Raw genomic sequence first — 107148 nt, 5'->3', positions numbered from 1 at the left:
GAAAGCATTTTAACAATGCCTATCAAAAGCTGTAAAATAGTCCACCCCATTGATTAGTTTAATTTCAGCTCAAGGATCCTATCCTAATAAAATAGTGTAAATATGCCAAAAATAGCAAACACAAAGATGGTTCCAAAATTATTTTTCTTAGCAAGACTGGTAGACTATCTCACAAAACTACAACTGATAAATATAATCCTTAGTAGTGTGGGAAAAATGTATGCTCTATAAGGCAAGCGAAAAAAAGAAACAAAAATAATATACACACACCACCATGATTACACTGATAAAAAAAAAAGCATTAATACTTTAATGAAGATAAGAAAGAATTCCTTAAAACAAGGACATTTACATTTGTAGAATTACATACTATTTTGTTTTATTCTATCTTTATTAGTTTGAACTTTGTTAGTTCTATGTCTCTCAGCCTTTCTCAACTTCCATTTCTTGTAAAATTGTGTTGTGGCAATAGCATAACCCCAGCAAGGCTGGGTGTACATGAAGGCCTTGATTAGAGTTATCAAATCTGAATCCCATAGCTGAAGATGCCAGTTGCAGCCTTAATGTCTGTATTTTGGGGCAAGACAAAACAGAAGGGTGCAGGAATCACATATGACACCAAATCCGAGGAAAATTATATACTACAGAAGATACTCAAAGGCAAAGGTAAAGGGCTTGCTTTCCTCAACCTTGATATTCATGACAGTTGGCATTAACAATAGCTTCATACAATCCTATGAAATTCCTGATGGCCCAGCTATAGACACTTCTTTCCATTCACTGTAACATCAAGACAAACATCAATGAAAACAGCATTATTATAGAGTGGTTCTGAGTTTACTTTGTTTTTTTTTGAAAAGTCATTACTTGTGACACACTTTACAATTAATCATACTCCTTGATGTCTTTTAATTCTCTTTAAATAAAAGCCCTCACTTTTAGTTCCTGCAAGAACACAAACTAAAATAGCTTGAAAATCTTTGAGAGGCATCTAGAAGTAGAGAATAAATATTCCTTCTTAATATGAATTCTAAATTTTTTTATGTTAGTTTTTTGTACTTATAAATTCCCATAGAATCTTATGTTCAAATTCTGTCAATATCAATTTTCTCAGCTAGACTGACTGTGTACCATGAAGATTTGAGTCCACTGTTCTCCATTGTAAATGCAATACACTTGGTACTTGGTGGGCACTCAGGATATATTTTTAAATGAATTAATAAAAATAATAACTGTCCTGAACATTTTGATCATGTATTTCAAATATTTCTTATTTATGATTAATGCAATGCAGCTTTCTAGCATACAGAAAATGTATATTTCCCTTGAGAAAGTAATTTACATTATTATGTACTCCTTTATTACTTTCTTGTTAGTTTACAGGGTTAAATCAACATGGCTTAGTGCAGACTAAACATTTAATTTAATCAATGCAGACACATTAATGTAGGTAAATGAGGCTATGAAAAATTGAGTTTGGATTTAAATGCCTGAAGTAATTAAATTAACTGGATAATTAACAAAATTCCAATTCCACTTGCAATATGTGGACATGGCCTTTGAAAATATAATTGGGATTTTTTTCTCTACTCTGATAGAATTTTGTTCCAAAAAGTAAGTAATGCATATAGATAGTCACAAAAATCAAAGACAGTTGAGATTGAAGAAGCTTGGAATTTGTCAAATGTATTTCATTAGTTTGTCAATATTTTCATTCTAAAAATAAGGTTGAAGTTTAAAAATATTAAATAATTTAACCTGATTTTTGTTAGTAGATATACATCTGAATATAGGCTCTATTTCCAGCACAGTGTTTCTGCTATTGAAACATGCAGACTCAAGATCTGAGTTCATTTGTAAAAATATAGATAATTTTGTACCTCATAGTCTAGTAAAAATAAAAGACTTCATAGTTTGGCAAGTTACCTTGCTTGAATAACATATAAAATGGAATCTGGATCAACAAAATTTGCAGCCACTAATCATAAGTACATATATACTCCATAATCCCCAAAACATAATGGTAATAAACTACAAAGAATAATGGTAGATTACAGAACATAGAAAATATATACACTGGTTCTCTACTGGTTTCCATCTAAATTCTGTTACAAGTTTCTATTACTGGGATTCACCTCATTAGAACAAGCAAATGTGGTCCTTCTGCCCATAATCAGAGCATGTTCACATAAGCTAAGTATAATTGCAGAAAGAAACATATTTATAATATAAGCTGGTGAACTAATTGGTTTTTTTAAACTAATTGTTTTTAATTTTAATCTCTACACAAATTTCTCACAATAAAATTTTTAGTAAAAGCTGATTATCTTTTCTGCCTTCCACTTTGCTTTTAACAGTTTTAGAAAAGTTTACTGTTTTTCCATTTTGTTCCAATCTCCAGTTTATATCAGCATCTCTCAAGATTATATACAAGTATCTTTAGAGCCTTGAAAAAAATGAATAAATAAATCTATTTCACCACTAGATGTCACCAAAGATTTGTTCATAGTATCGTTGACTCTGCATGTAGTCATCAGATCTGTCTGGCTTCTGTCAGAAAAATGATTTGCTCTATTTCTCACCCACTACTGATATGTATACGATGTATATTATATTGTATTCTATGTATTTATTTAATAATAATGTGTATGTAGAATATCTATAATATAATAATATATGTGAATATAATTTCCCTCCAGTTTTCATTAGAAAATGAGCATAGGTTGGCCCTTTCACCCATGATATACATAACTGATGTGGGAAATTATAACTCTAATTCACAATTCGAACTGTTCATATCACTATGAGCATTATTATGACCAAGATCAAGAATTTGGCAATTTTGCAAAGTTTAATTGCCTTAAATAATTTGAATATATATATACTCTTCATTCATTGAATTAATCTCTACAAGAAATAATAATGAAATTATTTGCTTAAGATTTTATGATAAAATTCCTTTAAAGAGCAAACTTCAAAGCCATATATATAATTTTATTTGATAATCCAATATAATCACCTCTTTTCTTTGTTTTGAGTACAATGAAGTTTACTGGATTGGTAGACTTTTAAACCTAAAGACATCAAGAAAGAAAAATTAATAATAAAATAATTTAAATAATTAACAAGTTATCATAAATATAGACTTTTTTCTTTATACTGTGTTATCAGAAATCACTTTGAGTTTTAAATATTTTTCCTGGATGTGCTTGGTAGCATATCTTTTTCCAAGACATAATGTGATAAAATTGATCCTATTTTAACTGAGTAATTTTTTTTTACCTTTCTTTAACCATTCACTAATTATAATTTGCTTTCTAGGACCTGGATGATGTTTTTTTTTTTTTGCAGATTTCACAGCTTAAAGAGATTCTTGATATTTTGGAGAATACATTGAATATAACCAGTATGTAACATTTAAGTTCATATTCATCACCAACTCAGCCCTCCCAAGAAAAAGAAAAGAAATTTTATACTCCAATACTGCCATATGTAATGTCTAGTCAAAGTTATGATGTTCCTGGTATGTTGATCATTGGTTATACTGATAATTTTGCTTTAGTGTGATAGTCAGGAAAGTGTGGGCTTGGTAGATGTTTAATTCATTACCTATCTTGCAGCACATTTCCTGGCACATTTTATGTACTCTATGTATTTGTTGCAAGAATGAATAAATACAAAAATGATACATGACAGTAATTGTGAGAAGAGAGATGGTGTATTTTTCCATACTAATCACTGCTTCTGTAAATAATCTAAATGCCCAATGTAATATTAATCAAAGTAACATATTGGCAAAACATTTTAACATGGGCAATATTTTATTTCTGTCAGTTACATTTGCAAGTAGGCAGTGATTATTACCAACAATTCATGAATGGAGAAAATGAGCAGCTTGAGATAAGTTAATTGATATATGGAGTCACTGTATGTCACAAACCTTTCTTTGAACTTTAGTATGGATAGTCCACATGGCTTGCAACCAAGTAGTTCTTGGTATTCAAGTCCATGTTGACCAGGGCAGGATTTGGAGGAAATTGTTATGCTTTAAAGGTTTATTTATATCTAAGGAAAAGATATTTATGAGATAGAACATTACCAACAGAAATACATTTGGATTGCCTTTTGTTGTTCTCATCCTTTATTGGAAATATCATCTCTTAAGCCTTCATTTATTAAACAATATTTATTTAATGAGTATCATGTAACAGGGGACCCAACACCAAAGATCTCTGTTCTCAGGTTGCACTCTTATTGAGAGAAATAAACATAAACAAGGAAGAAAAAATAAATAAGGATTTAAATAAAGTAGACAGGATTTTAGATAATGAAGAAATTAGGAAAGACTGATTAGATAATAAGCAACTGGAGAGGTCATGATCCTGGAGTCCTGGGATCGAGTCCCACATCGGGCTCCCTGCATGGAGCCTGCTTCTCTTTCTGTGTCTCCGTCTCTGTCTCTCTCTCGAATAAATAAATAAAATCTTAAAAAAGAAAAGAAAAGAAAAGAAAAGAAAAGAAAAGAAAAGAAAAGAAAAGAAAAGAAAAGAAAACTATAGCAATCAAGGTGTTTGAGTAACTGGGTGTGCCCCATTAGTACCATAGACAGCACCAGAAAGTCCTAGGAGAATCTAAAACTTCTGTGTTTGACATTTTAAATTATAAGTGCTGTTAAGTCTGAAAAGCAAAGATCCCACCTAAACAGTTGAGAACTCTACAAACAGGTAAGGGCTAATGGTATAAACTTGAGATGTCAACATCTGTGTAATAACCAAAGGCATAGTACTCCGTGGGATCATAGAGGGCCCAAGACTCCAGTTTTGGGAAGGCTGGTAGATTTCATGGTATGTACACAAGGAAATTCATACCTATTTCTATCTTATAAAAAAAAGTATGATGTAAATTCACCTGAACCTGAGGGAAAAAAAGAACTGTGGAGGAATAATAAAAGAAAATGTAAAAATAGAAAAATATATAAAGAAAGAGTAGAGGGAAGAGTGAGCAGTGTTGTGAATCCATTTAAGATTGGGGCTATGCATATAATGCTGGGCTTGTCAGGACCATTGTGTTCTCCAGCAATATCCCCCTGTTCTGCAGCAAGTGTAGAGTAGATAGATAGTTGGATCATTCCAGGTGAATAAGCAGATAAGGTTGGGTTTTCGCAGGAGAATTTGATGAAGATCCATGCCTGGAAATTGGTGCAATGGTTAGTCCAATGCATAATACTCAGAAGTGTGTGTTCTGAGAATTTGTCTGTCTTCACTACCTGCCTCTGAGGTAGAGATTTCCACTTTGTATGTGTGATGCTTACAGAGAGAGCCATGACTCTCACAAAGTCCAGAGCCAGAGTGGTCTTACATTTAAAAAGTTTGGGATCCCAATTTTAACACATAAGATTTATATGGGTTCAATGATGTGAATCACAGCAAGTTGTCCTTTCCTACACTCCAGAAAACTCCTGGATCTTCCATTTCTTTCAGCCTAAAGGGCTCTTTTGATTCAGGCCATCTGATATTTTATCCTTAGTCAAAATTTCTCGTAGAGTTCTTGAGAGGTTAGCTGTTGCTTGGGTTATTGAGCTATTTGGAATCATTCTTTTTATGTTTGTCATTGTCACCACATCTGCTTTAATAGAGGTAGTTGAAACTACATTTCAGGATATTAATTGTACTAGAAATCTCAACCTGGGCACTTTCTACATCACACCTCCAAAAAACCCCTTGCTGTCAAGTTTATCATTAGACAGTGGAATCTTTGTGCCAAAGACAATGTCTTATTCAACCTGGTATCTACATCACATAGTTCTGTGCCTAGCACAGAGTGGGTGCTCAATAGATGTGTTTTTGAATGAACAAAGAAGTGAATGATTCTGCTGAGGAGTCTGAGACACATGCACAGAACACTGAGTCAAGAAGGGAGAAAGAAATGAAACACTAACCTGTGGGAACAGGTAGGCTTTTTATTGTGTTTACAACTGAAAATTCAAAGAGCAGATTGAACGTTCTGCTCCAGATCACTATAATCCAGATGATTACAGAGTTAGAGTGGTGATTTAGACCTAAAGTTTGTTTGCGTAGATATGCTACATGAAGTGTGTAACTATTCATTTTCTCACATTTCTTTGACTAGGGTCACTGACTGTTTTGTTCTTTTTGAAAAAAGGTGTTCCAGAACCAACACAAGACCCTAAAGGTGTAGTAGATTCTGAAATACTGGATAGTTATTTCATTCATAAAGAATCTTACAGGTAAGTTTCATAATATGATGTACAGCTAGGTACCCATTCTTATCATCTGGAAAAGATGCAACAAGTAAGAAGTAATTTATCTCCCTATCACCAATCTTATTTTTAGAATATCTGTCCTATAAATATAAGGTGTTAGATTTTAATTATATGTTCATATGCTTTTTATTTTGCTAAACCATTCAATATATTTTTATATATTTAACTCTAAAATAACTCTGGGGCAAGGGATGACTTAAAAGTACAATTTCTTCATTTTATCCTGCAGATCCACTATATACAGTTTATTCTATAAAATGAAAAGAAGAATCATATAAACTTAAATGACTCATATTAAAGTTTTAGAGGCATAAAACTAAGCCACACTAATGCTGTGAGTGAAACTCATCCAGTTATAAAAAGTTTTGATGACTCCTCTATTACCTGGATATCTGTGAATAGCATGTTAATCGTACTTTGTGAAAAGGCAAAGCCTTCCAAAATGGGGGAAATGGTGTTTAAAGAATTTAAGAAAATGACCATATGCTCCCTGCCTTTTTGACACGGCTCTTAGTTGTTATTCTTTTGGGCTTTCCACTTGGTTAAAATAACATATTTGCACTTGCTTGTATTTTTTAAAATACCATCTTCATTGAGATATAATTTGATACCATACATTATAACACACAACTATGTATACAGTGTATAAAATCATGGTAACACATGGTATATTAAATTCATGTTTGCCAATAAACATGGAAAAGCAGTATGTTTATGCTTTAGTTTGTAACACCTATACCTTAATGAAGACAAGGAAGAAAGGGAACTGCTACACAGACACAAAGAGTTACAACTAAAGTGAACTTTAGAGCATCAAGAACAAGTGAACTTAAAGAAACAGAGCCTCTCCCATTGTTCCCCTAGGCTTGCCCCTGAAAGGAATTAATTCCTTACGTCCACTGCCTCTGTTGAGAACCTAGCCTGTGCCAGACACTGACTATACATCAATGAACAGGACAGACATGGTTGCCACACTGGAGCAATGGGAAAGCCTAGCAGAGAATAGAGAACAACAGATATGTACTCAGTGCTAGGAGAAAGCTAGAAAGAAGACCTATTTGAGACAGAGTGGTCAACAGATAAAATTAAATATGTTTGTCTCATCATTCATAAGTTCAGCTCTATTCCCACTTCCAAATTCTCATCCCAGGTATGGAAGCAGTAAGGCAAAAGAGAACTAAAATGTTTTTTCATTCGTTAAGCAAACATTTTATCAGGGCTTCCTAGGTGTCTCAGGTCTGTGCTAAGTGCTAGGAAAACAGACTTAAAAAGTAACCAATACAGTGTATTTAGTGGAGAAAATAATATGTGAACAGTTATGACCAGTGGCCACAAGTACCAAAAAAAAAAAAAAAAAAAAAAAGAAGAGATATTGGGGGCAAGAGGCATAACTGTGACTGAGGAGTCTTCAGCTAAGAGGTACCATACGAGGTGAGATTTAAAAAGCAAAACGTTCTTCAAGAAAAGGGTGAGGACAGAACTAAGGGAAGATGAGGAAAAAGAAGTTACTGGGAATGGGGAAGGGCGATAGAAAAGACAAAAAGAAAAAATGAAAGAAAGAAAAAAGCAAGGAAGTAAGCATATATTTATTAAAGAACATAGCACATATGAGAAACTGCAAGTTGTTTGATGTGGCTGGTGAGACAGTGTAGTGAGTGGCAATAAATAAGTTTGGGGATGTTGCCATGCACTAAATATTGAAAGGCCTTATATGCCAGTCTAAGTTTTATCTTATTGTGAATAGGAAGCCATGTGAGGAACTTTTTTTTTTTAACTTTTATTTTATTTTATTTATTTTTTTTTTAATTTTTTTTTAATTTATTTATGATAGTCATACAGAGAGAGAGAGAGAGAGAGGCAGAGACACAGGCAGAGGGAGAAGCAGGCTCCATGCACCGGGAGCCTGACGTGGGATTCGATCCCGGGTCTCCAGGATCGCGCCCTGGGCCAAAGGCAGGCGCTAAACCGCTGCGCCACCCAGGGATCCCCTAACTTTTATTTTAAATAGGAAAGCATTTCTAGTGCTACTGGCATTAAGGTATTTAAAAGGCATCAAAATCTGGTGCATAGCAGCTCTGGCTTATAGAGGCTTTTATTCCTTGAGGACAGCAGAGCAACCCCAGAGGGTCTTGCAAGAACCCCTCGTGAGACAGCTACCCCAAGGGCAGGAGGGTGGAAGCAAGTCCGGCCGGCTGTCTGGAACTTCATGTCAGGGGCCGCCACTCACAACCCCTCCAAAGGAAGCTGTAGGCTTCCAGCTACAGGCCCTGAAGCAAATCTCACTATTCAACTCTGACACAAAATTTAAAGAAAATATGAAAACACTCAGCTTCAGGAGGGACCAGTGATAAGAAGTAATATGATCAAATTTGCGTGTTTTGACAGATCATTCATTATGTTGAAGGAAAATAGTTTGTAGAGAAGGAAATCTGGAAGCAGGAAGAAAATTACAGAAGTATGTCAGTAAGTCAGGTAAAGTAGCCAGATAAACTAAGGCAATGGCAAAGAAGTAGAGACCTGAAGGATGCTAGGGAGGTAGAACTATCAAAGATGTTTGTTACTGGATGGAGGTGGTAAGTAAGGAAGAGGCCTAAAATGATAACAGGGTTTATGGCTTGTGTGATTGTATTAAAGTTAGTGTCATTAATTAGGAGAGGACATGACAATGAAGAAGAGCTTAGAGAAATGGAGACGAGAAACAACCAATATTACTGAGTGTGTTCTATGTGCCAGAAACTTTTCTTCTGCCACAACTTAATCTGTATTTGTGGCTAAAACCCAAATGGGTATCTCCAGCCAGATGTTCTTTCCCGAGTTCTAAATCTGTGTATTTGAGTATCTCCTAGATATTTTTATTTGGATGTTTTGATAGTGTCACAAAAATTAAGAATTGCAAAGTGAAACCTAGATAATGAAATTAGATCTAAGAACAAAAGTACATGAATGTTCTCATTATTTTGTTAGATCATGATTTTTTTCACTGAAACTATAGAAAGGAAGAACAAGGTAGGTGTGGTGTGGAAACAAATAAATTAGATGTGGCAAAATGATGAAGGAACATTTACTTATGGACATTATTTTTTTTTTCCAATAAAAGCAAGATCATCCATAGAAATCAATGGAGGTAAGTTGACAAATTAGAAGACCAGAGGGGAAAACAGTGAAGGTTTGAGATCCCACCTCACACCAGTGAGAATGGTGAAAATTAACAAGGCAGGAAACCACAAATGTTGGAGAGGATGTGGAGAAAGGGGAACCCTCTTGCACTGTTGGTGGGAATGTGAACTGGTGCAGCCACTCTGGAAAACTGTGTGGAGGTCCCTCAAAGAGTTAAAAATAGACCTGCCCTTCGACCCAGCAATTGCACTGCTGGGGATTTACCCCAAAGATGCAGATGCAATGAAACGCCGGGACACCTGCACCCCGATGTTTCTAGCAGCAATGTCCACAATAGCCAAACTGTGGAAGGAGCCTCGGTGTCCACTGAAAGATGAATGGATAAAGAAGATGTGGTCTATGTATACAATGGAATATTACTCAGCCATTAGAAACGACAAATACCCACCATTTGCTTCAACGTGGATGGAACTAGAGGGTATTATGCTGAGTGAAATGAGTCAATCGGAGAAGGACAAACATTATATGGTTTCATTCATACAGGGAATATAAAAAATAGTGAAAGGGAGCAGCCTAGGTGGCTCAGAGGTTTGGTGCCGCCTTCAGTACAGGGCCTAATCCTGGAGTCCTGGGATCGAGTCCAACATCAGGCTCCCTGCATGGAGCCTGCTTCTCCCTCTGCCTGTGTCTCTGCCTCTCTCTCTCTCTCTCCATGTCTCTCATGGATAAATAAATTTTTAAAAATCTAAAAAAAAAAAAAAAAAAATAGTGAAAGAGAATAAAGGAGAAAGGAGAGAAAATGAGTGGGAAATATCAGTGAGGGAGACAGAACATGAGAGACTCCTAACTCTGGGAAATGAACAAGGGGTGGTGGAAAGGGAGGTGGGCAGGGGGTGGGGGTGACTGGTGACGGGCACTGAGGGGGGCACTTGACAAGATGAGCACTGGGTGTTATACGTTGGCAAATCGAACTCCAACAAAAAATATACAAAAATAAATTTAAAAATAAAAGTAATAAAAAGAGTGCGAAAGCCAAAGTGGAGCAAATGAAAAGATGAGTATCATGGACAGTCTCACTAATATGAAGATAGTGATCTTTTTAGTAGCATCGATCCATAGGGCTGTTTGATTTTTGTAGGATAACTTACCAATCCAGGCACAGGAATGAAGAATATAGGTGGTTGGGTTGATCCAGGGCTGGACTTTTGCTAGATGGATCCCACAGGAAAGTAGAAACAAGAATTTTGTGAGTGTTGATTATAGATTTTTAAGTTAGGGTTTAAAGGCCCAAACTTATTATCAAAGAAAATGTTTCAGAGGGAACATTTTAGATTGAGATGAAAAAATAAAAGTCATGGAATGAAATACAAATAAAATGTAGTGGAAAAGGTAACTGGAATGACAGGAGACTAGCCAGAGGGTGGGATGTTAGTAGAGTATTTCAGAGGTGGAGCCTGGATGATAAAAAACAAAAAACAAAAAACAAAAAAAACTATTTGCTTGGAGATGGTGACTGAAGAGGAAGAGAAGAAAAGGTCAATGGCTTTGACAACACGAAGGAAATATGACACTAATTTGTCAGATGGTCCACCCAATATTTGGAAGTACTTTAAAGGCCACTAATACAACTTCCTTAAACAGAAACTGAAGGTGTAATCTTCAATTAATCCTGTCCAAGTAGCTGTCATCCTAAACATAAAATCATGACCCATAATAGAACCTCTTCTAGGAATTATTTAATTCCTGTTCTCTACAGTGAGTGTAAAATAAGTCAGTGATATACCCTCAGTTTTTTATTTAATGACTTTTTTGTGTAGTTTGTATTTTTTACTTTTTTTTTTTTCTTTTCAGAAAATAGTTGACAGGATTTGGAGAGATGGAACTTTAGATTCCTTCTCAGTCAAATCACTTGAGCGAAACTCCTAGGAGGAGCAATGAGGGCTGTAACTAAAGTTCTCTTAGAGTTGACATTTAAATTACTTTTCATTGAAGAGGCACAAAACCAATCTCAATTTTCCCACCCCAGCTACTGATGCCAGCTCTGTTATCTTAAACTCCCAGGTTTGGCAGGATATCAGACAGCTAAATCTTATTTTTTCTAACTCTCATCTGAATGTAGCCCTGGACCTAATATGAAAGCAAACATAATTCCAAATGTCAATATCTAGACTTTGGAGTTTTAAAACTGTTAGAAGATTACACCATTATCAGCCTCTAGTGGGTAGAAACTCGAGGCTGCTGACCACCCCCCCTTTTCCTCACTGTGTCTCCAAAAATGAATCAAAGGAAAAAAGTTTTACTTCCCTTCATCTGCAAGGAGGAGCCTTCATCTGCAAGGAGGCTTACTGCCAGCTCCAAGGATATAATGGGCCCATAGAGCTAGAAGAATCTAATTAAACCTGAGTGAAAGGAGTGAGAAGACAGCTGCAGGGGCTCCACAAACAAACCTGGACTTCTCTTAAAGCTGTTAAGACTCACTTCCTCACTGACTGGCAGAGAGAAGTCACTGAATCTGGGAAGAGAGCTAACTACTGACTTAATAGTTGGATGTCATTATTGCTTCGTTATCACACTTGGCTTCTTCAGGCATACTGAAGTTTGGTTTGCCTATTCTATTCCCTCCACACTTTTGGCAAGCTTAGAAGCCAGGTGATCTGATTTGGGGACCCTGGGTTGGTGTTTAAAATAATGTTTTTTGTGACATGGAGATGAACAAAAACAGGGTATAGCTGCTAAAGCTAAACTCAACCCAAAAACTGTAGGAAGAGCAAGCGTTAATTGGATAGTACGTACGGCTAGATTTAAAATCTCTAAAGGTTATATAACATTCAGTTATATTTCCTGTTACTCTTGTTACTATAGTAATTTCTCTTTTCTTGCCACAGACTACATTACACTGTAATCTTTATATTCCCATTTAACCCATGACCACCAAAATAATCATAATCCCTACTTTCTCACTATTATTTTGGGGCATTCTGTTGGTCAGTATTCCTAGGCATTTCATTTACCATGTTAAGTTAAAAAAAAAAAAAAAGGTGTATAAATTGTTGCTTTTGCTTAATTCTTTCATTATCAGAACATACTCTTTCATATTTTAAAATGAAAAAAAATCTCCTTTCTTTTACTTCAAACCAGTTAAGAAGAAGGTAGCCATATTACAAGTATTTCACAGATTTCCAAGCATAAGTAAACTTAAAAGTGATATGCTTTGGTCTTTCTCTACAATTTAGCTTGACAGAAGGGCCTATGTCAAATGATGTGCAATGTAAGAAGCTTGATACTAATAGTTTTGAAAGCTGTGCCCTGTGATCAGGTGGTCAGCACTCAGGCACAAAAGCCCATATCCTGGGGAAAGTTATTGAACAGCTAAAGCAATGCATGTCGTGTCTCACAATGATAAAATGAAGATCCAAAGGGAAGACGAAGGTCAGTTAGAAATACTTTTCCTCAGTATGGTGGTCATGCGTCCTTCACCACACATGCCTGTCAGACCAAACTACCTGCCGTTTCCTGCTGTGCCACCATTTCCCATAACTCAATGTCTTTGATCACATGTTACACCTTTCAAAAATTACCTCTATCTACTTCTCTGCCTTCATTCTTTATAATTCAACTACTACAACCTAGGTGGAACATTCTGTCACTATTTTATATGCTTCAATGGCACACTGTCTATACCTACATTACGATGTATATTCCATTGCTCACTGAATCTGCTTACTAGCTGGCCTTGTCTCCTTGAAATCAGGGACTATGCCTTCTTCATCCTTGTATACCCAATATCACATACAGTGCCTGGCACTTTAGAAACACAGAAAACAATGTTTGATTGTGTTTTAACAAAGGCAGTATTTATAGCAGTGAGCTCGAGAAGATAATAAGAATTCTGACAAAGGCATGTTATTTAGTGGTGTTATAAATGAAGAAATAAGATTTGATTATATGTAAACTAAAATAAATTTTATAGATGACATCCAACTTAACATGAGAGATGTCAGTACGTTCAGAGCAGATAGCAAAAAAGAGTAGGCATCTTTTGATGTAAAATTAAGAAACGTTAGACAAATGGGATGTAGGAAATGAATATAAGCAAGGTAAGTCAAGTACTTAGAATAAAAAGAAAATTACAATTAGATGGATGTTTTTAGTAACATTTTAGAAGAGAAATAAGATCCAATAGATGGTCAAAAACTGGATAAATGGAAAACATTCCATTAAAATGTTTAAATTAATAAATGAAGCAAATATAAAACAAAACACTGAGTTTAAAGTTAACTATAAAAACAACAAGAGAACACAGATAACAGAAGGATAATTATTAAAGTGAATAATCAGATAATTCAGAGTAGAATGAAGCAAGAGGATTAAACTGGTTGTTAAAAGAAAGGAAGGGAACGATTGTTTTGTTGAAGAGCTTTACAGTAAAAGCCAAAGGGGAGGGTAATGAGGACCTAGGTGTGTGTGAGAAACTGAAAAAAACCCAAAAACAAATACACATACACAAAAACACAATGAGGACACAGTGATGTTCTGAAGGGTGATAGGTATTTGGCTTGACATTCAAAATCTGAGTTGAAATAGGCAAAGCCTTTCATTTTCATAGATCTTCAAGTGTTTTTCTATGGTGTTGACAACGATGCAAATGGATATTTAACTTATAATGAAATGGAGAGTCTCCTAGGAGAAGAGACACCGGAACAAGAGCAACTGGAGCTATTTGATGCTGACAATAACACAATGTTCTCCTATCTTGAACTAATGAGAGCGTTTGGACTGATTGGTAAGGCCCTTCAGAGACGGAAATACCAGTGAAGGTCAGGGAACAGACAGCTTTGAATAATGTTCTGTATCATAGCCAAAAACTAGCAAGACACACACAGTTTACAATTTTTAGTTTACAACTTGGAATCTAAAAGCAAAGACTATTAGAAAAATCTCAAAGATATAAAAAAACATGGCATCCCAAGCTACACACAATGATAGAGTAACAGATCATTCAGTTACTGAATGAATGAAGAATGCATGTTTTCTGAAGGTTAAGGAAAAGCATAAAAATCTTTCTCTGTACTTGCTTAAAGGATTTTAGGATGGTGCTTGTATGACCAAAACTTTAGAGCCTAAGGAGTAGGAAGTGATGCTGTAGAAGAAACTACAAGGCTACCATTAATTTAATAGAATAAAAAAGCAATATAGATGGCATTAAACCATAGAGACTCTAAAATAGCATTTGTAAAATTGTACTATTTCCCTCATCTGTTTCTTTTCTAGTTAGTTTTCAATGAATCTATCATGGAAGAAATTTGAAGACATTTACCATAAATATCTAGTACTTTCCTAACCAGTGATGTGAGGAACAGTAGACTGAGATAGAGATGGCTATGAAGAAGAGATGCTTGGTAAACTAAGAACATTCTGACATAGAAAATAAGGGAACATTTTTTAGCTCTTAAATCTTTTGAAGACACACTAGAGCTGACATCTGAAACTGACAGATTAACAGAACACGCTTGGCCATGAAACTGAAATTCCATGTAATCAACTACTAATTGAATCTATTTACTTTTGCAATTATTGAATTGCAGTCATTTCCCTCTTATTTGAAAAGATGTATGATAGCCATCAGAGAGATGTTTTGCACCTTCCCATCTCTACGTGCACAAACACGAGCTAACTCTTTCTACTCCCCCCCACCCAGGGATCATACCTATGTTGACAGCCACACTGCTAGATTATCTACAACATAATAGGGCCCATATGTTTATAGATACCTGGGTATTGCCAAAGTCTCACATTTCCCAAACCCCATCGACTTCTCTGCGTTCTATATTCAAGACCTTTAAAGCTCTTTGGTTGCTTTTGCTCCCTCCTGCCTTCTCTCTGGGGGGATAAATAAATAAAATTTTAAAGAAGATGGATTGCCATTCCAAAATACAAATTGCATGGTTGGAAAGCCATCCATCCAATTCAGATAAGCCTCTCTGGAATATCACGGAGATACAGCACGTGAATAAAAATACATAGCGAAGAGCAGAGGAGGTATTCTGAGGCAGCTTTCTATCTGAAACGTCTACCTCCTCCCCAGGTGGTCCTTGTCTTGCTACCCACACCTTTCTTTACTGCTTCCTGGGAGGTGAACCTGCTACAACCCTAAGCTGAGATAGGTTCTTGAATGCCTGCCACCTATCAGTTCTGGGCCTTTCTTTGATTCTCCCAGGCAGCCGGCTGCACCTGCAGCATCTTCTGTTAATATCAGAGATTATGAGCAATACTACTAAACAAGTGAGAGTCAAGAGAATCAGAGATAAAATTCATCCTGGCGCAGATCCTTTTAGAAGCAGCAATAACATAAGAGGCAGGCTTCCCCTGGAGAAAGTAGGGTTTCTTTCCATACCAACCAGTTGTACAAGAATTTTGACTTATTAAGAGGAAATTAAAGGGTATGCACGGCTTGACAGTTTACAGATCACTGAACTATGCCCCAGAATCAGTTCATGGGGTCCCACAGCCAAAGGGCCGGGCACTCAGCCAAGCCTTCCTCCCCACACCTGGAAGGAAGCACTATCTATATATTCATTGCTTTTGATGGACCTTACATTCTAATGAAATATTAATTAATAAATGAAGATTTTTTAATGCAGCTGGACATTTTCTCAACTTAGCCTTCTTTAATTTGTAATTCTTAAGCTTCCAATTGTGTTTCCATAGTTGGTTAAAAAGAACAAAAGCATCATTACATACATAGGCACAAACCATACATCTCACACCTGGAAATGGTAAGGCAACTCAGAAAACACTGAACGGTGGAAAACCCAGGAGAGGAAACTAAAAGCTTGGCAGAGAGAAGGGGTGGGGGGGTGGGGGTGAGAACAAAATAGGGACAGTACATACTTTGAAATCTGGAACCAGAGGCTGACATACTCAAAGTTAATTGTTTTCACAAACGGTAAAATCAACACATCCATTCCCTTGGATCTGTGGAATGCCTGAATAAACTTCCTTGCTTTCATCTTCCTGAGACGCCCCCCCCCCCATGAGAAACTGTCATGTGTTAGCTGAATTCATTGTAAGACAAAATGTTATTCATAACTAGAATCTAAGTCTCAAAATGTTTTTCTTCTAGAATAAATTCGAAGATGGAAGTTCCAGAAAGAAGACGTTCAGAGCAGTAGCTTGATTTTATAACGATTTCACCCTATTTTCACAATGTTTTATCAAGAAATGTTATGGGGGTACATCTAACCTAGTTGTTAAGACTTGCTAGTTCTTTTGAACTCTGTTCAGTTTCAAAGACGTTTTTGTTTCTTGAAATAGACTTTAAGTCATATACTGTCCTTCTTAAAAAATAAAGAAGGAATTTTTGGTTTAATTTTTTAGAAACTAATTTCTAAAGAATTGTTTAGTATAATTTATTTTTTTTTATTTTATTTATTTATTTTATTCATGAGAGACACAGAGAGGGAGAAGAGAGGCAGAGACACAGGCAGAGGGAGAAGCAGGCTCCACGCAGGGAGCCCGATGTGGAACTCGATCCCAGGACTCCAGGATCATGCTCTGGGCTAAAGGCAGGCGCTAAACTGCCGAGCCACCCAGGGATCGCCGTAAAGATTTGTTTAGTATAATTTAAATGCTAACTATACACATGTACACACCCGTACAAAGAGAGTTAGTATTAACATTATATATTAGTATATTTTTACTTTGACATACACATCATTAGTATTTGCTTTTTTTCCTATTGGCCAAGGCTCAACTAATTTTGTTCAAACTGGCATTTTTAATAACTCTAGAACTGCCTACTTACTCATAAGTTCAACTTATATCCAGAGGCCATGATGAATCAGGATCAGAAACAGAATTGACCATTTTCATGATATCATAGCCTTGGGCTGTTCTAGACACCTGGTCTCTAACTGCCAGTTCTTTTGATTTGTGAACAAAATGCACTCACTCAGAAATATCATACCACATATCAACACTAACATGAAATTTAACATTACATGCAATTTACCGAAGATATTTATACTCAAAATTTCCGATTTTCTGCTAAAAGTAAGTAATACCCATGTACTTCAGCCAAAATTTCATAAGGGTAACTAAAGTAAAATTAGCATGGATTTAAAATTTTTTTCCTTTCAAAAATATTAGTTGTTTGACATTTCAGTGCAGTGGTATAGTAAGTAAAAGAGTAATGAATAGCAAAATTATCTATTTGCATCTAAGATCTCGATGGCAAATTCTTTTTGGTTACACTCTTTACCTTATTTCTGACCTAAATGGAAAATTGATCTTAATAGTAGGACTAAGTATCCATGGCTCAGTAGAAATAATCTTTTAAAAGTGTGGATATTATATTGAAATCAAGCTAATTCTGTGTAATAAGGAATGAACACTTACTGCACAAAATAGGTTACTGAAAGAATAAAAACTAACTGAAGATAGAAATCACATAACAATAAAATATTTTTAATCAGATAAAATTCAGTGAGAACTTCAGATTTTATTAGTTAATAAATGAAATGCTTTGTAATACCTAAGATAGTTAATGTTGGTGTTAGCCTTCTTTGAGTAGATTTACACTATTATAATTGTTTTATTTTAATAACATCATTTTACATTCTTATTTTTCAGTCAACTTGGATTACATATTGCTCTGTTGAAAAATATCTGGTTTTATTACATGAACTAAGCATATTGTCAATACTCTTGCAGACTATATGAATTCTTCCTATTTACTGAAAAGTAAAGAATGTCAATTCTATAATATTGTGTGCCTTTTAGTTTCCATATTTTGAAATACAAGAACATCCATGCTGTTCTTCCCCTAACCCCAACTAAACAACCTAAACACCCAAGTAATAGTGAGCCTGAAACATTGTGCAGAATTTGTAGAAAAGTGACAATATGAAGATTTTAAATGCATGGATTCCTAAGGCACTTATAACTTAAGTTTGTTAGAAAATGTTTTTGCCATCTTCCAAAAATTTCACTAACAGTTTTGCATGAAACATAGGTTTTTCAACACTGGCTGAAAAATCTTACTCTTTCAGTAATATGCAGAATAGGAAGCTCCTTACTGTATGCATATTTTGAAGAATTTTCACTAATAGAATTCATATAATCATTAAACTTTGTCATGTAAAATTTAAAATTTTGCTATTTCAATTTTTTTTACTATACTAGTTACAAATAAGCATTCTCTAATATGATTTAGTATTTAGAAACCAGCTGAATTACTTAAAAGCAAAAATGAAAATGAATTAATTACATATTCAATAATAAAACATCACTGAATTATTCATTGAAATGGTTTTGTCATCTTTGGTTCTCTCATTTTTAAACCTTCTCTTTTCACAGTGGAGTCACTCAATTTTAGTAGCATTTTGGGCTTTGGTGAAGATTTGGGCTGTGAAGAGAGAAGACAGGACAACTGACAGGATAGTGTACCACTAGTGCTTAGGACAACATCAGGGTGAGTAGAAGACTCAGTAAAAGTTTGCTGAATGCATTAATAAAACATATTTTTTTTTCAAACAACAACGTTGGGGTGCCTGGGTGGCTCAGTCAGCTAAGTGTCTGCCTTTGGCTCAGGTCATGACCCCAGGGTCCTGGGACTGAACCCCATGTTGGGCTCTTTGCTCAGCAGGGAGCCTGCTTCTCCCTCTCCTTCTGCTTGCCTCCCCCCCCTCCCCGCTTGTGCTCATTCTCTCTCTCTGTCAAATAAAACACCAAAACAAAACAAAACACAACTTTCAAAAACTGAAAGCATAATACTGTGACAGAGGTTAGTCTATTCAGTATATCCAGGATTAACAACTACAGATTTGAGTGTTCATTTCATGCTGGCCATGATGCTAAATGTTTTAAACATAGACACAGGTGCACACACACACACACACACACACACACACACACACACACAATGTGTTTAAAACATTCAGTACAGTGGCCGGTATACAGAGTGAGTGTGTGTATGTATTCATGATAAGCCCATGAAGTAATTATCATTATACAAATCAGAAATACAAATGTTTAAAGACTAGTAACTGTTGGGAGTTAGTCTTCAATCTCAGGACCCTCAGACACCCAAACTTGGATTCAATCAATATACAGTTCTCTGAAGAAAAAAAAAAAAAAAAAAAAAGATGAGGATGTTCCTGATTAAGCACTTAATGCCAGAGGAGTTTGTGTGCTTCAGGCAAGGTGCTTATCATTTATAAATAGTAATCATTCAAAAAATATTCTCACAATAAAATGAGCTTCTTTTGTTTTAATTTCTGAGCATGTTTTATGCTCCATAACATCTAGTTACAGTGTCTAATATGCCTAATTATAGTGAAAAGCTGGAAGCAGGACACCAAGGCAGGTTATCAGAATCTATCATACCATTCAAGCACAGATATTCTTATCGTCTTGACTGAAGTAGGAAATGTGTGTGTGTGTGTGTGTGTGTGTGTGTGTGTGTGTGTGTGGTGGGGGGACCAGGATGCTATATCTTGACTCTCTAGTGTTTCATCACACTAGAGATGGTTCCTAGCAGGGAAGGAGGCAGGTAGGGGCAGATATCAGATCACAGATACGTTTTTTGAAGGACCATCCTCTGAGGATCCAGTGTGGTAGATCCTAGCCCAGTTGGAGAGGGGTGCTGTATATCACAACCTAGGGGTGGGGTGGTAAATATGTGGTTGGGTGACGTTCAGAGGTGATTCCTGGAGGATAGCACCCCCAAGCCTAAGTTGATAAACATCAGAGAATATCTTACCAGAAAATGATCAATGTAGTATTGCGAGTCTAGGAGATTGTCCTCAAATTGTAATATGAAGTTTCTGCATTCTCAAGACAGAATCTCTAGCTTTCAACTTCGATCGTAAACCATTGCTTTCACCCAAACATTAGCTCTCTCCAATCCTGGACATCCAAATTCTGTCCTTATGTCTATGTGGAGGAATATTAGAAGTCATGGCTCTAAAGGAAAAATGGATCAATATCTTAATTCTCCTTTGCATTTGATATGATGATGACCAGCTATGAAAATACATGCAGAGGCTCTTTTTAAAAAACAAAAGAGTAAATACCTTCTTGAAAACTTTACTTTATTAGAGAATCTAGCCCAAATGTGGAAAATTTAAAATCACTCTATTTACCAAAACTGGCTAACAATAAGCTTACTAGGAAAAAAAAAAAAAAACAAACAACAACAACAACAATGATCAGTAAATACCTACACTTAACATTCTTAATTCTGGGTAATTTTAAGATCCATGTTGATGTACTTTTAAGGTAAATCTCTCTGTTTAATAATAATAAAAAAAGTTCCCATGTAACATTTGTTTTTACACTCATATACACATATAAAAGTTGGGAGACATGTCTTAGAAACATGCTTATAATGGATATACATAATATTGTGAAATAAAATCTGAATAAAAATTTTATTCCAACAACATTTCTCTAGTTTTAAATCATGTTTATTGTTTAAGTTTTTATCACAGTGGAGATTAATTTATGCTTAATCATCCAGTGAGTGCCTACTGTCAATTCATCCAATTCCAAAAAAGTAAAATCAACTCATTCATACACTCTAAGCCTGTTACCATCCCACCATTCATTGCCTCAGTCTTTTTTCCCTTTTAACGGCAACATAATGATAAGATTGTAAAAAGGTATAACTAATAGGCTTATATGTATAATACCATTTCTTCAAGTATTCAGAGAGCAGTACATTTGTCTGCATCGTACATTAGAAAACTATTTGTGACATTATCTCTAAGTAGAGGAGAGTGGCTCCTGGTGGGAGTGTAATGAAGTTGTATGTCATAGTGTACGACAAGGATTTACAGCATTCTAGAATTTTCACGACTCTTCCCATGTTAGTGAATGTCATTAGGTGAATGTATATTTCTACTCTCAGTTGTCAGACATGGGATCTCCAACTACGAATAAATAAAGCATACACTCAACATGTGTAGTGCAAATGCTAAGTAAACAGAATGACACAGAATAAACTCATAGTTGCCAACTAGCCAGGACGTCCTGATTTTATGATGTCTGGGATGTGCATCCCTATTCTCAAGCAAATATGGTCATTGTTCTGTGTCAGCCACAATGACTGGAAAATGCTACTGAGGTGGGGGGGGAGGGTATGAAGAAGTGAAGAGAGAACTAGAAACTCATTTTCACAAGCAACTGATACAATTTCTCTGTCACTTCTGTAAAACAACGTGAAGTCTGATCTGTTAACAAGATCTCAAACCTCTCAGAGAAGGTACCAATATGGAGAACTGTAATGTTCCATTTAATTAAATGTTGGCACCTACATAATATGGATTGTGTGGCCCAGACAACAAAAAGGATGAAGAAGACTTTTTTTTAAGTTAAAACTTTGGAAATATAACACCTGAACATTCAAAAATTACATTATAAAAAAGCCATCAGTTACAAGAACATTCAAATAACGGCTCTGTTTAAAGATGCCACATAAGCAATAATCTTCAGTACTTTGAACAAAAGTCAGAGCTTTATATGCATTTAACATAATGTTATTCATTAAAACAAAAGAGAAAAAAAGTATAAAATTCTTCTAGAGGCAAATTATTGATGGGGGAAAACAAAAGTAAAATATGACAACTGATTTATACATTTACTTAACTGCAAGTATTTTTCCCCCCACAAGTTTCCACAGTCTATAAGAAAAGGAAAACAAAAACAAAAACAAAAACAAAAAGCAAAACAAAACTAACACAAACAAAAAAAAAACAAAAAAGGTACAAAAAAGGTGCCATTTATCTTTTCCATTGCATTCAGTTTAAGGGAAAAGTGTTCTTTCATGGTAAAGTGTTCTGAGTTCATGTATGTTAAATTTTAGAAAAGAAACACTTGGAGCCTGTCTTTCTACTTCATTCTTGGATGCTGGACCTTCAACAAATACACCAAGCAGCCAGCTAAATATTCTCTTAATCAGGGAACAACACACACATACACACATACACACCAACAAACAAATCTTTTTAAGAGAAAAGAAAGCATTCCTCATCTGGGATACACACATATCAGGATTCAAAACTAAGGTCTGATGTGGTCACTTAATTGATTTAAATAATTAAGGCTTCTAAAAGGTTCAGTGCCAAAACTCTCTATCAGTATTCGAATAAAATACATTTTTGCATTTTAGGTTTGTGCTTTTTACAGCCGTCTTAATTCCATAAAATTTTGTTAGTAAGATCAGATAACGGAGTGTTAGAATTGTTTACCAACATTTTACTTTTAGTAGTTGTTAGGCTAAATTATAGCGATAAAAATTCAATGACTGAACAGATTTGTTACTATCTTGTGGACTATTGGCTCATTTCACCTTCTTTTCATGTTTAATATGGCCATTTCTTTTGTACTTGCCATTGAGAATTCCATTATGGTAATGTCCATTAACTGTGCTATGCTTATTTCTAGACCACAGGCTTTTGATTTTTCTGTAGATAAATTTTGTCACCCAGGACAGGAAGAAGTAGAACAAGGCAGCACCAAGCAAAAGCACAAAGGCAATATCCAGTAAAAAATACTGACAGAAAGAGATTTGATGGACAGCGGCACGTAGGTGATGGGCTCCATTGTGACGAAGAATGTAATCGATCCAATAGACAGTCCGATTGACAGGGTGACCAGGTTGATCCTTGTGGATTTCTGAAAGCTTCTGGGCCCTCTGACGGTAGCTATGGAATGGAGGCAGAACACAGAAAGATCATGTAGATACAAGGTTCAGTATTGTAACTTTCTCAAGCTAAAAGTGAGGAAAATAATAAAAGCAACTATTCTTTATTAAGTACCTAGTATGTGCCAAGCACTGTGCTAAGTGCTTTAAACACAGTATCTTACATTAAGACAATAAAATAAATCTTAAACAAGTGAGGAAATTGGAAATCAGAAACACTTAAGTAACCTGATTATGATTACAAAGTTGAAATTCAGATTCAAGTTTTTTCTGACTCTAAACCCCAGTTTTGATTTCTTTTTGCTATAATATACCTCTTACTCACACATACTCCTTCTGTCCATATGCTTTTAAATACTATTAATCAATGAATCTCAACCAGGAAAAGTAGTACGTACATTCATTGGATTCTAAAAGAAAGAGATGAAGAAAAATGCAGAATTTTGTTCCAACACCTTTTTAAGCAATGAGCTTTAACTATGCTCTGATTTAAAATAACATTAAGTGAAGGTGTGGGGCTATTATAAAACAGAGGAAAAGGAGCTGAGAAACACCACTGTGAAGCCATTCATTGATGACATTATATATAGTACATATATATGCATGTATGTGTGTATATGTACACATATACAGTGTATAACACACACACATGCACACACACATGTGTGTATACACACACACACACACACACACACACAGAAAATGACCTCTTAATGATTAACCTGAAATCAGATTACTTATGTATACTTGAAAATTACACAACTGGGATTTAATTGCAATGTGACCTATGACTATAGGGTAGCTTCTGATTAGACCCTGTTTACATCTCAAAGAACACTGACAGAAGGATTATATGTGGATAATCCAGCCTCTCGCTTTTTTCTGTAGAACAAATCCAATCGCAGTAGCTCTGCATGTACTTTAGGGCTGCATTTTACAAACCTTTCTAAAAACAACTGTAAGATATATATCATTTTTCATAAAGACATCATGTTTGGAAAAATATTTGACTTTAAAAGAAGAGCTATAGAACACAGACAGAGGGATCTCCATACTAAGACACTTCGGGTCATAGAACATATTACTTCCAGTGCAGGAGTTGTGACCAAGACACTGGAGCCTTTTAAGAGGCCAGAACATGAAGGCTGCCTTTGAGCCCATATGAGGCAGTAAATGAACCTCAGTGCACTTGGATATACCCTTTTATATGAAATCTGCATCATTTTCTATGAAAGGATTTTCTTATTGTCGGTTGTTTATTAAGACTATGGCAATGTTTCTCAATCCACTGTTAAGCCGTATCTCCCAGGTATAAAAAGAAAAAGCTTATAGTCCTAAAAATACTACTGTCATTTGAAATGCAAGATTAATTAAATGTCATGTAAAAATGGAGAAAACTGCTGCATTGTTTTAAAACTATACGAGCCAGCTCTCTAAACCCTTTGAGACTCAGTAGTTAACTGGATTAACTAGAGAAATAAAAAATTAAAAAAAAAAATCAAAGATTCTGATTAGTAATTCTGAGTAAATAAACCTCTGTTTCGGTGGTACTTGTCCTAGGTTAACCCAGCACCGGTCAATACAAAGAGCATCAGCTTTGGAATCAGACAGTCTTGGTTCAAATTTCTACTCTAGTAGCTGGGCACCTATGGGCAAATTATAAGCTGAGTTTCAAGTGCCTCATCTTTATAATGTTAATAATGAAAACAGTGATATACATATATTATGAGTATTAAAGGAGACAATACCCTCATTGACACATTTTAGGGACCCAATGATTGTTCCCACAGTAATTTCTCCCTCACTTTGGCAAGTCCTGGTAGCATATCATTCAAGGTCATACAAGGCTGGCCATATGACTGCTATTCTTATTTTTCAAATTATGGAAGACATGCAGAAGGCATTAGACATAGGAATCTAAAGGATATTTCTATAACTGGTTTATTGACAACTTTTTGGTAATAATCGGTTATTGACAATATGCTGTGGTATATATACTTCATCTGCTTTCATATTAATTGAAAACCTACCTGGGATTATTGATAACTTTCACCAATGCTTCATATAGCTCTCCTTCAGTAACTGTCTTCCATTCTAGCAATATCCCCATGCCTTTTGCCTGGACCCGAGTCATAGTATCATAGTGGTCTCCAAAGAGTGGGATTCCCACTACAGGTACACCATGATACATAGTTTCAAAAATACTATTCAAACCACCATGGCTCAGGAAGGCTTTAATATTTGAATGCCCTAAAAAAGGATTAAAAAAAGAAAACATACATTTTAGATATAGGATTTTTAAAGGCTTAATTTCAGTGGTTCCTGCTCTACATCAATTAAAATGCTTGTCATATAAATAATGAACTGATTTGTATATATTAATTAAAAGCCATTTTTAAATGGCTAAAATTTCTGGCTTCAAGGAGGGTATTACAACTTTGCCTCAAACACAAATACCAATGTGTGGGAGTGAATGCCACGCCTCGAGTCGGATGGGCTTCTGAAGCCAGCAGGATGAATGTGGGGGTTGCACACAGAGAAGTAGATCTCAATACTGGAGTGATGAATAGCCTGGGCATCTGGCTGGCCTACATCGCCTTGGTAGGACTGCTGCATGTGGTTTTACTCAGCATCCCCTTCTTCAGCATTCCTATTTTCTGGACCCTGACCAACATCATCCATACCTTGGCTATGTATGTCTTCTTACATGCAGTGAAAGGGACACCCTTTGAGACACCTGACCAAGAAAAGACTCGGCTGCTGACACACTGGGAACAGATGGGACTATGGGCTCCAAAATACCTCTTCCTGCAAATTTCCTCAGCATCTCTTCTATCGTACTCTACCTCCTGGCCAGGTTCCACACCAAGTATGATGCTGCTCACTTTCTCATCAACACAGCCTCATTGCTCAGCATACTGCTGGCTAAGTTACCCCAATTCCATGGGGTTCATCTCTTTGGCATCAACAAATACTGAGGGGTGGGGCTGGGGAGAACACTGGACCAAAGGACTGTAGCGTCCTTTCCTTCTCCGTATTGTCTTCTGTATCTTGAAAGGCTGAGAACTATATAACCTTTCCCAAATTCCCAAGAAGGGAATAGATTAGAAAACTGGGCTCCCTGGGCCCAGCCCTGCTAAGAGCAGATTTCCTTGAATCTGGAAAGGTGGGAAAGATAAGGACCAAATCACTCTCCCTCACAGCATGAAGTCATGTTTGAGCAGCTTATTTGGTTATTGAGCAGTTGTTGGTGATTAAGTTTTTCCAGATCTTCCACCCACATCACCTTCCAGCTCTGTTTTGCTGTGTATTTTCCTTATAATAAAGATAATAATAAAAAAAAATACGTGAATACCAACTGACTAGTCACATCTATTTAAGTGGTCATTAATAAATAGGAACCAAAAGTAAGAAAGGCCAAAATACCAGGGTGCAACCACATTCTACTAAAAATAGACATCCACTTCATGATACCCAAGCATTTATCTATATTAATAAATAAAACACACTTTGTAAAAAAAAATATGTTATGATGTGAGGCTGGATTCCTTAAGTCCATGAAGAGTTTATTTGCTTATCCAAGGAGGAATACTGTACAGCACAAAGTATTTACAACATTCAAGTCATGTTAGCTTCTGTGCTTCATAATTTTAGGGTCCAATTTTACTGTTTAGGTATATAAAGAAGTAGGGACTGACACTTATAAAAATTAGTTGTAAGCGATGGAACATCATTAACATCTAGTTGTCATGGGGATAAAAGAAGATAATTTATCAAAATTAATGAGGTATTTCAAAACCCAGATCTCCTTGTGAGCAGCCTATATTTCATAAAAGGCACTAAAAGCCTTGTACAAGAAATGTAGGACAAAGAAAACAGTGCATTTAGGAATTGTGTGCTATGGCCAGAAAGGAACTACAGCTTGCAGCAACAAATCTTTTAAATATACACACACCAGGTACAAAATGGACTTTGGGGGGTACCTGGGTGGCTCAGTGGTTGAGCGCTTGCTTTTGGCTCAGGGCGTGATCCTGGCATCCTGGGATCTGAGCCCCGCACCTTCTCCCTCTGCCTAGGTCTTTGCCTCTCTCTTTGTGTCTCTCATGAATAAATAGATTAAATATTCAACAAGTAAAACGGACTCCAGGTATTGAACCTTGGTCTCAATTGGGCACTGGGACCCTTCCACTCCATGTCTCATAGGGTCAGTAGCTCAGTGTCACCTTTGCCTACAAATAACTTCTCAACTCAGCCCACTTAATGGATCTGCCCTCCTAGTGCATTTCAAATTTTCTTTTTAGCAACAAAACCTTTTCCCTAAACAAAACCTTGCAGTGAAAAATAAGGCAGTGTTGGTGGGTGGAGCACAGGGGGGAGAATGCAAGGAAGGGAGGGGAAAGACAGTGGTCTGGTTCCTACTTCTCATCCTGGAGGAATCTTCTGATCATTGTTAAAAGCCAACAGAGGACCCACAAAGTCATGCCTGGTGATAAAAATGACACTAATCTCGGCAAAGGCAGAGAACTGAGATTCTGAGGAGCCCAGAAAAGGTAGGAATTTGAAAAAGGCCATTGGGTGTGGACCACTGAGAAGCTACATCTCGCTGTACAACCCATGAGTACAGTTCAGATTTTCCCAAATTGTGGTATCATTGTGGGGCTGAAAGGGCTGATGGCCAAGATTATCTTATTTAAATTTTCTGCTTCTTTCTACCTTCTATGGAATCTGAAGTCATAATAGTAAAGACATAAGAAAAAAATACAAGTATTAAGAAAGGTAAATTGCCCTGTTTCTTCTTCGATTTTGTCACTTATAGAACACTATATATAAAATGAAGTAGAGCAAAAGGAATTATGTATCTAAAGAAAATTCCTCACTGTTTTTTAGTTGCAAAATTCAACTTGCTGGTTTTTAGGATGGGTCATTTTGTAGCTTCTAAAAAATACTTTTCAAAATCCTATTTTTAAGAATATTATTTAAAGTCAGCTACATACCTCACTGTTTTTCAGTTACAAAATTCAATTTGCTGGTTTTTAGGATTGGTCATTGTAGCTTCCAAAAGATACTTTTCAAAAACCTATTTTAAAAGAATACTGCTTAAAGACGCCTACATAATTTGTTAGATTTTAGTATTATTGAACAAATGATGGTCAATATTGCCAAAAATCAGTAACATTTTTATAATTTCCTTAATATCTTAAAGGATACTATGGCATCACGTTTTTCTAGAAATTTAATGAAATTACAGTTTTACTATCTCTGCTTATTGAACAGTTAAATTATTTATTTCAAATATCTTCGAACTAGCCAGGAATGCACATAATTGCTACTTTAGTTTTTAAAAGGATCAGAATCCCAATAAATAAATCAAGTGTTTATTTAATAGTGTTTCATAAAGGGGATCCCTGGTTAGCTCAGCGGTTGGGAGCCTGCCTTCAGCCCAGGGCATGATTCTGGAGTCCAGGGATCGAGTCTCACATCAGGTTCCCTGCATGGAGCCTGCTTCTCCCTCTGCGAGTCTCTCTCTCTTTCCCTCTCTCTCTGTTTCTCATGAATAAATAAATAAAATCTTAAAAAAATAGGTCCATAAATGTCTGGTGATTTTAGGGGAAATCTAAACAGATGAACCAAATAAAGATAAGATAAATTGTTTCCTTGGCCTTCTGCTTCTCTTTGGTTTCAAACAAATGAGTAACCTTTAATTTCTCTGAGTTCTGAGATATAATTGTAATAAAACTCAAATCTACATTTTCACTGTTTTATTACCTTTAGCTGATTAATCTAATCAGATATAACTTTATTCACTGCTAGTTTATATAGCTTATTAAGTATATTTTCCAGAAAATTAAAATTAGTGACTTGTTTAAGAACTTTAATTTATAGACCCAAATGATTATACCTGACGAATTATTTTCTAATAAATAAAGATTTGACTTTTTGGTTTGAAATCTAAGTAAGATGAGACACTGGATGACATAGTGACTCTATGATAAACTACCTGCATATTATACAAGATGCTCAAGTACAAAAGTCACATTTACACAATGAAGATCTAAAAGCCCAGGTAAGTACCCACATGTCACTGACTTACCAAGCAGGTCATTTTGTGGTAACCATTCTATGAGCTTTGTGTTGTTTCCTAGATTCTTTGGTTTGGTTCCGGAAAACCTAAAATGTACGTCAGACAATGAATCTTTCAAAAACCAAACTTTACTCCTGATATGGATTCTGTGGTTAAATGATTCGATTTAAAATAAATGTTAAATGATCTTTTGTTGATATCTTTAAGAAGGAAATCATGCTCTAATAAAAACAAAATTTTAAATTTCTCTTTCACATTTTCACTGATTGAGAGGGAAAAAACACTTGGCTTCTATTGAAATTTATTTTTCTTCAGCTCTTCTCACCCACTTACAGATATGCGGGGTGGGGTGGAAAGCATCCAAATAAACCTGTGCTAGAAGTCACTCTCCAGAAGAACCCAGAAAGAGAAACACGAGAGAAGCAGAGAGGGCAATCACTGGGCAATGGATAGCTCTAGTCTTTGACACCTGGAGCCCAAGGGAAGGAGTGAGAATTCAAAGAAAGCAGAGAGCATTCTTCTCTCGCTTGGCGCCAGAGACGGTTCTGTGGGGTGAAGGGTATCATTAAGTTGTTTCTTGCCTTGATCTTTGAAAGATAAACCATGAACATGCTTAATGACTGAGGGAATGGCAAGAGTCTGAGCTGAGCAGACATAAACGGTCCGAAGTAGAGAAGGGTGCTTTCTGGGTTAAGCCTAATAGAGGAAATGCAATAGAACTGGCATCCAAAGGAAAAAGTGCTAAACAGTTGGGATAAAATATGTATCCATTTCATAACTCAGCCAGGAAAAGTGAGAGCTAATCCTTACACAGTTGTTATAAAGGAAAGACCCATGCGACTCAGACCCTATTTGTAACGAACGGCTTGAGATTTTGGGGCCGATGTTGTTCACTGCTGTATCCCTGGTGTCCAATGGCAGTGTCAGTACTAAATAAATACATGGTAGATGGTGTTTAGGTCTGATTTTTACATAGTGAGTTGGGAAGTCCAGAGACAGACACTTGTGGGCAGGAAGCTGGGGTAATCTATTGATCTATTTAACTAGCATTAACTAGCAAGTTATTATGTTATTTTAAGGCCTGGTCTCTTGGATACAAAAAATAAAAAGCATTATAAAGGACAAAAGGTTCCATGAAATATTTTACCTGTTTATTCATTCATCTATCACTCTTACCTCATTCCAACACTGATTTGAAGGGATATAGGAGGTATATAGAAATGCATGTAACTACAACAATTTTTAAAATGACAATAACCAACAGAAATGTAAAAGATTATAAAACTGAGGATAACATAAAAATGCATCCAAGACAAGGATAAATCATTTTGCAACACAGTTTCTTTGTATGCTATAGGCTTGATAATTTCTTTATTTGTCCATCTCAGAGTCTTATAAATTAGTCCCTATATTACAAAACACTAAAAATCAAAATGAAAAGTCAGGGGGATCCTGCAAATCTTTCCAGGGAACCAGTGTGTTGTGCTTTACTGGGACTGGCAGGCCAAGCAAGGGGATACTGAAAATTAAAGAAGTAATGGACATCATTACCTTACCTCCAAATCACTTTTTGGGGCAATCTCCCCAAAGCTCCAGCCAGTTTGTTAGCAATGTCTTCGGACAAATACTTGACACCAGCTCCAAAAGATACCAAGACAAAGCCGTGTTCATTAGCACCATTTACCCACCTTTGGAGATCCTATAAATCAAAATGCAGCAGTTAATTCTATAAAAGATCAGTTCATAATCAGTTTCATCAACAACCCAGTTTTTTAAAAATTTTAGACAATTTTCTTAAACAATTAGGTAGTAGAGGATATAAAATTTTTCTTTAAATAACTGTTTTTGTTTAAAATATTTCATCTGATGACATGAACTAAAATGAGGAGGGCAGATAGCTATTTTGGTAAGACCAACAAATAATAACAACAACAAAAAAATCAGTAGCTAATGGCCTAAGATCTCAGTTAGTGATATTTAAAACATGGGTATAAATTTATATGAGGATGCAAGTGAAATATGTGGATTGGACATGAACTACCCACCCCCACTCCCACCCAGGAGGTTTTGTTTGTCTGTGTTTTTTTTGTTTGTTTGTTTGGGTTTTTTTCAGGAGTGGGCTGACTTCATCTTGGTCTAAGCTTGGCGATTTTCATCCTGAAGTCATACTCTGTTATATGGTAAGAGTATAAGTCATACTCTGTTATATGAGAAGGAGTTAGCTAATATTCCAAAGGTCCACAGGTCTAATGAGTTTTACTATTTCTCTAAATATTTTTCCAACTCACAGAGAACACAAATCATACATGCTCTATAGTGAGGCATCCAGGGGTTCTAGAGATCTCTGAGTGGTTGCTCTCTCTCAAGGTGTAGGAAAATGTTAAATTCTCAAACCTGTCCTTAGACAGTCAACAGATGCCGGGCCATAGCAGATGTGATGTTAAGTAGGGACAATTTTAGCATTGCAGGACTCATCTTGGAGGAAGACACATTCAGAAATTTTTACTGGTATGGTTGCTTTATACTGAAAATGAAAGCAGTAAGTTTTAAGGGATACTCTCCTTGCTTTGTTTTATTCTATAGGCACAAATTTGTTTGTATGGTAAGTTATCCCTTTAGTAAGTCTTTGTCAAAGACGCTGAGCTTCAGTTTCCCATATGAAAGCTAATAGAGCCACAGCACTTTGAGGAACACATAATTCCACTGGAAGGAAAACAAATGTGCTGTCCATTGACAACACCTTTGCCATAATATAGGCATGAAAACAGGGGACAGACCCACTCTATATTCATGATGTGCAGAGTGGGCTGTCACAGTTACGTCTCACAGACCCTGCATATCTCTGATTCAGGATGAATGAGTTACTACAGCGTCTTCCATGCTCTTTGCATTTCTGGCATACTCTGATTTACTGCTGGGGCAGGAGCAAGGGTAACTGCACAGTAAGAAGTATCATCACAATGGCATCACTGCCTAGCTTAATACCAAGTATTTATATGGAACATTAGGCGCCCTATGTCTTTCTTTTCTTTGCTTTCTTCCCTTTTCTTTTATTGCTTAATGAGATCTGTATTAACACTCTATTATACTCATTCTAAGCAGGGAAGGGGGTACCACTTCTTATGCCTAAGATGAGTTAGCGACTAGGGTAACTCGATGACTGAGATGGTGATGGAAGGAGAAGGAGGTATACCATCCTAGCTCCTGAGCAGGTAAAACAGGCTATAATTATTAATAAAGCTTTCAATTTATATTCTGCTACATTTACCAAGAATATCACATGTACTGAAAATATAACAGTGTTATCTGTGGATTCAAAGTAAGAAACAAGAGCAAACTGATTTAAAATCTCCATTTTAGATACAGTCCTAAGCCGGATGTACTTAATACAAATAGGAATGTTACACAGTAGAATGATTCAAATACTACATTTTATCTCTATGGTTCATCTTCAAGTAACTTATCACCTACTATCCAGTTCTCTAAAGATTAAAATTTCAGGGTCAATGCCATTTTAAAAAAGCTTACATTCAGATATACTAAGCCTTACAGTAAGAATGTTATTTAAATTTTGTTTCCCAAGGACTTATAAGGTCTTTGAGTTTCAAATGATTCTATGCAATAAATACTTCAGTTGTTTGTTCTTTGTCCTGCATAATAGAAAATAAAATAAAGTCCATTAACCTATTTTTCTAGATTTTTTTCCAACCATACTCCTCAACCATTTATATTTAAGTATATAGCCTTTATTGATATAAGAGGGGGTAGAGAAAATTTTGCTCATTATATTTCCCTTCAAGAAAAGCACTCAATATTTTTAGAAGATAATATTCCAATTGGCCTCAAGGTCATTTCCAAACTGCTATTTTCCTGAGCTGGAGGAAGCAGGGACATGAAAAGTCAGGGAAGAAACAGTGAGCCTGACACTGGGCTCCTGGACATAACCCCCTCCCCTATGATCTTTCATTTTCAGCCTAAATTCGCAAAACATTTGGGGTGACTGATGTTTTATGGGAACACAGAAGGGGATGGGTTTTGGATTTGGCTGAAAAGGGTGATACTCAGGCAGCAGGAAAAGCTGCAGGCACTGGAGGTTAAAGGGAGCCCAAATTCGCTGAACTCATGGTGAAGACTTTGGAACTGGAACTTTATGAAAAGTATTCCTGGCTCTCTAAAGGACTGAGAGGCCCCAGATGGCATCTTGTTTCTAGATACATATGCAGTGTTTTCTGGAATTTATAAAGTGCAAATTGATTTAACAATTCTTAAATAATAATAATAACCTTCAAACAAATGTGTTTGACGTTAAAAAAAAATTTCTGGAAATTTAACACTTTAAAGATGAAGGTGTTTGGACTGTCCTTGCCCCCCTGACAGAAACCAGGTAAAAATTTAGAGTTAAAAAAGAAAACCCACCTCATTTATAATATCAACAAAAATCAGACATATCTAAGAATAGAGTAAGCCTAACAAAATATATAATATGTATATGAAGAAAACTTTACTGAAGAACAAAATAGAAAAACTGAGTAAGTGAAAAGATGTAACATCTGCTAGGAAGGAAACATCAGTGTTCTGATGATGCAATTTTTTTTTTATAAAATTAAGTTCAATGCATTGCCAGCCTACATCTAAGAGGACTATGTAACTAGAGCAGTCTGAAATTCATCTGGAAAAGAAAATGTACAAGGAAGGCCAAGAAGATATTGAACAAGAACAGGTAAAGAAAGTTTTCCTTCCACATACCAGAATGCACTCTAGAACCTCGAGCCATCTCTATGAAATGTTCAGTTTTAGGAGAAGCGAGAGCATGAAGGCAGCAGGCAGAGCCAGACTGTCATGTACACAGGAACTGAACATTTCCATCAGCGGGGAAAAGAGTCATCCACCACTGACTTAGAAAAAATGTGGTTAGATCCCTCCACTAATATGAATTACATGAGGAATTAAAAAGTCAAAATGAATTAAAATAGATGAAGTACTTGAAAAAACTCCTCAAAAAATACTTTTGTTGTTTCTGGGTGTGGAAAGCCTTCCTGGTCCAGTCACAAATCCCAGAAGTCAGAAAGAAAACACTGAGAGATCTGGCTATAGAACAATAAAACTTCTAGAGTGTAAAAGACACTTTAAAAAAGCAAAATAACAATAATAAAAGTAATAACTAGACGCAGAAATAGTTTCAATATACAGAATAAAAGCTTGATATCCAAAACAAAATAATGAGAAAAAAATTTCCACATCAGGAAATACCCATTTCACAGATGGAAAGCAAATGGCATTCACATGGAAAGACGCTTAGTTAGTTTCACATGCTAGCCAGAGAAACAGATTCAAATTCTTTCATCTCTTATTCTCTGTGGTCTCACACAGTCCTCTGTTAGATTATGTCAATATATAGTTTAATCCATTTTAACTTAATTTAAAAAAGAATCAAATGCAGTATTTACCTGTAAGTATTATTTCTATAATAATTTATAATTTTCCATCAATTTTCTTGTTTTACTGTAAGGATAAACTGTTTTTTCCCAAATGGCCTCTGGGCCTATTGATTTAGCAAACTTTTCCCACATTAAGATTATCTTGGGATCCCTGGGTGGCGCAGTGGTTTAGCGCTTGCCTTTGGCCCGGGGCGCGATCCTGGAGACCCGGGATCGAATCCCACGTCGGGCTCCCGGTGCATGGAGCCTGCTTCTCCCTCTGCCTATGTCTCTGCCTCTCTCTCTCTCTCTCTCTCTGTAACTATCATAAATAAAAATAAAAAATTAAAAACAAAACAAAAAGATTATCTTGTAAATGCCCATAGTTTCTTCTAGTAATTTTAGAGTTTCATTTCTCGAATTTCTAAGGCCTCATTATCCAGAATCTCTTTTTTGGAGGAAAGAATGAGACTGAGATCCATCTTTATTTTTAATCCAAAGGATAGCCAGTTCCGTCAACACTATTGAATATTTCCTTTTGTCTTCATTTATGTAAAATGCTGCCATCTCAGTGGATTTCTGAATTCTATTCTGTTCCATTGATCCATATACCCAGTTATTCCTGTGCCAGGGCCAAAGATTTTTATTTTCTGTTATATATAACACATTTTAATATTTGCCATGTTAGATTTCCCTCATTAATTTTCATTCTGGGGATTTTTATTAGTTATTCCTGTATTTAGCATCTGTTTTAAGGATTCTTCACCTGCCATTTACTAGCAGTACCATTTCTTAAGTATGTTTCGGGTATTTGCGCATATATGGACAGAATAAACACTTTGCTTCACATACCATAACAATTAAAATTGCATTCAGTCCTTTATACTCAACTGGCCAGCACATGGGCTGCACACTGCTCCACTAGATGGCACAGCAAGCACAGAGCATGGATGTGTGGTTGCTGCAGAGTGTTCCCCATGCTTCGGACCATCATGACAGATCCAAAGCCAGAGCCTATCTCTATGGTATTTCCTGCTCCCTGTCTGGGGAAGAACTGTGTCATTTTTCAAATGCAAAGGAAAGAAAAATCATCACAATAATAAATCAAATATTAAGCAGGAAATCAGCACTTATATATATATATATAAGCTTTTGAAAAGAGAACCTCACAATAAAAATAATCACTTTATCTTTTTGCAGGGTTAAGGTGTCTTAGTCTTTAACAGGAGAAAGCAAAATAAGGAAATATGGATAACATATTTATCATGGGGTTAATGTATTTGCTCTCTTTTATTTTTTTATAATCATGACCTGGATACACAAGGATTTGTTTTCCAAGACTGCCAGATTTCTTTTCACCACATGCCTCGACTTGGTCATGGGGAGAATAAGGCACTCTCCCCTATTCCTTCCATGGGGAGCTGTTTAGGATAAGTCAGGGTGAACCAGCCAGGCTCTGTGAGCTAGACTTGGGCCAGAACGGGAGCCAAGAGATACACAGAGTTAGATGGGGGGGGGGGGGGAGGGGGGGAAGCAAGTGCTCCCAAAGTGTAACATTTTTTTATTGATTTTACATAAGATTTTGACATGATAGATGTCCAAAAATGAAGGATGTGAATAAATATTAAAAGAAGGAGTAGAAAGCAAGATACCAAGTCATTTAGAGAAGACAATCACTGGGTGACTCCTTTTTTATATACTTAGCCCCCTATTCCAAAACAAACAGAAACTTCCTATTAGTTGTGGCCCATGTGAAACATATCCTAACTCCAGAAATGCAAAGGCAGATTTTTAAAAGATAATCACTCAGAACCAATGAAAAAACAAACAAAAACACAGAAGAATTGGCTAGTGTAGGCCCACCTCTGTCTTCTCTAGGCTTCATTCTGAGGGCACCTGACTCTGGAGAGACCCCTGGGGAGATCTTTCACTGCTCTCTGAGACCTGGGGACAGATCGGGCTGCTGTGGTTAGTTAGTATCACATCTATCCTGATGGCAGCCTGTGTCCCAAACCTACTCTCTTCTCTCCCCACAAAATAGGAGCCTTGAGCAGGGGCCAGCACAGTTGAGAAAGCAGTAACACTGCATCCTTTGTCAGCCTCTTCCATTCTGAGACGAAGAATGCCTGGACTGTGAGAGAATCCTACACAGAGATGACGATGGGAGAAGAGGGACCTTTTTTCTTGTTTCCAACACCAACATCAATAGGCCTCTTTTCCAATTTTTAAAGTGCCTGACATAAAGAATGTTCCACTTTGGTCAGGTGGGCTGCAGAGAATCAAAATATTCATTCTGCAAAACCCAGTAGGTAAGATAATGATGAACATTTTGATATAAAATGTTTATAAAACATCGTGGGACATCAAACTTCACCTTTGGCTACAGCTAAGATAGTTAACCAGGACTTATTAAACAGCAACAAAAAGTACCATTGAAAATATAAATATGAAAGTTCCCATTCAAGATGAAATGCACCAACCATTATGAGCACTGATCTGATTGGCAAAGGATTTGGTTCAAACCTCAGTTCCACAATTTGCTGTGTGATCTCACTCAAGTCTCCTATTCTCTCTCAAGCCCAGATTTCTCATCTCTAAAAGTGCTGATAATATTCAGAAGGACATTGTGAAGATTAAATGAGATCAAATATGTAAAAGTGCAATGTTAAGCAAAAATTACCCTGTTATTCTTCCCTGGACAGGATGTCTGATAAGCAATAGACTGAATAGAGACTGAAATGATAGCCATGTTGAGAAGGGAAAAAGTCATTCTGCACCAAGATATTTTCTATCAATTATATGCTGTTCACCATGTTTGAGATTCTTCCGAATAAAGTTTGTTCAAACAAATGAGAAGTAGTACAAAAAGCTGTTTTACATGTGGTATCAAATCCAGTTGTCAGTTTTTCAGAATATTCAAGGGATTTCCAAGATTATCCAAAAGGCTTAAGCCACAACTAACATAAAGAAGAAATACAGTGATGAAAGTCAATGTGATGGTTCACTTTTTAAAAACCCCAGATGATCTTTTATTAACACATCGAACATTCAGGAAAATGAAATTAAGTACCTTAGAAGGGTGTATTCATTTCCACTAGGATTCTGTAGTATCTTCTCTCTTTCTCATAAGGCTTTTAATTTTTGCTATTACAGTTACAATGAAAAGTAGACAGGGGATCCCTGGGTGGCGCAGCAGTTTAGCGCCTGCCTTTGGCCCAGGGTGCGATCCTGGAGACCTGGGATCGAATCCCACGTTGGGCTCCCGGTGCATGGAGCCTGCTTCTCCCTCTGCCTGTGTCTCTGTCTCTCTCTCTCTGTGTGTGACTATCATAAATAAATAAAAATTTAAAAAAAAAAAGTAGGCAAATATGAAACCTCGATTTGACTTTGGAGACAGTTAAGTTTCAAAGTTCTTAAGACCTTCCAGAAATTGCACAGTCAGGATGTCCCAAGGTTACAATCATGGCAAGGAGCAATGGTAAATAGCCAGTGGAAATGGAAATCTTACCAGAAAAAAAAAAAAAATCAGTCCAAAAAAAGATATTTAAATCTTTCTTTGTTACAAAAGGAAGCTAAAATCCAGAGATTTGGGGAGAGTGAGAGAGATCTGAGTATGCTTATTTTCAGTAAAGAGTGAGAATGGAGGGGACGGATGAAGATGCAGAAAGAGGAGGCATACGTTTTCTTTGCACATCTTAGTGTGTAGCATACAGATGTGAGATCCCAGAAAATGCTTTCCTTCACAATCTGCTGTCAGCTAAATGTTTTAAGTTTTGCCAGGGAATAAAAAGGCCACAATTATCAAAGAGTGTCCCAATAAATTTGGTGGGTTTCAAAAAGTCCACTTATTAATTCAGCAAATACTACTGACCACCTGCTATTTATCATACCTGACATTTTTTTTTTTTAGGCACGTGAGATATATCATTAGAATAAATGAACAAAAATTCCTGTCTTCAGGAAGTTTACATTCTTAACAGCACGGCCATAACCTAACTTTCTACCCTCACCTCCCATCACATTTGGATACCTTATCTGCCCTTCATTCCTCCAGATACAGTCTGCCTTGTGGTGCCTGAGATTTCCTCCTTACATGACAGTGATTTACCAAAGCCCTGACAAAGGATACTAATTATCTGTTGATCTCCTCTGTGAGAGGTGCTTTCCTTTCCCAGGACGTTTATCACCTCACTTGTGTGTGAATTTATACACAAGACTTTCTTCTTGGTGCTCACTATGTATTTTAAGAAATCAAGAGACCTAATAGTAATCTACATCCTTAAAAAGATAAACACATCATTGCTTTATTTTTTTTTCAGTTAATTAGATAAACAAGATTGTCTTTTCTCTGAAATTTGAGCCAACAAAGAGAACATTGAGCATTTTAGAGAAATGTCTCATTTTTATTTTTTTTTTATTTTTTTTTTTAATGCATCATTTTTAAATTCAGATTTAGCTACTAGATTATGTGGGCTTGCCTAGAGAAAATAAAGGTAGATGTGCCAGCCAGTCTAGCTGTCTTCCTTCCTTCCTTCCAGGAAAACCCCAAAACTTTGTGATAATCACACTATTACACTACAAAGACACAATGAACAAGGCAAAGTCCATGTCTAGGATGAAGGCAGATGAGTGAAATGGCTGTAATAAAGTAAAATTCATACAAGGAGAGATCATCATGGGGTGTTTAGAGGAGATGAGGAGGATCTAAGGGAGGACCAGATGAGGATCTAAACCAGGGCTGGGCTGGTGAGAAGAATATGAAATGAATGCACTGAGGGTTTATTAGAACCAAAGACTTAGTGAGGGCTTGGGAGAAGTTGGGGTTTAGATTTTCAAGTTTCTGGCTTGGAATCATTGCAGAATTTACCAAGGGAAGAAACATCTAGGAAAGCAGGTTTGAGGGAGTAAGAAGAGCTTATAGCTGAACATAATGAATTTGAGATTTCTGTGTCCACTTCTGTTCCAAGTGGAACTATCTAGAAAGCAGTGGGAAATATGAAATTTGGGAGGGAAACAATGTGCTACAGACATAGCTTTGTACCTCAACTACATCAAGGGGAAACACATGAGTGTTATGGACAATAGGACTGGTGGTCTCCTTACTTTATCTTTCTCTCAAAAAGAATATGATGAAGAAATAAATTAGTGCAATTCTCAAGGAAGGGTGAGAAAAAGAGACTCTGGGTCTAGAATACCTAGCAGTATAAATTAGGAACACTTCTGTTCACAGCGCTTTTTAAAAATTGATCCTCTAGTTCAGTAAGTTGGAATGTAAGAGTTGATGGTACATGCTTGCACTTCTGGTCCAAGCAACCCCATAGAACATCAAACTCATCCTAGAATCAATCTAGTTACTTTGGGGAGGATCCCAAACCAAATCACAACCTCAAAATGACCACTATGTTCACTCCAACTTAATCTGATCATGGCAGTCCCATGCTAGGACTCTCCAGCCCACCTTCACACTGAGCAGAAATGGCATTCAGCCCTGCTCAGGCAGAAAAGAAAAGAACTTCCTGACTAGCAAAATCAGCACCTTACCCAAAAGGAGAGAATAAAAAACAAAACAAACAAAAAAGGAAGTTTGAGGAAGGGAGATCATATCAATTTTGATATTTCTTAGAACTTGATTAATTCCCATATAAACTATAACTCCCTGTTCAATCACATAATATAGCTGAGAGCTATAAAGTATGCCATTGTTGTAAGTCTGAACTAAGACGCCTTAGATTAAAGGCAAGAGAAAAGTTAAATAGCATATAGCAAAAAGAAACTGAGAGGAATTACCTAGAAGCTGAGTATTCATTATTTACTTACATAAGAGAAGAATGAAGTCAAGTCCTTTTACTCCTTTTACAATCTCATTTTATTATACATCCTAACTACTTTCCCTCCAAAATATCAACAAACCTGTATTTCTCACCACACTGAGAAATAAAAATAAAGCTATTTTTTTTTAAGATTTTATTTATTTATTCATGAGAGATACAGAGAGAGAGGCAGAGGGAGAAGCAGGCTCCATGCAGGGAGCCCGACATGGGACTAGATCCCAGGACTCCAGGATCATGCCCTTGGCCAAAGGTGGCGCTAAATCGCTGAGCCACCCGGGCTACCCAAAAATAAAGCCACTATTTTTTTTACTTTTAAACTTCCCTCCATCAATTTCAGCATCTGTTTAACACATTTTTTAACTGCAGATTTTTAAAAAATAGGTAACAGGGAATTGGTAAATAGTCTATTTGGTAAAAGTGCTCTAGGGAGCTATGAATTATTAATCATTTGTGAGCAATCATTTTATTTTAGTACAAGGCATGGAAGTTACATTGTGTGGTAGATTGGATTTTCCCAGCAATAAAGCAATGGCTGCTGTCCCGCATGTGCTTTCAGAACCTTGCTACTCCCCATCAAGTCAGGCTGTTTATATCCACCTCTAGAATATGGGCAGGCTCGTGATTGCTCTCCTCAATATAGTAGAAGTAATGCTATGTGACATTAAAAGCTAGGTCATCAGAAAGGATACAGATTCCACCTGCTTCTCTCTCTCTCTTGGAACGTGCACCCTTGATGCCTGATCACCATGCCATGAGCTACGAGCAAATCCAGGCCACATGGAGAAGCCACAAACAGAGTTCTAACAGCCCCAACTGAGGTCTCAGCTGACAGTCAGTATCAACAGCCCAACATCTGACTGAATGAGCCTAATGATGATTCCAGTTTCTACTTCAAGTCTTCCGGATGAGACTGCAGACGTGAAGCACAGACAAGTCATTCACTGCCTCAATCCTTCACCAACAGATTCTATGGGCATTAAAAAGTAGTTGTTTAAAAGTCACTAAGAGGGGCATCTGGGTGGCTCAGTCAGGTAAGCTTCTGCCTTCATCTGGGTCATGATCTCGGAGACCTAGCATGGAGCCCCACATCTGGCTCTCTGCTCAGCAGGGAGTTTGCTTCTCCCTCTCCCTCTGCGCGAAAGCACTCTCACTCTCTCTCTCTCTCTCTCTCTCTGTCTCAGATAAATTAATAAAATCTTAAAAAAAAGAAAGTCACTAATATTGTTTTTGCAGCTCAAGTAACTGAAACATCCCAAAGGATCTTTATTTGGTTACTTTCTCAAGAGTCACAGATGGATGTTAAAAACAAGGCTAAGAGAGTCATATGAAGTCCTAGAATTTTTTTCACAGAAAAGGCTGAGAAAATAGGAAGTAACTATGGTCACTGAAAGCCTAGTTTTGTGGCTTTAAACTCATCTAAATTGCTATTTCTAAGAAAGTAAGATAACGAATAAACCTCAGGCCCAAAGAACCTAATTTTGAGCAATGGACCTATGGTCCACATCAATACTTCAAAGGGGAAAAAGTAATATTTACTTGGTATTTTTCCAAAATAATTCTTACAGCCCTATTCCCTTTTGAAGCATACTGATATTACCAAGGACTGCATGCACTGCCCGTAGTTAATCTGCAGGCATATTCGTTTCTTCAATAACTCAATAACAGTTAAACTTTTATGCATCAATTTCTATGTGCCAAGAGCTAGGTGTCAGGACTACAAAATAGATAGGTATGGTTTCCCATCCAGAAGTTCAGAGTCCAGTTCTGGCTTCACTATCAGCAGCACATGGATACTAGCTTTGTCCTATTTCTTCCCTCTATGCTGCGGATATGGAGACCCTGGAAATAAATGATTTAAAAAACACATTTACATTAAATTTCTATAAATTATAGCTCAGTTTTCTCTTGATTTCAGAGTTGAATTCCCAATGGAATGTGTGACAATCAGCAATTAAAAGTTGTATGTAACTGGTTCCAAAACCAATTAGAAACACATTAATAGTTCAATTAAGTAAAATTCCAAAAATTCTTTGGCAAAACTAAAGAATCCCTTTATAAGTCAAAGAAAATCTCTGTTTCTGATATCAATACTGGTATATTTGGTGTTCCCAGATTATAAACCTATAAAGAATAATAAATGCAGAAATTGGTTAGAACCAGTCAAGTTCATATTATTTCCAGGGTAAATCACTTAATTAGATCCTTCCACGTCAATAGAGTGCACCTCTACTCTGAGTGCACCTCTATCATCAGAGTGCACCTGAGTCAGTTTCTCTCGAATGTCTAAAAAAAGTCTATGAAGCTAGACAACAACCAAATATGCAATAAGATCACATCCTATATAGATATTTCTACTAACTCTAATGTCTTTCCATGCTGAGCACGAATACTGTACATGGACAGGAAGAAGGCAGGAGAGGTTTACTTCTGCTGTTGCTTGAGGTGAGTGATGGTACAGACTGGAAAACTAGGCACTGATCTACCCTTTGCCCTTAACCTCTCTCCTCTTTCAGATAATTTATTTCCACAACTATTCAGGAAGTACATGCCTCCTATGAAACAAAGCCAATGACCCAGAAGGGGTATTGGGCAATGGTGCATTGATCCTGGCATGAGCAGTTGTGTCATCTCAGGGAAAGCACTTCTACCTGGGGCAGGAACATGCAGAGCCATGGTAACAGTGCCTGCTGGATGGTGTAATCTTTCATGTATTAACCTATATAAAGACAATTTACAAAACAAATCTCACCCATTGCTTGGATGGAGAACAGGAAGATCAGAAAAAAATAAAAATCCTAGCTGGTTCCATCAAAGGCTATATAAATGAAGGAGAAACATCATGTTTGGGGTTGTCCTGCCTCTCATTCTGTCTCTGGATACTGCTCCTACAGGAGCACTCCCATCAAATTATTCACATTCTCAAGTCAACTCTGTGGAACTAAAATTTGGATTCATTTGCTCTTCTAATTCATCAATATCATGACTTCTTCCATTAATATGATTAACCAGTACACTCCTAAAGAAGTGTGTAGTAGGGATCCCTGGGTGGCGCAGCGATTTGGCGCCTGCCTTTGGCCCAGGGCGCGATCCTGGAGATCCGGGATCGAATCCCATGTCAGGCTCCCGGTGCATGGAGCCTGCTTCTCTCTCTGCCTGTGTCTCCGCGCCTCTCTCTCTCTCTCTGTGTGTGTGACTATCATAAATAAATAAAAATTAAAAAAAAAAAAAAAGAAGTGTGTAGTAGAAGACTATTATTGAATGAGCAGCCCAAAATTTGCTTTTCCGCCATTCTCTTTTTATCCTCACTCCTGGGCTCTCTCATAAAAGTTTACTGCCCAATCCAAACCAGCATGTTAAAAAAGTCTCATTCAGATACTCTCTACTTAGTGCTCAAGTTCTTAATTCCATTTTTTAAACTTTATCCGTGAAAAAAATCTTCAAATTTTCATGGACAATCCAATGCCAATCTGTTTCTCACTTTCTACACGGAACCACACTAGATCATTCTCATAACCTGTACCATCACTGCCGACCTGGTGACTGTGTTCGTTCTGGTCCCCCTTGCATCATGTTACTTCCATCTATCCATATTGAACAAAACCTTCAAGGTCAGATCAAATGCCACCTTCTACACCAATTCTAGATATTGTCCACTTTAAGAAATTATTGTCTCTCCTTTGATAGTACTTTATATCTCTCTTATGGTATTGTTCTACTTGAACTTGTGATAAAATTATTTGTATACATATATCATTTCCTTTTTAGCATTTTTAGCATTTAGCAGACTATAATTCCTTGAATATCAAAGCACCCAAAATATTGCATTGACCATAATTCGTGTATACCCACACATTCATTGAATACATATCTATCTGGTAGCTTACATTAAATTTTCATTATTGCTTTACTAAATCAAACCAATGTAAACATCCATCAACTTACAAGTGGATTTATTCCAAATTCCAATGGATTTATTCCAATATTTGTATGTCTTCTTTTTCTGAAATCTATGTGTGTTTTCACAAAATGTTATTGTTATACATGGTAATCAGGATATTTGAAGTTGTATTTTAGGACTTCAGTATATTATGGATCATTTATTAATTTAAAAAACATTTGGAAGATATCTTAAGAACCTAGCTGTGATGCATTTAATAACACTGTTCCAATGGGAACTTTGAGACAGCAAATTCGTGTTCTCCATTCCCATTCCTGGGCACCAGTGACTGCAGACTTACTCTACCTGTTCAAAAAAAAACCAAACAAAAAAAAAAAAAAAAACCACCCCTCTGTATAGGTTTAACAGTAAGCACTTAAAAAGTTTATGAAACTGAAATATCTTTGTAGCAGAGAAGGCATGCCCCTATCAGAGCATGTAAGACTGAGAGCAATAAAACCAAATGAAACAATAGGAATGAGAGCAAAACTGACAAATATATGGAAAACCAACTAGTATTTGTCTTAAGTCTTAAAACTCTCTTAAATTTCACAAGAAATTAAAATGTGAGAATTTTTTATTGTAAAAAAGAAATATGGCTAAAGAAAAAGGTTTAAGTAATTCTTTAAGAAGATTCTTCAAATATTCTCAACTGAGGAAAAAGAGAAAGAATCTTTTTTAACTCAAATTGTTGACATATTTTCTTGATATATGTGATTTACTTTACTCTAGGACTCCAAAGGAAAATTAGTATGACAATCATTCACTAGAATGAAAAACAAGAAAACTATTAAAAAAAAAAAAAAAGGCGCTCCTTCCCCTTAACAAGTTATAAGGAAAATGTTTGCCAGCAAAGATCTCAAGTATCTCCTCTAGCTCCGAAAATCTAAGATTGGGCAAACTGAGAACAAAAATGGAGAAGGAACAAGGAGTAAAACAAAGATAAGATTTTTTAGGATCAATAGAGTAAGGAGTTTTTAAAGAGATGAGTTACAAGTAGACAAATTTATATTAGAGACAGGAAATGGTAGAGCAAAAAAGAACTTTTGGGCAAAGGGAAGGGCTTGTTCAATGGAAAAAAAGCAGTAAGATGTTGCAGAATAGAAAGACAACTTATCCATTTACAGAAGAAAAATTGCTTTCTGTGGAAAAGAAAGAAATGAGCACGATCAGATAAAGAGTAGATGCCAGAGAGCTCAAAGATTTAAAAAAGAGAATAAAAGAATTCCTGAATTTATGAGATCACCCGGGATTCCTCTCACTTGGCAGCTGATTCCAACAAATTGAATAACACTTCAAATAAATTAGAAACCAACAACCAAGCATCAAAAACGTCACCAAGAAATAAATTCTTTAATGGAACTAGAAACCATAGTCACAATATTGGACTAAGTATTTCATAAAAATGTAAGAATGCATGTATATCATTTCCAAGTACAAATAGACAACTTTAATGTATTTGTATGTAGTAGTAGTATATATACTGCTTCAAAGCATATGAACCTGGGCAGCCCCGGTGGCTCAGTGATTTAGCGCCTGCCTTCGGCCCTGGGCCTGATCCTGGAGTCCCGGGATCAAGTCCCGCGTCGGTCTCCCCTCATGGAGCCTGCTTCTCCCTCTGCCTGTGTCTCTGCCCCTTTCTCTGTGTCTTTCATGAATGAATAAATAAAATCTTTAAAAAAAAAAAAAAGCATATGAACCTTTAAAACGTAGCTCATACAGAGGAACATGAATGTGGGAAAATTATCCAACAAGTGCTACCTGTAATATGCAATATTCTCCAGGAAGAGGATACATAGGTATGATTGTAAGAAGAAGGGCTCCAGGGCTGGCCAATTGCCAGTTATTTTGAAATAATAAAACTCCAAAGGTAACCAATGTGACTACAGGGCTGGAATCCCTGCAAAGAATTTAACGCCTGGAGGAGGGAACTAACTCAGTGATCCTAACAAACATCAGGTCCTCGGGGCAAATGCAGAATCTCCCTGTGAGCTCACTTAGGAAAAATCTCTGCATACCAATCCAATGTAGTTAAAAAACAAAACAAAAGACAAATAAAAAACAAGCAAAAAACACTGTGATCCAAAACACAGTTTTTTTTTTTCAAAACATAGCTTGTGTATAACAGTTCACCTACCATTTAAATCAATCTTTACTAAATTTAAACAATCACATGTAAATCTGTATTTCTTAGTGGGGAAACACCCAAGTGTACCAGGAATGCACACCATAAAGCCATAAAATAAATATATTATCCTATAAATTTTTTAACCCATAAGTAACTTTTAAATCCTTTTTTATAATAAAACAAATAAAGGTCTATCACTGTAGGAGAGACCTGCTAATTGCCCAGCAATATCCATTTCCTCCACTTACTTAATAACAATTGTCAACTTACAGCTAACTAGGCGTACTACAGCCCAAGTAAAGACATTTCTCAGCCTTTGAATACGCTGAGCATGAATATGTAACTAGCCAATGTTCTGGACAAATGACTTGTAAGCAGAGTGGGCCTTCCAATGGCTGCAATGCAGCAGTCTATCTTGACCATGAGGATGAGAGCGGCTTTCCAGGATGGTAGACCAGAGGGCTGGATCCCTGCTGACGAGACACAATTGCCATACTACCCTGGACTGCCCACCTTAGTGCTTCCTTTATGTGATGCAGAAATAACTGCCATTGTGGATAGCTACTTAGTTGTTTTCTGTTAGTCATATTAAAATGTAATCCTAAGTGATGAAATCATGAAGAATGCAGAATAGAAGACTTCAAATAAATGTCCATTACTTATGGTTGATTGGACCTTGCTTTCCCAGTGTCACACAGGTGACGACATGCATTATTGCATGGCCTGCAGGTTTGAGAAGTACTGTAATGCAAATTATTAATATAATACTAATGTCGGGGTCATCTGTGTTGCTCTGAAACTAGAATACTCTACTATATTACCAATCCAGTACTCAGGGGACCAGGCATTGTACCTGAAAATCCAGCATCATTCCAGCATAATAAAGTTTGAAGAAGAGCTAAAATTCATGTTGTCCTAACAATTTATATTTTTACATCTGAAGAAACTGAAGCAAGTCACTAACTGACAAGAGGTAATGCAAAAATTATTTTAAGTTCCTAAGAAGGATAATGTTATGCAATTCGAGGGTATTAAGCCAAGGATTTCGTTCATAAAGAGTGTTTTTGTTTTTGTTTTTTTTTACTTGCTCAGTGAAAAGATACTATGTTGTATTATACCCTCAAAGACCACATTTCACCCTCCTCTTTGCAGTTTATTGGACGGAAAACAAGGACATGCACAAAGAAATTTTAACCAATTTTGCAACTGCTAAATATTTTGTGTTTTCTACTTTATCATTTAATTATTTTATTTCCTTTAATTTTTTTTTTTGCTATAATGCATGGGTATTAATCCACCTGAAGCACTGCTAATGGAGTTTTTAAAATGTACAAAAACTGCTTCTTCCTCATAAATATATTCTAATTTAATTATGATTCATGAGAAAATTGGATGAAAAGTACATATAACTCAAATCCTGTTCCTGTGTCATAGGGCAAAATTTAAAAAAGTAATGCTTTTCCCCCAACCTGTTACAGACAGTCTCCTAACCCTAACCCTAAGTATCAGTCATTTAGCATTCTGGATTGAACTAAAAAAAATAATAATAATAAGTTAAAAATAGACTATCTGTGTAACTAAGGTGACAAACAAATAATACTACTCAGCAGGTTGATGACACAACCCTCCCTTTCCCCATCACAGGCAAGAAGTATATACTCTCCATTTCTCATACACTGTGGAGTTTTAGTAAAACACACAAATGGGGGCAGCGTGGCTGGCTCAGCAGTTTAGCGCTGCCTTCCGTCCAGGGTGTGACCCTGGGGACCCAGAATCAAGTCCCGCGTCAGGCTCCCTGCGTGGAGTCTGCTTCTCCTTCTGCCTGTGTCTCTGCCTCTCTCTCTGTCTCTCATGAATAAATAAATAAAATCTTAAAACACACACACACACACACACACACACACACACACACAAATGGTACCACATACTGACCTGCTCAGAATCGGTTCAATATGCTGAGTCTTACACAATGAAGATAAATAAAGGAAATCAAAATAAGGAATCTTTCATTATAAACTCCAGGTACTAAAGAGGCAAACGTCTTTAGAAGAAAGGCTAAATTCATTAAATTTAAAGTCTTCAGGGCAGAAAATCGCCCCAATTGGCAAATAAAAGACACTGAATTGACATATAGTAACTATAAACAAGAACACTGTATTATGCAGAGGCCGGTACATCTGCTTATGTTCACAACGTGTCTTCCACAGTTCTGTTTAATTAACATGCCTGAATATAAAATGGAATGATGCCTGGGAAGCACTCATGCCTCTTCATGGTTAGTCCACACCAAAGATATCCACTGATTTAATTTTTAAGGATCCTTGAATGTTTACTCCCATTCAAGAAATTCTACAATGACTTTCCTAACAATTTCTGACCAATTTCTAGACTTGTTCATTTATTTGCTAATTAAATTTTCTTCTTTGTAAATATAGTTTGAATTCCTCCCACAAAGTTTCCTTATTTTCAATCTTGAAGATGGTCAGGATGCCTCTACCTCTGTGCATAGTATGTAGTGAGTTGATTTATACATGTTTAATTATAGTTAGAAACTGAACATGACTTTAATGAGTCAGTAGCCGGGTTAGGAATATTAATACATAAAGATCTCAATGAATAAGTAGCAATGTGATGATTCCCTGCAAAGCAGTACATTATAATGATAATATACGAGACAAGCACACCACTGTCAGCTATATAAAGACCATGCAGAGAAGTACAGTCACCACTACATATTAAGCACCCAGTATTGTGTCTTGCAGGTACTCAGCACTAAATAAACTTTACTTGAACAAAAGAAAGGAGATAAAAGCTTTTAAAAAATGAAGATAGGACATTTTAGGCAGGTAAAGAATTAAAAATGTATAGACCACAATTATAAGTTGCATGAACTCATTCATTCCATGCATATTTACAGAAGGCCTACAATATTACAACTCCAGGCATACATAAGAGATGAAATAAGGTGTCTGCCACAATTCAGTGTGATGTGCTAAAATCAATTTTGGAATTCAAAAAAAGGGTCTAGAAAGGCTTTCAAATGGAACAATGTTAAAAATGGGGAGCAGAAAAAAATTGAGGACCAGATCAGTTGTGAGTAAATTGTGAGAAATAACATTAGAAAGACACAAGCAAGCAGGTAGATCAGACTACAAGTCTCAGGTTTTGAATTTGATCATTTATGTAAGAGAACCAGAGAATATGTCGTGAGAGAAGTAACTTCACAGTGCTATAATACTTGAAGACTAACCCATAGTTTTTTTGGGCTAGATTAGAGTCAGGGAAAAAAAGACCACTGAGACTGACAGGTGAAGCCTGGAACAGGTTAGCAGGCTCTGTCATTGTTCACATGTGAAGTCATTATAATTTGCAAAAAATGGGAGTGGAAATAAAACAGAAAGGGACAGACATCATTTCCAGTGAAGAACCACCAGTATTTGCTGAAGCCAGAGAGAGAGAAACAATGAAGGAGTTTACAAAAAAATGTATTTCATTTTTGATGTACCATGGGTTCAAGAGTTTTCAGTACGATATTAAAGAAGAATGCCTAAGTTCGCCAAAGAGATTCCCTTTCTATAACTCTGCTATGTATGATGCCTGAAGTCGGGAGTTTCCATCTGAGAAACTAATGTAAAGATGATAAATGCATTCATGCATCCAACAGAGATCCACTGGGTACCTACTCTGCATATGCCAAATAATGAGCTCAGCACTATTAAGAAAAAAAATAATAAAGCTTGAGTGATTTATTTTTTGGTTTGTGAAACAGTAACTGACTCTAAAATATTACCCTGAAGAAGCTATTTAAAGTATTATTAACTCACTCAGGAAAATACAGTAACAGTTTTTCTAAGCCCCACAAGCAACTCATCAGCACCAAATGGAATGCCACAAAACACATGAACTACTTCTCCTTGATACCCTATGACTCAGCACTACATTTTTTCCCAAGGATTTCCCTGTCTAACTGCCCCACATAAAATTCAAGTATTTTACTTAGGTGCTTTATCATTGATCAATATCATGTAACTAATAAATTTTAAATTTACATTGACAGTCTTTCTTTCCATCCTCCTGAACACAAGAGCCACATTTGAGGTCAATGCCATCTTCTCACATCCAGACATTGTTTTTATAACTTAATATAAATAAAATAATCAGACAGAATGTGACCATGCATCTTAAATACTGGGCCCTGCCCTTCCACAGTTTTTACCCTGGATCTTAAGCCAAAATTATACAAACTAAAACACTATTAAAATAACAAGAACCAAAAAGGTTGTTTTGTTTTTCTTTCAAAACCCACAAGGGTGATTTCCCATCTTGGAGAAAGAGAATCCTTTAAAGGGACAGCTGTTTCTAGTTTTGTTCTGATATCGACTATGGGATATCAAAGTATGATATCGACTAGGGATCATATATCTCAGAGGCCTATAGATAATTATTCACAAAAGAAAAACATCATATTCTGCATTTTAAAAAATTCTCTAAATGCAAGAGGAGAATCTCTTTAAACAGGTAATTCCACCTGATTGATTTTTCTGTGACTTATCCTTTCATGGGCCTTTATAACAACCTAAGTTACTTTATTTTTTTTTAACCTAAGTTACTTTAAAATAAACACATTTTTCTCATAAACCAACCTAAAGTCAAATAGCAAACTTATATCCCATAGCTTACAAACTAAAATAGCTATGAAAGAGAAAGGTGAAATAAATAAAATGAAGTTTTATTTACTGAATTGTTGAGAGCTAGCTTATACAGCTGCCTTTGCTGGGTGATTTATTATACAGCTGCTCATTCAAGTGAAAATACAGCAGTGGAATTCGGGAAAGAAAATAGTCCTAGCCTAACAAGTTGGTAAAAAGAATAGCTAAAGCATCTCATGCTGTGAAGAACATATCAATAAAATTCTAACTAAAAAAATTGTGTTCATCCTGCTATAAATTAATAGCTGATTACTAAGCATCTAGAATATACTGGTCATGGCATTAAATAATGTGTTTTCCTCACTCTACTGTCCTATTTAGACAACAAAACAGAACTAGAAGGTAGGAAGTTTTCCCGTATTTAGATAAGAAAACTGCAGACTTAAAGCCCTAATATTTCAAAAATATAAGTGGCTGAAACAAACAAACAGACTCCACCAAGATTAATATAAGTTGAAAACCCTCAATATCTTCCTGGTAGTCATTGCTGCATCTGATGAAACAATTTTATTAAACATGTGAGGGCCATGTTAACAACTTGAGCAAAAGGAGACAATTACTCAGTGCGTAGAGAACACTAACTCCCATAGCTACTACATTACAAAGCATAATGAGCCCATTTCCTCTTCTTATTGATGTTTATTTATTTTTCCTTAATAGGAATTTCCATATACCTAAAACCTATGAACTGTCCTCTCACTATAACATTTCAGATTCACTTTTTAAATTATCAGTTATGTTACAATATCTTTCAGTACACAGATGAATGTCAAATATAATGATCACAAATTTTTGTTTTTCTGTAAAATTGCAAATGAAGATAAAAAGACTGACTCAGGCAATGGAGAAATGTAGACCCTATAATTCGTTCAAGTTTAACTGTATCTGTTTTATGTTCAAATGATCTAATACAATCCCAGGCATGTGACACTGGTTTAATATGCAAAAATACATTATTATAATCTGTCACATCAAGTAACTAAAATAGAGAAATCACATGATCATATAATAGATGCAGAAAAAACATCTGACAAAATCTAATCCACGTTCATGACAAAACCTCTTAGTAAACTAGGAATAGAAAGATATTTCCTCAACTTGATAAACAAATACCTTCCTTACTAAACTAGGAATAAAAAGGTATTTCTTCAACTTAATAATCTACACAAAACCTCCAGCTAATATCATACATAACTGTGAGAGACTAGAAGCCTTCCAATTTAAATCAGGTACAAGACAAGAATGTCCCCTCTCACTATTCTTTTTCAACACCATACCACAAGTCCTAACTAATGTAATAAGGAAAAAAAAAAAAAAAGAAAGAAAGAAAGAAAGAAAGAAGAAAAGAAAAGAAGAGAAGAGAAAAGAAAAGAAAAGAAAAGAAAAGAAAAGAAAAGAAAAGAGAAGAGAAGAAAATTTTAAAATACACAGAAAATTTAGAAATACTGTCTTTGGTCATACACGACATAATAATCTCTGCTGGAAAAAAAAATAATCTCTGCTGAAAATCCAAAATAATCAACAATTTTAACTCCCAGAACTAATAAGTGATTATATCAAGGTTTTAGGATAGAAGGGTAATACATAAAAGTCCATCACTTTCCTGTTTATCACCAATGAATAAGTGGAATTGATAATAAAAACACAGTACCATTTAAATTGGTATCCCCAAAAATGAAGTGCTTAGGTATAAACCAAACAAAATATGAGCAAGATCTATACAAGGACAACTACACAACCCTGGACGAATGAAATGAAAGAAATACTAAATAAATAGATATTCCATGATCATTGGCAAGAAGAATCAAGATTGTCATGATATCAGTTCTTCCCAACATTATAGATTTAATGCAATCCCAGCAAGTTATCTTGTGGATATCAACAAATGATTTCAAAGTTTATATGGAGAGTCAAAAGAATCAGAATAGCCAAAATAATATTGAAAAAGAACAGAGTTGAGGATGCTATCTCACTTTAAATAAAACTTACTATAGAACTATAGTAATCAAGATAGTGTGGTACTAACAAATGAACAGACAAATAGGTCAGTGGAACAGAAAAGAGAGCCCCAAAATTGACCCATATACAGTCAATTAACTCTTTGTGTTGCAAAGGCAACACAATGGAGCAAAGATGGTTTTTTGAATAAATGGACCAGCTGGACAGCCACATGCAAAAAAGTGAATCTAGACACAGATGTACACCATTCATTCACAAAAATTAACTCAAAATGCATCACAGACCTAATAAAACACAAAACTATTAAACTCCTAGAAGATAGTATAGGCGAAAACCTAGAAGACCTTGGGTATGGTGATGACTTTTTAAATACAATGCCACAAGCCATGAAAGAAAGAATGGATAAATCGAACTTAATTAAAATTAAAACTTCTATTCTGTGAAGGATAATTTCAAGAGAATGAAAAGACAAGCCATAGTGTAAGGAGAAAATATTTGCCAAAGACACATCTGATAAAGGACTGTTATCCAAAATATACAAACCCTTAAAACTCAATTAATAAGAAAACAAATATCCTGATTTAAAAATGGATCAAAGACCTGACCCAACACCTCACCATGGAAGATACATACATGACAGATAAGCTAATGAAAAAATGTTCCACATCATGTCATCAGGGAAACATTTATGAAAACAACAAGGAGGTATTACTATACACCTATCAGAATGGCCAAAATCCAAGTAACACCAAATATTGGCAAGGATGTGGAGCAACAGGAATTCTTATTCAATGCTGGTGGGAGAACAAAATGGTACAGACATTCTGAAAGACAAAAAATCTCATGGTTTCTTATAAAACTAAATATATCCTTACCATATAATCCACAATCATACTCCTTAGTATTTATCCAAGAGAATGAAAACTTCTGTCCACACAAAAACCTTTATATGGATGTTTACAGAGGTTTTATCAGAATTGCTAAACTTGGAGGTAACCAAGATGTCTTTCAGTAAGTAAGTGAATATATAAACTGTGCCACCTACAGACAATGAAATATTTTTCAGCACTAAAATGAAATAAGCTGCTGAGTTATGAAAAGACACAGAGGAACCTCAAATGCATAATACTAACTCAAAGGCATCAATCTAAAAAAGCTGCATACAATATGATTCCAACTATGTGGCATTCTGGAGAAGTCAAAACTATATACAAACAGATCAACAATTCCAAGAGGTTGGGTGAGGAGAGATGAGTAAACGCAGCACAGAGAATTTTTAGGGCAGTGAGACTACTCGACATGATACTATAATGATGAATACATATCATTATACAGTTGTCCAAACCCAGAGATGGGCAACATAAGTAATGAACTCTGCTGTAAATTATGGGCTTTGTGTAATTATAATGTATCTGTGTAGGTTTATCAATTGTAACAAACATACTACTTTGGTGGAGGATGTTGACTGTGGAAGAGGCTATGCACACATAAACCTACATAATAATTTTTTCCTCTACCCCTCTCTCTCATTTTTCTATCAACTTACTTCAATGGTTAATTGAAGTAAATAATTTTGTGAATCAGTAAATACTGTCAATATATTTGGGTCTTTGCTCACTGTAACCCCACTCATAAAAATGTCTATGAACTAACCTCTGCCTAGCAACCATCAAAATTTGTGGACACTAAACACTCTTTTCTTTTTAATTAACACGGTATTATGAAAAATCTATGGACCTAATATTTTAGGAATGACTAAAAATAACTTTCTCACCACTTGTATGAATTAGAACCTATGATTATGTCATTTGAGACAGTCACCAAGCCCAAAATTTAACATAACACAATTCTTTAAAAAAAAAAAAAAAAAAAGATTTTATTTATTTATTCATGAGAGACAGAGAGAGAAGCAGAGACATGGGCAGAGGGAGAAGCAGGCTCCTCACAGGGAATCCAATGCAGGCCTTGATCCTAGAACCCCGGGATCACACCCTGAGTCAAAGACAGATGCTCAACCGCTGAGTCACCCAGGAGTCCCTAACATAACCCAATTCAAGTATTACTTTGTGGAAATAAAAACAAAGTGAGATTGAGCAAAGAGGGACAGATCTCTGAGATGGTTGGAGGGAAAGGAAGTAATAAATTAATAGTGACACTGTATTTTAAGATAACATTATTATCTATGAAGATAGAGATTCTAACAACAGTAGGCCTTGTGTGGTTCTTTGTCAGCAATTGATTATCGGTGGACAAAGATTCATTACAAATTATTAGTTTAAACTTCACCCTCAGCCTTTTGAGAGGCTATTAATTTTAGGTATTACATTTAGATTTTGCCTGGAATGTTTTTGAACATAGCAACGTGAAAAGTATAGCAGAATTTCTCCACATAAATTACTCTAAGATTGACAATAATAATTTGTCACAAAAACCAAGGTTTCACTTTTAAGGTGAGACTATCCTTTCATGATATTTTCTAGGATAAGTCTTTGAATCGAATAAAATCCAGTAACGCAGGAGCACCTGGCTGGCTCAATTGGTCGAGTATTAGACTCTTGGTCTCCAGGTTGTGAGCTTGAGCCCCATGTTGGGGTTAGAGATTATTTTTTAAAAAATCTAGTAATACATGACCCATACATTTGTTTTACTTTAACATGATTTTTAAAAATATTCTATTTATTTTGGATGGCAGCTAGTATCAACTGGAGGAAACAACTATAACTTTATTCTTATTTTAAAAAGATTTTACTATCTATATGAGAGAGAGCTCAAGAACATGCCAGGAGGAGGGCCCAGGGAGAAGCAGGCTCTCCGCCGAGCACAGAGCCAGATGCAGGGCTCAATCCCAGGACCCTGAGATTACAACCTATGTCAAAGGCAGACGCTTAACTGACTGAACCACCCAGATGCCCCTATAACTTTATTCTTGAATAATATTACACAAGTGGGAACTTGAGGAATATTTCTCTTCTAAGAAAAATTCTTAGGAACTTTTCTAATAACTCTACATGAAAATGATCAATCTATGAGATCATAATAGTGAAAGAGAAAATGCCACCCAGATGCCCCTATAACTTTATTCTTGAATAATATTACACAAGTGGGAACTTGAGGAATATTTCTCTTCTAAGAAAAATTCTTAGGAACTTTTCTAATAACTACATGAAAATGATCAATCTATGAGATCATAATAGTGAAAGAGAAAATGCACAAAAGGTCACACAAAAGTAAAGTCAACAATTTGTGTTTTATGTATCCAATAAAGCAACCATTATCTCCATTCCAGTCCAGTGCTTACCTATGTCTACTTTTCCTCTCACCAACCGTTTCTGGGAGACAACACTAGGCAACCAAGGGAAACTAAGTCTACGTGTGCCATGCACTTACAATTTACCTCGTATATTTTTACAATGAAATTATTTTTCTTATTTCATGGATAAAGAAGTTGAGGTTCTGAGAAATTAAGTAACTTGCCCAATAACCTATAACTAGACATGAGGCAATCACAATTAAAATGCAGGTTTGCCTTGTGTGGAAGTCTGAGCTCACTTCAGTGCCAGGAGGCCTCCTCAGATCAGTTCCAACAAAGATGGCTTCCAAAAGTAAAAGTGAAGGAACAATAAACAAGGAATAGGTTTATTGAAAAGAAATGGGAAAGATTATAGGGCGCAGATTCTTCACTCCAAATTACCTACAGACCAGCAAGGCTGCCTTTCCTGGCACCTCTTTCTGAGCACGAAATCTCACTCTGAGACTCTTGGCCTCAACTGTGTGTCTAGGCATAATGGGAATATGAAAGTCCATGGGTTTTTTGTTTGTTTTGTTTTCTTAAAGATTTTATTTATTTATTAATGAGAGACAAACACACAGAGAAGCAGAGACATAGGCAGGAGAAGCAGGCTCCCTGCAGGAAGCCTGACATGGAACTCAATCCCAGAATCCTGGAATCACCACCTGAGCCAAAGGCAGACACTCAACCCCTGAGCCACACAGGTGCCCCAAAAGTCCTTGTTAAAGAAAAGAGCCAGGGACATCAGAATGCCCACAACATCAGTGTTCAGGATGGCCAGCTCTTCCAGTTCCTTGAATGGAGGGCATGTGTTAATAGACTACTTGGCCATGACATTTAGAACAACACCTAACCCTCGTAAATACCTGGTGACAGAACTGATGAATGGATGAAATGAGTGATGAGAGTCTGATAAAGAAGGTGGCAGAGAGATTGCTATCTTTCATTTCCACTGTAATTGGCACTAGAATCCCAGCAGGCTATAAAATTTAACAGATTGCATATAAGATCCTTCGGAGTTTTAGGGACTCAGATGTTTTATTCTGCAATCCCAGCACCTGCTCATAGTAGGCACTCAACAGATACTGCTCAATAAGTGAGTGACTGAATCAATCAATCAAAGATATAGGTATGAAGAGGACTGGGCATTTTACAGGGATGAAGAAATGTTCTCGGATGAGATCTCAATCAGATTTGAAAAGTTCGAGACCTAGAAATCTTCAGTGAGTGCTGGAGAAGCTAGAAAAACCCTCTGCTATTTAAGAGACCCCTAAGAATGACAGCTGAACCGGAATATGGATGTGCTGGTGACAGACAACCTATAAAATCTGGTGAAATTGCAAAATGAAAAAGAGAATTCATTACTCAAACAAGCAGCTTGTGGGAAGGAATACTTTCCAATAAGTAGAGAACATTTAGATGAACCAAAAATCAGAATGATCTAAAATGTTAGCTTCGGTGGTAGCAGAAGGAGGTTCTTGCTCCCTGTCAAAAGACAGGAGTTTTATTTATTTTTTCAATATTTTATTTATTTATTCATGAGAGATACACAGATGGAGGCAGAGATATAGGTAGAGGGAGAAGCAGGCTCCCTGTGGGGAGCCCGATGTGGGACTTGATCCCAGGACCCCAGGATCATGCCCTGAGCCGGAGGCAGATGCTCAACCACTGAGCCACCCACGTGCCCCAAGAGATGAGTTTTAAAATCGGAGAATGCATGCTGCCTCATACATGGTGACCATCCATAAATTACGGAAATGACAACAAAAGAAAGGAAAAAAGTGGTGGGTGGGAGGGGGGCAGAGACAGGTGACTGTCAAAATTTAGTCTGGGGTTTTTTACTCTTCCTTTCAAGGAGCTTTAGTTCTGGGTGTCCTAAAGGGTTTTGCTGTAAGGCCGTGGTCATACCCAAGAAGCATTTCCACAGCACAGATCCAGAAAAACTACAGTGGACCCTCAGGGGAAAGGCTCTTAGTGGATCCTGTTCTATTTTCCCCAGGTTCTAATGCCAAACTTTTCAGGCACCTGTCATTTCCACAGTACTTCTAAATGTCATTTAATGTGATTAGAAGCTTAAGATCTGTCTTTCACACCAGTTTTAAGTTCCTTAGGACAGAAGATTGTTTTGTTAAATCCTGTGTTTCCAGGAGCTAATGCAGTCTCTGGATTTAGGAAAGTGCTCAATGTATATTTGTTAAATAAATGAATAAATGACCTAAAAATTTCTAAGTCTTATTTTATGGTCAGATCATAATAATAAAAGAATTTTCGATGTTTTTTAAGTGAATAAAGCAAACACCACATATCATTCTAAATCGAATTGTTTGTATGCTATTGGAAAATTTGTTATAAGAAATCTGCTGGTTTTGAAACATACAATATTAATCTGACAGAAGGGATTTATGAGGTTACATACTTTGGCCTGTAATTCTAAAAGTTAGTTTAGCCCAAACTCTTCATTTTGCAAATGAATAAACTGGGCCATTCCGAATGAAGTATTTCTGGATCCCTTAACCTAAGTACATTTAGATGAACCAAAATAAAACATCTGGTGCCTGTTGTGCACGTCATCATTCTGGGTCCTTTGGTTTACATGATATTTAAGGTCTATTGTTGGTGAGAGTACTTATAAAAGTCACTATGCATTTCTGTCCTTGATTACACAAAGAATACCTAACACATGAACTCAATTCTACTTTGTGTCCCTGTAACAGAGAAACATCTTAGGGTCTATGACAGACACTAAGTGGTTCCAGAGGGCAAGGCTATATTATTCCTATGGTTATTCTGGAAGGGTCTTCTTTTTCTTTCAAGTTATTAAATTGTCACTTTTCACTGTTTTCAGCATGCCTATCTCAAAAATTTATTTGCTGTTTTAATCTTCAATGGGCTTAAGGATAAAATAACCAAGCTTTTTCACAGGTACATAATTAGAGTGAATTAACTCAGGGTGGAGAAGACCTAAAGGTTACCTACTGTGAGTCAAATATACCAACATTAGTTCCTGGACATTTTGGCATTTATTTTGGCTTCTCAAATGTCTTTTTGACTTGCTTTTTTAGCTCTTGGTTGTCATCCAATAGATGAGACTGCCAGAAAAAGCCTGTTTGTAATTGGAGTTAGCAGAAGAAACGGCACCCAAACTCAGATCTCTATTAAACATTCTCTTAAAAATGCAGCTCATCTTAGGTAATGATACAATCTTTTAAAATTCATAATGTAGAGTCCTCACATAATGCTTCAATAACCCTTTACTTTTATGTAATACTCTAATTTATAGATATTGACAAATATTAAACTGATCTTCAGTCAACATTTTTAATGTAGACAAAAATCTTCTTCTCCTTTTGCAAATAAGAAAACTGCATCTGATGAATTCTTGTGGATCAGCCTCATGATGAGAGGGGCTAAGCTAGCTATGACAAAGCGATGGAAGGGGCAGACATGGGACTCACTATCCAGTCTCTTGTAACCCAGGACACTTGTGCTGCTGCAGCAACACAGGTTTGATCAGGTGAGTAAGTGGAGTAGAGGTAGTCTACAAAGGTTACTAACAACAATACTTACTAAGTGTGTGCGTTTGTTGAATTTCAGATGATCATTACCTCAGTATTTCCCAAAATGCATATTTTTCAATGAGGAAACATTTTCAATAAAATCCATGCCATTTAAACATTCAAAACGTATTTAAATGTTCTGCACACCTTAGCTTCTCAATGTAGTATTATTACTTGTCTGGCCTATTTAATTCCGAAACAGAAAAGGCAAAGTCCAGTCTATAAGAACGTTAAGCATGCATCATATGAGTACCACGTCAGGCCTGGTGACATTCCTGTTACCCCTGAACTCACAATGACTATGAGATTAAGAGTGGGAAAAGTTAAAATGCTGCATTTTGTCCTCCCTAGAAAAAGTCTGAACCCTTAAAAGTATCACCACCCATAAAGTGAGCAATAAGAACTGATATGAAGGATACCCAGAGTGTGCTCCTCATCCTCTGGACCCATTTGCCTCTGCCTTTTACTAACCAGACTAATTACACTACTGGTATTGACTCTTCTGACTTATGTCTTACTGTCACTAGACCTCAGATTTCAGTATAAAATATTCACTACTCCTAGAAAGGTAATACGTTAAATTGCTATCAGCCATTAACACAGCACTAAACAAATTTCTTAGACCTGATCTTTGCTACAGCTCATGGCATCTGATATTTAGAAACAAAGTGGTTTTAGTACAAGAAAAGGAGATGAGGATTTTGAAACATAAGGCAGTGGGAGCCACAGTAAGGTTCACTGGCTTGCTACAGAGGGGTTCCTGTCACCAGGGTTCAGAGTAGGGGTAAAACAAAGCAGAGGGGAAGAGAGGTGTAGAAAGTTTCTGTGTGTTGGAGGGTGGGGGGCAGTCAGACTACTGGGAGCCGCTGTGGAAAGGGAAGAGAATGAGGAAAGTGAAGAAAAGAAAGAGAAATCGAAAGGCCGCATGTAAACTTGACAGTTTTTACTAAGGCTGGTCATATTTTAGAGAGATCATGGATTTTGATGAAAGGATGATATTGCTAAATTATTCCTAGCAGGTTAAAACATTTTGTTCAAGATTGGCTGCTTTACATACTCGACACAAATGCTTATTAATGAAACCAGTAATGTGCAAAGATTATTTATTTATGGTTTTCAAACAAAAATGGTATTGTATCAACTCCACTGGGTACGCTTTGTCCAGTTTGATGTTCTAATTAGCAATTCTTAGCATGATTAAATGCTAAATACACAGCTGTGTGAGGCTTCAGCTGGTAGTAACCAGTAGTGCCTAATACTGACTTTTTAAAAGAGAAAAACAAAAGTACTCAAATACTAGACACAAAACTTTTGAGGCCCTATTCAGCAGGAAGAAGGAAAGTGATCAATATAAACAGCAATTATACATAATATGTTAATAAAGCTAATAGCTATGTAGTATTTGTCAACTCTGTTGAAAAACTCTTTGGACTAAAAGAAAATAGGCCTAGCCTGAGTCACTCACTGGTCGAGCTCACATTATAGCATATTACATATGGAGCTCCATTACATGATCTTAATTTAAAAAGAATTTTAACTTTATTACTAAACAAGTCTAGAGAGATAAACTAAACTATCTACATTCAAACATTATTACAGAAAACCCATATACTTTTTGAAAAAAATGAACTCCTCTGCATTCACTAGCAAAAAGTTGTGCGAGTACATAAATAACTTCACTATCTCATTTTCTTCCTGATACCACCTAATTCTTCTCAATAGCTAAAAATGATGGAGATTTTTCTATCTTCATAAGAGAAAAGTGACCCAAATTACATTGTCAATATAAGTTTTCACCCTTAAATGGTAAAGATCATATAAATAGATCTCATTTGAAGTTTTATTTATGAAGCAAATTACCTAAAGCTTAAGTGAAATTACTGCTTAAGTTAAAAAAAAAAATTGATAACAACAACAAATGCATTGTTCGGTAGGCACAGTAATAAAAAACAAACAGGGATCCCTGGGTAGCTCAGCAGTTCGGTGCCTGCCTTCGGCTCAGGGCGTGATCCTGGGGACCTGGGATCGAATCCCACATCAGGCTTCCTGCATGGAGCCTGCTTTTCCTCTGTCTGTGTCTCTGCCTCTCTCTCTGTGTGTCTCTCATGAATAAATAAATAAAATCTTAAAAAAAAAAAATCTTAAAAACAAAACAGGTTAGTATTAAACGCCTCAGATGATTGTATTGTATTGTATTATGTATTTGTAACTAAGTCAAGTTTTTATGCCTCTAAGCTTTGGCAGCACAAGGGGCGAATTCCCTCCTTTTTTTACTTTTATATAATATTCAGCTAAGTATGAACTTTACCAAAATGAAACCCAATTTGCAAAGGCTTTAAGCATTTTTCCTACAATTTCGATTTTTGCCTTTCAGAAGAAACACATTTTACAAAATCTATTCACAGATTATCTATCATAAAAAGCTGAAAGAATTTGTTAAGTGAGAAGAAACGGAATTGTGTATGACTTCATGTGTCTTAAAATCCTCTTTAAGATTACAGTTCAAGAAAAAAATTGTTCAATAAAAGTGGTAATTCAACTATATTCCCTGAAAAAATGCATTTTCTGTATTGTGAAAAATAAAACTTATGGTTTGAATTTTTAATTATAAATTTTGTAAGTCAAAAATGACTTAATACTATTTCAAATTATTGCTTATGACTTACTAAAAAAAATAAAAGTTTCACTACATATGAATTGTAAAAATCCTTTTTTTTTTAAGATTTTATTAATTTATTCATGAGAGACCCAGAGATAGAGAGAGGCAGAGACAGGCAGAGGGAGAAGCAGGCTCCATGCAGAGAGCCCGAAGCGGGACTCAATCCCAGGACTCTAGGATCACGCCCTGGGCCAAAGGCAGGTGCTAAACCACTGAGCCACCCAGGGCTCCCCTAAAAACCCTTTTTTATAGCTATCTTCATCCATCCTCCCTGAGCTTCCATGTCTATGAACTATTACTTAAACCACACCTGCACAAAAAGGGCTGCTTGACTTTGGTTCTGTCAACATAACTGCACCAGAAATCAAAATGATTTAAGAATATAACCTGTATTTATTTTTTTAAAAAAAGATTTTATTTATTTATTCATGAGAGACACAGAGAGAGAGGCAGAGACACAGGCAGAGGGAGAAGCAGGCTCCCCTCAGGGAGCCCAACATAGGACTTGATCCCAGGACCCTGGGATCATGACCTGAGCCAAAAGCAAATGCTCAACCACTGAGCCACCCAGGCACCCCTATGTATTTTAATGTATGGTGCTCAAAATGTTCTATATCACACCATCACTAAAGTGGTAGAAACTAAAAAACGAATCTAATCCCCACCCACTGATGTGATCACAATTTAATAATAAAGTCCTGGGGCCCAGAAATACAAAGTGATCTTCTCAAGAACCTCACTGGAGACCCTGAATATAAAATATATACTCTCTCGGTTCCTAGTGAGAACTCTTTCAATTTTACCAATGGACTGACACAGCAGGTAGAAGAGGATGTTAAAGGAGAGTCTAAATTTAGTGTTTTGTTACTATTTATCTACTCAGCAAACAACTAAAATTGTCCAGTGACATAGGACCACCTGTCTAGGTCCCCAGCTAATAAATGGAAAACCTAATTTAGCAGTACTGATAACTGGTAGACTCTCCCTTTTTGAAACACTAATTTCTTAGCTTCTAAAGTACTACTTTTTCCTGGATATTCTTCACTTCTTAGATCATGACTTCCCAGAGTTCTTGAAGACAAGTCTATAGGATAAAAACAATTTTATTTTATTTTATTTATTTATGATAGGCACACAGTGAGAGAGAGAGGCAGAGACATAGGCAGAGGGAGAAGCAGGCTCCATGCACCGGGAGCCCGATGTGGGATTCAATCCCGGGTCTCCAGGATCGCGCCCTGGGCCAAAGGCAGGCGCCAAACCACTGTGCCACCCAGGGATCCCCGATAAAAACAATTTTATCTTATTTTTGGAAAATAAATTGGGCAAATACATAGGCTTTTACAATTAGAAATTACATTAATTCAAAAGATATACATTAAGGCCTATACATGCAGAGTGTGGTGGCACTAGGTACGTTAATGGGTAGGATATAAAAGATGAGCCTGGGTGGCTCATTTGGTTAAGCATCCGACTCTTGATTTCCACTCAGGTAGGTCAAGATCTCAGAGTAGTGTATTTGAACCCCACAATGACCTCCGTGTCAGGGTCTGAGTTCAGCAGGGTGTCTGCCTGAGATTCTCTCTCTCTCCTATTCCTTCTTATACACACTCTCTTTCTCTAAAAAAAAACCAAAAAAACAAAACAAAACAAAACAAAAACAAAAACAAAAAGAGCTGAGATTGCTGCTTTCAAAGAGTTTTGCTTCCTCCATTACTCCTTCTGAAAGGTTTTCAGTTTTTTAGAACCTAGTGTTCTTCTTAAAGATCTATGCAAACTAAATATTTTCAACTATTAAAAGAACTTTCTCTGGCTCTAATTAAGTACTCTAAGCATTCAAATGACATTTATTAAATAGTTGCTGTAGTCAAAGAAGTATAAAATAAGGTCAGCTTACTTTGATAAGTTTATTTTTACTATATCATATATTTAGGGGAAACAAGCAGAAGAAAATCAAGGGGAAACAAATAATATCCTCAATATGGCATAAAGTTTCCCCTCTTGCATCAGAAAACCATAATTGTCTTGAAAAGCTACCCTGTCAAAAAGCTACCATATGAAATAATCTAATTATATGTAAATGCCATTTTAATAGGGACTCTTCTTTGAAGTAAACCTTTTTAGGAAAAAAGACATGCTTCTCTGTGCCCCATTTTCTTTCTCTCTCATACCCCATAGCACTTTTATCTCTTATAGCACTTTCTGTAATGCATGCTCTGTTCACAGACTAATTATATTCATATTGATAGAATCAGAATTCTTGAATCTTCTACTAAAAGTGGTCTCTGTAATAGCAATAAATGCTGATTTACAAAAATATAACTTGACAGAGGTCCAAAAGAAAATGGTGGAGGTATATGTAACCCATTCTGGCCCATTCTGTGCCAGCTTGGCAGCACAATTGCTTCTGACTATACAGAGAGTCGCTTGAGCTGTCATTGCTTTGTGTCCAAGGTTTAAAAAATACACCTTCTTTCTCAAATACTCAGGGTTCTGGTCTGCAGAGCTCTGTCATTTTTATTTTGGCGCCCAGTTCCTATGGCTGAATATAGGCATTGGAGGGAGAGCAGGCATTGCTAGCACCCTGAAGCCCTCTCCCCTGTGCTTTGTGAAATGATTTTCTATTGGCTCTATGCAGGGAGGAGTTTTCTGTACCACTGTGATTTCAGATGGAATTAGAGCACATTCTGGATTAAGAAGTGCCTGAAAAACTGTTCCATTACTTGAATGCCTATTGCTCTTTGGCTGTTCACCCTGATTTTCCTTGCTACAAAAATACCCACTACAAAGCAACTCTCTGCCTCAGGTCAACTCTGGGCATATCAGACAGGCACCAGTATTTTGCTTGAGTGCATGTTCAGGATTTGCAAATTTATGAGAGGTGCCTTCAAAGTAAAACGATAAAGTGGTTTTCAGAGCATAAAAATATTTCTTGAGTACGCAAGCTGACACAAAGACCGGACACTAAAAAATAAATCTCTTCTCATATTTTGTATTTATAGTACATCAACAATGGGTAGTGAACATTTATAGAATGCTATAAAGAGTATATGGCATTCTGCTTGGTACTAAATTTTGGATATAAGATTGTAGGTAAGATTTTGGCAATATAACTTCTTAGAATTTTAGAAAACATGAATTTACATAATATGACTTTAAAATCATAGCCTGCTCGGGGTGCCTGGATGGCTCAGTCTGTTGAGCTTCCAACCCTTGATCTCAGCTCAGGTCTTGATCTCAGGGTCGAGAGTTCAAGCCTCGCATTGGGCTCTACAATGGGTGTGGAGTCTACTTTAAAAAAATAAATAAATAAAATCATTGCCTGTTTTGATCAAATACTGTATACTAACGTGAGATAGACTATTTTTAGAATGTTGTAAAAAAATAGGGGATACAAATGAAAATAGGGAAAAGAGTTGAGGGTATTAGTTCTGAAAACCTTACCTATTATTAACATGGCTAACTACACACAGATGTTCTGTTTAGGACTGTATCGTAAAGTAATGGCAGATAATTGAACAGCATCATCTTAATTTCACAATGCAGAGATGTAAGATAATAAGCTCTCCAAATATACAACGGAATCCAGGGCTTTTCTAGTTATTGAAATATACACACATACACACAATTTATAATGAAAATAATTGTCTAGAAAAGAGAAAACCTATAAGGATCAGAAAAAAGTTGATTCTCATGCAAAATATGTTATATACTATAATTAAAATTTATAGATCACACAGCTAGTCTACAAAGTTTTGGTTGGTCCTCAGACCAGCAGCATCGGCATCACCTGGGAACTTGTCACAAATTAGTATGCCCATCCCAGACCTACGAACTTGCCCTACCACCCATGTTTTAGCAAGAATGTCACGGCATTGTGATCTAAACAATACTGAGGAGAGTAATTATAATTGGGACTAGATACAGAGATAAAGGAAGAAGTCAGGATAAAGATTGGATTGGTTGCTGAGTCTGCATTCTAGATCTTGGAAGAAAACCTTAAGCTTATTTTATTTTATTTTTTTAGGTTTCTAGGTTATCTAACCTAACAATGTAGTTTACAGGGTCTGAATGCAGAGGAGAATGTGAGGACAGTCTCCAGCTAGAAGGCAGGAAGTCATTTATTTGCCCTAAACTCCTTTAGGAATGGAAAGCACAGAAGTAGAAAAACAGACAGGGGTAGAGCCAGCAGAACGGGTGAAGAGTCTCAGCTCCTCCATATAAAGGCCTGAAAAAACACAGACTGTATCACTGAGCCTAAAGAGGTCAGCATTCCCAAGTACTAAGAAGTTTCTCCCTTAATTTTCTTACCCTTGAGAAATAATAACTGTCTGCTTCTGCTAACCTCTTACAACTCAGATGGGCTAATGCCCACATACCTCATTTGTCATTTTCTTTCTATTTAAGTGGGGAAAAGGATGAGAAAGAGGATGAAGGAAAGAGAAATAAACAGCCCCAAGATAGGGATGCGAGGGTGGCTCAGTGGTTGAAGGTCTGCCTTTGGCTCAAATTGTGATCCTGGGGTCCTGGGATGGAGTCCCCCATCGGGCTCCCAGCAGGGAGCCTGCTTCTCCCTCAGCCTATGTCTCTGCCTCTGTGCCTCTCATGAATAAATAAATACATCTTAAAAAAAAAAAAAAAAAAAAACTCCAAGTAGAAGAACCAAATGCCAATCCCTAAAATAAGTAGAGGGAAGCCATAGTGACTTCTTCCACATACCTTCTTCACCCCTAAAACCATTCTATTTGCCATGTAGAAAACAGCAAAATAGTGATTCAGTAATTAGAGCTCATATTAAATACCAAGAGTTACTAAAACAATTTAAAAAGCAACAGCTACCACCAGCAGCTATTGCCATGGCTCTCATATCAATCTCTCTGAGGTAAGCATTGCCATCCTCACTCTAATGAGGCCGACTCCCTCATCCAAGAGTCCTATTAAGGCCAAGATTAAAAGTCAACACCATTTGGCTGAAAAAGTCCATGTTTTTCCACTTTGCTACTTCTGCCACAAGCTCCTGGAAAGTTGGTATAAAAAAATTCCATAAACAAAACTATGAATTAGGTAGTTTGTCCCCAGTGACACTGAATCTTCAGAAGCTCCAGCTCACTCCATCCTCTCATCAAAATCTGCACTCAGGAGTAAGTCTGGCAAACTCAACTGACAGTAGAGATTTTAATTTCAAAAACAGAACTGTTTGGTTTAGAATGAGAGCTTTTGCAATGAATATTATACCAAAAAAAAAAAAAAAAACTGGTACCAACAGCAATTTAATTAAGATTGTATTTTGCAAAGATGATCAGTTAAATACATTTCCCTTGACATAGCCACTGTTTGAATTAATATCTAAATGAACAATTCTGTAGGGAATCCAAAAGCTTAAACAGTTACTAGCAGAGGAAGGAAGGTGTTTAAAAATCGTATCAGACTCTGTAACGTCAATTATATTTGGGTCTCCTATCATATCAGGGAATCTTTGTAAACCCATGATGCTTACAGAAGCAACTGATAAGCTATTTAAAACTACAGGGCTGCTCAGAAAATTATCACATCAGTGAGGTAAACAGTAAGTTATTGATGGTTCAAACAATGCCTGATACACTTCCTGGACAGATTCATTTAGCAAGGTAATCTGGTTTCTCACGACAAAATAAAAACAAAATATATGATCGACCTATAAAGCTTTTGCAAGAAATATCTGCAACAACATTTTACATTAATGAGTTCCCATAGTGAATCTATCATTTCTGCCCAGCTACCAGGTTGTAGTAAATATTTAAAGCTCAGGATTAGTAATTGGAATGAAATCTTTTCCAAGCATTAGAGTTGTCAATTTTCTGATCCCCACATAGCTACCAATAGCACAGTAGTATTATATAGATGAAGACAGTTTACAAAATTCCTTGTAAGTGATGGTATTCAGAATAAGGAACCTGCTATGAAGGATATATATCTTGATTAAAAGACATTTATCTAAAAGTGGACAAATTAATCAATATGGTACGAAGGCTATAATCCAATCTCTACCTGTATATTTCATAATATAATGTATATGTTACATAGTATTAAAATGGCCTTAATTTTCCACATCTGCTGTAATCCTGGAGCAAGTCTGTGAACCCCAGAGACTCTAATCCCATTTCTCAGCCTAGATACTTTAATCCCATTTCTCAGCCTAGATACTTTATTCACTATTGGGGAAGTCCGCTTTCTATCTCCATATGTAATAGTAAGTAATGGCTTTCAGGCAAATCAATGAAAACTGAATATGGAAAGCCATTATCTTGCTTCTCAGTTTTATGCTTCTCATAACCTGATCTGCTCACAAGTGGTTAATCTAAAGAATCTGTTGCCCAATGTCTCATTTTCCCTAAAACCTTTCTCTAGGAGGAAGTTCTGGCAAATAACAAAATGACAGTATTTTCTGATCCCGCCCTTGGTCTCATGCTCTTTCTTACCTCCGTTTATCTCTTATCTGTATCTCTCCTGGGGATTGTTTTCGTAAATTAAAAACGTCTCTACCGCTGGTGAAATGAAGATGCCCTTTATACTCCAAGCCTGGCAATAAAGTACCTTTGAGGTATACCAAATGAGTACCTCATCACCTCAAAACATCTTGCAAGACACCAATAGGTAGAATGATTTATACCACTGACTAATAGGTTATACCACTAATCCTGGTCGTATGCATATTTGGAGCACAGTAGAGACCATTTAGTTCACCAACTGAGTAACACATGATGATCTTTTGTCAATACCAATAACATTATATAGCAATTCTAATTCATTAAAATAACTTAGCCTGGAATGTTTGGTTGCTTAGCGGCTGGGATGGTATGTGGGCATAAATTTGAAATAAGCAGATAATGGCTAGAATATTCACATTGTTGTAATTGCTGAAACCAATTTTTTTTTGCAACTATTTCTATTTGATGCAGTTCATTTAATCTTAAACATTCATTGAATGCCTACCATTTTCCAGATACTCAGGGTACAAAGATGAGTAAGTAGGGGATCCACCCTTTGAGGCATCCACATTCTAGTTAGGGAGAGAGCCATGTGAAAAACCAATAGTTAAAGTACAATCTATTAAGTACAAAAACAGTTCGGGGCTGTAGAAACAGAAAAGTGGGAGAGATCGGCTGCCTGACATGGTCTGGCCATTTCAGTTAATGAAAAATCACTTAAAAATTACCACCTGAAATACGTTCATTTTAAAAATAGACTCCCTAAGTAAATGTACTAATCTTTAGGAATCATTATTATTCCCCTCTACTAAAACTGCTAAAAGCTACAATCACTCTCTCTTAGATACTATTTCATTCACATATAATAGTTAAAGGACCTAGTCAAATAGGGATCTATCTGTGTATAGATCTCCTTCCTGGCTGAGGCAAATGTTCTTTTCTAAAGAAATGTGTATTCATGTTCTCTACCCCCCTGCAATGATAGAGTAGATGTGATCCAACCCAGACCTCCTCCTCTTCACTGACACATTTTAAGGACTCATACTCTAGGCAGTCAGGTAGCAAATAGCATATGATAAAGTAGGCACATTGCTAATAGGCATTTTAAAATGACTGTATTATCAAGGCACACAACTGCTTCACTTTATGCCAATACAATACTTTGTAATCAAAGCATTTGGATTCTGTCTAATTACTATTATTAAATTTCTAAAGCATAAGAAAGAGTATGTATGATTTAAAATTTAACTTTTGGGCAGCCCAGGTGGCTCAGCGGTTTAGCGCCGCCTTCAGCCCAAGGCCTGATTCTGGAGACCCCAGATCGAGTCCCACGTCGGACTCCCTGCATGGAGCCTGCTTCTCCCTCTGCCTGTGTCTCTCCCTCTCTCTCTCTGTGTGTCTCTCATTAATAAATAAATAAAATCTTTAAATAAATAAATAAATAAATAAATAAAATTTGACTCTCATATCGTCCTTGTAATCTTTAAGATATCAAATAAAGAACTGAGAAATATTTGTCTCTGCACAGATTAATACACTCTAATGTATATAATGTATACACTATAAATGTGAAAATGAGTAATATGAGTAACAAGAGACTAGACTTCTTGACAAAATATCCAATCACAGCAAAATAATTGACACTTCACTTGGCTGTGCCTCAAACTAGCTTAATGGCCTTGGAGGAGACATCCAAAAACCCTGAATCTCCTATGTGACAAATGAATGGACTATTTTCTCTATTTTGAGAGGGAAAAAGTAAACTACATTAATGGAATTGAACTAGATGCTCTCTAGAGTTTCTCTGGGCTCAAATGTTATGAAAGCTTCTAACCATTCCCTTGGTTCTAACCTTCCAATCCATTCTCAGTGTAAGATACCAAGGCAGTTAACAATTAAGCTGTTATTAGTGAATCATGTGTTCTAAATGGTCACTTGCTAGGGTCTATTATTTTAGTGTCACAACCATGACCTGTAAATAATAAAGGCATTTGAGAAACTTATTAACTCTTAGAACCCTGAGGTACAGGTTATCGTATCAGACAAATCTACTAGAGAAATCCCAGTAGGAACACATGTGTTCCTAAGCATATAAAACCTCAACAGAGTAAGAAATATCTGAAAGGGTAAGACACCTCATCCTTCAAAATACTCCCTAGCGAAAAACTTTGCAAATGGCATACTGAAATGAAAACAGCCCTTCACACTTATGACCTAAGATACTTTCCAATGATAATAACAGACGCATCTAGGTCTACATATATAACACATGCATATGCTGTATTTTTATGTGTCTGTGTGTGTGTGACCTGAGTGGGAAAGCCAAAGTAGTCACTGTAAACAAAAAGCTCAAGGTGGGGATCCCTGCGTGGCTCAGTGGTTTAGAGCCTGCCTTTGGCCCAGGGCATGATCCTGGAATCCTGGGATCAAGTCCCATGTTGGGCTCCCTGCATGGAGCCTGCTTCTCCCTCTGCCTGTGTCTCTGCCTCTCTCTCTCTGTGTCTCTTGTGAATAAATAAATAAAATCGTAAAAAAAAAAAAAAAAAAAAGCCCAAAGAGGAAAAAAAGAACAGAGAGGCTCACAGAGTCAGTCAAGCTTGGATCAAACTAGAAATTCTGCAAGTTGGAGAACATTTTAAGTAATAACCTTATATAAGTCTCCAAAACCACTCCAAAGATGGTTTAAAAGTAAAATAAAATAGTGAAACTAACGGGCAAAAGGACCCATGGAAGAAAAGATAAGCCTGGGTTATAGGGAAAAAAGAAATATTCTCATGTGCTATGTATCTTAATGAAGGCTAAAGGACAGAAAAATAAAACCCATAAAATATTATTCTGGGGCACCTGGGTGGCTCAGTGGTTTAAGCGTCTGCCTTTGGCTCAGATCGTGATCCTGGGATCCTGGGATCCTGGGATCGAGTCCTGCATCGTGCTCCCTGCAGGGAGCCTACTTCTCCCTCTGTCTATGTCTCTGCCTCTCTCTGTGTGTTTTTCATGAATAAATAAATAAAATCTTTAAAAAATATAGAATTCTGTACTTGTGCTATATAGTTCAAGTTGCTGCAATTCAAGACAAATGTACAGGGACTAAAGATTCTTTAGAACAATCCTTTTCATCATCCATCCCTCCTTCAATCATGTGACCAAAAGAGGGATACAGCCCCCAAACAGAAACCAGAAAGTGCAGTCCTCTCTGGTCAGGAAAAAATGAAGACCTGGAGGTAACCCTCATCTGTGTAACATTATGAATGACTCAGAGAAGACAGACTATCTCACCAAGTCTTTTAGAAGCTACTTCTAAATCTGATTTTAGCTCCCTTCAAGGGTAGTTAATACATCACATGGTGACCCTGGCAGAGAATATTTAAAGATTTGAAATGGGCTTGGTTAAATTCATGAATGGCTGAGGAAAGTTGAAATTAATTCCTATCCTCTACAGTTGATGTCAGAGAGAACAGCTGTGCCCTCAAAGGCCTCCACTGGCAGCATCGGTTTGAACTACTAGGTGGTACAGGCCTGAAATCTGGCAAGCTCTATTTTTTTCATGTTACATGAAATATATCAAAGTATTACTTATTAAATGCACTTCTAAAGGATTAGAATAAGGGATGCCTGTGTGGCTCAGTGGTTGGGCATCTGCCTTTGGCTCAGGGTGTGATCCTGGGGTCCCAGGATTGAGTCCCACATCAGGCTCCCGGCACGGAGTCTGCTTCTCCCTCTGCCTGTGTCTCTGCCTCTCTCTGTGTCTCTCATGAATAAATAAAGTCTTTAGAAAAAAAATAAAGGATTAGAAAAAGTCTACAGGCTGTATATTGCCATCACATTATTTCTCCACCAGAAAATTCTGCCCAGTGACTGTCCTTATCCAATGCCTGTATGAAAAAATACAGATTTGCTCTTCGTCAGGCTCTAAAAATGTTTTGATATGTAGTGACCAGAGATTTAGTAGAGTTGTTGCAAGTGGCTATTTTCAGATTTTCAAGAGTAGAAATAGTTTCAGTAACGAGCAAAATTATAGAACAAACTTGTTGCTTCCTGGTAAATGCCATCAGATGTTGAGATTAAATCCAGAGAGCCAGCCTGAGGTAAGAAACCCCAACGACAAGAGATCCGCAGGTATGACCCCTACGAGTTTGACATAATAATACAAAACAAACTGGGATGGAGAAGAGACAAAAGGGATTCGCTGACAGCTCAACCAGAAAAAAAGGACTTACGTTTGACTTAGATAGAAGACAGGGTTTTGTTAAAGTACAATCAATTCCATCTTTGAAATGAAATCGCAATGGGGCAGGATTGCTTTAAAACAGTTATTTACTAAAAATTAGTCAGCTCCTTAGCTTGATAGAAATCACTACTTTATTTTCATTGTTGGACATAAGCTGTTTAGTGGTTATGATTGCTGCAAGAAGACCCTCTATTCCCATGGTTTCTGTTTATTTGACTTCAGTGAACCTAATCTAGATGTGGAAACCGGTCATTGTGCTATCTGGGAGAGAAAAGAGCAAATTCTGTGGTTAATTAAAAGAAAAACCACTTATGCTCATTAGAGCTACCTAACTACATTCTCCTCACGTACTACAGTTATTAATCAAAAGTCTATTTCCCAGCCAGTCTATTGGCCATGTGGCAAAATGGCCTCTCAGCATTGGAGAGAGGCTCCATCAAAGGAACATGCTCCAGGGAAATGGTGCATCCTCAAGGGAAGGGACCTTAGTCGGCTCTCCTGTCTTAACTACTTTTTCGAGTAGCATTTGCTAGCCAATGATAACCAATCCTATCTCTTCCAAAAATCAAAACTGACAAATTGACCTTTATATTTAGAAAAGATTACCAAGGAGTTCAGCAAACCTTACTTCTGGTAGTGGGCCGGCTGGTTTGGTTAGGATTCCTCCTACATACACAACATTAGGCAGAGTGGGTCTTGGAAACTCCAGCGCTACATCTGTACACAGCATCCACAGACTGGACCCATGGACCAAGTCGTACATGGACTTCTCTGGCAGCAGGTTGTACTTCTGCATTATCCTTTCATATTTGGGAAGAACCAGAAAGCTGACCCCTAATCTGGAAATGAGGTAAACGCCGGTATTTTTCATCCTCTGCAGCAAGTTCATGTGGTCTGTGAGGAGTGAGTTAAACTCTGGGACGTAAGCTAATGGGGCAGGAGCACCCACTTCCGCAGGATACCAAAGGCCAGTTGAAAATACAGCATATTTAACTCCTAAAAGATGAGCTATCACAAATCCACACATGTCATTAGGGTCCACCAGCAGCAGGTCAAACTTTTCCTTCTTCAGACCCTGAATCAGGGCACGGTTGCCAACCATCATATCACAGTTCTTGGTATAGTGATCTAGTATGTCAAACAGTTCAATTGCTGTTAATCTCCCAGAGAAAATATTCCGCATTTTGGACTGCAGGAAAGCATCGGAGGTGGTACTGTTAAAAATTCCTGGGTATCGCTGGAGGCTGTAATGATTAGATGGCGTGATGTCTCTGCCTTCGGAGAGAAGAAACACTGTACGGTGGCCTCTCTCATGCAAGGCTGAGGCTAGTGTCTTGAAAATGTACATATGGCTCTCAAACATAATTGGCGGCACGATGATGATTTTGGCGGCCTTCGCTATCCCAACAGCACTCCACAGGAGCATGAAATACGGAGTGTAAGACTTCATAGCTGAAATGACAACCGGAAAACCACTTAAAACAAAGTACAATCCTTACCCTGCAAAACAACCACAGAATTTTTTTCGTAGTATCTCTCGTGATCCACTACTCTGTCTAAGTATCACTGTTTAAAAGTATCCTGAGGGATCCCTGGGTGGCGCAGCGGTTTGGCGCCTGCCTTTGGCCCAGGGCACGATCCTGGAGACCCGGGATCGAATCCCACGTCGGGCTCCCGGTGCATGGAGCCTGCTTCTCCCTCTGCCTGTGTCTCTGCCTCTCTCTCTCTCTGTGACTATCATAAATAAATAAAAATTAAAAAATAATAATAATAAAAAAAATAAAAGTATCCTGATACTGGTTTAATTACATCTCTATTTTTGAAAGACAATTTTTTTAAGGTATAGAGCTGACCACAAAGCTGACAGAAACTGAAATATACTTAAAACGTATCCATTTCAGAGCACATGACTGCATCATTAATAGAGAACTAGATTTCTTTTAGAGAACTAGATTTATGAAAATCTGAAATAAAACTTTTCTAAGATTGAATGTCTGCAGATCTTTCTTCTTTGAATAATCGCTGTAAGGTATCTATGGAACATCTGTTTATCTTTTAATTAAACATCAATGCTAATTTCAGGAAGAAGAGCCAAGATTTTTTATTTCTGGGTGCCATCAGCATGTATGTCTCTTTTTAAATCATTTGATCACAGCAGTTACATTCCCAGTTATCACCAAAGCATATCAAAGAAAGATTATGTTTTAAAAAATAATCCTTTTAAGTTAACAGTTCTATAGAAAAGACATTTTTCTACAGGAAAAATTACTTTATTGTGCATTTCCCCTTTACCTAAATACCCTGATGTGTCCTGGCAGTCTCTATTTATGCAATCTCTATCAATTCACCAATTCATCTCAGGGCACTGAAAGAAACTTTTAATAGAAAAATCCAAGAGAATTAACGGGATCTTTGTAAATGCTTATGGAAGAACTGATGATGAACGAATATATCCCAGACCACACTTCCTTGTGTTGTATCTGTAACTCAGGTGCAAATAGCAAATTAGAGGATGGCTGTACACATGACACCTATCACTTCTCCTACCTTTCATGGTAGTAGATTATGTACAATAGTTAGAGTTGTCCTCTGTTATTTTTTAGAATTAAGTGTCCTACCTCTGGGGGCTACATAGTGTGCAAACTCCTCCTACCCTACCCAGTATAATTTTTACTTAGACTCTAAGTTAGCCTCCAAATAGAAAAAAGATCTAAACAGTAGTTAACCATGCAAGCTGGATCTTTTTACCTGGAGGAACAACTTAAAATAGATTTATATGCACATTACCAAATCAATATCTATTTTTACTCATTATCATATATTAACCAGCCTACTCTCACAAACTCCCACCAACTAAATGCAGTTTTAGCAACTATACCTTCTCAACATTCAAACACTTAAGTAACCTAAGAAAAACAAAAAAGAAAGTCAATAGCAGGCAAATGATGGATTCTTCCAATATCAAGATTAAACTATGAAAAATCTATCTCCAGGTGCCTTTTCCCTCTCCAATGAAATTTTCAAGCTATTTCTAGATGTTGACCCTATACCATTAAGAGTAAACAGAAGTAATGCACATTATAAGCACATAAAAGCCTGTGTTAAATGTTGCTTGAATTAAATGAGGGCTTTAAAAAAATAAATTTGGAGAAAACATTATTTCTATAACAATGAAGTAAGTTTATTTTATAGTTAAATGGTCAATGAATAGACAATCTTTTGTAAAAAATTTTTTTAAGATTTATTTATTTATTTAAGAGAGAGAGAGAGAGAGAACGCACCAGAGAACACACATAGCGGGAACAGCAGAGGGAGAGGGACAGCAGGCTCCCCACTGAGCAGGAAGCTTGACATGGGGCTTGATCCCCCGGACCCTGGGATCATGACCCAAGCAGTTGGCAGACACTTAACCTACCAAGCCACCCAGGCATCCCTAAATAGCCAATCTTGGAGGAAACTTCCCTGGCCTTATTCTACTGTACTGTCTCTCTGTGGTGCAGCCTCCAAATCCAAGGAATTATTAATTAAATTAGGGATTAATTAATTTATTTAATTAATTAATTAATTAAATTAGGGATTCTCAGTAGAGATGTTCCTAATTCTAGGGATGAAATTTATGCAAACACAGTTATTGCAGCAGCTAGGGTCCACTGCTGTTATTAATACTACCTGTCACTATTTGCTTGTCCAAGAAGACATTAACAGCTGAGGGACCAATCATAGGAACTGCTCTGTCCATTGTCTTTTGCATTTAGCTGAGCAGCAAACACACAGTTTATTCAGTAGCAGTTAAAACCACTGCTTTATCTACCATAAAGAAGATACAAAATAAAAAATAATAGTAGGGAAACCAACCCTTTCACTGAGCTTCTTATTCTATTCTTGCTTTTTGATTTTAATATTTTATTTCAGTAATTACTATAAAGTAAAAAGAAATCACAGAAAAAAATCTTTAAATGCACAACTGCCTGTGTTCAAGAACAGTATTGTTCAATAGAGCTTTCTGTGAATATGAAAATGTTCTATATCCCTCCTATCCAATACTGGGCAGCTGAAGTGTAGTTACTGTGATTGGGAAACTGAATTTTAAATTTTAACATGTGGCTAAATTAATTTAGTACTAGTGGCTACAGTACTAATATAAAGTTAGAAAAGTGCATATATTCTGTCTATATAGATTCTGAAAGTATGCAAAAATACAAATATTTGTGACAAAATATCTTATAAAAACAATGTCTATTAGGTCTTCATGAAAAAATACTGATTACCAACAAAGAAGCATCATTTGTGCAAGTGTGTCATTCTGCTGTTCAAATACAAGACTAAGTATGAAGGACTATAACAGTACTTTAATCTCATAAACATCACTGCAGTGGATAACAGAATGACTAATACAACTACCAACAAATAGTAAGATTCTTAAAAACAAACAAACAAAACAAAACAAAACAAAATAGTAAGATTCTTGCTAGTCCAGACTTATCAGAGTGTGTCTACTGATAAGCTGAAGTTAATTAATATTAAAAATTTCTGCTCTAAAGATAATGTCAAGAGAATGAGAAGACAAGCCACAGACTGGGAGAAAACATTTGTAAAAGACACATCTGATAAAGGACTGTTGTCCAAAATACACAAAGAACTCTTAAAATTCAACAATAAGAAAGTAACCAACATAATTTTAAATAGGGCTGAAGACCTTAATAGGTAACTCATAAAGAAAACATACGGATGGCAAAGGAGCATATAGGAAGATGCTCCACATCATAAGTCATCAGGGAAATGCAAAATTAAAACCATGAGATACCACTACACACCTGTCAGAATGGCCAAGATCCAAAACACTGATAATGCCAAATGCTGGAGAGAATACAGAGCAACAGGGATCCCTGGGTGGCGCAGTGGTTTGGCGCCTGCCTTTGGCCCAGGGCGCGATCCTGGAGACCCGGGATCGAATCCCACATCGGGCTCCTGGTGCATGGAGCCTGCTTCTCCCTCTACTTGTGTCTCTGCCTCTCTCTCTCTCTCTGTGTGACTATCATAAATAAAAAATAAAATAAAAAAAAAAAAAAGAATACAGAGCAACAGGAACTCTCAGGGGGAATGTAAAATGGTACAGCCACATTAGAAGGCAGGTGGTGGTTTTTTACAAAACTAACATATGATCCAGCAATTGTGCTCCTTGGTATTTACCCAAGAGTGGAAAATGTATGTGCACACAAAGACCTGTACACGGATGTGCATAGCAGCTTCATTCATAATTGCCAAAACTTGGAAGCAATCAACATATCCTCCAGCAGGTAAATGGATAAATAAACTGGAGTGGAATATTACTCAGTGCTAAAAAGAAAATGAACTATCAAAACATTAAAAGACAGGAAAGAAACTTAAATGCATTTTAGGTGATATGCATATTACTTACGATATGCATATAATAGTGTAAATTACAAGAGTAAATTTTAATTTAACATTTTCTATAATGGACATATGTTACTCTTCTCTTAATAAAAATAATAAGCATTGTTTTTATTTTTATTTTTTTAAAGATTTTATTTATTTATTCATGACAGACACAGAGAGAAAAAGAGGCAGAGACACAGGCAGAGGGAGAAGCAGACTCCATGCAGGGAGCCTGATGTGGGACTTGATCCTGGGACTCCAGGATCATGTCCTAGGCTGAAGGCAGGTGCTAAACCGCTGAACCACCCAGGGGTCCCATAAGAATTGTTTTTAAATAATATGTGATGAAAGTAACTCATTTACAATAACAATAAAGTACATAGGGGATCACTGGGTGGCTCAGCGGTTTGGCGCCTGCCTTTGGCCCAGGGGGCGATCCTGGAGTCCCGGATCGGGATCAAGTCCCGCATCGGGCTCCCGGCATGGAGCCTGCTTCTCCCTCTGCCTGTGTCTCTACGTCTATCATAAATAAATAAATCTTTAAAAAAAACATAAACAATAAAGTACATAAAGTACTTTTGAAATTAACTAAAAAGGATATTTGTTTGCTATACTAAGTTCAACAAGCCTTTCCCTAAAGACATACACATAGAAATAATACTAGTTGTATAAAAATACTTTATTATTCTGATGAAAGATGGTATTTGAAAAAAGTCAATCCTCCCCATAAGTAGACTGAACAAATTCCTCACAAATTCCCACTAGATAGTTCATTTTGTTTTGTTTGGAATTTGACCAAATTATACCCATGTTCACTTGTTAGAAGATACAAGAGAGAATACGCTTTTAAAAAAATTAACAGTAAAGCCTCAGGACAGCAAGGGTAAATGTTAAAACATATTTTTAAAAATAATTAAAACACTATGAATTTAGCCTAAGAATTCTACTTCAAATAGGTAGAATTACAAGAAGGTAGGTAGATAGCCTTGAATAAATACGAATTTATTCGTATAAGAATTCATATAAATAAGAATTCCTTGAATAAATACGAACATCACATGAGATGAAGAAAGCAAAACAAGTAGATTAGGAAGGAATAACTTCCTATCGAAATGGAGTGTTAAAAAATTGGCTTTATACTTGAGAAACAGAATCACTGAATTTTTTATCTCAGACTTTCCCCAAAGTAAATCAGATAGAATAGCATTAATTTTTTTAATACAGCCAATAAAAGTGTTGAGCTTTAAATGATCTCTGGAAAGAGAAGGAAACAAGGTGAGCAGAAAGAAAAGAAATTCTTATTGCAGATTCTTATTAGATTTGACTACATAATCATAGAATATTTTTGGAATGTTTGAAACATCTGGAGCAGAGGTTTCCAGTCCAAGATGACTGACTGAGCACAAATGTTTTCACTCCTTTCTTCCTAAAGCTTCTTTAGAAATGATAGGAAAGTACATAAAAGGGCATATCTAATATCTCTGAGAATTGGTATGAGGAAATGAGGTGTGGGCAGGGCTACAGTCATCAGTGTAATAGATTTTTGACAAATTTCTAGAAAACAAATGCTAAGAATAGCTTACTGAGGAATAAAAGTGAACGGAGGAAGTCATGCCCAGAACACACAAGAGAATCCTGTAGCAGAGGTGAAAACAGCTTCCAGAATGGCGGAGAGCTTAAGTGGACAAGCCTGGGAGCTATAGTGGGTGGAGCAAGAAATCACAAGGGAGAGCTCTGGAAAGAGGAGTTGGAGCAGTTTTCCCCATCTATTACATCTTCCCTTCACTTCCGTGGAGGTAAAGCAGAGGCAGTTGCATTTACTCCCCAAAGTAAAAATGCACATCAGTTCTCTAGATAGAGAGATAAGCTGCCTAAAGAGTGATTAGAACAGATAACTCAAGGTAACACCCTCCTAAAGCTGGCATCCGGGAGGTGGCTTTGCGCTCCTTCTCTATGCACCTTAGAGAAAGCGCTGGCCACCGAACACACCACACCACATTCATACACAGTTTGAACCTAACCTCCCAGTTAGAGGCAAGGAGCTAAAATCGGCCAAATAACTGAACAAAGCAAACTAGATTTTTCTTTTATAAAATTTGCAGGAACATCATTTTGAATGATAACACAGTTTTAGGCCGGTGATGAAAATGTAAACTGGTGCAACTGTTTTGGAAAACAACTGGCACATCATTTTACATTTATGTAATGACTCTACATCAGAAATACCAGCATGCAGGCTGCCCGGGTGGCTCAGCGGTTTAGCGCCGCCTTCAGCCCAGGGTGTGATCCTGGAGACCTGGGATCGAGTCCCATGTCAGGCTCCCTGCATGGAGCCTGCTTCTCCCTCTGCCTGTGTCTCTGCCTCTTTCTCTCTCTTCCTGTGCTTCTCATGAATAAATAAAATTTAAAGAAAAGAAATACCTGCATGCATACATAGATGTTTCTGTATTTACTTTTAACATCAAATAGCCAGAAACCAATAGGAATCCAGCAATTGAGGATTAATCACATCATAGTACATTTTACAATGGAGTATTATAGAAAATTATATGTATATCACATACATGTATACACAAAATGATTATATTCACTCACAAAGTAAATAAATTGTTATCAGTAGTCAATTTGGATTTTCAAATTGAGGGATTTTGTTTCTCACTTTTATATTTCCAGGTTTTTGAAGTTTTCTATCAAAAATATGTAATATTTATAACACATTCATTCCATTTCCATGCCCCTGGAGCTTTACTCCCACTCTCCTTGATCAAATCTCTTAAAGTATTAGTGTCTATATTAAAATATATTTAATTTAATTAATTAAAGATATATAAATATATTAAATATCAGTAAGTGAACCCTACTTACTCCCCAGATAACTAAAGCCTGGCATTGCCTCCACCACCACTCTGCCCAAACACTCATTGTTAAGGGCACGAAATACCTCATAATATTCACACAAATGCCCTTTCCTCTGAACATTTATCTAATTGGACTTCTTTCTGACACTATACACTAATAATCCCTTTTCTCCTCCAATTCTTTCTTAGTTCTGAGATGCTACTGCTACTTGACTGTATTCCACTGTCACAGTATTGAAGAAAATACAGAATCCAAAGACTCTAAACAAATTTCATTTTACATATCAGCCCATCCTTTCTTCTTTATATTAAAAATCATTTCTATGTTTGCATTCACGACAAGAAACAATGCCAGTTTTAATAAGAGTGCACACCTCTCACCATAGGGAAGCCATTAACATTTAAGTGCAAATTAATTCAGCAAGGATATGAGAGTAGCACTTTACTTGAAAGCTGTGTATCCAAAACACTCATTTGTAAAAGTGATCCATCTAAGGCCAAGTCCTTAGAACACCAGGAAAAAAAAAAAAAAAATTAATTAGCTCTATCATTCTTGCTCCTAAACCTCAATGGTTCACTTCCACTGAAATTCAACAACAGAACACCCCAATATACTACTAAGATTTTTTTAAAGATTTATTTATTTAGTTTAGAGAGAAAAAAAGAGAGAGCCAGGGGAAGGGGCAGAAGGAGAGGGAGTCTTCAGTAGACTCCATGCTCAGCGCGTAGATGACACGGAGATCACCACCTGAGCCAAAACCAAGAGTAGGAAGCTTAACCTACTGCACCACCCAAGTGCCCTTATACTACTGGGATTTTTTTTTTTAAGATAAAAAAATAAATTTCATGAATCCCTCATTTTTCCCATTTTCTCAAGCAGGAGTCATAATATCAGTCTAACAGCTACCTTAGGAGACCTCTATCAACCCTACTTTAAAATGCTATTTTCACCTATTTAGTAAAAAAAAAAAAAAAAAAAAAAAAGGAGAATCATCAGTGGCTACCATATGAAAGATCATTTCTGTGGTTTTTGTTATTTGAGGCTAAATCATGAATAATGCTGAACTGAAAAGTATACATGAGGATGAACTATACAGGAAAAAAAAAATGGCAAGCACATAAACTATAGGAAAGAATTTAAGCTTTTGTAGCCTGCCAGCCCAGCAGCTCAACAATTCAGGAAAAAGAGGGGGAAAAGAAAGAGAGGCAAACCAAGAAACAGGCTCTTAACTCTAGAGAACAAACTGAGGATTACCATAGGGGAGGAGTGGTAGAGGGGTGAAACAGGTGATGGGAATGAAGAAAGGTGATGAGCACCAGGTGCTGTATGGAAGTATGGAATCACACTATATTGTACACCTGAAACTAATATTACACTGTACGTTAACTAACTGGTATTTGAATAAAAACTTGAAAGAAAACCTATCATTTTAAACAAGAATTAATCAAAGTGTTTTTGCATTAAAGGAAAAACAAAATAAAAGCTAAAGGGAAATTTGGGACACCTGGGTGGCTCAGTGGTTGAGCGTCTCCCTCCAGCTCAGGGCACGGTCCCAGAGTCCTGGGATTGAGTCCCACATCAGGCTCCAGGAGCCTACTCCTCCCTCTGCCTATGTCTCTGTCTCTCTCATTAAATAAATAAATAAATGAAATCTTTACAAAAAAAGGCTAAAGGGAAATTTAAAATCATGTCTATTATGTGAATTGAGCTATTTAGAAAAATGAACTGGATGATTTAGTCTCCAAAGCAGATTATGTAGTCTGGCAAACTGAATAGCTAAATTTCTCAGTACTTTTAAGTTTCCCCAGTATTTCGTATTATGAAGACTGCAATAAGATGAAAAAATATATCAATCATAACTACCACCAGAGGTCAACCTTGGTACTACATGAAATATTGTTAGAATAATTTCATCTCTCTTCAAAGCACCTTTTATAAGTAAGCCTAGGAAAATACCATCCAGTAAAATTAAAAATAAAAAAAATCAAATCAAATCTATCAAAGTAAAGACTAATTATGAATCATTACCAGTGCTTTTAAATAAATACCAACAGCATTTTTCACAGAACTAGAACAAATAATCCTAAAATGTGTATGGAACTGATGAGAGAGCAGAAGTCTATCTGAGGACAAAGCATAAACTGATACCCCACACCCCCAGCCCAGGTAGGATACGTGTGACATTCCTCAGGCTCTCATGGCTGCCCTTTTTTTTTTTTTTTTAAATCAATAACCTAGCTTCCGGAAGGAAATGTAGATACAATTAAATGTCCTTATAACCTGCAGCCCCCCCCAAAAAAAATAAATAAATAAATAAAAATAACCTGCAGCCCATAGACCAGATACTTGAAATAGGCAGAGCATCATGTTCCTCCAGGAAGTTCCCAACAGTCTTAATGTTAATGCTTTGCCAGAGGAAAAACAGCATTAACTTGACAATGGCCTCCAATATCTTGCAGATCCTCCTCAGCATAAGAAAATCCTTTCCTTACCTCGAACTCCCAGATATATATAATCAGCCACCCCTCACAAGCCCAGGGCAGCAGCTCTTCCTGCCCACAGGTCCTGTCCCCAGGCTTTAGTAAAACCACCATTTTGCACCAAAGACATCTTAAGAATTCTTTCCTGGTCATTGGCTCCAGACCTCACCGTACCAAACCCCGCCTATACTGCCTATATTCCAAAACTACATCAGAGCCCCAAAACACCTGAATAGCCAGAGCAATCTTGAGAAAGAAGAACAAAGCTGAAGGTATTACAATCCTGATTTCAAAATATACTACAAAGCTATAATAATCAAAACAGTAAGGTACTGGCACAAAAACATACATATAGATCAATAGAACAGGACAGAGAGACTGGAAAAAACCCACACCTACATGGTCAATTAAGCTGCGACAAAGGACACAAGCACACAAAAAGGGGAAAAGAGTTTTTTTGATAAATGCTGCTGGAAAAACAGCAGATACATGCAAAAGAATGAAACTGGACTACTTTCTTACACAAAAATAAAACTGAAAATAAAATGAATTAAAGACATAAATTTGAGACCTGAGGCTATAAAAAACTCTGAGAAGAAAATATGAATAGTAATCCTTTGGAAATCATCCTTAGCAACATTTTTCTACATAGGTCTCCTCAGGCAAGGGAAACAAAAACAAAAAATATACTGGAACTACACAAAAATGAAAAGCTTTTACACAGCAAAGGAAACCATCAACAAAACAAAGAGGCAACCTAGTGACTGGGAGAAGACATTTGCAAATGATATATGTGATAAGGGGCTAATATCCAAAATATATAAAGAACCTACACAACTCAACACAAAAACAAACAAAAAAATCTGATAAAAAATTAGGCAGAGGACCTGAAAGAGATATTTTTCCACAGAAGACATGAGAATGATCAACAAACTCACAAAAAGATGCTCAACATCACTAATCATCAAGGAAATGAAAATTAAAACCACAGTGGAATATCGCCTCACACCAGTCAGAATGGCTAGTATCAAAAAGACAAGAGATAACAAGTGTAGGTGAGGATGTAGAGAAAAGGGAACCTTATGCATCGTTGATGGAAATGTAAATTAGTGCAGCTACTATGGAAAAAATTATGGAGGTTCCTCAAAACATTAAAAATAGAAATATCATATGATCCAATAATTCCACTACTAGGTATTTATCCAAAGAAAATGAAAACATAAATTTGAAAATTTATATGTTTACTGTAGCATTATTTACAAAAGCCAAGATAAGGAAGTCACCAAAGTACCCACTGATAGATGAATAAAGAAGATGTAGTGTATATGCACAATATATTACTCAGCCACAAAAAAGAAATGAGAACTTGCCATTGGCAACAACACGGATGGACTGAGAGGGTATTATGCTAAGTGAAACAAGTCAGAGAAAGACAAGTATGGTATAAATTTCACTTATATGAGGAATCTAAAAAACAAAACAAATGAACAAACCCAAAACAGATTTAAATATAGAGGACTGGTGGTGGCCAAAGGAAAATTGGGAGGGGTGTGTGTGAAATAGGTAAAAGGGTTTAAGAAGTACAAACTTCCAGTTCTAAAATAATTAAGTCATGGAATTGAAATGTAGAACATAGGAAATATAGTCAGTAATATTGTAATAACATCAGATGGTGACAAATAGTGACTACAGTTACTGTGGTGAGCACTGAGGAAGGTACAGAATTGTCCAATCACTATTTGCCACCTAAAACTAATATAACACTGAATGTGTATTTTACTTTAATTTAAAAGAGAAAATAAAATCTAATTTCTGTACCCACTAGCACAATTTAAGCTCCAAAAGGATAGAGATTTTAGTAAAAGCAGGTAACTATTTTATTCTCATTGCTAACTTTAATTTAAAAGAGAAAATAAAATCTAATTTCTGTACCCACTAGCACAATTTAAGCTCCAAAAGGATAGAGATTTTAGTAAAAGCAGGTAACTATTTTATTCTCATTGCTAACCATGTAGTAAGTACTTAATAAATATTTACTGAATGAACTGACTGCAATTACGATTTTGAACCAGGATATGCAGTTGGACCACAGGCACTGTCACCTACAGTCCCATCTTTTCCTTTAATCTTAAATGAATGAAATGCAATTTTATCAATTGCCTTACTTCTCAACAAAATCATAATCAAAAGCTTTTGCCTGAGGCATTGTAATCTGAATTACAGAGAAAATTTCTAGGGTAATGTGTATTGCAGTTGGAGGAAGAAAGCAGCAAAATACATATTCCGTCTCAGCTTTTCCTTAAATCTAGGGATCTTTTTTCATCTTATTTATTAACTTCTTACACATTCAATGTGTAAATGACCAAGAAAACGACCATGATATTTATTTATTTATTCATGAGAGAGAGAGAGAGAGAGGCAGAGGGAGAAGCAGGCTCCATGCCCGGAGCCTGATGTTGGACTCGATCCCAGGACTCCAAGATCACGCCCTGGGCGGAAGGCAGGTGCTAAACCACTGAGCCACCCGGGAATCCCCATGACTGTGATATTAAATAACAAAAGAATGTGACGAGAAGCTGGAATTTATTGGATGTCATAATAGGCATATGAGAGACAGCTGGAGCATAATTTTCCTCCTCTTTGCTTTAGCTCGGCTCATTGCCAGAAAGACCAAAGTCATTTCATAGCCTGTCTAGGAGCTAGTTTTAGTGATAAAAAGTAAGTTCTGGTGAAAGTACATGGGCTAAAAGCGGAAGTGATACGTGCAATCTCTAATTTATTCCTTTAGAGGTTTCACTTTTCACTTTCCTGGTAGCTGGGAGAAAAACATGGTAATGATTAACATCCTGGACCATGCAGGCTGAAGTATACAGCAGGAAAGGTCCAACAACAAAGATTACGTGAGTGACGCTGTGGAAGGAGACTATCAGCCCTGCCTTGCTCATGCCCATTATGACCATTCTCTGGGAAGCCACTAAACTACTTTTTTCTAAAGTCATTGTTTTTTGAGCCTCTGTTTCCAGCACTGGGGTGACCAGCCATCCTGCTTTGCCCAGAACTGAGGGGATTTTCAGGATGTGGAACTGCCAGTGTCATTATCTGGGCAAACCAGAACAAGCTGGTCGCCCTCTAGCTCGGGTCTTCCATCCATTTTTTTTTTTTTTTAAGATTTTATTTATTTATTTGAGAGAGAGAGAGAGAGAGAGAGCAAGAGCATGAGTAGGGGGAGAAGGAGAAGCGGACTCCCTGCTGAGCTGGGAACGCGACCTGGCCCTCGATGCCAGGCCCCTGGGATCATGACCTGAGTTGAAGGGAGACACTTAACAGACTGAGCCACCCAGGTGCCCCTTGGGTCTTCCATCCTAACATAACACTATTAACAGCAGATCTTAAAAAGAGCTGTACTTTGTACTATGTACCTTCCCTGCCTCATAGGTTTTATGAGCATGATCTCATTCTACACTGAGACCACACCAAGGGAGAAGAGTTGTTCTCATCTCACAGACAAGAAGAATAAGATTGAGGAAGATAAGAACTTTAGCAAGATCTAGCATCTTGTATACTGCCAAAGTTCAGGTCCTCAACCGTATAACCCACTTTCATATCCCACCATGTGAAGAAGAAAACGAAGCTGAAAAAACATTTTAACTGTGGACAAACTATGGGGAAACTGCTTTATTGCTAGAGACCTAGCTGTCCAACAGCCCCAGGCTTAAGCATTTACTTCCATATGCAGGCAGTATCTTGTGCTGAATTTCATTAGGACTTCCTTCTTGCAAGTAAACTACTAAAAGGAAGCAGCTCCCTAAAATCACACAGTGAAATGGGAACACCCTGACTGAGGGTGGGAGGCTGGGGAGAAATAATTTAGAAAATTAAGGCCATCTATTGTTGGTTAATACTGCTATTAATCTGGCTGTGTAGTCAGGCATTTTTAATTAATTAGGAGTGCAATAGGGCTAAAAACCTTACATAGGCATTAGAACCACTCAGGTTGGCTGCTGGCAGTTAATAAAGATAGAGAACTCAGATTTTCAAAGTCTACTACTTCCTCAAATTAATAGCTTTGATTCATTAGGGAAAATCAGATACTTATGTATTTGTATGGAAGCGCACACATAACCACAGAAATACAACTGGAATATGCTAAATGCAAAGGGAGAAATTGCATTCCATTTCACAAATTAAAAATAACAAATTAACCCAAGGCTACTTGTCAAAAGCTTTTATTCAAAATTTCTAACACACTTTCACGTTTTTAAAAATAGTTTTTGTGTCTAATAACAAAATCAAAAGGCACAATAGAAGATATTCTATTATTAATACCACATTCTTTCACTGACATGTCATCTTAAAGAAAATGAGACTAAGATAAATTTCTAAAAGTACCATACAGGCAGATCTTTCTTTATTCACACAAAATAATGAAAGAAATAGATCAGTAGCAAGCCCATTTAAAAATTTTAATTCTGGGGCAGCCTGGGGTGGCTCAGTGGTTTAGCGCTGCCTTCAGCCCAGGGTGTGATCCTGGAGGCCCGGAATCGAGACCCATGTCAGGCTCTGGGCATGCAGCCTGCTTCTCCCTCTGCCTGTGTCTGTGTCTCTCATGAATAAATAAAATATTTTTAAAATAAAAAAAATTAAATAAAATCTTAAGATAAAAAATAAATAAAAATAAAAATTTTAATTCTGCACCTGGGATTTTAATGAGGGCCAAGGGGCACACGAAAAACCTCCTTGTGAAGGAGAGGTTATAAAGAACATTTCTGGTGTCCTTTATTGTTCCCGTGGCATTCCAAGTTAGCTGCGCTTCACCACTTTTCTACACTACCAGTATCTTTTCAGACATCTAGTACAGATGGTGAACCTGTCATGAGAAACCCAATGCTATACCCTTATCAGTGATAGTTGGCCCGGGCCCTCCTGGGGCACTTTTCCAGAAATCATCAGGTGGGAAGGTAAGATTAAAAACAAGCAAAAGGGTAGCCCAGGTGGCTCAGCAGTTTAGTGCCGCCTTCAGCCCCGGGCGTGATCCTGGAGACCCAGGATGGAGTCCCACCCATATCGGGCTCCCTGTGTGGATGGAGCCTGCTTCTCCCTCTGTCTCTGCCTCTCTCTCTGTGTGAGAACAAATAAATAAATCTTTTAAAAAAAATAAAATAAAAACCAGCAAAAGAGGGGAAAGGAAAATAGGATAATATGGATACCAAGGTACTGCCACTCAGTACCTTGTATATAATATATATCAAATTAATGCTTGATAATAGCGATTAAATATAACTATATTAAACACAGATTTAATTATCTAATAAAATAGTTATCAAACGTTCGTGTCCAAAACAATCACCTGTGGTGTTACTAAAAATGCAGATTCCAGGGTTTCTTCATCACATTGGCTGTTAGGAAGTCTGGGGGAAAAAAAATCCAAAAATCTGCATTTCTAATATGTATCTGGAGATTTTGATGCAATTCAACCACCAGATTGAAAGACAAGGATCTAATACTCAATCCTTACGTGCACTGAAAAATCCAAATTATTTGAAGGGCATGTAGATCTGAAATATAAAGACTAGAGTTAAAGCTCAGTTTTCCTGGGTACTTAGAAAGCATAATACCCAGCTCAAGATCTTAAGGAACTCAGAATAAAGCAATACCAAAGTATATGTTTTTAATGTCCTGTTACAAGGTACCTATGATATCTCGAGAACACATGAATACAATTTTAGTAATTTATAAGGCCATGACTGTACCTTTCAATTTTCAGTTAAATATTACATATTCAACTTTCTCATTATCACTTAATGCCACAAATTATAACATAATTTGAAATATCAGTGTATTAGTAAAGTATTAATCAATGTCACTCTAGGTAGATAATCTAAATAAATGTCAATGTCTATTTAAAATTTTGTTTTTTGGATATATGCCAGACTTCAGTAACCTAATACTATCTTTTCAGGCAGCTCCAATTTCAAGTTGTTTACACTATGAAAATAATATTTTAATTGATCCTATAATGAAGTATCTGTAATGCAAAAAAAAAAAAAAATACATATGGCATGCATCTATGGATTCCCCTATCAGTAGCCTTTGTAATTTAGGGACAAGTCTTTTAACTTCTCTGTGCCTAATTTCGTTCACCTGCTAGGTAAGGCTATGATGTTAGATGGTCTTGGTGATCCCTTACAATTAAAAAACTTACTGAAACAATGGTTTAAAAATAGGCTTAATGAGACTGATTTCATTCATAAAAGTAGTTAAGATAGATGCTAAGAAAAAAATGGAGAAAAAGGAAACTCACCACAATTTTAAGCTTTATGTTATCAAGAATCTTTAATGTGAAGCAAATTTCATAGGAATGCTGTTAAAATGAGAATTCTGATTCAGTTTGTCTAGCATGCAGCCTTAGATTATTTACTTCTAAGCTTTCTGGTGATATGGGATGATGCAGGCAGATGGACTGCACTTTGGGTAAGAAAGAATTCAAGGTGGGGCACCTGGGTGGCTCAGTGGTTGAGCACCTGCCTTTGGCTGAGGTTGTGATCTCGGGGTCCCAGGATCCAATCTCACATCAGGCTCCCCACAGGGAGCCTGCTTCTCCCTCTGTCTATGTCTCTGCTTTTCTCTGTGTCTCTCATGAATAAATAAAATATTTAAAAAAAAAAAAAAAGGATTCAGGGTAAAGCCAAGAAGTAGAATTAATAATAATAAAACCTGATTAACAGTGCTCAAGTGGTCAACAATACAGTAACTACTGGAAAACAAATTATTTTTTAAATGCACATACACAAAAGACGATTTGCTTAAAATAATCAAAGGACCTAATTTATCTATATAATTTTTTAAGGGACAGTAATGTGGTTAAGTGAGCCAGTTTTTGAACATATGGCTATGTTCCAGTGGCTCTCAACTCTAACCATACTTTATAATCGCCTGGGATGCCTATAGGATCTAGAGAAGCGGGATCCCTGGGTGGCGCAGCGGTTTGGCGCCTGCCTTTAGCCCAGGGCACGATCCTGGAGACCCGGGATCGAATCCCATGTCGGGCTCCCGGTGCATGGAGCCTGCTTCTCCCTCTGCCTGTGTCTCTGCCTCCCTCCCTCTCTCTCTCTGTGACTATCATTAAAAAAAAAAGGATCTAGAGAAGCCTGAAAACCTATCAGCTCTTAGCTTATCAATAAAATCAGAATTTCTGGAGATAAGACTTTGGTTTTACCTTTTTTTTTTTTTTTTTTTTTTGCTTTTTTAATGCCTGTCAAGTAATTACAATATTGAGAACCTCTGGGCTGCCCTTACACACAGTCATAGCAAAACATGCCAAAGTAAACAACTAATCCAACCCATTTTGGTTGTTGTTTTTAATAAACTGAGGAGCAGAATGTGTATGTAGCAAAGTATTAACAGAAAAGCATTTTGAAATCGATACCTAGTTTTTCTTTATCCCGAAAATGTTTTCATCACATGGAAAAACTGAATTGATTATATTTACTATCAGAGATCACTGGTTCTCCACCTTAGGCCTGCATCAAAACCACCTGGAGAACCTATTAAGACAGACTATTGGCTTCATCCTCACAGTTTCAGATTCTAGAGGTATGGGATGGTCCCCAAAATTTGCATTTCTAACAAATTCCCAGGTGATGCTGGTACTGCTAGTTCAGGCACCATTTCAAGAATCACAGAGATAAAAGTTTGCAATTTTAAAAAATGCAATTAAAAAAATGCAATTGTCTTTTTTAATAAAGAAAATAGTGGCTAATATTAAGACACTTTTGATTTTTATCCCATACCCAGTTTTAAAATATATATGATATACAAATCATACAGGAATAAGTGTGGGTTTCTTTTCTCTTCATCTCTTCAAAACCAGCCTGGTACAGTTATCTCCATGCAACTGCATCATGTGATCAACATTCAGCAAAACAATAAGGAAATTCTTTGTTTTTATTCTGATCTCATCTTTAAACAAACGAAAAAAGTTTCATAAATGAGACTGCATGACACTTTAAGTTCTTATAAGTACAGGCTTTCTTAAAAAGAAAACTAATGTTTGGCAATGTTTTAAAATGTTTCATTAGGACTTTTTAGAATTGTCTTTTATTGGGATTTTAACTTGTGGAATACCACAGTGAATGGGAAGGAGACCCAGATCAACACAACAGGACAAATTCACATATGGAGAAACAGTTTTTGTTTTGTTTTGTTTTGTTTTACTATAATTTTTTTAAAGTATCTACATCCAAAGTGAGGCTCGAAATCACAACCCTGAGATCAAGAGTCACGTGGTTCTATTGACTGAGCCAAAAAGGCACCCCAGGAAACACCTTTTTAAGACATCATTACATGATAGTCTTAAGGCTGCAGAAATGTATTAGGATCACAAAATATCATAGGTTGTTTCTCTTCCTTATTAATAAAATCCTTTTTGTTAATATCACTGGTTTAAGTGGATTTTTAACATTTTCTACATTAACATTATTAACACTCACAAAATAAATTGCCAAGTGATATCTTAAACACATTTTAGAACCAAAAACATTTGCACAACTATAACCAAAAACAAACTTCTGGATATTTCTGTTTAATTCCTTGGAAGTCCACATGAACAAACAACAAACAAACCAATGCTGTCTTCTAAAATACCTGCATAATCACCTCATAATCATAAGAGAAGGTTACTATGGGCTATTAGAGAAAAGAACAAAGTTATATCATTCCCCAGAAGAGAAAGATTTGGGTAGGTTCTGTAGAAAGACAGAATGCATTTCTCTGATGTTTCCTCACTAACAGGTGAAAATGTAATTTTGTGCCTTCTTAACATCTAGAATCACACGTGGTATTCAGCATAATGAAGCAAGTCCAGAGAAATCTTTCATATAGCATCACCATTGTTATTAGTCTTGGAAACAATACAAATTTACTTGAATACTGGTACTTAATACACTTGTTATGAAATGATACCAAATATTTTTAAAATATGTATTTTCATTTAAAACATGTCAAAGTATGCCTGGGTGGCTCTGTCAGTTAAGCGTCTGCCTTTGGCTCAGGTCATGATCCTAGGGTCCTGGAATGGAGTCCCATGTTGGGCACTCTGCTGGGCAGGAAGTCCGCTTCTCCCTCTTTCTCTGCCTCTTCCCCTAGCTTGTGCTCTCTCTCTCTCAAATAAACAAATAAAATCTTTAAAAAAAAACAAAGTCCCAATTTAAAGACTAAAGATAACTGAGTCCAAATCTTCTCATTTGTAAAGAAAGGGACAAGTTCTCGAGGGGAGGGGAGGGAGGCAGTTGCCTAGCATCACCTGGATAAGTTTGTAGTTACTCACTGACAGAGTGGGACCTAGCACTCAGGTTTCCTGGGTCCTAATTCACTATCTCTTATCTGTACCATATAAAGACCCTCCAAAGTGGTCACTGCCATATGTCAGGCAATAGATTAACTTTTTCCTAAATTCTGAGACACCCAAATCAAAAGCAGTTTCTGAAAAGCTTTAATAATGACCTTCTTTAAACCTTTTTACAAAAAACTTTTAAATTTTATGCTAGGTTTTTAAAAATCACCATGTATTCTGGCTCTAAGGCAGAAGAGTTCTATCATATAATAGGCTGCTTGAAAAAAAAAATAGGCTGCTTGTTGAATGAATGTCTGAATTAATTCGCCTATGTTACAGATACTCACTATACAGACCTCCAGGAATCAACATGTCTAGTTCAAAACATCTCATGTCTTTTTGGGCAGAGAAGTATGAGGAGGAATAGGAATGCATTTAAGGAGTATCAAAATTGCAAGCTAAAGTATCTTTACTGTCAAAATAACGATGAAAAAGCATAAAGCAGTTGGGGTTCTTATTCAGGCTGGACTACTACTATACAAGGTGATTTGAATAAAATACCAGCTCCTGTGTAAGTGATGGGCACACCCCTATGACCCCACACACACCTTTACCCACATCCTCCCCTCCCCAATCACTAGGGTCCCTCTTCTGATTTCCCCACCAAAGGCAGGAACATTACCTCCAGAAGGGCAGGCAGGAGTAGGAAGAAAGAGAGTGGGACAGCAAAAGGAAGGAGCAGGACAGCCAGGGGACCTTGTTTCTGTAGATTCTGCGTAGTTGTGAAATCTGGACAAGAACGATATCCCAAAGCATATGCTACATAAATTCTAACTGACCAAAATACCATAGTTACCTCCCAAATGGGCTCAATAATTAAAAAAAAAAAAAAAAAAAATTAAGAAGAGGCAAACAGCAGACTCTGGCATCACTTCTTATGAATAGTTTAACCAAACCTGTTTATTTTCTTTTCAGTTTGGTTGAAGAAATTCCTTAAAATGTGCTCATTCCTATTCCCACTCCTACTGCCCTGCCCAGAAGGAGACAGAAGAAGAGACATTTAGAACCAGAGCATTTTGCCAATTACCAAAGGAGGAAATAAGCACAGAAGAGGAAAAATAAAATAAATTAATTAATTAATTAATTAAAAAAAAGCACAGAAGAGGGAAAAAAAGAACTCTGCCTGGACTGGTGCTTTAAATTAATTGGTATGAAATGTCTTATCTGGGGGTGGGGAGGAAGGGAGCAATTCAAATGTCTCCTAAGTCAGATCTTCCTAATATGTGTAATCATTTCTTTCTCCAACTACTGTTTCATGACATCAGGTGTGCTTATATTCAGATATAAACACAGAATACAAAACTAAATACATGTAATTATCTCTGTCATTATTTCCTTTTATTAGCCTTGCCTAAAGTTAGCTGTGCATGTACTTCCATCCATTAGTAGCCCCAGGTAAATTCAAAAAGACAAACCTACTAAATGACAATAAATATTATAATAAAGAGTACAAAGGACTCACAATGTAGAGATAACAGATAATAACATCTAACTTTGGTGTGACTAAGTGATACAGCAGTCTACATAGCACATTTCACTTAAAAGCAAAATAAGGGAACATTTCAAGGTTGAATTATACAAATTTGGAAAGAACAAACAAAGATAAAACATCAACATACATATAGAAAATTGGAGAATGCGTCTCCCTTACTGCCCTAGTCACTAAAGGTACCACTCAATTTTGTTTTAAAATCCTATCTGTGATCAATGTGTTTGTCTGAGACATTATGAGGCAACTATGGGCAAAGGCCCACCTTCTAAGGGCTCATATCTTCTCAGAGAGAGAATTAACCTAATTCAGTATTAAAGGATCATCAATATAAGTAGAAAAGAAAGTCAAAGAAAATCAAAAGGGACTGGGAAGCAGTAGTCTGAGATGGAACTTAAGTGTCAATATGGTGAAAGATGAAAATTTGCAAGTCCAGAGAGAAAAAAGGCAGGACAAATCAGGTGGGGGAATATCCTGAAACAAATACCTCTAGGAATAAATGGAATGGGGACCTATTGGAGGGTGATCAGAATGCAACTGGACAGTAAGGCCCCAAAAGCCTTAATTTCCCACGTGAAAATTAATGGCACAGTTGAATGGCACTCTTGGAAGCCAAATGGGCCCCAGTAAGGGATGGAGAGAAGAGGAACAAAGGAGCAGGGTGTGGTGAGAAGGAGGCACTGATGTGGTCAGCAAGTGACAGGGACTGAATCAGGCAGCAGAAGCTAAGTGTAAAGTATCAATGTGTGAAAGGTCTTCATGAAGAAGACAGTGAGTGATGGAGTTAGGGACCAGCTGGATATAAGGGGAAAAAAGGAGGCTAGATCCCAAAATGACACCCAAGTCTATGCCCAAAGACAGGCAAATGAGGGGTCAGACCTGAGTCTGGAAGCTGAGCTGAAACTCTACAGAGGAAGTACCTAAGAAGTCAGAGCTAGACTTGCAAACTGTGAATCCTCTATTTAAAAATAAAAATGCAGTGTATGAGTGCGAATAGCCAACCATTCCAGGGGCTCAAGGGGAAGAAAATCTCAGGTAATGGGTAAAGAGTCTCTCGTGAGGCCTAAGGAAAGAGTTATTTAAAGGATGAATGGATAAAGAAGATGTGGTCTATGTATACAATGGAATATTCCTCAGCCATTAGAAACGACAAATACCCACCATTTGCTTCAACGTGGATGGAACTGGAGGGTATTATGCTGAGTGAAGTAAGTCAAACGGAGAAGGACAAACATTATATGTTCTCATTCATTTGGGGAATATAAATAATAGTGAAAGGGAATATAAGGGAAGGAAGAAATGTGTGGGAAATATCAGAAAGGGAGACAGAACATGAAGACTCCTAACTCTGGGAAACGAACTAGGGGTGGTGGAAGGGGGGGGGTGAATGGGTGACGGGCACTGAGGGGGGCACTTGATGGGATGAGCACTGGGTGTTATTCTGTAAGTTGGCAAATTGAACACCAATAAAAAATAAATTTATTAAAAAATAAATTAATTAAATAAAGGTCATTTCAGGTGCACCTGGGTGGCTCAGTTGGTTAAGCGTCTGCCTTCAGCTCAGGTCATGGTCTCAGGGTCCTGGGATGGACCCCCTTACTAGGCTCCCTGCTCAATGGGGAGTCTCCTTCTCACTCTTCCCTTTCCCCCGCTCCTGTGCGTACTCTCTCTCTCTCTCTCTCTCTCAAATAACTAAATAAAATAAAAAAAATAAAAATAAAAATAAAAATAAAGGTCATTTCCATGGCATCCAGGTTTCAGCAGGTGGTGAGCTATAGTTCCAGGGCACCGCTCTAGGAAAGAAGCCTGTGTTCCAACACCAAATCCTCACAGACTATCCTAGTGATCTCCAGAAGTTACTTAAGAGCTCTGCATTCCCAGGTCATGGTTTATAAAACATGACTACCTCCTGGACAACCCTCAGGGTGGAATGAGGATAAATCTATTAGGGTATATGAGTAAGAAATTTGATTACAAATAAGCTGTATGAATAGAACATTTCACTACTGTTCAAGGGAACTATGTACTTCAAACACAAAGTTAGTGTTAAGAGATGTTAACTACAACATTTTCCCATGAATATTCCCAGTAAGCCTCAGCTCTGACCCTGTAAAGTGTTCCCTAGATTGGATATTGAAGACCACAGGTGTTTGCTTGTTTTAATTAAACTCATTCTCAGACCAAAGCTTACACAAAGCCTAGAACGGACACTGACAACACTTGACTTCTTCCTCTTTTTTTGTTTTCCCCTCCACTATTGTTTCTCCTTTCCCTCTGTTCACCTAGTTCTAATTCCCTATTTCTTATTTCCTTCTTTCAGTTCCCTTTACTCTCACTCTAGCTCCTTGATGATACGTTCTCACAAATGCCCCCAAAGGATTTTCAAAACCCTGGAGAGTCAGTGATTAGCATTAATATTCCTTAAAATAGTTCCACCCTTGACCTTATCCACAAATTTCACTGCTTTCCTTACCATTTAAATAGACGGGCAAACCTGCTAGACCAGTTTCCCTCTAAGCCCTGCTCTTTCTGATTGGCTGGTGTGTACAAAGGAACAACAGGTACAGCCCAACAAATGCAAAAGCTATGTAAAGCACAGGGCCTTTCTTCCTGAGAACCTACTGGGAAGGGCCTGCAGGCCCTGCACTATCCAATACTATACAATCTTAAAGCAACTCTCTCAAAGCAGGAAGGCAACATACCAAAGTATTCATTCATTCCACTGCTAATTAAAACAAACAGGAACACACAAAAACCACAACAGAAATCTTTCTGTTGATGTCTTCTCTTAGGAACAAAGGATGTTATGATGAGGGATCACATTAAGCCTTTATCTTAAATTCAGAAGTTTAAAAAAGTCTGGTGGATGGAACTCCATTCAAAATGTGGTGCAGAGAGCAGCCTGGGTGGCTCAGCTGTTTAGCGCCGCCTTCAGTCCAGGGTGTGATCCTGGAGACCCGGGATCGAGTCCTGCGCGTCGGGCTCCCTGCATGGAGCCTGCTTCTCCCTCTGCCTGTGTCTCTGCCTCTCTCTCTCTCTCTCTCTGTCTCTCATGAATAAATAAATAAAATCTTTAAAAAAACAAACAAAAAACAAAATGTGGTACAGAGGTGTGTCCAAGTTTGGTGGTGGTGTGCTAGTGGTGTGTATCGGCTTAAATAGATTAGAGAAATTTGAATTTGCAAAGCAGATTAATGGAAAAAGGTTTCTTTTTATGGAAAGATTTACTTTGATATTGCTGTAAATAGCAGTGCATCTCTTGATACACTGATATGCTTAGTGCCCACATTTGTCCATATTTTTTACTGTAAAATGTATGAAACATACAGAAAAGTCCTATAAAGATTAACAAATATCTGTATATCCATCACCTTTATTTTAAATTCTATAAATATGACTCGGTTTATAAAAACTGAATTTTTATACAACTATTCAAATACAGCATATTCATACACTAGATTCTACTTTCTTTAAAAAATATATTTAAAAATATATATATTTTTTTAATTCATGGGGACATATTATTAAACTAAAATGTCTCACTTGGAGGAAAATCAGCACCACAGTTATTACTTATTAAAGCCAGTTATAGCCAATGTAACAGCTAAAAAATTATGACTTGATTTCTTGAAAATATATCAAGTATTAATTTTTTAAAAATAGAATTGAAAAATACAAAATCATTTTACACGTATTATATATCAATAATATTCCAATATCAAGCAAATATCTACCGAATTGGTTATAATGTAAATTTTTTAGTGAACTGGGATACCTACAGAAGTATTTCTATTCTTGGAGCACCTGGGTGGCTCAGTGGTTGAGCATCCGCCTTTGGCTCAGAGCGTGATCCTGTGATCCCAGGGTCCTGGGTTTGAGTCCCACATCATGTTCCCCATGGGGAACCTGCTTCTTCCTCTGCCTATGTCTCTGCCTCTCTCTGTGTCTTGTGAATAAATAAATAAAATATATTTTTTTTAATTCTAAAAACTAAGTATACGCCAAGTGCCAAATGACAAGTGGTGAATAATGGTAATAAGCATGTACTGAAACATACCAATTTGAACTAAAAAAGAAAAATCTATAGTATTTATAACAAGTTAATCACCAATATGCCTTACAATCAATTAGTAAATAATATGCATTATGTTCGATTGTTGATTGGTTCCCAAACCAGTTCATACATGCAAACATTTTCTCAAAATGCTCACTAATTACAGGGTGAAAAATGTATATACATAGTAAAACAGAAATCTAATTTTAGATGTTTATCTCCAATATAAAGCATTATCTCATCCAAATAGAGAAAATCCAAGGGAAAAAAAAAGTAGGCATTTTTAAATATTACTATGGTACACCTAATTTTTTAAAAAACAAATAATAAATCAGTCTTTCTCCTATTATACAAGTTAGTAATTGCTTCCCATAGTGTTGACTTTTAAGACCATATAAGATATGAAAGTACCTTCTGATCATCAAATATTAATATCATTTGTCTTCTTGTTTTTGTTCAGACTCTTCTAAAATGAATAATCTATCCCTTATTAGATTATCTAAAAAACTAGAACTCACTTATAATACCAAAAATAATTTAACAAGACATTTAAAATGTCTACGATTTGACTACCAGATGCTTTTTTTTTTTTTTAAGATTTTATTTATTTATCCATGAGAGACACAGAGAGAGAGGCAAAGACACAGGCAGAGGGAGAAGCAGGCTCCATGCAGGGAGCCCGACTTGGGATTCGATCTCAGGTCTCCAGGATCACGCCCTGCACTGAAGGCGGCGCCAAACCGCTGAGCCACCTGGGCTGCCTGGGGCTACCCCTACCAGATGCTTTTAAAAAAACAACCTGTATACTACAGAACCCTCCAGGCTGGTAGAAGCGTGGCTTGTCCTGAGGATCCCAACAACTCCCCGCCCCCCCCCCCAGCTCTTGCAATTCCCACCCTCTCCTCAAGGAAGGCTTTCCGATGCTCTCTCTGCTCCCTTCAAAACTTCCAATTGCCCCTAATTCTACCGGCTTCCTCCCCAAAGGCTGTAAATCTGATCAAGTTTTCCTCTTAAATATATCTTTAATCACCCTCCTTGAACCCTGAGAGCACGTACTGCTGAAAGCAATAGTCTCTACAGACCAAGTAATCACCAAATCCAAGTTCCGCTTTTCATAAAAAACAGCCAGCATTTAATGAACGCAAATCAATAACCTCTTAGGTAGGGAGCTTGCCAGACTTTAATCTCATCTGATCTTCACCGTAGCCACATGGTGTAGGCACTTTGACTCTCTTTTTGTAAATGAGAACTATAGTCTAAGTTCAAGGCACAGAGTTAGGGGCAGAACCAGGACTTAATTTTACCTCTTGAACTTCTTTCCTCCTTCAACTACTAAAAAAGCTGTTCTCCCCCAATTTTCCTCCTGCTTTTCACTCTGTACTTCTCATTCCTTACTGCTCCCCTATTTCTCACCTAACGTTTACATTTTAAGATTCCCCAGGCTTTTATCTCCCTCTTACTCTTTGTACCTATCCTGGAAGGCATATCGATTTCCTTTTTTTTTTTTTTTCAACCACCCATGTACTGAAAACTGCTAAATCAGTGCATCCATCCATCCATCTAACCGTCCATTTGTCCACCTACCTATTTAACCATCCGTTTATCTACCTTATTTATCCAGCCAAGACCTCTCTACTCGGAACTTCTGTGCAATGATCCACTGGGCCAGCCTCTTCGGTTGGATTTTCTGTAAGTACTTCACATTCTTTTCCAAAACGGAACTCTATCACCCTTGCTCCTCCAACCTGCCTCTCCTTTAAAGTTCCTATCCCATCCTCATATGTCACCTACCATGTAATCACTCACCAGAGATTCTCCTACCTTATCATCCATGTGATCAAACCCTTTTCTTCACCTCACTGCTACCACACTACAGTATAAGGTCCTCAACAAGATCACTCCAATACCTTCCAAACCACCAATCCTGTCTCATATTCCTCAGATCCATCCTTGTTGATGGCTGTGAGAGTTAACTTTTCATCATATCACTCTTTTGTTTGGAACAAACTTGGGCAGAAAATGGTCCATATTCTTTATGATGGCAAACAGCCCCCCATGACCTTGCCTGTGCCTATAACACTGACTTTTATGTCACCTTCTCTACAAAGCGTCTCTAGTCTTCTGCTCACTTCCAAATGCCTGTTCAGGGCACTCTGCATATCTTTATCACAGCACTCATAGACTTTACAGCATTATATTGCACTTATTGAAACTAATTTGTTTTCAATCTATCTAACCTCTTAAAGCCAGAGCCCTTCCAGGGTTTTCTGTGTCTATATATCCCCAGAGCACAACAATACAATATGCTCTTAATAAAGATTTGTTGAATAAAAGAATGAATGCTTGTAAAATGGTTTGGGTTAGAAAGATGTTGATTACTACTATTTTCTAAGGTTAAATTAAACTAATTTATTCAAACTAATTTGATTACGTAGCTCCTTCATACGTAGGTAAGCAAAATAATATTGAAATGACTGACTTAGCTTCAACTATGGTTATCAAGATTATCAAGTCATACTTCTTATTCCTGGCTTCCAGAATAAGAAAACTTAATAACATTACATATGGCTAGCTAGTTTCAATGGCAGAAAGTGGTACAGAAAATATCACTGTATACATATTCCTAAACAAAAGCAATCTGGCCTACTGTAACAGTACTGTTTTTAAGGGCTACTTCGATTTCTCAGAAAAGCAAAGATTTTTCAGTAGACTGGACCGTCTGAAATTAAGAGACCCTTCTAAAGATCTTATACACAAAATATTCTGTAAAACAATATTGTATTAAAACCATTTATGTACAGAGGCCATCCTACTAGGAACCTCAGCCATATAGCTTACAATCCAGCCCAGAAATAAAGCATGAGAACAGCAAGTACCTGTCACAAAGTCCACAGGGTTTATATTCGGTCAATAGCCCACATCATTTCACAGAAAAAAAAAAAAAAGACAACAGATAATACAGCAGCAGGACACGCTCACAGCCTGACAGCAGTAGAAAGTGATAGCTGATAACAGAAAGAGAACCCAGAAAAACCATAAAAGGAAGAATAGTACTTCTGTCTCCAATCTAGTATTTCGACAGGGCAAACTGAGACCATTTACTATAAACAAAAACAGCTCTATACACCTCAACGATTAGCACCATTCAATTCTTTATGAATTCATGCTCATGAAGACAAGCCAACAAAAAAATTAGCTTAAATCCAGGGGAGCAAGTAGGAGTGTAAGATTTAGAAATTATTTGCTTTTATAGCTGCAAATAGTAAGTTTTAGTAATTGATGATGTGAGGACACAGCCATGGAGAAGATGCACTTATGCAAATAAGCAACGGCCCAGATGGCATCAATATCCATAAACAGAGTATTATTATATATTATAAAAACAATCAAAAGTTCATACTCTCTTGATATATCTGAAAATCTAGTGTAAATTAAGTAGCATCAATTCAATATTTTTTTTTTTTAAGATTTATTTATTCATGAGAGACATGGAGAGAGAAAGTGAGGCAGAGGGAGAAGCAGGCTCCATGCAGGGAGCCGATGCAGGACTCCATCCAGGTACTCCCAGGACTTTGGGATCACACCCCCAGCCAAAGGCAGACACTCAATGCTCAAAGCCACCCAGGCGTCCCAGCATCAACTCAATATTATTTGACAAATAAATATATAACTTTGAAAAGGAATCTGAAAATTGGGCATGTGGTTATTTTTCTTCCTTTATCATCAATATTTAAGTGGTAATAAAGCTGACAAGGTATTATGAAATGTTTTAAGTAACTTAAATCAAATGTCAAACTCTTTATACATGAAAAAATAAATTTTATAAGAAATAAATTTTGTTGTAAATATCTTTATTTAATCCACTGGTTTAATTTCCTAATGAGTGCACCAAGTTGTTTTGTTGTTGTTGTTGTTGGGTTTTGTTTTTTTTTTTTTTTTTGCACCAAGTATTACTACAAGAAGCATAAAGCTCTGAAAATTATATATTTAAAGAGTTCGGATCTCTACATTTGCATTCCTCAGAAAAAGTCAGAAGTATTGTTTCTACTCAGTTATGCCCAGCTACAAAAACACTATTAAGCTTTCACCAAATGTCCAAGCATTATACTTCACTGTAGTTTTTAAACAATCCTATGGCACTAAATCACACAACACTCACTGGATGTCACCTTTATCTTGTGGGTGGCAGGCAAATCAAACAATACTAGAGTATTTCCCTCTGGAATGATCTAGAATTGTTGCTGAATAGTTAGGTTCCTAAAGCCAAACCTCAAACTAACTACCAGAAGATAGTTTTTACATTAGAAAACTAAATCCACTGTTTCCTCTTTGGGATTGGGGGGAAAAATGCTGATTTATGATTTAACTTAGTTAACAAATTCTGGATTCCCTTATCATATAACACTGACTCTTCAATTAATTTAAAAACCTCCAGAGAATAAAGTGTGATTAATCCTAATAGGATTAGAATACCAATTAAACAGGACCTTCTATCCTTTCCTCAAATGGCAATCTTTTTTTTTTTTTTTTTTTTTTTTACCCTCTAAGGATATATAAGCACGGCAATTCTGAGTGGAGACCTTTTTTCGAACACGAAATTACAGAAAAAGAAACCCCAGCACTCTTGGCAAATAGCCAACCAGCCACACCTTCGGGCTATTAATCTTGAAAAACTCCATACACAAGGGGACAACCTTAAAGGGACTGTTTTTAAAGTCGTGTTTCTGTTTGTTTGTGTGATCTTTTCTGGGTGCAACCCACCTGAGATAAAAGGCTCTGTCTTAGGAACACTGACTGACTCAGAGTACAGGTGACTTGGGGTCACCTGGGAACCCCGCCCACCGCCCGTCCCCTCCCTAAGGGCGGCTGTTCAACACGCTCCAGCCTCCCAAGGAGTTAGCCTCTGGGGCTCGGAGAAGTCCTCCCGCCCCGCCCCCCACCTCGCCCTCCCCAGGGCCCCAAGATGCTTGAAGGTGACGGGAACCGGCGGTACAGGTGCGGGGGCGGCCTTTCCCCAAGGAAGCGCTTGCCGAGGGGCGCCTCCACCGCGCTCAACTTCCTCCACCTAGAGCTCAACCGCGCAGTTTACCGGGACGCAGGCGCGCGCCCCCCGCCGCCTCCGCCCGTCCCCCGCACCCCGCTCCTGCAGCCCGGGGACGGCGCCCTACTCCCCGCAGGCTGCTCTGAGGCCAGGGCACGCCGCAGGGCTCCCGCCACCGCGTGGGGAGCGGCGCGCGACCCTGCCGCCCCCGCGCATCCCGGGGAGGGGCCGCACCGGCAGGCGGGCAGCGGCAGAGGCTCAAAGGTCCCGACCGAGGGAGCGGCGAGCGTGCAGGGGCGGGGGCGCGCAGCCCCGACACTCCCCACCCCCACACGCTCGGCTCGGCTGCCCTTCGGGGAGCGGACGCAGGGGGAGACTGTCCCGGGAGGCCCGAAACTTCCTGGCCCCCCAGGCCGGCCCGCAGCGGGCTCCCGCCCGGGGGCTCCCGGACGCCCATCCCTCCAGGGTCAAGTGCCAGGTCCTCGGCCGGACCCGCGCCAGGGTATCCCCTCCCGTCTCGAGTTCGGCGCGCACCTGCCCAAGAAGACCCTCCAACGGGCGCCATATGGAAGAGCAGAGAGCAGCACCGGAGCGACCCCGGGCAGCGGGGAAAGCTCCCCGGCACAGCCCCTCAACCTCTCTCCCCGCTCCCCACCCCCACGCCCCACTCCCTACCTCGCTCAGCCCAGCCCCCTGGGCCCTTTCCACCCCAGCCCCCCAGCCCCCCAGCCCCCCAGCCCCGGGATCGCAGCCACGCGCCCAGCGCTCACCTCCGGGAGCAAACAACGCCCATCTCCTCCCCCCCGGCCCGCCCCGTCTCCCGCGGGAACCGCGCGGTCCCTCGACTCACCTCGGCTCTCGGCTCTCGGCTGCTGCGCGTGAGTTTGAATGTGTCTCCGCCGCGTAATCGTATCCGGGGACAGAAGGGACCCGTGTTTGTGCGCCGGATCGGGTGTCGCCGCCTTCGGTGGCTCGGGGGCGTGATGGACGCTGTGGAGTTAGTGCGTTAGCTTGGGACGGACTCACGGGGCTCGCGATTGATGGCAAAGCTTTAACGGTGCCCTCCCTCGGGCCCGCAGCGCGCCTGCTCCTCCGCTGCTCCCCGCGGGGGGCGCCCCCCCCCCAGCCGCGCCGCGCCCCGCCCCGCCCCGCGCTCGGCTAGAAGAGCTGGAGCGCGCCCCTCTCCTCCCGCGTCCGGCTCGGCGGGGCACCAGCGGGCGCCGCGCGCTCAGCCTCGCACTCAGCCTCGCATCACACGCCAGGGTCTGCGGACGCCTGCTGCCGCCGCCCCGGCCGGGACATGGGTGCGGACGCGCCTTCGTGCGACGCGCTCGCGGGCTGGGCGGGCGGCAGGTCCTGGCACCGGGATGCTCGCCCCGCGCGGCGGCGGGCGGCGGGCGGCGGGCGGGCTGGGACGCTGGGGAGCCCGGGGCCCGCGCGCGCTCGAGCTGGGAACCCTGGGACTGGCTGGTGGCCCCGCCCCCGCTCCCCCTGCTCGGCGAGCCCTGTGCCCTTTCTGCCACCCAGCTCTGGTCCCCGTGCCCGCCTTTTTTTTTTTTTTTTTTTCCTTCTCACCACGCTGTTGCAGTGCGAATCAACGTGGCGTTAGCGCGCCTTCGCTCACCTTCCCCGCTCCTAGTCTGCGGCGCTCCTCTAGAGCCGCTAAAAAGTTGGACTTGGGCAAAGGGAGGCAGAGGAGACCCGCGGAGGAATGAGGAGGGAGGGTCAGGGTCAGGTGATGAAGCACCTGCCTCCTGAATCCGAAAGCTCAAAAAAAAAAAAAAAAAAAAAAAAAAAACGAGTTTGGAGATCCCGGAAAAAGTAATTTGGGCTGCTGGGCTCAGGAACATCCCTCCTCGCAGGCTTCTGCGGAAAGGGCCGTCTGTGCTTGGCGCGGCCGAGTCCGTGGCGCCCTCATCCTTGCGAGTCCGTTCGCGCCGCGGATCCTTGCGGGCTCGGCGTTCGGGCGGGGAAGCGGCGTGCGCAGCCGGGCCTGCTGGGGCAGCCTCCTTGGGGCGCCTCAGACCCCGGAGGCCCAGCGCCTTTACGCGTCTGGGGGTAGATCGTGAGCTCCCTGGGAACCAGGAAACCCGAATAGCGTTGTTCGGTTTTTCTCTAAGCCCCATTGGCCTTGTTCTCCATAAGTACCTACACGACGGGAGCGGGATGGTTTACGTCACGACTTTCAGAGAAGCAAAAATGATGTGGGGCGTACATTCTAGAAGCTAAAATGCCTCCACCGCTCACAAACATACGTTTAAATAGTGGGGGGGAAAAAAAAAAAGCCAAGTCAGGCCATTCTTTCCTTGCCCCGAACCGATTTTCAGAAATAGGTTGGGACACTCTGCGCTTAGATAAGAAGCCAGAAATTATGTTTTATTGTGTGTGTTGTTACTTAGTGATAAATGGGAAAAATACACTAATATACACCATTGTCCTCATGGTGTTAATGCTCCTATATTTAGTAAATCCAGGATCTAAAGTCCATGTGCTATAAAGAATGTTCATTGATGGAAAGACTTACAAATGCTGGATTCAAAAGAATGCGCTTGCCTTCTTTGCAGATTAGAAATTTCATGAGAAGTATGTTCTCAGTCTGTACCTGTCATAAGATTATCATTGCATATATTTACTTTTTATTTACCTTGCATTAGAAAAAAAAGAAACTAAGCATTAAACAACCGATAATGATCTGATGTAAGAGAACTTAAGCATTACTTTAAAGACTTATCTCTCAAGAGTGGAGCTTCAAGGGGTTGTTCAAGCAATTGCAAGCCATTGTTTTTTTGTTTTGTGTTGTGTTTTTTTTTTTTTTTGAATTTTATTTATTTATTCATGAGAGACAGAGAGAGAGAGAGAGAGAGAGAGAGGCAGAGACACAGGCAGAGGGAGAAGCAGGCTCCATGCAGGGAGTCCGACCTGGGACTCTATTCGGGGTCTCCAGGATCACGACCCGGGCTGAAGGCGGTGCTAAACCGCTGAGCCACCCGGGCTGCCCCATTGTTTTAATAATACATGTGCAAGCTCTTGGTTAAAAAAAAAAATCATTAGAAATTTAACAGAAACTTTTAT

At 37.5% G+C, this 107148-nt stretch overlaps 1 protein-coding gene and 1 pseudogene across 5 annotated transcripts; one reads left to right on the top strand and one right to left on the bottom strand.

Moving 5' to 3' along the window:
- Nucleotides 1-347: 347 nt before the first annotated feature.
- Nucleotides 348-105069, bottom strand: UGT8 (UDP glycosyltransferase 8). Of its 5 annotated transcripts, XR_013370974.1 has the most exons (10): nt 104927-104934; nt 73994-74817; nt 30744-30886; nt 29197-29273; nt 25136-25355; nt 22961-23106; nt 20163-20335; nt 10549-10608; nt 3020-3074; nt 348-780 (listed from the first exon to the last, which is right to left on the bottom strand). XR_013370974.1 is itself a non-coding variant. In XM_077882440.1 (6 exons), the coding sequence occupies exons 2-6, from the start codon at nt 74813-74815 to the stop codon at nt 22743-22745; spliced, it is 1626 nt and encodes a 541-aa protein (XP_077738566.1). In that variant the 5' UTR covers nt 74816-74817; nt 104927-105069; the 3' UTR covers nt 20847-22742. The 5 variants fall into 5 exon arrangements, 1 of the variants encoding a protein (XP_077738566.1); XR_013370976.1 differs by lacking the exon at nt 10549-10608 and having other exon boundaries at nt 20163-20365; XR_013370973.1 differs by lacking the exon at nt 10549-10608.
- On the top strand, nt 25620-26157 carry LOC144304262 (ORM1-like protein 2 pseudogene; annotated as a pseudogene).
- Nucleotides 105070-107148: the final 2079 nt, after the last annotated feature.

The sequence above is a fragment of the Canis aureus genome, chromosome 33 (assembly GCF_053574225.1).
Source record: "Canis aureus isolate CA01 chromosome 33, VMU_Caureus_v.1.0, whole genome shotgun sequence".
NCBI lineage: Eukaryota > Metazoa > Chordata > Mammalia > Carnivora > Canidae > Canis > Canis aureus.
The sequence above is the reverse complement of the archived record's forward strand: the minus strand, read 5'-3'. Positions and strand labels throughout refer to the sequence as shown.

Excerpts from the sequence above, each read along its gene's own strand:
- UGT8 (XM_077882440.1), bottom strand. The coding sequence starts at position 74,815 with ATGAAGTCTTACACTCCGTATTTCATGCTCCTGTGGAGTGCTGTTGGG. Across the intron at positions 30,887-73,993 it reads CAGCCGGCCCACTACCAGAA|GATCTCCAAAGGTGGGTAAA; the intron begins GTAAGGTTTGCT and ends TTTGATTTATAG. Across the intron at positions 23,107-25,135 it reads AAAGTTATCAATAATCCCAG|CTACCGTCAGAGGGCCCAGA; the intron begins GTAGGTTTTCAA and ends TCCATTCCATAG.